Source organism: Mauremys reevesii, linkage group 13, assembly GCF_016161935.1.
Source record: "Mauremys reevesii isolate NIE-2019 linkage group 13, ASM1616193v1, whole genome shotgun sequence".
NCBI classification, from domain to species: domain Eukaryota; kingdom Metazoa; phylum Chordata; order Testudines; family Geoemydidae; genus Mauremys; species Mauremys reevesii.
Genome location: NC_052635.1, coordinates 13,320,770 through 13,463,576, shown reverse-complemented (window position 1 = coordinate 13,463,576; position 142,807 = coordinate 13,320,770). Strand labels below are relative to the sequence as shown.

Below are 142,807 nucleotides of genomic sequence, written 5' to 3'. Positions count from 1 at the left end.
TTGCAGCTCTGGTGAGTAGAGTTTTCCACTGAACACACCAAGCACTTTGCACATCTCCTGTGAATGTCCTCAGCCACCCAGGGCAACAGAACCTACTATGAATAAGTTCCAGGTGTCTCTCCATTCCCAAATGTCCAAAGTCATCTTCCATGGTTGTGTTCACTTCCAGTAGCACGAGTTGCATTTGCTGATTTTTGTAAAGGTCAGATGTGATTTGGTGCAGCACTCCCTGAATCAGTTTTAATTTGCTCCATTCTCTCAATAGTAGTTTGTCCTCAGGGGTAGATGGAATAATTGCAGCTGGATTTCGCCCCTCCTTTTTAGAAAACAGGGTGTCACCAATATCTGGACATGAGAAGAAGAGCTCTGTGTAGCTTAAATGCTTGTCTCTCTCACCAACAGAAGTTGGTCCAATAAAATATATCACCTCACCACCACCCCTCTCTAGTATCCTGGGATCGCCAGGGTTACAACTACAGTGCATACAGTAGAGCTAGTTACCAGGCAGAGTAGATGTGTCTATGCTCCTGAGGTCTTATCCTGTGCTTCGTCAATAGATGGCAGGGGAGAGCTCATTCAGATCACTGGCTTACATATCCATCTAGCTATCCCCATATGCATCCCTCTCTCTCTCTCTCTCTCAGAGGTTCTGAAACTGTGGGTTGGGACCCCAAAGTGGGTTGGGACCCCATTTTAATGAGGTTGCCAGGGCCAGCATTAGACTCGTTGGGACCCAGGGCTGAAGCTGAAGCCTGAGCTCCACCTTGACTGAGGCGGCAGGACTTGGGCTGTGGCCCCCACTCCTACCACTGAAGGCAGTGGGGCCCGGGCTCTGACACACACACCCCAGGGGTCATGCATTAACTTTGTTGTCAGAAGGGGGTCACGGTGCAATGAAGTTTGAGGACCCCTGATCTATCCCCATACCCATCCATCCATCTATCTATCCATCCATAACCACACACACCCATCTACCTGTCTATTTATTTCTGCAGGGAACTGACCCAGGGACCTTACTCATCTCCTGATTCTCTTAGTAAAAATTGCTTCAAAAAGGCAGAAACTGGGATCTCCCCCATTTAATATTTTATGCCACTCCCAGCAGGTTCCAAGCCCTGGCAGAGAATTTAACTACAGTTCGCCTAGAGGAGCTGAGACAGACAAGGTGGGGGAAGTGTGAGGTGATATTGGACCAACTTCTGGCGGTGAGAGAGACAAGCTTTCGAGCCACACAGAGCTCTTCTTCAAACTCAGAGCTTGTCTCCAGGGGTGGCTCTACATATTTGGCCGCCCCAAGCAGTCAGGCGCGGGAGATGCCCCGGGAGCAGCGGACCTCCCGCGGGTATGACTGTGGAGGGTCCGCTGGTCGCGCGGCTCGGCTGGACCTCCCGCAGCTGCGGACGGTTGGCTGGTCCGGCGGCTCCCAGTGGAGCTTCTGCAGTCATGCCTGCGGGAGGTCCAGCCGAGCCGCGGGACCAGCGAACCGTCCGCAGTCATGCCTGCGGCAGGTCCGGTCGTCCCGGGGCTCCGGTGGACCTCCCGCAGGCATGACTGCGGCAGGTCCACCGGCCCAGCCCGCCGCCCCTGCCGGCAAATGCCGCCCCACGCGCGTGCTTGCCACGCTGGGGTCTGGAGCCGGCCCTGCTTATCTCTTTAATATCCTGGGGTGAATATGGCTACAACTGCACTGCAAAGAGATGATGCATTTCTGTCAACAGGTGGCACTCAGGACCCATCTGCTGAGCAAGTGGTAGGTCACTTGCTGACTGCATGGCATTCCAGCTGTGGGGCTTGTCTATGGGTATGAATCTTGCTGTGGGTGTGTGAGGGCCCATGTTCAACTCTCAGACAAGCATATTGTGATGTTGCAGTCTACATGGTTTTATAAAAATATGCTAATGAGTGAATATAATGTAACTGGAATATGCTTCATGCAAAAGGTCTCTTGTAAGGTAGCATTACAAAGCTTATAATCTACTGAGTGTCATCACCCTTTTGTTTAAATGTACCACTCTTGTATCTGAAACTAGAAATATGAAATATAACTCTGAGGGCCTATTGTAATTTTGCAAAGTGTGGGACATTAATGGTGGTTTGGAATCTTGATGGCTCCCATTAACCAAGACAATTGTCTGCAGATGGGTGTGTTTTACCTGTAAGTCTCCCTGTATACCTGTGTGCTGGCAAGTGGGCAATGAAATCTTGCAGTGACATGTGATCATGTCACCTGAACTGGAATCCATCTTTAACCTGGTGTCTTTCCATTGAGAAGGAGGGAGTGGGAACCCAGAGAGGGACAAAGGATTCCCGCCTTGTGCAAAAGATATATAAAGGGGTGGAAGAGAACAAAGAGAGGAGAGGAGCCATCATGAAGAATCCCCTAGCTACCACCTAAGCTGAAACAAGAGCTGTACCAGGGGAAAGAATTGTGCCCAGGCCTGGAAGGTGTCCAGTCTGAGGAAAAAACTTGCTGATGCATCTCTGAGGGTGAGATTATCTGTATTCAGTTTGATTAGACAGAGATTTGCGCATTTTATTTTATTTTGCTTGGTGACTTACTTTGTTCTGTCTGTCACTACTTGGAACCACTTAAATCCTACTTTCTGTATTTAATAAAATCACTTTTTACTTATTGATTAACTCAGAGTCTGTATTAATACCTGGGGAGCAAACAGCTGTGCATCTCTCTCTATCAGTGTTATAGAGGGCGAACAATTAATGAGTTTACCCTGCATAAGCTTTATACAGGGTAAAACGGATTCATTTGGGTTTAGACCCCATTGGGAGTTGGGCATCCGAGTGTTAAAGGCTGGAACACTTCTGTAAGCTGCTTTCAGTTAAGTCTGCAGCTTTGGGGCAAGTAATTTAGACCCTGGGTCTGTGTTGGAGCAGATGGGCGTGTCTGGCTCAGCAAGACAGGGTGCTGGGGTCCCGAGCTGGCTGGGAAAGCAGGGGCAGAAGTAGTCTTGGCACATCGGGTGGCAGCTCCCAAGAGGGTTTCTGTGATCCAACCCATCACAGTCATTTCTTGGCAAATTGTACTGTCAAGAAGACACAAGGTGAGCTAAATCCAATTTTTAAAAATCTAGCTAGTTATCCCCATATACCCCCTCTATCTATCTATCTATCTATCTATCTATCTATCTATCTATCTATCTATCTATCCCAATACACACCCACCACACAAATAGAAATCTAAGACCATTTTACTGTCTCTCTCCATCTATTGAAGTAGTGTGTATAGCTCACATATATTGTGGTTGGGTCATGGCCAATGGAGAAGAGCATAAGAGAATAGAAGTTGCCACACTGGAATAGCCAGATATTACATGTAGCCTGAGAACACATCATGGCTGTGTGCCCAGACAAGCCACTTCAGAGGAAAATGTAGGGACTCCCCCAATGAGCTATTCTGGAATCACTCGCCCATGGGGAAATTCATCCCTAATTCCTGTAACTTAGTAGTGAAGCAGGGAAGAATTGGATCTCATCTGCATTGTGTATGTATTTTATGTCACTCGGGATGTTCTCATTAACAGTGAAATTGTCAAAGCCTTTTCCAGAACTGGGCTAAGGGCTGGTTAATGCTGGGAACGTACATCGGCATTGGAAAAATCCGCATCCCTGAGGGATGTAGTCTTGCCAGCCTAGCACCTGGTGTAGCGAGTGCGCAGGCAGTTGACCTCACTGGATTATCTCAGTGATGGGAGAACCCTCCCACCGACATAGCACTGACCATGCCAGCACTTAGATCAGTGTAAGTTACATTGCTCAGCGGTGGGGGGTGGCTTTTCCACACCCCCGAGCACCTTAAGTTATACCGAAGTAAGCGCTAGTCGATGTGCACAAGCCTACACACACGAAGCAGTCAGCAAGGAGCAGGGTGGTGATAATGAGCAGGGATGAGTGACTGCGGAGTGATTCACTGGGGAGGAGTGAGACCACAGAGAAGCCCTGTCTCTCAAATTCATTTGTCTCTAGGAGTACGAATCTAACTTCTAGAGTGTGAGGTACTGGGTTTAAATCCCCGGTGAATGCAATTTTTAAGAAATGCGGAAGAGTAGAGAAATTTGCATGTAGAAAGAGGCTGGAGACAGAGCAAGGATCAGAGGGTGGCGGGCAAAGGCGCCCAGGGTCAGAGGGATTTGGAAAGTCCTGGGAGGGATACTAGTTTGGGATGTCAATGGGGCGGGGGGCAGAGCTGGAGTGAGCTAGAGAAGCTTAGAGAGGGTTCAGGATTGGGTTCCAAAAGACAACAGGAGTTGGAACCCACACCCCCAAAGAAGCTGAAACCTACCACATCCGTCTTAATCTGCTCAACCTCCCCGCTGGCTGGAGCCCCCACCGCTTTTCACCCTGTTGGTCTAACGGGGGATTCTCACCATGGGTGTGTGCAGGCAACGGTTCAAATACTGACCAGCAGAGAGTGAGGGATGGAGTCATTGTCACTGTATCTCTGAGGCAAGCAGTGGGTGGGACACAGGTGGGCCCCCCTGCCCCTCCTCCTCCTGTTATCCCCTCCCAGCCCACTCCCTCTCCCATTAGCCCCTCTCTCCCCACTGCCCCCAACCACTCCCATTAGCCCCTCCCACCCAAACGGTCTTAAATCAGTAGAGTTTATTATTTGTTTCACAGGACATATAAATGCACCAAACAAGATCAGGCCCCCATTGTGCCAGGTGTTGCACCCCAAATGAGATCAGGGTCCTATTTTGATGGGGGGGGGGGTCCAGACATCCTGACAGCCAGGGTCCTCCCTTCTCTAACCTGCAAGAGCTCACTCCTCTCCCACAGATGGGATAGAACCAAGGAGTCCGGGCCCCAGTTTCCCCCTGCTCTAACCCTAGACTCCACTTCCCTCCCAGAGCCAGGATAGAACCCAAGAGTTCTGGTACCAGCCCACCCCCTTGTCTAACCCATTAGCTCATGCTAACTCCTAGCAGATTAGCATAGGGACAGAGGTAGATAACAGGACTCCCACATCATTTCCCCAACACTGCTGAAGAGGTTGTTGAAAGCACAGAGACCCTCCCTGGAAAAAAACAACACATTTCATGCACACACTGGTGATTGCTTTGCAGGTATCAGTTTACTGAGTTTAGGAAGCAAAGAAAATTGCAGACTGAGGGGAAATGTTCCAAAATAACATGGAGGATAATGACACATAACAGTAAATTGTGATGAATATGAGGATTAGCCATGACCAGAATGAGCACACACTAACAGAAGGATGACAGTGATGGCTATTTCTTAAAGGACGTGTTTTTAGATGGTTGTGGCAGAAGGGAGTGGAAGATGGGGAAAGGAACAGCTATGTTGTATAATGGGCACTAGGGGCAGCAGAGGGTGGGGGTGAGGAAGGGGTGGCTATACTGTATAATGAGCACTAGGGATGGAGACACCTAATGAATCTGGCCAGCGTCCAGAGGTGCATGAGGATGCGAGTGCTGTGGCCCATGTGGGAGAGACAGAGGGGTTAAAGGAAGCTGTAGGGTCCCCTGCCTGCCCTCTACGCCCAGCTCTTGGGCCTAACGCTCCTTACAAAGCGCACAGGGAGCTGTCTCTTACAGTTGACGACAATTCGGCGGACTAAGGGTGTCCCAGTGGCAGTGCCTGTCGTTGGGTTAAATCTGCAGACGGTGATTTTGAAGGTGCGTGGGCTTGCCACGGGCCCGTCAGGCTTCCTAGTGCAGATGCTGTTGATGGCTCTGATGCTGTCATGGATGAAGGTATTGTTCCTCCTGGATATCCCCCGGCAACGTGTCAGCAGGCGGCAGTAAGCAGTGTTGTTGGTGGCTTTGGTCTTCGGGTTGTCCCAGTGCCGCTTCAGGAATTGGTCATTCGTCGAAGTCGGCGACTGCCCACTGGCCAGAGCCAGCCAAGCCCCCAGCAGGACAAGCGACAGCAGGAGCGCGGGGTAGGATATTTTCAGAGCCATGGCCGTGTCTGTATCGACCTGCAGTAGAGTGAGAGGGGGGAGATGGATGGAGACAGTACAAGGTGGGGATCTGACTCCTCCATGGAACCTCCTGGGCAGAAACCCCTCCCCATATCCCATTAATTCCTCCCACCCCATTCTACCCACAGATCCCCCCACCTCCATTCCCCCTCACACACTACCCAGGCCCACATGCCTCAAAATAACAGTCATTATAGAAGACAGAGAGTTCTGCTATCGTAAAGGTAGAGACCGGCTTTCTGAATCACGCTTGACTGTCCTAAGCGGTGTGAAATCTGTGTTGTTACTTGGATTGTTTTGAAATTTGGTGTGGGCAGGGTCAGGGGTCCAAATTTGGAGCCGCTTTGCCAAGGCTTTCCCGAAACACAGCCTCGAGGGGGAAAAATCAGCTTTCCTTAAAGTCACCACATTCTGGTAATGTATTTTTGCTCAGAAATGGAGCTCAAACCAGGGCTCAACCCATTGGAGCAGGGCTACCTCATGAGAGTGATTGGCGCCCACCAGCCCTTCGGGGGAAGTGAAATTAAAACATTGTTTGAAAAAGACTTTGCTTCTTCTGTGAGGCATCTCTTTGTGCCTCTCAGGGATTACACAGCACCTATGCAGAAAGTGAGGTTAGCAATCGGGAAAACTGTCTCTCCCTTAGCATATGTGGGGTGGCTCAGAGTGTATGTTACACTCTTCAGTTCTGGGGCCTGCCATGAGTCTCAGTTCTGCCTGGAGCCAAAAACTAAAATAAAAATGCCAGGCTGTGTGGCTCCACTCTCCCGGTGTCTGAGGCGTTTCTTACTTGTAGGAAACGTAATCTCAGCACAGCAGCATATTTGGAGGGTAATGAAACTATTTTTTAGATGAAAATAAATGGCACATGCAAATGCTCTTTGGGAGGGGAGTGTTACAAGAGTGGGCACTAACATGGGAAGAGGGGTTTGGGTCTGCAGCGAGGGTATTTGGGAGGGTAAATGGCAGCTCAGATGAGGGGGAAGGGAGAAGATGGGAGGGAAGGGAGAATGTGAGGGATAGCAGAGGAATTTGAAGGTTTAAGATGGGGGTTGTCAGCCCTTAATTGTCCCTTTCTGTGGAAAGTTCATGAAGGATAGGTTCATGAATAGCTATAAGCCAGGAAAGTCAGGGAAGCAACCCCATGCTCTGAATGTCCCTAGTCTCTGTTTGCCAGAAGCTGGGAGTGTACGACAGAGTTTGGATCACTCAATAATTGTCCTGTTCTGTTCATTCCCTCTGAAGCCCCTGGCATTGGCCAATGTCGTCAGACAGGATACTGGGCTAGATGAACCAATTTCTGGGAACTGGGGGACTCTGAGCCCCAGACACACCAGTCTTCTCTTACACACTTGATGTTACTGTATCCACCACCTAATACAACCGTCAAGGGTCTGGGACGTAAACAGGTTTGGAAGTAATCGATTTTTATCGGTAAATGCCAATTTCTCCACCCACACGCAAACCTTAACAGCAATCAAATTTTCCCATCGAGAATAATCAAAACATACCGATAGGCCAAGTAAGAAAAATGCTGCTTGACAACTTAATTAGAAGGAAAAAAATCCAGTGATTTAAATTTTGAATTAGGGTAGCGATGGACTAAGTAAATGCAAAGTAAAAAATGGCATGCTTTGTGGATTTAAGGATTTTTCATGTGTATATGTTGAGATGGGATGTTGACGGTTTGTGGTTCAACAGTTATAAAGCTTTAACTTCCATGCTGTGTCTTTAGATAACTATCTGAAACTTTCCCCCCCCCCAATAATTTCCCACAGTTTGAAAATTTAAACTTATCAAAAAAAAATTAAAAATTGCTTCAATCCCATAATTTAGCACACAACTGTGAAAACTGAAATAGACATAAACCGTAAAAAATGCTTAAAATAAATCTCGATATTATCGGTCAGAGTTATAGAAACTGAACTGTCCCAAGCCTCGACTTGGACCATGGATGAGATTTCTCGCAATGACCCTGTTGGCAACTACACAATTATGGAAAGATAGAGCGGGCTAAACCAGAGAGGGAGGAACACTCTATGACAAAAAACACAATGCCTGTTTCCGAGTCTATGATAACTCAGAAGGAAATTATCAGTGTCCTAGAAGATAAAACACAAGATGGGGTGGGTATTAGTTGGTGTCTGCTCCGGCCCCAAAATCACATGAGAAAAGGATGTTCACCTCCTTAGCCATGTAGGGCAGCGATCCTCAGACCTTTGTTGTTCAGAGGCTAAATTAGGAATCAACATTCCCCAAACAGACCCAGCAGTGTGAATTTGTTGTTTCATTTACATATATATAATTATAATTAAAATAATAATGATTATTAAATTAATTATTCCCTAGCAAATATGTTAACTCAGTTTAAGTTGATTACTTAATTGGTTAATAACATAGAAAAAGCCCATTTATTGGTTAATAACTAAATCACACAGTGTTTTACTTTCTTCTGCTGCAAAAAGTCGCAGGAAACACGTTAAAGATCCATTTGTGGCTCGAAAGCTGCAGTCTGAGTATCACTGATGTAGAGGGGAAACACTGTGTGATCACGGGGGACATCAATTTGAGTGACATATGTTGGAGGCCTAGTGCTCTCAGAATGAAAACATCCTTGGAATTTCTAAGCTTTAGAGCTGATGATTTCCTAACTCAAAAAGTGTTGCAGCCCCCATGGGGGATGCTGTGTTAGACCTCATTCAAACAGATAAAGAGGAACTCAAAACAGAAAAACTTAATGGTAGCTTAGGTACAAGTGATCATGACTTGATCAGATTTATAATGCTCAAGCAGAATAAAGTCCATGCCGCCAATAAGGGAAACACTCAGGCAAGAGTGGGTGATGCCCTGCCATGCCCATAACACACACACTCCCACGCTGCCTCATCACTGCAGCTGCCCTGCGCTCAGACACTGAGTCCGGCCAAACTCCACACCTGTGAAATTTAACAACCACTTTGTCCCCTTTTACAGCCCCTTCACACATGCACCCAGGAGACCCCCTAAACCTTTACTTCCCCTTACCCCTATTAGCCTCCCACACACGCAAAAAGATTATAGGCAGCACTGGCACTTCCCACTATAGTTAAGATTGCCTGACACTTCCCACTATAAGCTCCTGCTTTCAGTTGCTTATAACGTAGCCAGATTTTAACCATTCAGGCTGAAATTTTCCATGCTGGGTTTCTGCCTTGGGCTGAATTTTTCTGGAAAGTTACAGCACAAATGATTCAGCTACTTCTGAGATCAAGGAGTGGCACTATATGTTAAAGAAAGTGTAGATTCAAATGAAGTAAAAATCTTAAGCGAATCCACAGGTTCCATAGAGTCTCTATGGATAGAAATTTCATGCTCTAGTAAAAATATAACAGTAGGGATCTATTATCGACCACCTGACCAGGACAGTAATAGTGATGATGAAATGCTAAGGGAAATTAGAGAGGCTATCAAAATTAAGAACCCAATAATAATGGGGGATTTCAATTATCCCCATATTGACTGGGAACATTTCACTTCAGGACGAAATGCAGAGATAAAATTTCTCGATACTTTAAATGACTGCTTCATGGAGCAGCTGGTACGGGAACCCACAACGGGAGAGGCGACTCTAGATTTAATCCTGAGTGGAGCGCAGGAGCTGGTCCAAGAGGTAACTATAGCAGGACCGCTTGGAAATAGTGACCATAAAACAATAGCATTCAACATCCCTGTGGTGGGAAGAATATCTCAACTGCCCAACACTGTGGCCTTTAATTTCAAAAGGGGGAACTATACAAAAATGAGGGGGTTAGTTAGACAAAAGTTAAAAGGTACAGTGACTAAAGTGAAATCCCTGCAAGTTGCGTGGGCCCTTTTTAAAGACACCATAATAGAGGCCCAACTTCAATGTATACCCCAAATTAAGAAAAACAGTAAAAGAACTAAAAAAGAGCCACCGTGGCTTAACAACCATGTAAAAGAAGCAGTGAGAGATAAAAAGACTTCCTTTAAAAAGTGGAAGTCAAATCCCAGTGAGGCAAAAAGAAAGGAGCACAAACACTGCCAACTTAAGTGCAAGAGTGTAATAAGAAAAGCCAAAGAGGAGTTTGAAGAACGGCTAGCCAAAAACTCCAAAGGTAATAACAAAATCTTTTTTAAGTACATCAGAAGCAGGAAGCCTGCTAAACAACCAGTGGGGCCTCTTGACGATGAAAATACAAAAGGAGCGCTTAAAGATGATAAAGTCATTGCGGAGAAACTAAATGGATTCTTTGCTTCAGTCTCCACGGCTGAGGATGTTAGGGAGATTCCCAAACCTGAGCTGGCTTTTGTAGGTGACAAATCTGAGGAACTGTCACAGATTGAAGTGTCACTAGAGGAGGTTTTGGAATTAATTGATAAACTCAACATTAACAAGTCACCAGGACCAGATGGCATTCACCCAAGAGTTCTGAAAGAACTCAAATGTGAAGTTGCGGAACTATTAACCAAGGTTTGTAACCTGTCCTTTAAATCGGCTTCGGTACCCAATGACTGGAAGTTAGCTAATGTAACGCCAATATTTAAAAAGGGCTCTAGGGGTGATCCTGGCAATTACAGACCGGTAAGTCTAACGTCGGTACCGGGCAAATTAGTTGAAACAATAGTAAAGAATAAAATTGTCAGACACATAGAAAAACATAAACTCTTGAGCAATAGTCAACATGGTTTCTGTAAAGGGAAATCGTGTCTTACTAATCTATCAGAGTTCTTTGAAGGGGTCAACAAACATGTGGACAAGGGGGATCCGGTGGACATAGTGTACTTAGATTTCCGGAAAGCCTTTGACAAAGTCCCTCACCAAAGGCTCTTACGTAAATTAAGCTGTCATGGGATAAAAGGGAAGGTCCTTTCATGGATTGAGAACTGGTTAAAGGACAGGGAACAAAGGGTAGGAATTAATGGTAAATTCTCAGAATGGAGAGGGGTAACTAGTGGTGTTCCCCAAGGGTCAGTCCTAGGACCAATCCTATTCAATTTATTCATAAATGATCTGGAGAAAGGGGTAAACAGTGAGGTGGCAAAGTTTGCAGATGACACTAAACTACTCAAGATAGTTAAGACCAAAGCAGATTGTGAAGAACTTCAAAAAGATCTCACAAAACTAAGAGATTGGGCAACAAAATGGCAAATGAAATTTAATGTGGATAAATGTAAAGTAATGCACATTGGAAAAAATAACCCCAATTATACATACAACATGATGGGGGCTAATTTAGCTACAACGAGTCAGGAAAAAGATCTTGGAGTTATTATGGATAGTTCTCTAAAGATGTCCACGCATTGTGCAGAGGCGGTCAAAAAAGCAAACAGGATGTTAGGAATAATTAAAAAGGGGATAGAGAATAAGACTGAGAATATATTATTGCCCTTATATAAATCCATGGTATGCCCACATCTCGAATACTGTGTACAGATGTGGTCTCCTCACCTCAAAAAAGATATTCTAGCACTAGAAAAGGTTCAGAAAAGAGCAACTAAAATGATTAGGGGTTTAGAGAGGGTCCCATATGAGGAAAGATTAAAGAGTCTAGGACTCTTCAGTTTGGAAAAGAGGAGACTAAGGGGGGACATGATAGAGGTATATAAAATCATGAGTGATGTTGAGAAAGTGGATAAGGAAAAGTTATTTACTTATTCCCATAATACAAGAACTAGGGGTCACCAAATGAAATTAATAGGCGGCAGGTTTAAAACAAATAAAAGGAAGTTCTTCTTCACGCAGCGCACAGTCAACTTATGGAACTCCTTACCTGAGGAGGTTGTGAAGGCTAGGACTATAACAATGTTTAAAAGGGGACTGGATAAATTCATGGTGGCTAGGTCCATAAATGGCTATTAGCCTTGATGGGTAAGAATGGTGTCCCTAGCCTCTGTTCGTCAGAGGATGGAGATGAATGGCAGGAGAGAGATCACTTGATCATTGCCTGTTAGGTTCACTCCCTCAGGGGCACCTGGCATTGGCCACTGTCGGTAGACAGATACTGGGCTAGATGGACCTTTGGTCTGACCCGGTACGGCCTTTCTTATGTTCTTATGTTCTCCCCGCCTGCCCCATATCCCACCTCATGACTGACCATCCCCAGTGCAGGGCACTGCACAGAGCCTGACTAAGATCAGCACTCCATGGTCGCCCGCATTGCAAAGCCCTCAATTGAGATATGGGCCCCCACTGTGCCAGGTGCTGAAGACATCCTGACTGACATGAGGGCAGCACCGTCCTCTATCCCACTGTTCTCCATTCTTTTCCCAGAGAGGAGATAGAACTGAGGAGTCCTGACTCCTAACCCACCCTCTGCTCTAACCACTAGATCTTGCTGCCTGCCAGAAACAAAGCCTGCAGTTGCAGCCACATGTTACACTGTTCTCTGCTCTCTCCTGACTTGTTGAATCTCCTGAAACTTACCCACGCCCTTGTAGTTTCACTGTCAGAGCGATGGATCCCAGTGTCTGTTGAGTTGAATCTCACCCTGATCCTCCTGCCCATCTGGGAGAGTGTTATATAGAGCCCAGCCAGACATGGAGAGGGAGGAGTGGGTGTGAAAATCCAGTAAACAGTTGGGCAAGGACAATATCCTGATTCTGGCAATTAAAAGCAGTGGTCCAGCTGGCAAGGAATGGGTGGGTAGAAAACTACACCCCAAGTCCTCCTAGACACTTAGATTGCACAGAAACTTCTAAGGGTGTGCCTACCTGGCAACGGAAGGTGTGATTGTAGCAAGGGAGGGAAAAGCCGTGCCAGCTTTATTCTAGCTAGGGTGGATAATGATCACCTGTCCTCCTGGCATTGGCCACTGTTGGAAGACAGGATACTGGGCTAGATGAACCAGTATGGCCATCTGTTCTTACGTAACTGTCTCAGGTGGGATGAATGCATGGTTTGGAGCTGGCTGGAATCGACCCATATCAGTGGGTGTCTGGAAAGACCAGGGGAGCTCCAGTGACTGAACAATTGACACTGATCTATGGGAAACTCCGGCAGGCGGAACATGTGAGCCTAGCAGGGTGCTGCAGGAGGACGACATTAGACTGAGATTTGACAAGAGGCTGAAATAAGAGCTGATGTGACTCACCAATGATTGAGACAAAGGACAGAGGAAACCAAGATGGTTTCTAGAGCCACGTGGCTTGGCGATCCCTGGCTTGGCCTGCACGGAGTATATCTCAACCTTTGCTTGTCTCAGCTAACCTAAGGACTCCCAAATGTTGTGTGCAGGTGACTAATAAACCTTCCTCTGGTTTGTAAAAGCTGTCGGGAATCACTGAAAATCCATGCAGGGGTGCACTGATCCCTGAAGAGGGCAAAAAGTCTCTGAGCAGGAGTCTGCTTCAGCTGGACTCTCTGGGTAGAGCTCAGAATACGAAGCAGGAGGACTGGAGCCCAGACAGTCAGCCACGTGGCCTGCGCTGAAGGATAAGAGTGACCTTCTCAGAAGGGTTCATGCAAGGGACTGGTCCAAAGCTGGGGCGTAGCACCAACCCTGGGGATCCGTGGCAGTTCATGGTGAGCAGGTGGGCACGGAATGCACCAGCAATATAAGTGACTTGCCAGAGCCAAAACAAAGTTATTTAAAGGAAGCATCAAGAAAACGGCATGAAGCCAGCCACCTAAGGAGAGAAGCACAGAACTGTGCAGGGAGCAAGGGTTAAGCATTGGGAGGTTAAATAAAATGCAGCTGATTGCCTGGCTGGAGAAGGATGATTAGACCAAGAACCAGGTTCCAGACCCAGGCGGGGTCCCAAGAGAGTCCAAGAAAAACAGACAGCAGCAGCAAGGCAAAAAGGAAGGTTCAGCTGGAGAAAAAGAGACGAGAAAACAAGGAAAGGGCATGAGCTATTGAGAGAAACAGTGAATGCATGAAGGAAAGCAGTGAAAGCAGCAGCTGGAACAGCAGGAAAAACAATGATGGCATGCTTTGGACATGGAGAAGCAGAAGAGCAAGAGGTTCCACAGAGGTGTAGGTGGGGAAAGACCATGGGAAGCCAATTCCTCCTTTGAGATAGCTTGCACTTTGAATCAGGATGATCCTGGAAACTGTCTCTGCTATCTCACCTCCATTCTTGGACCCAAAGCAATAGAGGGGAATGAACGGCGTGGATACTTTGGAGTAGGGACAGTTCAAAAAGGCTTTACTGCTTCAGTTTGAATTGACATCTGAGGCATATAGGAAAAGGTTTCCGGGTGCATGAAAGACCAGGGATGTGACGTATATGGATCCCCCCCATCCTGATGGGCTGTGGACCACAAATGTGGTCAAGGTGCGGATGTCTCTACACTGGAGGGTTTGTAGAACTGTAGCGGGGTGGTTACCTGCTCCTGCCCTGAGGGGTTTAAAAGCGGCCTGGCAGGGCTTGAAAGCAGCAGCTTTCAAAGCTGGGCTGACTGGGGAAGCAGCTGCAGCTGAGCCACACCCTAATCAGGCCACAGCTGGCCTGGATAAAAAGGCCAGGAGCCACAAGCAAACAGTCCCCCTCTGCCTGTAGAGGGAGAAGGGCCTGGCTGCTTAGAAGCTAGACACAGGGTACCTGGGGGAAGTAGGGCTGGGGAAAGGCTGAGGAGCTGGGGAGCTCCAGCCTGGAAAGCCCCAGGCTGCGGCCTAGCATTGGGCTAACAGGTACTGGAGGTTGCAAGGGGCAGCCCAGGGTTAGGCAAAGGCAGCAGGTCCAAACCCCTTTGCCTATGATGAGTGGCTGATACTGCAGTCTGCCCCAGTGAATGGGGGCTAGATGGAGACTGGGCAGTAGCCAAAACTGAGGCAAAGTGGGGATAGTGGGTTGGGGGTTCCCCAGGGAGGGGAGACCCAGATTGGTGGTGTTGGTGTCACTAGGCATAGCTACCAGGTAACTCGGGGGGGTGGAAGACCACGAGTGTCAATGAAGCCCCCCTGCTCTGGGTCTACGTGAGCCAAAGCAACTCCATCTTGTGAACTTTAACCAACCTAAATATTAACAGCCTAAAAGCAATATGTGTAACAGTCAGCTTTTCTAGCAAACAGCTAACAGCTGTAGCTTCGCTCAAGCTAGCAAAAGCGGTAGTGATAGGAAGGGGGAGGAAGGGGGGAAGTCTACATGCGCCTGGGCCAACAAGGCCAAAGATAAGCATGCGGACGGGAACTTTTCTAACATGCTAAAATGTAATGCTTAAAGTAACTGCTGTTGGGAAGGGAGGGGTGAGGGGGAAAACAAAGCAAAAGGCTTACACAAACAGCTTAAGATATAAAAAGGGGACTTGCTTGTATTTGGTGTGCTTGATTTGAGACGTGTCTGTCTCCTGGCATTGCTTTGAGATCTCAAATAAACCTGGTTTGCTTCTCCACCCTGGTGTGTTAATTAGTGCACGCACACCGGGCAACGAACCCCACTGTTGCCCCCCTCGGGCCCTCTGGGCCGGCAACAGTTTGGTACTGCCAGGGGGCAGCACCCCAGTAACAAAAGGGCACTGGAGTCCAGGGAGGGACTCAGGGCCAGAGGACAGGTGGATCACTGGCCTGCAGAAGGCGCTCTGGGCTGGAAATTGAGCTAATTCCTGGAAGTCACCAGCAGGAGGCGCCGCAGGGGTGAGTTTGCTCATCTACAAGGACCTACTCAGGTTAGAGCAACAGTGTGAGATCTGTCCCCATGAGCTTCCACATGTGGTTAGTGGACAGGCAGCTAAAGGATCTGTCCAGTACAGGTGAGTTGGCAGATCAGCTTGTGGACAGTAAATGCAATTGTGAGGAAAAAAAAAACAGAGGCTCAAGTCAGACACCCAAAATGGGAGTCAAATGGGGCACCCTAGAAATGAGATTTAAGTAAATTCAAATGAGGAGTGATGGCTGATGGGAGTAAATCCTCTCCAAGGGATCTCAGAGTCCCAAGGTGTAATACCTGTAGGCAGACAAGGAATATGTAGAAATACTGCCCAAGGAGCGAGACCATGGGGTTTGTCCAGATAACAAGCCAGCCTGGAGCCCAACCTTCTCTAGTGTCCACAGAGTCTGACCTTTTGTAGGAAAGCCCAAGGCGTGCCAGTGGCACAGGATATGGAGGTGGATGGCATCCCACCCAGGCACCAGCGCATGTCTCCTGTTGTGCTCTCATTGGCTCAAAGCAGAAGGCGGTGGTTAATGGGTAGAAGTTCATGGGACAGAGTCACACTCTGTGTGGTGGAACCCCATCAGATGGACCACCTGGATTAAGGTGTGAAATGGGTAGCCATTTACACCACCGATCACTCAGACCCCGGTGCAGAGATGGGTGGGATCGGGGTAGCTGGTAGTTTGGGTTCTTCATGATCCCACTTTCGGCATCTTCCTTGGAAGGCCTGTGTCACTTGAAGACAAAACCCGGCACATGAAAGCTAAGGGCTTGGACCAAGCACTGACAGGCAGCCCAAAGGCTCAGACTGGAGGTGTCAGACAAAATGCAAATGGAGTTCCCAGCAGGGAGAAGGAGGGGCTTTCCCCCCATGCCTCTTACACAAGGGAAAGGCTGATAAACTTAAGAACCTTCCCGTCAGTCAGCAGACACCAGAAGCTGAGGGGGCAGAGGAATGGCTCCCACCCATCTCCACACAAAACAGGAGAGGTGAGTCATGCTGCCTCTGGCATAGCCTCCTTGATGCCTGGTGCTGTGACTGAGGGAGCACCCAGCCTCACCACACCCTGGGGCACCAGAGATATGGCTCAGTTAGGACCAGCTTTGCGGGTGGACAAACCTACCTGGCTCCTCCAAGATGCTCAAGGGGTCACCTCCTACCCCAAGCTAGGTGTAAGGGCTGCAGGCTGCAGCCAACATGGCTAACACATACAGGAATGTGAGACCATTGCTCTCTGGCAGACAAAGTGGAGGAGGGAGTGGCAGGACCCCACCTGAGTTTCAAACCCAAAGGTTTTCGGGAGTGCAGGATAGCTGAGGGCCGCATTAAATGCCCCCACATGACATCTAACAGACCAGACCTAAGGGAGGACATGAAACTGCTCTGTACAGAGCTATGAATCAGGCTGTCAGGGTCTTGAAAGCACCTGGCAGACCAGCAACCAAGGCAATGAGAGATTGGTTTGGACATGTGTGGATAACATCTGTGGGTTGGAGTTAACCCTGCTCACTGGTTAAAGTGACCCTGCTTAGTTCAGTCTGGAAGGGGGAAGAGACACGACAAAGTGGGAATTTTTTGTAAGCTTTTGATGAATGCATCCGAAGAAGTGGGTATTCACCCACGAAAGCTCATGCTGCAAAACATCTGTTAGTCTATAGAACCAGACTCCTCTGATACTTGACACATGGCAGTGACGTTCCTGACTAGGCATTGCTAGGCAGAGGCTACAAAAGGGTTAGAAGCTGCTCATGAGGAGAGCAGGACAAATGAGGTGTGTGTTGTGTAACCATCCTGGGTGGGATGAATGGATTGCTAAAGCACTGACCATAACTGACCCATATCTAGAAAGACGAGGGCCCTACTGATTGGACAATTGATACCTATCCACGGGTGCCTCTGTCACGTGGAACATTGTGAACTCAGTGATGGTCTGCAAGAGGAGGTCTTTAAGATCCGGCAATTTCCTGCCAAATCCTTGGCAGACCTGACTGAATTAAGTTTAAGTATCTTCCGGGTCCATTCTATACAACAAATGGTTTGTGTGTTACAAAGGGCCAGGACTGTACAAAGTCGCTCTGGGGGAGATGGGACAGATGTGAGACCTGGGGGTTCTAAGGATTACATTGTCCAATATGTAGTGCTGGGGAGGAGCTGGTGGTCATGGTACATGTAAGTACCAATGAGATAGGGAAGGATAGGTGAGAAGTCTTGGAGGCCAAATTTAGGCTGCTAGGTAAAAGATTGAAGTCCAGGATCTTCATGGTAGCATTCTCTGGAAAGCTTCCAGTCCCACACACAGTGCCAGTCAGAAAGGCAGAACTGCAGGGTCAAAATGCATGGATGAGACGATGGTGCAGGGAGGAGGGGTTTAGATTTATTAGGAACTGGAGAAATTTTGGAGAAAAGGGGAGCCTATGCAGGAAGGATGGAACCAAATTGCTGGCACTTAAAATTAAAAAGGTCGTAGAGCAGTTTTTAAACTAAGGCCTGGGGGAAAGTCAACAGGTGCGGAGGAGCAAGTGGTTCGTACTGAGACATCCCTTAGGGGAGGATCTACTAATGGAGATTCTCCATGTCCTAATAAGGAAGAGAGGATGGAAGATGATAAAATACAGGTAGGATCTGATGAGAAACAGTCAAATGAAAAAACTCCCATTCAATTACATCATAAAGCAGGAGACAACTAAAAAGTGACAAATTTTTAAAATACTTATATACCAATTCTAGAAGTCTAAATAATAAAATGGGTGAACTAGAGTGCCTCATATTAAATGAGGAGATTGATATAATGGCATCTACCAATGTGATATATGCCATCATGTGCCAGCAATGCCCCTCTGCTATGTACATTGGCCAAACTGGACTATCTCGACGCAAAAGAATAAATGGACACACGTCAGATGTCAAGAATCATAACATTCAAAAACCAGTTGGAGAACACTTCAACCTCCCTGGACACTCAATAACAGAATTAAAAGTTGCAATTCTTCAACAAAAAACCTTCAAAAACAGACTCCAATGATAAACTGCAGAACTGGAATTAATTTGCAAACTGGACACCATCAAATTTGGCCCGAATTAAGACTGGGAGTGGATGGGTCACTACAAGAACTAAAAACTAATTTCCCCCTACCATGCTAATTTCACCCCTACTGTTACTCACACCTTCTTGTCAACTGATTGAAATGGGCCATCCTGATTACCACTACAAAAGTGATTTTTCCTCCTGTTGATACTAGCCCACTTTAATTGAATTGTCTCATTAGAATTGGTAAGGCAGCTCCCATCTCTTCATGTACTATTGTTACCGAAATATTGGGTCTGCCTAGCTGAGAGCCAATAACAGCCTGAGAGGGATAAGGAAAAGATGCTTTATTCTGCAGAAGAAAGGAGAGCTCTGTATCAAGATACAAAAACTCTGCTGCACACAAGTTTCACAAGCATTTTATACACTTTCAGACAAAGACCATGCCGTGTTAACACTTCATTGGTGGTTGCCAGGCCCCGTGAAACCGTTATCTGATCAGTGCAAACTGGCTTGGAGCAAGATTTCTCTGCTTTGAGGCAGAAGAGAAAGGCTAGTTCAAAAGTTCAGGTTACCATATATGTGAGGCTTCTGCTTCCCCCTACTGGCCGCTTGTAAGCTATTAAGGGGGGGCTACTAGTAACTTTCACACTATGTATATATATCTTCCTACTGTATGTTCCACTCCATGCATCTGATGAAGTGGGTTGCAGCCCAGAAAAGCTTATGCCCAAATAAATTTGTTAGTCTCTAAGGTGCCACAAGTACTCCTCATTGTTTTTGCTGATACAGACTAACACGGCTACAACTCTGAAACCAAAATGAGGAAATTAGTTAAAAAGAAATTAAAAGGTACAGCACCAAAATTCAGATCCTTGCTAGCTGCATGGAAACTTTCTAAACACACTGGACGATCGAGATGCTAAAGGAGCACACAAGGATGATGAGGCCATTGCGGAGAATCTAAATGAATTCTTTGCATCGGTCTTCACAGTTGAGGGAGCTTCCCAAACCTGAGCCACTCTTATTAGGTGACAAATCTGAGGAACTGTCCAAGATTGAAGTGTCATTAGAGGAGGTTTTGGAAAAAATCGATAAACTAAACAGTAATAAGTCACCAGGACCAGCTGGTATTCACCCAAAAGTTCTGAAGGAACTCAAATGTGAAATTGCAGGACTACTAATTGTAGTCTGTAACTTATTATTTAATTAGCTGTCCTCCAGTCATTTTGTACAGAAGCTGATGTGATGCCAATTTTTAAAAAGGGCTCCATAGGTGTGACCTCGGCATTACACGCCAGTAAGCCTGAATTCAGTACTGGGCAAACAAAATTGTCAGACACACAGATGAACGTAATTTGTTGGGGAATAGTCAACATGATTTTTGTAATTGGTGAGGCAACATTTCCCATCTACTAGAATTCTTTGAGGGAGTCAACAAGCATGTGGACAAGGGGGATCCAGTGGTTCTAGTGTAATTAGATTTTCAGAAAGTCTTTGACAAGGTCCCTCACCAAAGGCTCTTAAGCAAAGTAAGCAGTCATGGGATAAGAGGAGCAAAGAGTCTTGTGACACCTTATAGACTAACAGACGTTTTGGAGCATGAGCTTTTGTGAGTGAATACCCACTTCGTCGGATGGAAGGTTCTCCCATGGATTGTTAACTGGTTACAAGATAAGAAACAAAGGGTAGGAATAAATGGTCATTTTTCAGAATGGAGAGAGATAACTAGTGGTGTCCCCCAGGGGTCTGTACTGGGCCCAGTCCTATTTAACATATTTATAAATGATCTGGAAAAAGGGCTAAACAGTGAGGTGGCAAAATCTGCAGATGATACAAAACTACTCAAGATAGTTAAGTCCAAGGCAGACTGCGAAGAACTACAAAAGGATCTCACAAAACTGGGTGACTGGGCAACAAAATGACAGATGAAATTCAATGTTGATAAGTGCAACATAATGCACATTGGAAAACATAATCCCAGCTATACATATAGAATGATGGGAGTCTAAATTAGCTGTTACAACTCAAGAAAGAGATCTGGGAGTCATTGTGGAAAGTTCTCTGAAAACATCCGCTCGATGTGCAGCGGCAGTCAAAAAAGCGAACAGAATGTTGGGAATCATTAAGAAAGGGATAGATAACACTGGTCTACAATTTTTGAGAAGTCGTCTGCTTCAGAGATAAAATGTGGTATTTATTATGTATTTTGATGTGCTGAATTCAAATATGACAATTAAAATAACTGATTGGCTACTGTTTCTAAGATATTTAAGTTTTTACATTTTATGTCTATGTATATTGTGTAGATAGTAGAGTTTTAATCATAAATTGTAAACCTAGGTCTTTTCATGTGTTTATGGTTGTTTTACATGATAATATTTCACCTGTCCTGTTTATGTAACACTTTAAAAATCAGCAAAAGGGTTATATAAATAAAATTTATTATGAAACAAAAGGCAAAAAACTATTATGTACATAGTTTAGTCCTATTCAGTGTCTACTCGGCGCTTCTTGGCTTGTCTCTTGTATTCATTAAATGGAGCATCTCTTGTCACTGTCCAGCAATAGTCTGCAAGCATTGATGGGCTCCATTTGCCCTGATAGCATTTCTCCATTGTTGCAATGTCCTGGTGAAATCGCTCGCCCGTTCGTCGCTCACTGCTCCGCAGTTCGGTGGAAAAAATCTAGATGAGAGTGCAAAAATGTATCTTTAGTGACATGTTGCAACCAAGGCTTTGTATGCCTTGAGGAGGTTTTCCACCAACAACCTGTAGTTGTCTGCCTTGTTGTTTCCGAGAAAATTTATTGCCACTAACTGGAAGGCTTTCCATGCCGTCTTTTCCTTGCCACGCAGTGCATGGTCAAATGCATAATCTCGAAGAAGTTCACGAATCTGAGGACCAACAAAGACACCTTCCTTTATCTTAGCTTCACTTAACCTTGGAAATTTTCCATGGAGGTACTTGAAAGCTGCTTGTGTTTTGTCAATGGCCTTGACAAAGTTCTTCATCAGACCCAGCTTGATGTGTAAGGGTGGTAACAAAATCTTCCTTGATTCAACAAGTGGTGGATGCTGAACACCTTTCCTCCCAGGCTCCAATGACTGTCGGAGTGGCCAATCTTTCTTGATGTAGTGGGAATCTCTTGCACGACTATCCCATTCGCAGAGAAAACAGCAGTACTTTGTGTATCCAGTCTGCAGACCAAGCAAGAGAGCAACAACCTTCAAATCGCCACAAAGCTGCCACTGATGTTGGTCATAGTTTATGCACCTCAAAAGTTGTTTCATGTTGTCATAGGTTTCCTTCATATGGACTGCATGACCAACTGTAATTGATGGCAAAACATGGCCATTATGCAGTAAAACAGCTTTAAGACTCGTCTTCGATGAATCAATGAACAGTCTCCACTCATCTGGATCGTGAACGATGTTGAGGGCTGCCATCACACCATCGATGTTGTTGCAGGCTACAAGATCACCTTCCATGAGGAAGAATGGGACAAGATCCTTTTGACGGTCACGGAATATGGAAACCCTAACATCACCTGCCAGGAGATTCCACTGCTGTAGTCTGGAGCCCAACAGCTCTGCCTTACTCTTGGGTAGTTCCAAATCCCTGACAAGGTCATTCAGTTCACCTTGTGTTATGAGGTGTGGTTCAGAGGAGAAGGATGGGAGAAAATGTGGGTCCTGTGACATTGATGGTTCAGGACCAGAAGTTTCATCCTCTTCCTCTTCCTCATCTGACTCAAGTGAGAATGATTCTGGTGCATCAGGAACCGGCAGTCCTTCTCCGTGGGGTACTGGGCGTATAGCTGATGGAATGTTTGGATAATGCACAGTCCACTTTTTCTTCTTAGACACACCTTTCCCAACTGGAGGCACCATGCAGAAGTAACAATTGCTGGTATGATCTGTTGGCTCTCTCCAAATCATTGGCACTGCAAAAGGCATAGATTTCCTTTCCCTGTTCAACCGCTGGCGAAGATTTGTTGCACAAGTGTTGCAGCATATGTGTGGGGCCCACCTCTTGTCCTGATCTCCAATTTTGCAGCCAAAATAAAGGTGACAGGCTTTCTTAACCATAATGGTTATACTGCGCTTTTGTGATGCAAAAGTCACTTCACCACAAACATAGCAGAAGTTATCTGCACTGTTCACACAAGTACGAGGCATCTCTGCTCACTTTGGCTAAACAGAAAAACTAGAGCCAATCAACAATTTTAAGCATCATTTTAATTCTCAGTGATACAGAATTAGTAAAGTTTGACGACATTTATTTCAGAAGCATTTTGGCTGTAGAGCAGTGTAATAAGACCCCTAAATATCATATTGCCTCGATATAAATCCATGTTATGCCCACATGTTGAATACTATGTGCAGATATGGTCATTCAATCTCATAAAAGTTATATTGGAATTGGAAAAGGTTCAGAAAAAGGCAACGAATATTATTACTGGGTTTGGAACGGCTGCCATGTGAGGAGAGATTAATAAAACTGGGATTTTTCAATTTAGGAAAGGTACAACTAAGAGGGGATATGATAGTGGTCTATAAAATTATGACTGGTGTGGAGAAAGTAAATAAGGACGTGTTATTTACTCCTTCTCATAACACAAGAACTAGGGGTCACCAAATGAAATTAATAGGCAGAAGGTTTAAAACAAATAAAAGGAAGTATTTTTTCACACAACGCACAGTCAACCTGTGGAACTCCTTGCCAGAGGATATTGTGAAGGCCAAGACTATAACAATGTTAAAAAAAAACCCTAGATAAATTCATGGAGGATAGGTCCATAAATGGCTATTAGTCAAGATGGGCAGCTTTGGTCAGGGCCAGATTAACCTTTTGTGGGCCCAGTGCCAAACATATTTGTGGCCCCCCCATGGGGGCAATGGAGCATGGCGCAGGGGGTTCAGTCCTCAGAGTGAGGGGCCAGCCAGGGGCAATGGGGCATGGCAGGGGCAGCGCCACTCCACCCAGCCCAGTGCAAGGGCACTACTTACAAACTGGCAGTTGCCGAAAGCACAATGGCCTGCCCGGCCCTGCGCTGCCAGCATGCCCCTTGCCATCAGGGGTGGGCCCATGTCATGTCACACAGCCCCCATGCCCAACATCGGAACACCCCCCGCCGCAATTCCCTATGGCCAAAGCCCCTCCAGACCCACTAGGCCCAGCACCTCCCCCAGACCCTGTCACAAATGCACAGTGCCCTGCACAGCACCCTCCACAGAACCCCCACTCCCTAGTGCCCCAAGACACAGAGATCTTCTCCACCCCCTAACAGCCCAGCACCCCTACCCCGGCCCTCTAGAGACCCACTCCCCCATGCCCTGCCTCCTGGGCCCACTCACTGGCCTGCTGGGAGGCGACTGTGTCTGATGGGCTTAGCCGCCAGCGTCCTGGGGTGGGGAATCACTCCGGCCCCTCAGGAGTGGTGCAATCAGCCAGGTCAGGGCCTGGCCCACCTGGTCTCTCTCAGGACCTATTTGCCTGAAAGGGCCCGGCTACGGCCCAGCCACTGATCCTCCCCCAACTGGCCGAGACTGTCCAGGCTACTGCATCAGTCCCAGGCGGTTCGGCTCCAGGGAGACAGGTGGGGCCCCACAGGTGGTGGGAAGCAGAAACTGCCTGGAGCCAGAGGTGCACTGGGGTCCGGCCGGGGGCAGAGATAAGCCGGCGGGTGAAGCCAGGGGGTGGAGGGGAGCCCTGGGCTGGCCAGCGGGCAGGCAAACAGGAGCAAGTGGTGGGCAGTGTCAGCGGGTAGGTAGCGGGCTGGTGGGGTGCAAGCAGAGCAGGCCAGGGCCCCTTATGAGCATGGGCCTGGCTCCATGGCACCACTGGCACCATTGTAAACCTGACACTGGATGCTGTCCCTAGCCTCTGTTTGCCAGAAGCTGGGAATGGGCAACAGGGGATGGATCACTTGATGATTACCTGTCCTGTTCATTGCCTCTGGGGTGCTTGGCATTAGCCACTGTCAGTAGACAGGACACTGGGCTAGATGGACCAGACCCAGTCAGACCCAATATGGCCGTTCTTATGTTCTTATGTTCTTTGGTTCTTAATGTTCCAGACAGAATGGACTTTTGGAACAACAATTGTTACGTGGTTTTCCTGGTGGATTTCTGGGAAGGGTGAACACAACTTCACCATATTTGGTTAGGGAAAAAACGAGCTGTTGGTAGCTACACACTGAGCGGTGGGCTATTATCTGCTGATTGCCTGTTATGTGAGGCCAAGATCAAAGACCTGTGCTGTATAAACGAAAAAGTAAATGATTCTTTGTTCCTAATTGGAGACAGTCTCGAATTTATAACCACATGGAAAACTCAACTGTGGGTTTTGAGGGACTGACGCCTACCAGAGCCCAGGGATGGAGCTAAGGGTAGCCTCTGCTACACTTTTGAGCACACGGGTCCGTTCTTTTATTGTTTTTAATGTTTTCTCTGTAATGCTTTCATCTGAAGAATAAATGAGCTTGCTTACCAAAAGCTGTGTGGTAACGTATAACTGTGGGCCATGACACTGGTCATAGTCTCTGGAGAGAAAGCAAAGTGCACATGCTGCTTTTAGGCAGTCTGGCTTGCTGGGGATATCAGAGTGTAGGGAGGGAACTGTGTAGCCTGAAAAAGCCCCAGTGAGGAGGGAGAGACACAATTCCAACCTAAGAGGGCTGACAAGGGATAGGGTAAAAGCTGGCCCCTGGGGTCACATGGGACAGAGAGAGGAAACCAAGACAGTTCCTCACAGCATGGCTCCAGGGAGCCCTGGCTTGGCCCGCATGTCTTAACTTTTGCTCCTCTATGCTAAGGGAAGGATTTTCACATTGTATGTGCCACTCAACTAATAAACCTTACTCTGGTTTGAAAAAGCTGAAGGGTGTCACTGCAGACCTGAACGGATGCACTGATCCCTAAGAGGGCAAAAATATCAGAACAGTGTATCTGTCTCATCTGGATGCACTGGACAGATCTCATGCTGTGAAACAGGGGAGATGGACCCGGAGGCTTGGTCTCAGAAGCCCTGAGGCCAGGAGATCCGTCTCGCTGACTTAGTGCAGTCCACACCGGTGCTTAGATCGGTGTAAGTTACATAAGTTATACCGAAGTAAGCACTAGTCAGTGTGTACATACATGAAGCAGTCTGCAAGGAGCAGGGTGGTGATAATGATCCAGGGGTACAGGACTGCGGCTTGACTCATCTGGGAGGAGAGAGATCATGGGGAAGTCCTTCTTGTGAAATTCATTAGTCTCTAGGAGTACAGGTCTCACTTCTGGTGAGTGAGGTCTTGGGTTTAAATCCCCAGTGAATGTAATTTTTTTACAAGGCAGAACAATAGTGCAAATTGCATGCAGGAAGAGGCTGGAGACAGAGCAAGGATCAGAGGGTGGCAGACAAAAGCGCCCAGGGTCAGAGTGATTTGGAAAGTCCTGGGAGGAATGCCAGCTTGTGGTGTCCATGGGGTGGCAGAGCTGGAGTGAGCTGGAGAGGCCCAGAGGGGTCAGGATAGGGGTGTCAAAAGCCAACAGAACTTAGGGTCCATTAGGGACTTTTGCTTTTTGGGTGACACCTTCCTCGCAGTCTGTACCTTTATCCTGGACCCTTTCACTCAATGTTTAGTGAATAGCCAAGAGATGAGGTTTACAGCGATGAGATTGGAACCCATGTCCCCAAACAGACTAAAACCTACCGTGTCCATCTTAATCGCTCAGCCTCCCCACCAGCTGGAGTCTCCACCGCTTTTTGCTCTCTTGGTCTAACGGGGGGATTCTCACCATGGGTGTGTGCAGGTAACGGTTCAAATACTGACTAAAGGGCACTGCTGGTCAGCAGAGGGTGAGGGAAGCAGTCACTGCCACTGTATCTCTGAGGCAAGCAGTGGGTGGGACACAGGTGGGCCCCAAACCCTTCCCCTTTTGTTATCTCTTCCCACTTCACGCTGCTGCCAGAGCAACTCCCCCTCCAATTAGCCCCCTCTCCCCACTGCTCCCACCCACTCCCATGATCCCGTCCCACACACAATGGTCTCAAAGCAGCAGAGATTATTATTTGTATCACAAGGCAAGTCAATGCACCAAAGAAGAGCAGGGACCCCTTTGTGCCAGGAGCTGAATAGATTCCAGATGAGATCAGGGTCCTATTTTGTTGAGGGATGCAGAGATCCTGATAGCAAGGGTCCTCCCTTCTCTAAGCCACAAGACCACAGTCCCCTCCCAGAACTGGGACAGAACCCAGAAGTCCTGGTGCCCAGCCCCCCCTTGTCCAACTCACTATATCAGCAGTCCCCAACGCGGTGCCCGTGGGCGCCATGGCGCCCGTGGGGGCATCTAAATGCGCCCGTATCCTGGCCAGCTGTCAAGCATCCGCCGAAATGCCGCCGAATTTCAGCAGTATTTCGGCAGCGACGCCTTTCAATGACGCTGCTTGTCGCTGACAAGCGGCGTCATCGAGAGGCATCGCCGCTGAAATTCGGTGGCATTTCGGCAGATGCTCGACTGCCGCCATGGTCCTTTGTCTGGCACCCGCCAGACGAAAAGGTTGGCGACCACTGCACTATATCATGTTAACTCCTAGCAGATTAGCGCAGGAACAGAAGAAGAAGATATCAAGGCTCCCAGGTTCTATTCCCAAAAGTGAGGTAGAGGTTGTTGAAAGCAAAGAGACCCTCCCTGGAAAAGAACAACACATTTCATGCACACACTGGTGATTGCTTTGCGGGTATCAGTTTATTGAGTTTAGGAAGCAAAGAAAATTGCAGACAGAGGGAAAATGTTCCAAAATAATGTGGAGGATAATGACACATAACAGTAAATTGTGATAATATGAGGATAAGCCATGATCAGAATGAGCACACAGTAGCAGAAGGCTGACAGTGAAGGCTATTTCTAAAGGACATGTTTTTAGATGGTTGTTTGTGGCAGAAGGGAGTGCAAGATGGGGAAGGGGTGGTTATACTGTATAATGGGCACTAGGGGTGGAGACACCTCAGCAATCAGACCAGTGTTCAGATTTGGGTATGGTGGCCAGTGTGGAAGGGACGGGGTGGGATTAGAGGAAGCTGCAGGGCCTCCCTTCCCTGTCTGCTCTCTACACCGAGGGTCGGTACCTAATGATCCGCACAAGGCGTACAGGGAGCCTATTCCTACAGGAGACGACAATTCGGCGGGTTAACCGTTTCTCGGTATAAGTGCTTCCGTCTGCTTTAAGTTTGCAGGTAGTGAGACGGAAGGGACGGATGCTCTGACGTTGGTTGCCGGCAGTGGGTCTCCCGCCCGTAGTGCAGACCCTGTTGATGTCTGCAATGCGCGCGTGAATGAACGTGTTGTTCTTCTTGGCTAATCCCCGGGCACTTGTTTGCAGGTTACAGTAAGAGGTGTCGTTGGTGACTTTGGTCTTCGGGTTGTCCCAGTGCCGTCTCAGGAATCGGTCGTTAGTCAGGCGCCTGTACTGCCCATTGGCCAGAGCCAGCCAAGCCCCCAGCAGGACAAGGGACAGCAGGAGCGAGGGGTAGGATCTTTTCAGAGCCATGGCCGTATCTGGATCGACCTGCAGTGGGGAGAGGGCGGTAGATGGATGGATTCAGTGCAGGGTGAGGATCTGCCTCCTCCCTGGAACCTCCTGGGCCCAAACCCTTCCCCACATCCCATTAACTCCTCCCACCCCCCTCTGCTCTCAGAGGCCACTACCTCCCATTCCCCCTCCCACCCTCCTCAGGCCCACATGCCTCAAAATTGCAGAGTCATTACAGAAGAGTAAGAATTCTGCTATTGTTGAGGTAAAGACCAACCCAGGGCCCAAAACTAAAATAAAAAAGCCAGGATGTGTGGCTCCACTCTCCCCATGTCTGAGGCATTTCTTACTTGTGGGAAGCATAATCTGAGCACAGCAGAGTATTCAGAAGGTGATGAAACTATTTCTGAGAAGAAAATAAATGATGTGCAAATACGCGTTGAGAGGGGATGGGTACAAGAATGGGCTGTAACAGGGGAAGAGGGGTTTGAATCTGCTGTGAGTGTATTTGGGAAGGGTAAATGGGCATGGGTGGTAGGGGAGATTAGAGAGGTTGGCGGCTCAGATAAGGGGGAGGGGAGAAGATGGGAGGGAGAATATGAGGGGTATCAGAGGAATTTGAGTGTTTAGGAGAGGGGGCCTGTCACCCCTGAATTGTCCCCTTCTGTGATAAGTTCATGGAGGATTTTTATTGGTCAATGTTGGTAAATGTCAATTTCACCACCCACACGCTAACTGGCAAACAAATATTCACATTGAGAATAATCAAAATGTACCAAGAGGCAAAGTAAGAGAAATGCTGCTTGACAACTTAATTAGAGGAAGAAATCCGGTGATTTATTTTTGAAATAGGGTTGTAACAAATGGATAACAATTGGATATTAGGAAAAACTTTATCACTAGGAGGGTGGTGAAGCACTGGAAGGAATTAACTAGGGAGGTGGTGGAATCTCCTTCCTTAGAGGTTTTTAAGGTGGAGTTATTAACAGGGCCTGTGTGAGAAGGATCAAGCATGGCAAAAGGGAGGGAGAGAGGCACTCTTTGTCAAAAAAGATATTGCCTTTTTCCAAGTCTCTGATAACTCAGAAGGAAATGACCTTGAAGGTTAATGGATCAATGTCCTGGCAGATAAAGCACAAGATGGGATGGGCATTAGTTGGTGTCAGCTACAGACACAAAAAACACAAGGGAAAGGGAAGTTTGCCTCTTTAGCTGTCTAACTGTGACATGTAGGGCAGTGACTCTTAGACCTCAGTGGTTTAGAAGCCAAATTAGAGATCCCAAAAGAACCACAAAAGTGTGAATTCATTGTTTAATTTATTATAGTACTAATCATATTTAAACAGTATTAGAGGGAAATATTTAGGTTTTTTATACAGCTATATTATTCTCACAGCAAATAAGTGAATAACTTAGTACAAGTTGATAGCTTAATTGGTTAATAACATAGTGACAGCATCCTGCTTGGTTAATAACTGAGACTGGTTAATAATTAAATCACAGAGTATTCTAATAGCATGTGCTGCAAAGAGCCGCTGGAGAAAAATTAAAGATCCGCTTGCAACTCGCGAGCCGCAGTCTGAGTATCACTGCTGTGGGGGGAAAACACTGTGATCTTGGGGGACTTAAATGTTAGTGTCATATGTTGGAGGCCTCGTGCTCTCAGAATGAAAACATCCATGGATTTTCTAAGCATTATAGCTGATGATTTCCTAACTCAGAAAGTGTTGCAGCCCCCATGGGGGAAGGCTGTGTTAGACCTTGTCCCAACAGATACACAGGAACTCACAACAGGACAAAAAGTTGATGGTAGCTTAGATACAAGTGATCATGGCTTGATCACATTTATAATGCACAAACAAAATAAAGTTCATGCTGGTAATAAGGAAAACACCCAGGCAAGACTGGGCAAAGCCCTGCCATGCCCGTAACACACACACTCCCACGCTGCCTCGTCACTGCACCTGCCCTGGGCTCAGACACTCAGCCTGGCCGAACTCCACACCTGTGAAATTTAACCACTTTTTCCCCTCTTACAGCCCCTCCACACATGCACCCAGGAGACCCCTAAACCTTTACTTCCTTCTACCGCTCCTCAAATCCCAAACCTGCCCCACAGCCCACCTCAGGACTGACCATCCCCAGTGCTGAGCGCTGCACAGACCCTGACCAAGATCAGCACTCCATGGTCCCAAGCACTGCAAAGCCCACAACTGAGATCAGGGACCCCACTGTGCCAGGTGCCACAGAGATCCTGACTGACATGAGGGCAGCACCCTCCTCTATCCCACTATTCCCCATTCTCCTTCCATAGAAGAACTAGAACCCAGGAGTTTTTACTCCAGCCCCCACCACCTGCCCCGCTCTAGCCACTAAATCATGCTGCCTCCCGAAAACAAACCCTGCAGGTGCAGCCCCATGTGAAATTTTTCTCTTCTCTGTCCCAGCTTGTGGAATCTCCTGCCACTTACCCAAGTCCTTGTTTTTTAGCTGTGAGAGTGATGGATCTTGGCCTCTACTGAGCTGAACCTCACCCTGATCCACCTGCCCATCTGTGCATGGGTTATATAGAGCCCAGCCAGATATGGTGTGGGAGGTGTGGGAGTGAAAATCCAGTAAACAATTCAGTCAGCAGGACTTCCCAATATCTGGCAATTAAAAGCAGTGGCCCAGCAGGCAGAGCTTGGGTGCGGAGCAAGCAACATGTGTCCTGCTAGACACCTGGAATCCACATAAATATCTCAGGGTGTGTCTACCCAGCAAGCAAAAGTGTGATTTTAGGATGGGTGGTGTCAAGGTTTCCTCCCTCACTCTGAACTTTAGGGTACAGACGTGGGGACCTGCATGGACCCTTCTAAGCTTAATTCCTAGCTTAGATCTGGTAACGCTGCCATCAGCCAGAAATTCAGTGTCTGGCGCACTCCCTGTCCCCCCCAAAACCTTCCCCTCCCTGGGCTGCCTTGAGGGACTTCACCAATTTTCTGGTGACACAGATCCAAACCCCTTGGATCGTAAAACAAGGAGAAATTAACCATTCCCCGTCCTTTCCACCCACCAATTCCTGGTGAGTCCAGATCCAATCCCCTTGGATCTTAGAACAAGGAAAATCAATCAGGTTCTAAAAAAAAAAACTTTTAATTAAAGAAGAAAGGTAAAAATCATCTCTGTAAAATGAGGATGGAAAATACTTTACAGGGTACTTAGATTTATATAGCCCAGAGAAAACCCCTCTAGCCTTAGGTTCAAAGTTACAGCAAACAGAGGTAAAATCCTCTCAGCAAAAAGGAACATTTACAGCTTGAGAAAACAAACATAAGACTAACACGTCTTGCCTGTGCTACTTACAAGTTTGAAACATGAGAGACTGATTCAGAGAGATTTGGAGAGCCTGGATTGATGTCCGGTCCCTCTTAGTCCCAAAAGCAAACAACCCCCAAAACAAAGAGCACAAAACAAAGACTTCTGTCCACCAAGATTTGAAAGTATCTTGTCCCCTTATTGATCCTTTGGGTCAGGTGTCAGCCAGGTTACCTGAGCTTCTTAACCCTTTACAGGTAAAAGAGACATTAACCCTTAACTATCTGTTTATGACAGGTGGGTACAGCCAAGCCATCTTTAATCCAGCTAGTGTGGATAACAATAGCTGGCAGCACAGATTTCACCATGGAGTAGTTGCCCCAGTACCAGCCTGCCAGGGACCCTGGTAAGTTCTCTGTTTCCTACCCTGTGACACCCTGGCACCCCAATATTCATCATTGTCATTTAATTAGGATACGTTTTGCACAAAGTATGCCTTGCGAGGTATCATTCTGAAAGTCTGGATCTGCTAGACAGTAATATCTCATTGCATTGTATGTGCTATCCAGGGCCGGCTCTACAGTTTTCGCCACCCCGAGCAGAGCGCCGAATTGCCACCAGACGGCGGGGGCAGTCCATGTGCCCTTAGGGCGGCAGGCGCGTTTCCGCAGTGGCGGCAATTCGATGGCTACTTCTGTGTTTAGCTGAAGCCTCCGCGGACAGCTAAACATAGAAGCTGCCGCCGAATTGCCACCACCGCGGAAATACGCCTGCTGCCCTAATGGTGAACGGACTGCCCCCGCCACCGCGGCGGCAATTCGGTGCGTTGCTTGGGGCGGTGAAAACACAGGGACTGCCGCCCCTTGCTGAATGCCACCCCAAGCACCAGCTGGCCCTGGTGCTGTCATCATATGTGAAATTATCAAGTTTAGGTCTGCATGTGTTACTGAAACATGTTGTGAGGTTGAAAACACCCACAAGCCGCCTTTCAGGTACAACAGAAAAAAGGCCAAACAATGTTACTGGCTTATTGAGGAAATGCAAACAAGCGCAAGTACTACCCCAGGAACTGTGTACAACAGAATCCTCTCCGAGAGAGCACTGCACAGTGGGAACTGTTTGAGCCAAGTCACAGCAAAAGAGCTTTCCAGCAAGTGAGAAGTAGATATAAAAGGGGGATATGACATCATGATGGTACCTCACTCTCCCTATAATAACACACCTGGAAACACCTGAGGAACAAAGATTGAACCAGGGGAAGTGCCGGTCCTAGGCTAAAGGGATTTCTAGCCTATGTATCAAAACCTGGGAAACCCACGCTGCAAAGCAAAGGCAGCTTGTGCCTTAAGACTCTGCCAGCCAGTTTAACAGTCAGGATGAGAATTTGCTAATTCATATCCTACCCATCTAGCATGTTAAGCTCAGTTTGTGTTTTTGTTTATTTACTAGGTAATCAGCTTTGATCTGTTTGCTATCACTTACAATCACTTAAAATCCATCTTTTTGTAGTTAATAAACTTATCTTATGTTTTAATCCAAACCAATGTGCGCTTGAATAAGGTGTCTGGGGGAAATCTCAGCTTGGTTACCACAAGTGTGCATGGTCCTCTTCACACTGAGGGAGAGGAGGACCAGGTATTAAACCCATATACTGGCCAGATTTGACCAGGACAGGACGGTCCTGCTCTGGGGTCCTAGACAGGGAAGCTGGTGGTTAGAGATCCTGCATGTGACTGCAGCTGGGTTTATTGCTACCTGTGTGAATGCGGGTGCAAGTGCAGGCTTGGAGGGTTTTTCAGCTTGTCACAACAGCACAGTATGAGAGGGAGCTCAGGCTGGTGGGTCAGAGGGCTCAGTGGTACCTCGGTCCCAGGTGGCATCCCAGCGGGAACCCGTCACACACCCCATGCCATGTGGCCTGCCCGGAAGGAAGTGTGGGACCCCTTGAGGGTCAGGGTCCTCCAAGGGACTGTTCCAAAGCTGGGGCGTAGCACCGACACTGTGAATCTGTGAGGGTTTGTAGCGAGCAGGCGGACTCTGAATGCACCAGCAGTACAAGTGACTCACCACGGTCAAAACAAGGCACGTCAAAGGAAGCAGCAAGAAAATGGCATGAAGCCAGCCACTTAAGAAGAGCATCATAGAACTGTCCAGGGAGCAAGGGTTAGTCACTGGGAGGTTAAATAAGGAGCGGCTGATTGCCCAGCTGGAGAAGGATGATCAGTCCAAAAACCAGGCTCCTGACCAAGGTGGGGTTCCAAGAGAGTCCGAGAACAATAGATAGAGGCCACAGCACCAGCAGGGCATCCTCATGGCCCAGATCCCTATCGCCAGAGTTGGAACAGTGAAAATTGGATCTGGAAAAAAGGAAGGTTGAGCTGGAGGAAAAGAGATGAGAAGACAATGAAAGGGCGTGAGCTATTGAGAGAAACAGTGAATGCATGAAGGAGAGCAGTGAAAGCAGCAGGTTGAATAGCAGGAAAAGCAATGACAGCCAGCACTGGGCACAGAGAAGCAGCAGAAGAAGAGGTCCCACAGATGCATAGGTGGGGAGAGACCATAGGAAGCCAATTCTGCAGCAATCCTGGTTACCAAAGTTTTGCTCCAGTTTAAGAGGGGGAATACAGAGGCTTACCTCACTGCCTTTGAGATGGCTTGCAGTTTGAAACAGGATGATCCTGGGAACCGGCTCCACTGTCTCACCCCTTTCTTGGTCCCAAAGCAATAGAGGTGTACAGCCAGATGAACGGTGTGGATACTGGGGAATCTGGACAGTTCAAAAAGGCTTTACTGCTTCAGTTTGAACTGACTTCTGAGGCATACAGAAAAAGGCTTCCGGGTGCATGAAAGACCAGGGATGTGACGTATGTGGATGCTCCCATCCTGATGGGCTGCGGACCACAAATGTGGTCAAGGTGCAGACATCACTACACTGGAAGGTTTATAGGAGCTGCTCAGGTTAAAGCAATTCTGTGATATCCGTCCCCATGAGCTTGACATGTGGTTAGTGGACAGGAAGCTGAAGGATCTGTGAAGTGAAAGCGGGTTGGCAGATAAGTTTGTGGACAGTTCCTGGCAGGGAGAAGGAGGGGCTTTTCCCCTTGCCCTCTTGCACAAGGGAAAGGCTGATAAACTCAGGGCACCTTCTCGTCTATCAGAAGATACCTGAATCTGAGGGGGTAGAGGAACGGCCCTCACGATCTCCATGCAGGGCAGGAGATCAGAGTCATGTTGCCTCATAGCACCAGGTCTCACCAGAGCCTGGGACACAAGAGCCTAGAGATATTTCTGGGTTAGGACCAGCTTTGCGGAGGCACACACCTACCTGGATCGCCCCAGCTGCTCAAGGGGTCACTTCCTACCCCAACTGAGGTGTAAGGGCCACATGCTGCAGCCAAGATGGATGGCACATGCAGGAATGTGAATTCATTGCTCCCTGGCTGACAAAGTGAGAAAGGAGTGGCAGGGTCCCATCCCTGTTTCAAACCCAAAGGTCTATGGGGTGGCAATAGAGCTTGGGGCTGCATGAATAGCCCCCACATACACCCCATGTGACATCTCTCAGACCAGACCTAAGGGAGGATGTGAAACTGCTCTGTACCATGCTAAGAAAACTGAGCTGTCAGGATCTTGAAAGAGCCTGGCAGGCCAGCTATCAAGGGGATGGGAAATCGGTTTGGGCATGTGTGGATAACATCTGTGGGTGACCCTGCTCAGCTCTGTCTGGAAGGGGGAAGAGACGTGACAAATTGGGAATTTTCTGTAATCTTTTGATGAATAATACGCATGGCAGTGACGTACCTGACTAGGCATTACTACACAGAGTATGCCAAAGGGTTAGACGCTACTCATGAGGAGAGCAGGAGAAATGAGGCGTGAGTATCACATAACCAACTAGTGTGGAATGAATGGGTTGCTAAAGGACTGGCCGAAACTGACCCATATCTAGAAAGATAACGGGGGCCCGAGAGACCAGACAATTGATACCTATCTATGGACTCCTCCAGGAGGCAGAACATTGTGAACTCAGTGATGGTCTGCAAAAGGAGGTCTTCAAGATCCAGCAATTTCCTGCCATATCCTTAGCAGACCAGATTGAGTTAAGTTTAAGTATCTTTGGGGTCCATTCTATTCAATGAATGGTTTGTGTGTTACGATAGGATGGGATTGTACGAAACTGCTCGAGGGGAAGATGTGAGACCTGGGGGTTCCAAGGATTACATTGACCAATGTGCCAGACAAGAATGTATTTTTGGAACAAGTCTTAAGTGATTTTTCTGGGGGATTTCTAGGAAAGGTGAATGCAACGTCCCCTCCTCCGTTTAGGAAAAAAAATGAGCCATTCGTAGCTACACCCTGAGCAGTGAGGCCTGTTATGTGAGGCCAAGATCAAAGGCATGTGTTGTATAAAGGAAAAACTAAATTGTTCTTTGTTTAGGCAGGCTGGTTTGCTGGCGATATCACAGTGTAGGCAGGGAACTGTGAAGCCTGAAATGGCCCAGTCAGGTGGGAAAGACAAAAGTCTCTACCTCAGAGAACTGAAATGGGGGTAGGATGAGAGCCGGCCTTTGAGGACACATGGGACAGAGAGAGGCTCCAGGGAGCATGTCTTAACCTTTGCTCTTCTCTGCTAAGCGATGGACTTTCAGACTGTGTGTGCCACTGGACTAATAAACCTCACTCTGTTTTCAAAAAGCTGCAGGGTGTCACCACAAACACTTGCAGGGGCGCACTGATCCCTGAAGAGGGCAAAAAATCTCAGAACAGGGCATCTATCTCATCTGGATACACTAAGCATGCTGTGAAACAGGAGAGCTGGATTCAGAGGATCGGTCTTGGAAGCATTGAGGCCAGGTGGCCTATCCTGAAGGAAGAGTGGGACCCCTGAGACTGAGAGATGAGTGAAGTAAATTATTTCCTCTTGGGACCAAAACAAAGAATGGAGCTTTCAACGTGAATAGATTGGGTTGGGTTGGAGTTTTGGTTTGATCTCCCATTGGCTCTAGGCAAGGGAAGGAAGGTGTTATGTTGGAAGAGACACTTGGAGGAATGCATGCAGACATACAAGACACCGGAAACAACACCAGAGACAGACAAGGCTCCGACTGACATAAGCAAGAGACCTAACTACACAAAACACAAACACACCAACAAAAGATACAGATACATGAAAGGCAGAAGAGGAAACATGCAAGATGCATTCATGCAAAAGGCACATAACCACAAAAAATAACACAAGAATAAATGTGAGACATCGCAACACTCACACAAGCAATGGATTTGAATACACAAAACCAAACACAAGAAAAATGCACAAGACTGACTCACACAGACACACACAACACAAACAAAAGACACAGAAAGATGTGTCATATAAAAGCAAGAGTTTGGTGTTTTCCTGTTAGGGCAGTGAATACCAGTAGAAAGCAGCTTATATTGCCATGACTTATTGCCATCAACAGAGAGGAATTAGCTATACTGGTATAAAGCATTTTTATAGTGGACTATCTCAATCACACGAGGGGTTATATTGGAATAATAACTGTATCAGTACAAAAAGTGTGCTCCATCCATCCTCACAATACTCATCTCTCTCTCTCCCCCTCCATCAGTCCATTCCTATACACACCCATCTCTCTATCTACTTACATTTATGCCCATCCCACTGTAGGAGTCTCTGGAGACTAGCAGTTACCACAGACCGTGGGAGGTTGTTATTGCCATCAGCATTCCCGTCAGATATAATTAAAGGAACCCTCCGGCTGGGGATGAGGCCACCAGGCAAAATTACCTTGTAGATCAGGAGTTTAGGGCTCATATCTCCTTGAATTCTTAATATCTTCTGAACTAGATAATGTCCTAGTTTCACTTAGGAGATCATCTTGGTCCCCATAAGCTTTCATGGGTAAAAAACCTCACTTCTTCAGATGCATGGAGTGAAAATTACAGATGCAGGCATTATATAATGACTTAGAACAAAGCTTCCTCAGCTTTCATCCCCTAGCGCCCCTCCTCTACTTGTGCTACATTGATGGCATCTTCATCATCTGGACCCACGGAAAGGAGGCCCTTGAAGAATTCCACCTGGATTTCAAAAATTTCCACCCCAACATCAACCAGACCAGTCCACACAAGAGATCCACTTCCTGGACACTACAGTGCAAATAAGTGATGGTCACATGAACACCACCCTATACCGGAAACCTGCTGACCACTATATTTACCTACATGTCTCCAGGTTCCATCCAGGGCACATCACACACTCCATTGTCTATGGCCAAGCCCTAAGATAGAACCGAATTTGCTCCAATCCTCCAGACAGAAACAAACACCTACAAGATCTTTATCAAGTTGTTCTTAAAACTACAATACCCACCTGGGGCAATGAAGAAACAGATTGACAGAGCAAGACGGGTGCCCAGAAATCACCTACTACAGGACAGGCCCAACGAGGAAAATAACAGAACACCACTGGCCCCGGCAGGGGGCTGAGGAGCCAGGGCAGGGTAGCCCCAGAGGGAGCGGAGCCCCACACGGCAGTGCCCCACCCTCTAAGGCCCCACTGCTGCTGCTGTTTCTGGCCGCCCTGCCACAGTCCCTGGGCGGCTCCGGCCACTACGCTCAGCCCCGGCTGTGGAACTGGGGGGCGGCCTCCCTGCGGCACCTGCAAGCAGCTCCGTGTGCCTGTGGGGCGGCCCCCAGCCCGAGTGTCCCCTGTTCCAAGCCTGCCCAGTCCAGCCACAAGGTGCGGGCGCTGCTCCCCCGTGGCGCAAACCGCAGTGGCTCCAGGGCGCCCCCCGCGCATGATGCACCGCTGCTGCCAGGGCTAGCTCCACCCGAAGCAAAAAAAACAAAAGGATGGCCGGAATGTCGCCCCTGAAAATGTGCCGCCCCAAGCACGTGCTTGGTTTCCTGGTGCCTAGAGCCAGCCCTGATTCCAGCAGGAGTTGCACCAGTGCCAAATACATAGGTAAAATAACCTCTTTGCTCCTATTTGAGAGTCACCTGTTTATGATCCAAGAATCCCATTTGTCCTATTTGGCTGGGAGATCATGTTTAGCTGATTATTCACCACAACCCACACTCCTTAGCACACCCATTGTTGTACCAGGGCAGAATAATTGAATGTTAATTACTGCCAGTAGTCCTGCTTCTGCAGTGGGTTTGGGAGATAGGTTACCTTTCCTTGCTAGCAAATGGCTGATTCAATACACAATGAATCACTATGATTCAATTCACAGAATCACCCAGAATTCATGTGGTTTACATGGACAGATTCCAGAAATGTCAGCTGGGCCAGTATGGAAGAACTTTTCCCTTGGGGGAAGTTTCTGTGAGTTAAAGATTGTCTTATCCATTCAAACAGGGTAGAGGCTGGGTGTTAGATTAATAAATATATTTTAAGGCTTCAAGGGCCCATAATAATACTGTATTCTTTTCTCCTGCATCACAAAGATCAGAGAACTTCACCCAGTGATTTCCCATCAAGCGCATAGACGTTAAGGTCAGAAGGGACCATTGTGATCATCTAGTCTGACCTCCTGCACATTGCAGGCCACAGAATCTCACCCACTGTCTCCCATAACAGACCGCTAACTGCTGGGTGAGTTACCACTATTTACACTAGTTCAAACCTGCAAGTGACCCATTCCCCATGCTGCAGAGGAAGATGAAAACCCACCAGGTTCTCTGCCAATCTGACCTGGTGGAAAATTCCTTTCCAATCCCAAATATGGGGATCAGTTTTACCCTGAGCATGTGGGCAAGTCTCACCAGCCAGACCCCTGGGATAGAATCTCTGTAGTAACTCAGAGCCCTCCCCATCTAGTGTCTGATTACCAGCCATCTGGCCAAGCCTAAGAATAGCTTTTCAGAAAGAACCTGAGTCTTGCTCTAAAGATGCTGTGATGGAGAAATCACCATGTTCCCTGGCAAATTGTTCCAGGGACTAATTCCCTTTGGTGTTAAACATTTGTGCCTTTCTTTCTACTTGGAATTTATCTAGCTATAGCTCCAAGCCATTGGATCTTGCTCTGCCTTTGCAAGGCTGAAGATCCCTCTGCTCTCAGATATCTCTTCCCCATGTAGGTGCTTAGAGACATTGATCAAATCCCCTCTGAGCCTTTTCTTTGTTAAGCCATGAGACTAAAACAAGCCTCTCCCTAATCATCTAGCTATAATGTGTACAAAAAATATAGGAGGAATTGAAGTTGCGGGGGAACAAATGCTGGAGGTCTCCGGCTGCCCCTAGCAAAATGTCCTTGGCTTTTCTCAAAATTATAGATGAGAATTTTCTAAAAAAAAAAGTACTGCATTTTCTGCAGGATAATTCTATATTAGCCCTGATTGTGAAACTATAAATTAATTGATCACCAAACTAAAAACTAAGAGCAGCAGTTTGACTAAGGGAAGCAATATCTTGGTTATGAAGTGAGCAGCTGGGAAAATGTTTGTTTGTTGGTCCCATGCAAAATTTTGATTATTCAGCCAAAAAAGCAAGGAAGAGCTTGTCACAGCACATGAACAAACAAACCCTTGTGATGAAATGACTATTAAATGGGGACACCGGCCTGTTTTTGAGCACTTAGCATTTTGTCAATTCCCCTCAGTCCTGACCTACAGCCCCCTGCTCTTCCAGACCTGGGTCCTCACCCCCCAGCACTGCAGGTGCCCCTTAGTCCCAACCTGAAACCCCACCATCCACTCCTCCCCATGTAATACTGCATCTCAATGATGGATCATGCCACCGTGGGTTCACTGCACCAAGACTAGCCATGCATGGGTTGTCCAGGACAGCCCATTGTCCATCTATGCTGCTGGGGAGCATGCTGTGCTCTCCACAGGTCTTCTCCTACAGAGCCCCACAGACTCAGAAGTCATTGAATAGTTCAGGACTATGTAGCTGTTTTCTAAATCCAATCTGGCTTGTCTTGCCCACATGCAATCAGTCTATATAGATGTGGACAATGAACTCTGCTTCTTCTCATATGGGTGTTGGGCCGTCATGATTTTGAAAGCACGGCAGAAAGAGAGCGGGAGAGAGAGATGCACAACCAAACATACCGAAAGCTCAGATTTTGCTATGCCCCTAAAGGATTTGAATGCCATATAAATTAGTGGGAAATTGAGTGTCTAAATCCCTTTGGTGGTTTGAAGATGGCAGTCACAGCACAGGTATCCCTTGGGCTGCAGTGGTGTCAGCACAGGAAGGGAGGAGATTAACCAGCTTTCAGTAGATCAGCCCTACTGCTGAACATATGAAAAGTGGCCCCACAAGACTTGAACTCGCAATCCCTGATTGCCAAAACTAGTCCTCTGATGACAGAGCATGGGAATGATGTGCTTGTTCCCACTGGAGCAGCAGCAAGTGCTGATGTGATGATAAACAGCTTAGCCTGGCATCTAAGCAACATATTATTCTTACCCTGCAGGATAAGTGTGATTCTCTGAAGGAAGAAGAACCCCCATTGGATGCCGTTGGGTATCTTCGAAATGGATGCCTTTGGGTGTTTTCCCATTGGATGCCTCTGGATATTTTTGAGAGGCAGAAATGTGTCCTTGGAATTTTAATAATGAAAGAGAGAGAGAAAGAGAGAGAGAGGAGTGGTGCAAATTATTTGCTCTTGGGACCAAAGCCAGATCTGGAGTTTTCATCAGGAACAGGTTGGATTGGGAGCTGGGTTGGAGTTTTGGCTTGCTCACCCATCAGCTCGAGGCAAGGGAAGAAAGGCAGTATGCGGAAAGAGACACTTGGAGGAATGCACTCATGTACACACACAAGACATAAACACACAGAGGAAACAACACCGGAGCCAGACAAGGCTCCAACTGACACAAATAAGAGGCACTGCCACACAAAACACAAATGCACTGACAAAAGATACAAATGCACACCAGAGATGAAAGAGGAGACTATGCAGAATGCACCAGTACAACCCACACAACACAAACAATCACACGCAAATATCACATGAGACATGCAAAGGATTCTACCACACAAAACACACACAAAAGGTCAGCAGGGTTTGGGCCATGCCCTAGCCCCTGGGGAGAGAGGCATTAGCATGCCAGGGCCTCCAAGATTCTGAGCCTGAGCCTTCGGCACTAGTGATCCCGGCCCCTCCGTGGCTCCCTGACACGAATCCAGCCCAGCCGGACTCCTGGGAAAGGCTTTTTCTTTACTCCTTTGGGCACCCGGCTCTCCATGAGCATCTGCAGTGACACCAGGATGCCTTTCCAAACAAAGCAACACCTCGCGCACAGCATTTGAAAATCCTTAGAGATGCAATGGTTTAGAACAGGGGTAGGTAACCTATGGCACGGGTGCCGAAGGCGGCACACAAGCTGATTTTCAGTGGCACTCACACTGCCCGGGTCCTGGCCACCGGTGCGAGGGCTCTGCATTTTAATTTAATTTTAAATGAAGCTTCTTAAACATTTTTAAAACCTTATTTACTTTACATACAACAATAGTTTAGTTAGATATTATAGACTTAGGGAAAGAGGCCTTCTAAAAATGTTAAAATGTATGACTGGCACGCGTAACCTTAAATTAGAGTGAATAAATGAAGACTCGGCACAGCACTTCTAAAAGGTTGCCGACCCCTGGTTTAAAAAGAGTCCAGCCTGGCCAATGTCAGGCCAGGGCTGCCTTGAGCCATCCTGCTGTGTAAGCCACCTTGGCTCTCTCCCTGTCTGTCCCCTTCGTCCTGGGTGAGCATCTTTCCAATGGGCAGCTCTTAACCCAGCCACCTGACACATGTCCCCTTTGTCCTCCAGCTGGGCCCTCTGCTCTGCTTCCCTGCTGAGGAGTGGGGCGGGGGAATCTCCTTCCTCCTGAGTTATTGGTTGCTTGGTGCGAACACCCCAACCATTGGGGGCCTCGTTTTCTCTTTGAATGCTTCATGGATATGGGTTGGTTTCAGCCAGTACTTTACTGACCCTTTCCTCCTGCCCCAGACACACACGCCTCATGTCCCCTGCTGTGCCGCCAAGAGCAGCAGAGAGAGAAACTGAGGCATGCAATGGAATCATAAAAATATTACCAGAACTCCCACTTCATCACCTCTCTTCCCCTTTCGAGACAGAACTGAGCAGGGTTGCTTTAAGCAGTGAGAAGGGAGAGCTCAAACCTACACATGTTATCTACATATGCCCCGACCGATTTCCCATCCCCTTGGTAGCTGGCCTGTGAGGCACTTTCAAGATTCTTACAGCACAGATCTGAATCAACCAGCCATACAGCTGGCATAGCGCAGGACACAGCAGTTTCACATCTCCCCTTAGGTCTTGTCTGTCAGATGACACTGGTAGAGTGCACATGGTAGAGTGCTTTTGCTCCCTCTCAAAACTTTAGGTTTGAAACTGGGATGGGGTCCTCCCCCCATTCATCTGCCAGGGTGCGAGAAGGGCAGTGAAGCCACCTTTCTCCAAGGGTCAGCCTGGGGCGTCCTCCCCCCTCGGTTGAGCTAGGGAGGGTCTCTGGTTTCCCAGAGGCTGGTGAGGCAGGTGTACAGCCTACTCCCCAGCACTGGCAGGCCCCTCTGGAGCTGGGTGTCCTCCCCGGTGCAGTTTGGATGCCAGGGACCTATTTGGGGCCAACCCGTTTTCCTCACCTCCAGGAGGGAGTCTGGGTGTTTACACCTGAGCCGGTGTGACTCACCCGGCCTGCGTGGGGACGGGCGGAGGCCCTTCCTTCGCCCCCTCAGAACCAGTGTCGGCTCACAGCAGGTGCACGGATGTCCTGAGATGAGCAGCTTTTCCCTTGGGTGGCAAAGAGGGGGAAACACCCCCCCGACCCTCCCCACCACTTACCCCATTTGCACAGAGGCTAACACCTCCAGTCTCAGCCCCCTGGCTCCCTGTCAGTGCTTGGTCCAACCGCTTAGCTTTGACCAGGAGAAGGACTGGGTTTTATGGGAAAGTGACACAGCCGTTCCCAAAGAGGATGTGGTACAGAAGGTCCGAAGAGCATGCCACTACCTGCATGGGGATCTGAGCCATAGGTTGAGGAAATGGCTTCACATTTTGCCCCTTAACCCAGGTCAGTATTTGAGGGGCCTGCACCACACAGGGTTAGAGAAGGGTTCTTTCCACTCCAGGAGTTTCTCCTCACTGACCACCACCATCTGCTCCCACTCGGGGGCAGAAAAGTCTGAGCCCACGAGAGTACAAGTGGACACGTGCATCTGTGCCTGGCGTGGGAGCCTGGCCACTGGCGCACCCTATGCCCCAGAGGAGACTTCCTCTGAAAATTCAGTCCCACTCTTCACTCGAGCCACAAGCTGCCTTGGCTGGACAGAGGGTGCGTGAGCCCCCTGCTCCTCAAACCTTGGACAGTACAACCACTTACGACAGGTCATCCTATAGATGTTGCACCACAAGTCTTTGGAGCTCCTCAGTGGGAGTCCACTGGGGTTGGCTGCCCTCCCCACACACTTCAGCTTTACAGAGACCCCACTGCTAAGCCAGTCCCTGTTGGGTCCCTTTTCGTAGCTGGACCTACTGTACACAAATTGATCCACCAATCGGCCCACCTTACGTGAACCCTTAGGCGCTTGATCCACTATCTGTGCTAAGCTCAGGGGCCCATATGTCACAGACTTGCTCTAAACCCTTCAGGTCACATGACGATTCTAGGGTAGTGACCCCTGCCCCTTGACCCCAGCCACGGGGTTACTCATTTAAATGTGCGCCAACCTCTACACATGCCATCCCCTTGTTCTTGTGCACAACCCAAAACCTTATCCTGGAAGCCTCAGGTGTCAATGCAAACTTAAGCAATGAGATTCTTTTGGAGGGTTCATAGTTCCCCCTCTCAGTCTCATCCAGTTGGCTATAAACCTGAGTGATTCAGGGACTCAGAAAGGCAGTCAGATGACACAGCCAGTCTGCAGGAGGAATCTGGTAGGACCTACAGCCCTTCTCAAGGTCACTGGGGTTGGCATCTAGACCTCCCCCTCCTTGGGGGGAGGGATAGCTCAGTTGTTTGAGCATTAGTCTGCTAAACCTAGCATTATAAACTCAATCCTTGAGGGGACCATTTAGGGAACTGGGGTAAAAATCTGGGGATTGGTCCTACTTTGAGCAGGGGGTTGGATTAGATGATCTCCTGAGGTCCCTTCCAACCCTGATATTCTATGAAGGAGGCCAACAATTTAGCACCTATGTCCCCTGCAATGTGGGCATCTGGGAGTCCCACTCTGCCTCTTGCTTTTGATGCTTTCTGTGATCCTCTTGTTCCTTTTCGCTAGTCACCAGGCCTCTATCTCCCTGCTCTGTTCCTCCACAGAGAGCCTGTTTGCACTTAGCTCTAGCCTCTGCTGCTCCAGCTCTGGAGATGTGGAACTGGGCCGTGTGGACACCTGCTGCTGTAGCGGCTGCTGTGGCTACTGATTGAGTTGTCCTCAGATTCTTGCCTGGTCTGGACCTCAGATCCTGGCCTGATCCTCCTGCTCCAGCCATGCAATCAACTGCGCCTTGTTTAACTTTCCAGCACTTAACCCTCTCCCTCTACACAGTTCTCCGATGTTCTTAGAAAGGTGGTTCTTTTCTTGCTGTTTCCTTTGACTAATCTAGTTTTTGCTGCTGTGAGTCACTTATTACAACACATTCCTCTCGCGTTCAGGATCCAGCTATCTGCCACCAGCTGTCCTGGACCTCCAGAGTCTGCTATCAGCCACCAGCTGTCCTGGATCTCCAGGGTCTGGTCTATACCTCAGCCTGTGATCAGTCACTTGGGAGCGACCCCTATTGTGGACCAAGCCCCCCAACCCCCATGACTCCAAAACTGGGCTTAGAGCTCCAACGACCCATGTCTCTCTCCTTAGCTCCCAGCCAGCAGCAAAATCAGCTGATCCAGATTCCTGAAGGAGTCTTGTTCTTTAGCCCTGCAGAGCGCAATGTTCTTGGTGAGCATTTGCATTGGCACCAGGCAGCCTTTCCAGACAAGATAGCAATCTGTTACACACCTGGCTACTGCATCTGAAAGTCTGTAGCTTTGCACAGAGAGGCAGAGGATTAGACAGAACTGATCCTGGCCAATGCCAGACCAGGGCCCCCTTAAAGCCATGCTGCTGTCAAAGCCACCTCGACTCTTTCCCCATGCCTACAACGTTCATCCCCAGTAAGTGTCTCTTAACCCAGCCACCTGACACCTGTTCCCTTTGTCCCCCAGCTGGGGCCTTTGCTCTGCTTCCCTTTTGAGCTGTGGGGGTGGGGGAATCTTCTTCCTCCTGCTTGGTTTGAACACCCCAAGCATTGGGGTTCCCATTTTCTTTCCCAATCCACCACTGACATGGATCGGTTTCAGCCAGTCCTGCAGTGACCCATTCATCCCTCCCCAAACAATTTCCTGACATACATGCCACATGTCCCCTGCTCTGCCCCCAGAGCAGCTGATTAACTCTTTACAGTAGGAATGAAAATCACAGAGGGATACCTAGGCATACATCATAAAAGTGTTACCAAAACTCCCACTTTGTCACACAAGGCAAAACACAAAACAGACAAGACGGACTCCCACAAACACACACAACCCAACCGTGAGACATGGAAAGGAAGAGTTTGGTGTTTTCCTTCTTGGGCAGGGAATACCAGTAGGAACATGCTTATGCTGGTAGAGTTTATTACCATCAATAGAGGGGACTAAGCCATACTGGTATAAAGCCTGGTTCTACTGGTATACTTGCATCCACACTAAGGGTTCTACTGGTATACTAGCTAAATTGGTACATAAACTGCTACCTATCCATCCATGCACCCCAGACATACTCATCTTTCTCTCTCTCTCTCTCTCTCTCTCCCTCTCTCCATCCATCTATCCCCAGACACACCCATCTCTCTCTGTGTCTACTTACATTTGTGCCCATCCCATTGCAGGCGTCTCTGAAGACTGGCAGATGCTACTGGGCGTGGGTGGTGGTTATTGCCATGAGCATTCCTGTCAGATCAGATGGCTGGAGCTGCCAAACTGGGGTGGAGCCCAGGTATAATTACTATGCTAATTAAGAGTCTAAGGCCCTTGTTTCCTTAAAAGCTTCTGAACTAGCTAACGTAGTGATTTCGCTCAGGAAATCACTTTGGTCCCTATTTCACACCTTCACTTCCTTTGTTCCACCAGCTTTTAATTTATCAGTTCATCTCCTTGCTTCAAGTGGGGATTTGGGACCTGTGCAATGGGGCTGGGAATCAGGACTCCTAGGTTCTACCCCCAGCTATGGGAGGGAAGTGAGATCACATAGGTTAGAGTAGGGGATTGTGGGGAATAGGATCTGTGGGTTCCTGACTTTCAGAGGGGAGTGAGTATGATGCCTGGACCAAGGGGAAGTGAGATCCAGGACTCCTGGGTTCTTGCTACAGCTGTCCAGGCAATGCAGTCTCCACTTGAAAGTTCCCTCCAGAATATTGACATCAGGCACTTAGCCATGGTCCTGATCCAGCTGACTCCAGACTGAATCAGGGATGGAGTGTTGTATAAAGGTTTTGGGGCACACTACTGAGCTGGTAACTAAGATGTTATGAGTTCAAATCTCCCTTTGGGCCTTCAGTAGTTATTTGTTTCACGCTGTCTTCAACCCAGTGGCTTGTAGTTGGACAGACGCTGTCTTCGCAGTAGCAGGTACATTTTATTGGTCAGCTTCAGCTTCCAGGCTTCCTGGACGTACTCCGCTTGAAGTGAGCTTCCTTCCTTGATGTCCATGGGAGGTAGAAGAAAGGAGGGATTGCAGCAAAGCTCCTCAGATTCTGCCAACCTCATGGGAGTTGTTGGTGCTCAACAAACCTGACCAAGTGCTGACCGCAGTCCAGTTGCACACATGCATCCAACGAAGTGGGTATTCACCCACGAAAGCTCATGCTCCAAGACGTCTGTTAGTCTATAAGGTGCCACGGGACTCTTTGCTGCTTTTACAGATCCAGACTAACTCGGCTACCCCTCTTATACAATTGCACAGAGCAACCCTTAATGCTGCAATGGGGCCTGCACAAACCGCGATGGGAGAGCACCCTCCTTCCAAACCCTCGGCCCTGAAACCTGCAGCACAGAACTCCCTAACAAAGCCCTGGGGTCAGCATCCCTTACTGAGCCCCTCCTTGCAGCACAGCATCTCTGTTAGCTCCACTGGGGTCAGCGCTCTGCACAACAGAGAATCCCAAGTAGATCCTGGAGGGGGTTGATTTATTTACAGGTGATTAGTGGTTGTGGAAGAAGGCAATAAATAAAGGAAAGAAGGGAAGGAAGATCACTCACTCATAGATTAATGGAGTTGAAAGTCAGAAAGGGCCATTAGATTATCTGACATGTCACAGGTTATTAATTTACCCCCAGCTCCCTCTGTCTTGATGTTGTTAATTTGTGTTTGGCTAAAGCATCTCTTTCAGAAAGGCATCTTGACTGGATTGGAAGACACCCAAAGATGGAGAATCCACAATATGCCTTGGGAAATTGTTGCAACGGTTAATTATGCTCACTATTAAAAATGTGTGAGCTATTTCTAACTTGAATTTGTCTGGCTTCAGCTTCCAGCCATTCATTTTTGTTCTGCCTTACACTGCTACATTAAAGAGCACTTTGGGATCAGGAAATCTATGCTCATAAAGGTTCTCATACGCTGTATTCAGGTCCTCTCTTGATCTTCTGTTTGATAAAATCTACAGGTCAAGCCTTTTAAGTATCTCAGGACTTGTCTACATTACCCGCTGGATCGACGGGCAGCAATAGATCCAGTGGGGGTCGATTTATCATATCTGGTCTAGACGTGATAAATCAACCACTGAGCGCTCTCCCATTGACTCTGGTACTCCATCAGGGCAAGAGGTGCAGGCAAAGTTGACGGGAGAGCATCAGCCATTGACTTACTGCAGTTAAGACACCACGGTAAGTAGATCTAAGTAAATTGACTTCAGTTACATTATTCACGTAGCTCAAGTTGCATAACTTAGATTGATCCCCCTCCCGCAGTGTAGACCAGGCCTAACTCTCTGGCATTTTCTCCAGCTCTGGAAATATTTTTGTGGCTCTTTGATGTACCGTCTCCAATTTTTCAACATCCTTTCAAAAACGGGGACACCAGACCCACCACAGTAGTCCAATGTCAGTCTCACTAAGGCTGTATCATCACCAAAGGCTTGTTCTAAAACAGCAGTTCCAAAAGTGGAACTTGGAGGGGGAAAGGATAGCTCAGTGGTTTGCACATTGGCCTGCTAAACCCAGGGTTGTGAGTTCAATCCTTGAGGGGCCCATTTAGGGATTGGGGCAAAAATCTGTCAGGGGGTTAGACTAGCTGAGGTCCCTTCCAACTCTGATATTCTTTAACTTTTCTGTGCTGGGCCATTACAACAGACAAGCTATTTTGTCATCCTAATTCCAAAAATTTCTGGATGACCTCTTCTCATCTAGGCGTAAAGAAATGGGAGAGTGTATAAACTGCTGAAACTTTTGGTGACACCAGACAGGGAACCAATGCTGCAATGCATGATTAGAGCAATAGGAGTAAAGAGAGAAATATGTTAACACTCGACCTGTATCAAATGGCAGCCTAGGTTTGTCACTCATGTTCGCCTATTGCCTCACACTTGGACTGCAAACTCTTTGGCACAGGACCAGCTTGCTGTGCTGTGTTTCCACAGCGCCTGGCACAACAGGGCCCTGGTGCAGGACTGGGGCTCTGAGGTGTTACCATAATATAAAGAATTAATAATTAACTGTCACAGTGTATCAGGCAGACAGGCCCATCACTATCCTCTGTCTGACATTGCCCAACACCAGATGCATCAGAGGAAGGTTGACAAATCCCCCCATTGGGCTTTATAACCCTGGATGGGCTCACCCTGCTGGATACTCACTAGGCTGGTGCACCAGACCCAAATCTTAGGTTTGACGTGCTCTTGCCTTGCAGGGATGGGCAGAGCTGAGAAAGGGTCTCTCTAGTTCTGAGTCTCCCGGTACCTGCTCCAGGTGCACACTCTGTCTTGGCAGTGGGGCCCCAGAGTCCAGTTGTCCAAGCCCTGAAACCAGTGCTGGTTCTCCTGAGACTCCCCACAACCCCAGAGTCCCACCCAAGCTGCAGGACCCTCTGATTTGTTGTCTCATTCTTCATGGACAGTGTAAGCAAGTAACACGCAGACTCTGCAAGGGAATTTCCAACACATGCACACTTTATTCATAGGAGAAACACAAGAGAGATACAGATCAACAGAGAAACAACAAAACCTGCGGGCAAACCCCTCCCTCCAGTGTCCTCACCCCTCCGAGACACCTTTGTTTGGACAGTCCTTACAGGGGTCCCTGATCCTTACTGCACCCCTCTCCTCCTAATCAGCTTTCAGCTTCTGCTCAGGGTCTCTCTCTTTCTCTCTCCTGAGCTTTTCAGGGCTGGTGGTCCAGATGTTCTGCTGCTCAAAGAGCAAACCCCTTCTTAACAGCAGCTCCCAACACTTCTGTCTTTGTTCCTTCTTTTGTGCTGGAGATTTTCCCTTGTTCAAACCACCCCCATCCTGCAAACAACCTGAGAGAACCAGCTTGCTTTAGCTTATAGCTTCATAGATTCCAAGGCCAGAGTGATCATCTAATCTGACCTCCTGTATTGCACAGGCCACAACATCTGCAAAATAATTCCTAGAGCAGATCCTTTCGAAAAAACATCCAAGCTTGATTTAAGAATTGCCAGTAATAAATTGTTCTAGTGGTTCATTACTCTCACTGTCATACATTTATACCTTATTTAAAGAGCCCTGTACAAGCAATAATTTCCTCCCCATGTAAATATTTACAGAACATGCTTAACTCATCTTTTAACCTTTTCTTTCTCTTGCCAAGAGACCAGAACATGCCACTCCTTAATCATCTAGCTATAACGTGTACAACAAAATCTAGGAGGAATTGCAGTCTGGGAAACAAATGCCAGAGGTTTTAGGCTGCCACTAGAAAAATGTCCTTGGAATTTCTCAAAATTTTAGATGATAAATTTCTAAAAGAAAATGTATCACAGTCTATGCAGGATAATTCTGTATTAAACCTCATTCTGACAAACATAAATAAATTGGCCATCAAACTAGAGAAGCTATATCTAGGCTACAAAGAGAGTTGCTTGGAAAATGTTTGTTTGTTTCAATGCAAAATTTAGACTTTTCAACAAAAAGAAAAAAGAGCATTTCATGTCACTCTGGAAAATTACTTGTCATGAAATGACCATGAAATGGTGGCACTGATCTGTTTTTGTGCACTTGGAGCTCTGTCAATTCCCTCCAGTTTACACACACACACACCCAATATCCCAGCCCTTGCCTCCCCGCTCACAGCTCTGCCAGTGCCCCTCAGTTGTGACTTGTTGTCCACCCCCGCCCCCAAAGGTAAGTCTGCAGCTTAGCGATCGACCAGGCCACCTTGGGAGACAGCTGAACAGGTTCAAGTGTGGAGTGGTTCACAGTGCCAAGTCCAGCCATGTCTGAGGCATCCAAGACAGCTTGTTGTCCATCTATGATGCTGCAGAGGATGCCGTGCACATACTGGAGAGTTGCTGTTTTCGTGGCAGGTTCCTTTCAGGTCTTCTCTGGCTGAACACTGAGCTCAGAGGCCTGGCTCAAGACTATGTAGCTGTTTTCTAAATCTAGCCTTGCTTGTCTTACCCACACACAATTGCTACATGTAGATTTGGACAATGAAAATGGCTTTTTCTCATGTGACTATCAGGAATTCATGTTTTTAAAAGCAGAGCAAAAGGAAAGGGGGAGAGAGAGATGCACAACCAAACACACTGAGGGCTCAGATTTTGCTAGGCCCCTACAGAATTTGGATGCCTTATAAACTGGTGGGAAACTCGGTGTCTAAATCCCTTTGGTGATTTGAAGGTGGCAGTCACAGCACAGGTATATGGGCTGCAGGGCTGTCAGCAGAGGAAGAAAGGAGACTAGTTGGCTTCTGGTAGATCAACCCCAACCCAGAACAAATTAAAGTGGCCCCAGCAAGACTTGAACTCACAACAGCTGCTTGCAAAGACTCATGCGTTAACTGCAGAGTCGTTAATGGAGCCCCACATAGGTGTTACCACTGGAACAGCATGACAAGGGGTGACATGCTGACAAACATTTCCCTTTCTGGCATCTAAGTGATACCGTATTCTTTCCCTACAGGATAACAGTGATTGTTTGAAGTAAGATGAACTCCCATTGGGTGTCTGCCCTATTTTCAAGGGACAAGGTAGGTGAGGTAATGCCTTTTATTGGACCAACGTCTTTCTCACCAACAGCAATTGGTCCAATAAAATATATCACCTCATCCACCTTGTCTCTCTCATATCCTGGGGCTGAGATGGCTACAACAACACTGCAGACAACTATTTTTGAGGGGCAGAAATGTACCCTTGGAATTTTAATAATGAAAAAAGGAGAGAGAGATGGGGAAAGATCCAAAGCAGGTGAGAGAGATATTGAGGGATGAGGTATAAAGTATTTCCTGTTGGGATCTAAGCCAGGTCCAAAGGTTTTTGAAGGGTTCAGCCTGGGATGGGTTGAAGTTTTGGCTTGTTCCCTCCTCAACTTTAGGCAAGGGAAGGAAGGTGGTATGTGGAAATAGACACTCAGAGGAATGCAGTCATGGACACACTCAAGACAAAAACACACACAGGAAACAACACTGGAGACAGACAAATGTCTGACACAAGCCATAGGAAAAACCACACAAAACACAAATGCACTGACAAAAGATATAAACACAGACAGAAGGTGGAAGAGGACACACACACACACACACACACACACATGCAGCACTCAGACAAGCAAGAGGTTCAAATAAACAGAATATAGACACAAGGCAGTGCATGAAACACACAAGAATGACTCTCGCAAGCACACCCCCAGAAAGACACAGAAAGATGTGACTTAAAAAAACAAGGAGTTGCACTGGAGTAATAGTTGAAGCAGTACAAAAAACTTCTCTCAGTCCACCCACCCTCAGATGCATTCATCTCTGTCTCTCTCTCCCTTACTATCCCTCCATCTGTCCCAAGACACACCCTTATCTCTTTCTATTTACATTGGTGCTCATCCCATTGTGGGAGTTGCTGCAGGGCTGTGGGAGGTTGTTATTGCCATCAGCATTCCCGTCAGGTATAATTGATGGAGCCCCCAAGCTAGGGATGAGGATACCTGATGTAATTACATGCAAATTGGGAATCTAGGGCCCTTGCTTCCTTAAAGTCTTCTGAACTAGCTAATCTCCTAGTTTCACTTAGGAGGCCATTCTCATCCCTCTTACAGTCTTTGACTTCTTCAGTTCCATCAGCTTTAAAGTGGGCAGTTTTTGGAGAATGCTGGGGACAACTTCTTGGTGCAAATGCTGGAGGAACCAACTAGGGGCCATGCTCCTCTTAACTTGCTGCTCACAAACATGGAAGAATTGGTAGGAGAAGTAGAAGTTAGTGTTAACCTGAGCAGCAGTGACCATAAGATGGTTGAGTTCATGTTACGGACAAAAAGAAGAAAGGAGAGCAGCAGAATACGGATGCTGGACTTCAGAAAAGCAGACTTTGACTCCCACAGGGAACTGATGAGCAGGATTCCCTGGGAGGCTAATATGAAGGGGAAAGGAGTCCAGGAAAGCGGGCTGTATTTTAAAGATGCCTTACTGACGATTCAGGAACAAACCATCCCGATGTGCAGAAAGAATAGTAAATATGGTAGGCGACCAGCTTGACTTATCAGAGAAATCTTCTGTGAGATTAAACACAAAAGGAAGCTTTCTTCGAAGTGGAAACTTGGACCGATGACTAGGGACGAGTATAAAAATAGTTCTCAAGCATGCAGGGGTGTAATCAGGAAGGCCAAAGCACAACTGGAGTTTCAGCTAGCAAGGGATGTGAAGGATAACAAGAAGGGTTTCTACAGGTATGTTAACAACAAGAAGAAGGTCAGCAAAAGTGTAGGACCCTTACTGAATGGGGGAGGCCACCTAGAGAAAGATGATGTGGAAAACACTGAAGTACTCAATTTTTTTTGCCTCCGTATTCACAGACAAGGTCAGCTCCCAGACTGATGAACTGGGCAGCACAGTATGGGGATGAGGTGAGCAGCCCTCAGCGCTGAAAGAACAGGTTAAGGACTATTTAGAAAAGCTGGACATGCACAAGGCCATAGGGCCAGATGCACTGCATCCGAGGGTGCTGAGGGAGTTGGCTGATGTGATTGCAGAGTCATTGGCCATTATCTTTGAAAACCCATGGCGATCGGCGGAGGTCCTGGATGATTGAAAAAAGGCAAATATAGTGCACATCTTTAAAAAAGGGAAGAAGGAGAATCTGGGGAACTACAGACTGGTCAGCCTCACCTCTGTCTCCAGAAAAATCATGGAGCAGGTCCTCAAGGAATCCATTTTGAAGCACTTAGAGGAGAAGAAGGTTATCAGGAACAGTCAGCATGGATTCACCAAGGGCATGCCATGCCTGACCAAACTGATTGCCTTCTATGATGAGATAACTGGCTCTGTGGATATGGGGAAAGTGGTGGATGTGATATACCTTGACTTAAGCAAAGCTTTTTATAGTCTCCCACAGTATACTTTTCAGCAAGTTAAAGAAGTATGGATTAGATTAATGGACTATAAAGTGGATAGAAATCTGGCTAGATCGTTGGCCCAATGGGTAGCGATCAATATCTTGATGACTAGTTGGAAGCCGGTATCAAGCGGAGTGCCCGAGGGGTTGGTCCTGGCGCCGGTTTTGTTCAACATCTTCATTAATGATCTGGATGATGGGATGAATTGCACCCTCAGCAAGTTCACGCTGACACTAAGCTGCGGGGAGAGGTATATATGCTGGAGGGTAGGGATAGGGTCCGGAATTACCTAGACAAATTGGAGGATTGGGCCAGAGGAAATCTGATGAGGTTCAACAAGGACAAGTGCAGAGTCCTGCACTTAGGACAAGAAGAATCACATACTCCGCTACAGCCTGGGGACCAACTGGCTAAGTGGCAGTTCTGCAGAAAAGGACCTGGGGATTACAGTGAATGAGAAACTGGATATAAATCAACAGTGTGCCCTTGTTGCCAAGAAGGCTAACAGCATATTGGTCTGAAGTAGGAGCATTGCCAGCAGATCGAGGGGAGTGATTATTCCTCTCTATTCGGCACTGTTGAGGCCACACCTGGAGTATTGTGGCCACTACAGAAAGGATGTGAATAAATTGGAGAGAGTCCAGCAGAGGGCAACAGAAGTGATTAGGGAGCTGGAGCATATGACTTATGAGGAGAGGCTGAGGGAACTGGGCTTATTGAGTCTGAAGAAGAGAAGAGCGAGGCGGGATTTGATAGCAGCCTTCAACTACTTGAAGGGGGGGTTCCAAAGAGGATGGAGATCAGCTGTTCTCAATGGTTGCAGATGACAGAACAAGGCGCAATGGTCTCAAGCTGCAGTGGGGGAGGTCTAGGTTGGATCTTAGTAAAAACTATTTCACTAGGAGGGTGGTGAAGCACTGGAATAGATTACCTAGGGAAGAGGTGGAATCTCCATCCTTAGAGGTTTTTAAGGCCCGGCTTGACAAAGCCCTGACTGGGATGATTTAGTTGGGGTTCGTCCTGCTTTGAGCAAGAGGTAGAAGTAGATGACCTCCTGAGGTCTCTTCCAACCCTAATCTTCTATGATTCTATGGGTGGAGAGTGGGGTCTAGTGCCTTAGTCTTGGGGGAGGCTATAGCTCCTGAGGCCTGGGTTCTAGTCCTGACTTTCACAGGGGGAGTGGGTGCAATCCTTTGAGCAAGGGAAACGGGGATTTAGGACTTCTGGGTTCTTTCTCCACTGCTACAGCTGCCTGCGCAATGAAGTCCCTACTTGAAGGTTCCCACCAGAATGCTGGTCTCAAGCACTAAGCACATGTGTTAGATCCAAATGACTTGAAAGTGAAGGGGTTAGAATTATTGTACAGTGGTCTTATAACCAAAGTGTGGTGAGTTCAAATCTTCCGTGCGCCAGTTTGACAATTTCTTTCATAGTTTCTAACCCAATGGCTTTCAGCAGGACTGGAAACATCTGTAGTTGGATTGGAAGCACTAAGGCAAAGATCCTTTAATGATGTCAACTGATGGAGAATATATGACATCCCTTGGCAAGTTGTTCTCTGTTCTTCTCTGTTAAAAATTTGCATCTCCTTTGAAATTATCTAGTATTTGATAGACCTTGAATTTATCTAGCATTGCATAGACTTTGCTCTGTTAATTTAAAGAGTCCTTTATTATCAGAAGACTCTTCCCCATATTTGTACTTTTAGATTGTGATTAAGTCATCGTTTAACCATCTCTTTATTACTACAAACATTTGCTGTCATAGCCATGTTGGCTAGACTTATGACAAAAATCCTACCCCCTAGCTGACAGAGCTCTGCCAGCAATCCCCAGTTTGGACGCAACTGTGCTACCAGAAGAATGCTTTAGTTGGCATAGCCAATGTCATTCGGGGAGTTGGGGTCACTATGCCAGCAGAAATCCTCTAGCCAGAATAGGCTGTTTCTCCACTAAGAGGCTGTACCAGCATAGTTATAGCAGGCAGACTAACACAAGCAGCTCCTTAATCATCAATCTGTAACATGTAGAAAGAGATCTATGAAGCATTTCATTCCAGGGAACTAATGCAAGAGGTGTCAGGTTGCCACCAATAAAATTTCCTAGGAATTCCTCCAAAATATAGATGCCATTTTTTAAAAGAAAAACTATTATACTTTTTGCAGGATACTCATATATTAGACCTCACTGTGATGGATATGGATGAATTAGCCAGCTCCTTTAAAACTCTGCAGTGCACATTATCTAGCCCTCCTGATTTAAAAATGTCTAAGTATAGTAGCTCCATTTAACAAAGGGTTTCTCAAACAGGGGTCGCCACTTGTGTAGGGAAAGCCCCTGGTGGGCCAGGCCGGTGTGTTTACCTGCCCCGTCTGCAGGTCCGGCCAATCGCAGCTCCCACTGGCCATGGATCACTGCTGTGGGCCAATGGGAGCTGCTGGAAGCAGCAACCAGTAAGTCTCTCAGCCCACGCCGCTTCCAGCAGCTCCCATTGGCCCAGAGCAGAGATCCATGGCCAGTGGGAACTGCGATCGGCTGGACCAGTGGACGGGGCAGGTAAACGCACTGCCCTGGCCTGCCAGGGTCTTTCCCTACACAAGCGGTGACCCCTGTTTGAGAAACCCTGATTTAACATCTTCCTGAGATACTAGTGGAATGAAAAGAATGGTATCACCATATAATGAGATGGCATCATCTGTTTTTTCTCCCAAATACAGAACAGAAATATTTATGCCTTTTCTGCATCATTATTGAAAATTCCACCATTACCATCTTGCAAGGGACCAATACAATTGTCAGGAATATTTTGGTTCCTAAAATAGTTTTTAAAACTCCTTTTTATTATCCTTATCTCTGTTTGGCCAGAGATTTTTCATGTTGTCCCTTTGTTTCCATTATCAGTTTTCTACAATTCCTATCTTCTCATTTATATTCATTACTATCAAATTCCCCTTTCTTCCATTTGCTATATAATATTTAAAAAATTCTTTACAGTTGCTTTCACTTCCTGTCTAAAAAGGTAGGTTTTTTAACCAGCACAGCCTTCCTCTTTGATTGTGGGATTGTGGCTTTTTGGGCACCTAGCAAGGTGTTCTCAAATAATTCCCAATTACCATTCACATTTTTATGATTAAATTCTTCTACACAACTGACATAATTCACACTTGTTTTCAGCTTTGTAAAATAGGGCCTATTACAGCCCCGAGTATGTACATCATTAGTCTGAACTTTGTTCTACTTGCACATTATAAGTGAGGGAAGAGAAAGGGGTATCTATACTGTATAATGGGCACTAGGGAGCAGCAGAGGGTGGAGGTGGGGAAGAGGCAGCTATACTGTATAATGGGCACTAGGGGGCAGCAGAGGATGGAGAAGGGAAAGGTCATCTGTAGGCACTAGGGGGCAGCAGAGGGTGGGAGCTGGGAAGGGGCGGCTGTTCTGTATAATGGGCACTAGGGGGCAGCAGAGGGGGTGGGGAAGGGGCAGCTATACTGTATAATGGTCAAAATTAGAACAGCACCAAATCCAAACACCTGGGGATCTGTTTGACGATTTAGCAGGAGGGCAATTGTTCACAAATGTAGACCTTAGCCGGGCCTACCAGTGAAGATTCCAAGCAGGATGTCACTGTAAATACTTAAAAACATCTGTTTAAATATAATCAGTTACTTTTTGGTGTGTCCTCAGCCTCTGCTATTTTCCAAAGCAGCTTGGAGGCATTCATGCAGGGAATTCCACATGTGGCAGCATTTCTGAATGATACTGGTGACAGGTACCACAGAACATTTAAAACAGGGGTGGCACGCGAGCAGATTTTTGATGGCACGCGGGGCGGGCTGAGCCACTCAGCCCACTGCCGCTTTGGGGTTCTGGCTGCTGGCCCCTTGCCATCCAGGGTCCCTGCAGCCCCACTCACCTTGCTTCCAGTTGGAGGTCCAGTGCAGGCCCCCTGCCAGACAGAGTCCAGGCTTCCAGCCCTGCTCAGCCCTTCCAGCCACCAGCTCCACTCACCTCAGCTGCCGATCTGGGGTTCCAGTCACTGACCTCCTGCCAGACGGTTATCAACTTATAACTCAGAAGCCTGTGTGCAGCTTAACGTATCTAAATACATGCCACCAGACATTGGAAAACTCAGCAAGGAAAAGCAAGGGCAAGGATCACACTACACTAATAAGATCTGCATTTTAATTTAATTTTAAATAAAGCTTCTGAAACATTTTGAAAACCTTGTTTACTTTACATATAACAGTAGTTTGGTTATAGATTATAGACTTACAGAGAGAGACCTTCTAACAAACATTAAAATGTATTACCGGCACTCGAAGCCTTAAATTAGAGTGTATACATGAAGACTCGGCACAGCACTGCTGAAAGGTTGCCGACCCCTGCACTATACCCAGATGTACAGACACTCTTTTTCTTAACCTGTGTACTATATAATTTTTTAACATTAGCTTTAATATTTAAAAGGGGGAAAGTGTTGTACAATAAACCAGCCATTACAGGGAGTGGGCACACAGTGAAAGAAGGAAGCGTGTGGCTGTTTAGTTTGGGTTTGTCTGTTGCTGACAGCTGCAGGAAGCAGTTATAAGGGAGGGAGGCAGGCCTGCAGAACCATTCAATATATGTGTGTGTTTGCGATACAATCACAACAATCCCTTCTGGCTTTAAAACAATAATCCATGAAATTTCTTAGAAATTTCACAGGGCTTGGGCCAAAAACTAAACTAAATCACCTCTTTTTTTTTCTTGCACCAAGGAACTGAGTGCAAGCCTTAAGAAAATATTACACAGAACATGATTGCTGTCTCGTGTCTTCACCAGGAGATGCCTGTGTGGTGGACGCCCAGGACGGGTGAGATGCCAAGCAGGAAGTGACTGAGAGCATCCAAAGCAGCTGACAGGTCAGAGGATGAGGATGGAGATGAGACTGTAGCAGGGTGGACCCTGCTCCTGCCCGGAGGGGCTTGAAATGCTGCCTGACAGGGCTTGAGAGGGGTGGCTCTGGAAGCTGGGCTGATTAAAGAAGTGGCTGCAGCTGGGGCCACGCCCCAAACTGAAGCCCTGGGGCTTATAAGAGGCAGGGAAGCCAGAGCACAGACAGTCTCTCTCTGGCTGTGGAGAGAGATGGGCCTGGCTGCTTAGGGCTTGAGACTAGATACCTGAGTGAAGCAGGGCTGGGGGACAGGCTGAGGAGCTAGGGAAGTTCCAGCCTGGAAAGGTCCAGGCTGCGGCCTAGTAAAGGGCAAGAGGTACTGGGGGTTGCAAGGGACAACCCAGGAGTAGGTAAAGCAGCAGGTCCAAACCCCTATTGCTTGTGATGAGTGGGCTGATACTGCAGTCTGCCCCAGGGTGTGGGGCTAGACCATGACTGTCAGTGGCCACTACTGAGGCAAAGTGGGGATAGTAGGGTGGGGGTTCCCCTGGGAGGGGGAGACCCAATTATAGTAAAAGGGGCACCGGGTCCTGGGAGGGCCACGGGGCCGATAGTAAAAAGGGGGATCACCGGCCTGCAGAGGGCGCTCCGGGCTGAAAAAGAGCCAATTCCCCAGGAAAACCACCAGGAGGCGCCGCGGCGGTGAGTAGCCCATTTACAGACCTTGAGATCTGACAGGGAATAAGTCTCTACAGACACTGAAGGAGGAGCAGTGTTAGTGGAGCGAGGGGGCTGGACACCAGAAACATAGGAACTGCCAAACTAGAACAAACCCCAGGTCCATCTAGATCAATGTCCCATCTCTGACAGTGGCCAGCACCAGATGCTTCAGTGAAAAGGTGGAAAAATCCTGATGCAGCAGATGTGGGACAGTCTGCTGCCACATATAGGTCTCTGATAGTTAGAGATTGGCTTAGGTATGAGGTTGTCTATTCTGTAAGCAATAACTATTGGTATTGATGCCTACCCAGACCGAAGAGGGTCCATGTTGGAGCTGGAGGAGAAGACAGACATACTGCTTGCCTGAGTTTGACTGGAAACATATCCGGGATGGAAATGGATTGGAGATGAGGGTCAGACCCAAGCACAGACCCATGCCTTCCTCTGGCTGGAGGGGGGATGCTTCAGAGGGGCCCCAGGTAGAGTGTCACAGCAACACTCCACCATTGTCTCATGAAGATTTCTAGGGATGACCTTATTTCTTCCTCCACTGTAAGATACTTTCCCATGCCATTCCGTGATGAATTTGGCAAACAGCATGGCAGTCAACAGGCTAGAGTCATATGGGCATGGGTAGCCTTCGTGAGCGAGAGATCAGCCAAAAAATCACCACTGCCTGTTGAAAATAGAGCCAGTGCTTTATGTCATTGCCATATATTCATAATTGAAACAGATGTCAAAATTGTATTGCTTCACACAACCAACTTTTCCATTGTGGCTGTAGATCCAATTACACATCTAACCATTTTATCTGTAGCTGCTGCCATTAGAGGCTTGAGGGGTCTCCCCTCCACACCTGTGGAATGCATGACACTGAGGAGGAGGACAAAGAAGAGGACTCGGGAGGACGTGTTCACCAAGATTCTGCATCGGACCACGAACAAAGGGCCTGGTGGGCCAACATGGCAGACAGCATGGACAGGGACAGAGAGGACAGGAGAAAGACAGAATAATCCCAGCAGGAAAAAAAGAGGGAGAAGCACCAGAACCTAAAGAGGCTTCTCAGGCGTCAAACCCAATTTCTGGGGACACTGGTTATCTACAGGTCCACCAATTACAGACTCACCACCATTTGCAGTTCTTGGAGAACTCTGTGGTAGTAGCCACCTACAATCTTCAACATACCATGAGGCATCACGGCCCTCAGCCTTCCCCCAGCCACTCCACATCATGGCACAGAAAGGAAAACCACAGCTTCAGATACACTGACCTGTGAGAGGAATAGTTGGTATATGTGTAGCCAAAATGGACTGCATTTGTGCACTGAAATGGACAGAAGTTTGTGCTGCCTTTCTAATTTTCAAAGTTCGGGTCTGTTAATTTGGTCAGGTGCCCACTCCCTTCCTTTTACCTGGATGTTTTTAACCCTTTACAGGTAAAGCAAGTAGAACAGATACCAAGAGGGACTTTATAGCTAACTGGATGGCTGGGTCCATAAAAGGGAGCTACCCCCCACTTCATCACAATTATCACAATTCCAAATAAACCTATCCAGGCACATGTGTACATATGCAGCAAGCAGTGCATAACTGAGAGGTTCAGTGAAACACACAGTGGGGTACTTATGTGTGCACCAAGCACTACACAAATTCCTAACAGCCCCCAAATCTTCAGGGCCAGAGCACAATCTCGCATAGCACACTACTGTGGCTGGCCATTAAAGTGCTCTTTCAGATCCTATCACAACCACATAGCAACACAGTGAGGTGTTGTGATGGCCCTTGTGTCTTTCTGTTCACACTCAGGAGACAACCACTCCACCTCCACCCTTTTGGCAACAGCTATCATGTAGGACATCACAGACATTTATGGGAATATTTTCCTCACTGAGATCCTATCTTGTAAGTAAACAACAGCAGTGTACCTTCCATTGAACAGCAGCACACCCAACAGGCATTCTGCACCTGCTGAGCCAGGAGTTGAATCTTTCCTTGGTGCTGTCAAGGTGGCCAGAGCATGGCTCATAAGCCAGGAGAACAAGAGGTAGCCTGGGTCCCCCAGGGCCAGTAGACACATTCCAACACCCAGGAAAGAATGTCCCTGCTTAGAATAATAGATTATTAGGGTTGGAAGGGACCTTAGGAGAGCATCTAGTCCAACCGCCTGCTCCAAGCAGGACCAATCCCCAAATGGTCCTCTCAAGGATTGAGCTCACAACACTGGGTTTAGCAGGCCCATGCTCAAACCACTGAGCTATCCCTCCTTCCAGCTTTCTAAACACTCCTGTGTGTTTAAAGATGTGAGAGTCATGCACCTTCCCTGACCAACCAACACTGATATAAATGAAGCACCCTCCAGTGATTCACCAACACTTGCACAACCATTAAAAAAGGAGCCCTTTCTACTGATATACTCTATGGCAATGTGGGCTGGTGACAGAAGAGGGTTGCATCTATTACCCTACTGCAGTGCGGGACCATAGCCGCAAATCCATCCACATTGCTGTGAGCCAAGGACAATGGATGTCCCTACCATGTATATGACAATGCACCTACCCCCACCACAATGGACTTTCTAACTGAAAAATGATTCCGACTGCCCGCTAGCAATCCAGCATTGCCAGCTCCCAGAGTGTGATAAAATGAATCTAGCACTGAACAGATGTCTCCAGTCCAACTGCATATGGCTACACAAGGCCCCAGCAGGATCTGACTTCACAACACCTCATCTGCAAAGCCAGTGGGGTACCCACTCAACTAATCCACTACGCCTTCACCTTAAAGTGTGCTGGACCTAGCTCACAGGTTTAGTGCTTGATGCCAGTATTATGGAGGGAAGCTTCCAGCTGAGACTGCAGTGCGCAGAGCTCTAACACAAGAGAAAGAACCCAGGAGTCCTGACGCCCAGTTCCCCTTCTTTCAAGCATTACATCCCTTCCCCTCTGACAGTAAGAAATAGAACCTGTGACTCCCAAATTATAGCCTCCCCCAAATCAAGCCCACTAGACTGAACACCCCTCCCAGAGCCAGGTGTAGAACTGACTCTTAGCCCTCTGTGATCTAACCCACTAGACCTAAGTCCCCTCAGAGACCCATGGGTGTAACCCAGAAGTCCTGGCTCCAGCCCCCGCTGCCCTTTTCCCAAATCCCTACAAGACACAAGGAGCTGAGTTGACCAATTTAAAGCTGATGAAACAGAGGATGTGAAGGACTGTAACAGGCACCAACATGACAGCCGAAATGAAGGCAGGACATAAGCGAGTTCAGAAGCTCTTAACGATACAAGGAAACAAGTGAAGAGTGTCAATTTGCATGGTAATAACACCTGATGGACGCCTTCCCGGCTTGGAGGCTCCATCCGTCACACCTGCTGAGAATGCTCATAACATTAATAACCCCCCTCCTACGTTCCTGGAGCATCTGCCAGTCCTCAGACACCCCCACAATGGGCTGAGCAGAAATATAGGCAGAGAGAGTCATTTCTGTACTAATTTAGCTGTTATAACCATGCTTTATACCAGTATAGCTTATTCCCCTCTGTTGACAGCAAGCTGCTATACCAGTATAAGCACCTTTCTACAGGTATTCACTGCACAAAAAGGAAAAGCCAAAATTCTTGCTTTTATGAGTCACATCTTTCCATGTATCATGTTTGGGCACTGGTGTGTGTTGGTGTGAGTCAGTCTTTCATGTTTTGCCTTTTTGTGTGTGTTCCATGTGTGAGTCTTGTGTGTCTCATGAATATGTCTTCTGTGTGTGTTTGTATTTTGTAGGTATGTACTTCTGGCTTGCATGCATCTTCCATTTTTTCCCCTTCCATTTTCCCAGTGGTGGCAGCTTTTGTCCGTGCATTTGTGTTTCGTGTAGTTAGTCCTCTTGCCTGTGAACGTAAGAGCCTGGCCTGTCTCTGGTGTTCTTTCCTGGGTGTCTTTGTGTCTACCTACATGCATTCCCCCGAATGTCTCTTTTCACTTACCACAGGGAACTGTTGTGGGAGGAAGCCAAAATTCTAATCCAAGTCCCAAATCAAACCAATCCAACCTGTTCCCTTCGAAAATTCCACACCAGGCTTTGGTTCCCAAAGGAAATAATTTACAACAGTCATCTGTCAGTCACTCTCTCTCTCTCTCTCTAATTGTGTCCTTCCCATCTCTCTCTCTTTCTCTTGCTCTCTTTCCTTTTTTCATTATTAAAATTCCAAGGTCACATTTCTGCCCATCACAAATAGAGCAGACACCCAATAGGATTTCTGCCTTCAGAGAATCACCCTGACCCTGCAGGGAAAGAATCACATATCACTTAGATGCTGGGTTGTGCAATGTTTGTCAGCACATCACCCCCTTGTCCAGCTATCCCACTGGTAACACAAGAACGTGGCTTCCTTGCTCCATGGTCAGCGGACTAGTCTTAGTGATCAGGTGTCATATGCTCCAGCCTTGCTGGGGCCATTGTTAATTTGTGCTGGGGCAGTTTGAGCCACTAGACGCTGCCTAATCTCCTATTTGTGAGACCATGAGCAGTCAGGACCAAGTGTTAAACCAGGGGCAAACCTCAGGCTTGGGATAGCGGAGGAATTTGTAGTCAGTTCCAGGACAGAGTCGATACCAAATATAAGAGTCTGAGTCAGGAGGCAAAGTTCTAATGAAGCCGAAGTCAAAGCCAGGGGCAGGAAGGGTCATGGCAGCTGTGGAAAAGCCACACTGCTTTCTGGATACTTCCTGGAATCCCCCTTGGGTTTATATAGGGCAGGGAACCAGTCAGCAGCCATGAGGCTGCTGCCTGTCAGACCCCTTGAGGTGGGACTTCCCATGGTCTCGTCCACAGCTGGTGATGGGCAGTGGAACAGAAACTGGTTACAGCTGCTGCTGGGTAGCAGCCTACAGATGCTAGCAGTTTTGCTGCTCCCCAGGCCAGCATTCAAGACCTGTTGGGTCTTACATTCTCCCTTTGCACTGGTAGCACCAGGTGTATGTGTGCTGTTACTGCCATCCTCAAATGGCCAAAGGGATTTAGATGCCCCATTTCTCACTAATTTTCACGGCATCCAAACTCTTTAGGCCCCATGCAAAATCTCAGCCTCGGTTTCATCTGAATGCATGTCTCTCTCTCTCTCTTCCTCTCTCTTCCTTCTGCAATTTCAGTAATAGGATGGGCTGAGAGATGAGAAGAAGCCTTTTCCCTCATGAGGCTGTATGTGTATTGATTGAGGCAGGACAAAACAATCAATACTAGATTAGGAAAATAGCTACATAGTCTGAAGCCAGTCAACTGCCTCTGAGTCTGCTTGAGAAAACCCCCAGAGAGGACAGTGTAAAAAAGAGCAGCCACCCAGCACGTATGCAGCATCCTCCACAGCACCACAGATGCAGAACAGGCTGTCCTGGGTGCCCCAGGTATGGCCGGTGTTAGCACAGTGAACCACACCACACCGGGATCTGTCAAGCTGGCTCCAAAGGTGGTGTGGTCCGACAGTCTGGTGCAGAGCTGCTTGTGGCATGGAGGCTGGTATGGCTGCAGGTCAGGACTGAGGGGCCCAGGACAGCTGAGGGTGGGGGAAACCCAGAGCTCCTATAGCAGGAGCTGCAGGTCAGGATTGAGGGACACCAGCGGAGCTGGGGAGGGGGAACCCAGGTCTTGGATAGCAGGGGGCGATGGGTCTGAATTGTGGTGAATTGACAGGGTTCTGAGTATGAAAATGCTGGCTGGTCTCACTCTTTTGGGTTTGTTTCATAACCAGTGATTTTTTTGTGTGCGTGGAGATTTTTTTTCTGAAAGTCAACATTTGGCATGGAACAAAGATTTTTCGAGCAGCTCCCTGCATAACCAGATGTAGCTTCTCTACATCGAATTGGAGAGCTTGCTTTTAAGTTTGCTGACAACATCATATTCATCAGAATGAGGTCTAAGATTGAATTCTTCTGCACAGTGCATAATATTTTCCTTTTTTAGAAAATTGTCATCTATAATTTTGGCACTCTGCAAAGGTCAGTTTGCTAGTGACATCTTGAGACCTTCTGCAGTCCCCCCAACTGCAATTCCTTGTGAATTTCTAGGTACATTTTCTAGCTAGATGCTTAAGGATCAACTTGTTCTGTCCTCTTGATGTAACAGAGAGAAAGTTGAAAGGGAACTTAGCCATGGTCTGTAAATATCTGCATGCTGTACGAGAGCTGAATCTGACTCCATGTGGGCAATGAAATGTACCTACCCCGTGCAGATGCATCCAGTCCTACTGCAGTTCACTGGGTTGAAGACAGTGTGAAAGGAAGTGTCACTCAGAGCCCTAGGGCAATTTGAACTCACAACACCTCAATTACCAAACCTGTATTGAACCCACTGAACTGCTCCACAACAATTCCACCCCTTCTCTCTGATCTCAGCTAGATCCAGCCCATGTGCTTAGTACTGGACACCAGTACTCTGGAGGGAACCTTCAAGCTAAGACCTCAGTGCCCAGACAGCAGTAGCGCTAGAGAAAAAACCCAGAAGAAACCAGGAGTCCTGACTCCCAGCCCCCCTTGATCAGGTCTCAAATCCCAACCAGAAGTGAGACACTGAGTTGATTAATTTAAAATTGATTAAACTGAAAAATTAGAATAGGGACCAATGTACCCCCGACACAAAACTAGAATGTTCACTACTTCAGAAGCTTTTAAGACTCCCAGTTAGCATGGTAATAACAGCTGGTGGCCTCATCCTAGCTTGGAGCTTCCAAGACCTTGGAATGCTCATGGCAATAACCACCTACCCTGTTCCTTTAGCATCTGCCAGTTTTCAGAGACTCTCACAAGTGGATGGGCATCAGGATACATGGAGGTAGGTGAGTGTGTCTGGGGATAGATGGAGAGGACAGTTTTTGTGCCAATTTCCAGTGCAACCCCTAGTCTGGATTCACCTGTACCAGTAGAATCAGAGTTCACACCAGTGTGGCTTAATCCTCACTATGGACAGCAACAATCTATGCTAGTATTATCACCTTTGTAGTGGTATTCATTGCCAAAAATAGGAAAACCCAAAACACTTGCTTTCATGAGTCGCATCTTTTCCAACCTCATGTTTGGATTTGTGTGCGGGTCTGTCTTGTGTATGTTAGACTCCTTTGCTTACCTGAGTCTTGCAAGTCTCATGTTATCTTTCTTACATGTATACTTGTGTTTTCTGGGCATGAACCTCTTGCATGTCTCCACTTCACAGACATTTGAATCTTTTGTGGGGTGTGGTTGTGTCTCCCATTTCTGTCAGTCTCAGCCTTATCTCTCTGTGATTTTGTTTCCGGTGTTGTTTGTGTTGTGTGAATAACTTAGTACATTTCTCCAAGTGTTTTTCCCCCATACCACCTTCCTTCTCATACCTAGAGCCAAGGGGGGTGGAAGCCAAAACTCCAATCCAAAATGTTCCCTCAAAAACTCCAGCCCTGGCTTCGGTCCCAAATAATTTAAACCACTCATCTGTCAATCCCCTTCTCGCTCTCTCTCTCTCTCTCATCTTGTTCTTCTCCATCCCTCTCCTTCTTTCATTATTAAAATTCTAAAGACACATTTCTTCTTCTCAGAAATAAGACAGACAGACAACAGCACCCAGAGGGAGTTCTTCTTTCTTCAGAGAATCACTCTTATCCTGCAGGGAAAAAATAATGGATCACTTAGATACCAGGCTAAGTTCCCTGTGTCAAGATCATGCCTGGTAAACAGCAGAAGTGCGGGACTGGAAATAAATGTACCAAAATTGGTGTGTGGGGAATTAGCCCTAACTGGTGACCAAAGCACTGAGGGGAGGGGCCATTGCACCCACCCCTCCCTTTTGGGGATCTTAAAAAAGGCCAGTTGATAGAAAAATTGATCAAGGAGAAGAAAGACCTGTAACAATTACTGACCGAATGGAGGGAAAGGAGTGAGCTTTACCATCATGGCTACCACCCCAGCCATCTCCTGGGAGCACAGGATCCAGCATGACACAACGGGGCCACCTCTATCCTAATCCCAAGACACGTCCGGACAAGACTGGGTGGAAAGAGGAACCCAGATCACATGGCCACCTCCACAGGCTTCTGCTAAATCCCAACCACCACCTGGCATGGGAAACTTTGCCTCCACAACATACCATGTGCCTTTTTCCCTCACAACTTTTTTTCCTCTTTCCTACCCCTCTCCTTTTTCCTTCTGTCTAAGAAGAGTTTGGCAGAGCTGGATATTTCACAGCACTGCTGTGGCCCTGTGATCAAAGAGGCAGTTAAAAGCAATGCCCTGAACACCCCAGGCTAGTACAAGTTGCTAGGTCCCAGAATGGCTGGTAAGATTGTGTGCCAGGCCTGTATTTCTCCATCTTAAAAGCTGCTAGGGAGACAAAAGCTGCATGTTCTCTCTTTGCTGTTCTCTTCCCCTCTTGTGTGTATCTATCATGTTTTGTCTTCTAGAAGAGGTTTGGACTGTAACAACCACAACGACAACAGCTCCAGCCCATTGCAACTAGCTTCTTCTCTTTTCTCCCAAAGAACATTTCATTCCATCTTTAATACCATCTAAGAGACAGTCACGCAGGGGGGCTTCTGTCAAAGAACTCTCTCCAACTAAAGGGAACAAGGGATACAGTTCAAATAAAAGCCTTCATAGTTTACATTACCAATGTTTGAGCGGTTTTCCCTTCTTTTCTTTTCTTTTCTTTTCTTTTCTTTTCGAATGAAAATTAAAAGGATTGTTAATGGTGTTTTTTCCATGGGACTGAGCAGGCTGAGGGCTTTGGATAACAAAGCCCGAACCTTGTTTAACACTAGTTAATCCTGGACAGTGAGAGGATCATGTTAACACCACCAACTCTCTAGGCCCACGAATGCCTTCTAAATTTCTACAACAGAGCCCAGGGCTGGATAGCAGGGGCTGTGTGTCAGGATTGGCTGGCACTGGCAGAGCTGTGAGTTTCTAGGCTAGGACTGGATTAGGAAGGTGCCAGTGGATCTGGACTCAAGGTGCATCTGCACAGCAAACGAAGGTGTGATTGCAGCACTGGTGGGCATTAATGCAACATAATAGCATAAATCTAGCTAGCATGGGAAACAACAGCAGTGGAAATATGGTGGCCTGGACTGCAGCACAGGCTGGTAACCAGAGTAGGTACCCAGGGTCCCTGGCGGGCTGGCACTGGGATAGCTACCCCCCAGTGATGTCTGTGCCACCTTCTCTTGTTACTCATACTAACTAGATTAAACTGGAATGGGTACATCTACCCACACTACAATCACATCTTCACTTGCTGGGGAGACACACCCTGAGATGTTTGTGTGGAGCCCGTGTCTCTAATATGACATGTTTGATGCATTCCCGCACCCAGGCCCTGCCTGCTAAGTCATTGGTTTTAATTGTCAGATTTTGGGAAATTGTTCTTACCCAATAGTTTTCTGGATTTCCCCTCCCACTCTTCCTCTTTCGTGTCCAGCTGGGCCCTATATAACCTGCTCCAAGACAGGAAAAAGGATCAGGGTGAGGTTCAGCTCCACAGAGGCTGGGATCCATCGCTCCAACGACAGCAAAGAAAGGACTTTGGTGAGTTGTAGGGAGATTCCACCAGCCGGGGGAGAGGAGAGAACAGTGTCACAAGGGTTTGCATCTGTAGGGTTTGTTTCTGGGAGGCAGCATGCTCTAGTTGTGAGAGTGGGGAATAATAGGCTGGAGGATGCAGACGGAGGGTCTGATCTCTGAGGTGATCTGTGAAGGGCCTGGCACAGTGGAGCTCTCAGTGTGTCCAGGTCTGTGAAGCACCCATCACAATGAGGCAAGGAAAATGGAAGGGACTCTGAGCAGAGTGGAGTGGATAGGCATATCAGGAAAGGTGCGGCTTTGGGGGAAGAGTGGGGTGCAATGGGATCATGGGAGGGGTGGTGGAGGCAGAGTGGGGTGGGAAAGGTAAGGGGTTGGGCGCAGGAGGTTCCATGGAGGAGGCAGATCCCCACCCTGTGCTGTCTCCATCCATATTCCCCCTTTCCCCACTGCAGGTCGATCCAAGGACAGACATAGCCATGGCTCCAAGGGGACCCTGCCCTGCACTTTTGCTGCCACTCGTCCTGCTGGCCTCCTGCCTGGTGCTGGCCAGTGGGCAGCCATGCGTTGAGCTGAACAAAATATTCCAAAGGCATCACGTTGAGTCTCCACGGACCACAGTCCCCAATCCCTCCTCCTATTGCAACACAATGATGAAGAGACGGGGATTATACTATACGGCAGTGAACACCTTCATCCACGCGCCCCCTCTATCCATCAACAGCATCTGCTTATTTGGAACACCCCGCCCAGACGGCCTACGTGAGAGCAGAGCTTTCATCCCTGTCACCACCTGCAGATATAACCCGCGGATCCGTTCCTATCGTGGAACATATGTTTCCAGGAAAATTGTCATAGGCTGCTGTAACAGGCTCCCTGTGTACTATAAGGAGTAGAAGTAGCAACCAACCTGGGCATGGCGGGAAGGGAGGGGACCCTGCTGATTCATCTACTCCCTCTCTGCCTCTCCCACACTGGGTATGGCACCTGGCTCCTCACCCACCTCTGAACACTAGTCAGATGGTTCAGGTGTGTTTTCACCCCTCACCCTCCTCTGCCCCTAGTGCCCATTATACAGTATAGCGGCCCCTTCCCAGCCCCCACCCTCTGCTGCCCATAGTGCCCATTATACAGTACAGCCACCCCTCCCCCACCCCCACCCTCTGCTGCCCCCAGTGCCCATTATACAGTACAGAGGCCCCGTCCCCGCCCCCACCCTCTGCTGCCCCCTAGTGCCCATTATACAGTACAGCCACCCCTCCCCCACCCCCACCCTCTGCTGCCCCCAGTGCCCATTATACAGTATAGCGGCCCCTCCCCCTCTGCTGCCTCTAGTGCCCATTACACAGTATGGCTGCCCCTTCCACACCTTGTACTCCATGCTGCCTACTGACCATCTAAAAACCTGCCCTTTAATGAAGAAATATCCATCAATATCACCTTTCTGCTTTTGTGCCTTCAGCCTGATAATGGATAAGCGAATATTACTCACAATTACCTGTTATTTCTCCTTGTTCTCTTCAGTTTTGAAGATTTGCCCCTTGTAAGCCATTCTCTGTGCTCCATAAAGTCTATAAAGCCTGATGCTTGCAAAGCAATCACTGTCTTTCTGTGTGAGTTTCCCAACAGGAAGACTATGAGCTACCCAACAAGCATGCTGGAAATGTGGTGCTGTTTTCCAATGAGGTTCTCCATGTTTTTCATACTGGCCCCAACCTTTTTGCTAGTGTTGGGAATAGAAACCAGGAGTCCTAACTGCTGTCTCTAGCCTTGCTCTAACCCACTAGACCCTAATCCTCTCCAAGAACAGGGAAAAGAACCAGGGAGTCCTGAAGATTCGGCCACCTTCTTCTAAGCCACTGGACCCCTTTCTCCTCCCATGGTCAGAGTTAGAACCCAGGAGTCCTGATTCCCCTCCTCCATTGCTTTAACCTGTAGATCCTGTTCTCCCAACACTGGAACCAACCCAAGAGATATAAACCTTTATGCTTCAGGGCAGGAGCCAGTTACTAATTGAGGAAGAAACTTTGCCTCTGAACAAGGTTTTCTCCTTGGACTGGCTAGTGTCAGAAACTCATCTGGAGGGACCCTGGTTGGTGCCACCCCTAATCATTGCTGGAGGAAGAGAATTAAACTGAGTCATCATCAAAATTAGCCTCCCCTGGGGTTTGAACCACTGACTGTATAAACCAGTCGAGAAACCCACTCTTAGACCAAGAGATAAAGAAAGAGATGGAAAGGGGGCTGGTGGCGGGTCCTAGCAGACTACTTGAGCAGTTTAAGGTGGATGCTGGTGGCTCTAGTTTCTTTGGAGTTGTGGCTTCCAATCCCATCAACACCCAGCCCTATTAGCCGCTCACAGACCAGTCTTTAAAGAAGACAACAGATAAACATAGAGTTTGAGAGAAAGGTGCCATTCAAAAAGCAGGACTTTCTAATGCACCCCTATAACTGTTGCCCCTTGACACCCCATTCCTGAACTCCCTCTAGTCATCTCAAATTCACTGTCATTCTGCCATACTATTGAAACACCCAACCTAGCAGCCCACCGAAGACTCTCTAAATCACTCGTACCCTGGGCACCTTTGCTCACAGTCCTCTGCTCCCCTTTCTCTAGCCTCTTCTTAAATGTAATTTGCACTATTTGCACTATACTTTAAAAAAATGCATCCCTCTGGGATATAAACCCAGGGTCTCACACACTGGCAACAAGTTTCATACTCCAAGATGAATGAACCAAGTAGTTGGTGCTACCCCTGTGTTCTCTCTCCTCCCTGATGGTCACTATGCAGTCAGGCATCCTTGCCTCAATGCCACCTGCTTCCTCCCTGTAGCTTGCATCACAGTGTATCTGGCCTCATGACTAGCCAGTGAAACTCCATGCCCCGGGGTGTTCCTGAAGCTGAGAGAACTTAGCCCAGTTTAGGGAAGTGTTTTCACATTTACATGGTATTACTGTGGGCAGCCTGTCCTAGGAGTTAGTGTCAGGAACAAGCTGATAGTCCAGGAGCTAACAACCATGAATCAGACTGGATTGGAACATCAGGAAATCTGAATCAAGAGAGTCAGGACAAGTCAGGATATCTGAAGGTCAGGATCACAAGGCTGGACCAGGTACCACCAGATGAGCTGTCCACAGCAGGATGCATCCCGGTTGTCCAGACAACTTCATATTTTCTCCTCTGGCTTAAATAGGGGTCTCTGGCGCAATCAGGATCTTTGGAGTTCTCCCAATCAGAGTGTAGGGGTGGGGCCTGTACCCCAGTTGGGCTTCACCGACCCTGGTCCCAGCTATTGTCCGTGAAAATCTGGGTGAAGGATTTGAGTGTGATGACTCGCAGGTCTCCTTCGGACCCGTTTCTGAGATTCACGGGATCTGACATCACCCCGCTCCCCAAAGAGAATCCTTTGGGTACTGTGGGTTCAGGTTTCTTGGTGTGGCTGTCATGGAATGCTTGTATTAGAGCAGGTGCCCCCCACATACAATCCTCAGAGCCATAGCCTTCCCCAACAATCAGATATAAGAGTTTACCCTGCCAGCATTTAGCATTCAAAATCTCATAAGAACGGCCATACTGGGTCAGACCAAAGGTCTCATCTAGCCCAGTATCCTGCCTTCCAACAGTGGTCAATGCCAGGTGCCCCAGAGGGAATGAACAGAACAGGTCATCATCAAGTGATCCACCCCCTAGCACCTATTCTCAGCTTCTGGAAAACAGAGGCTAGGGACACCATCTCTTCCCATCCTGGCTAATAGCCATTGATGGACCTATCCTCCATGAATTTATCTAATTCTTTTTTGAACTTAGTTATAGTCTTGGGCTTCACAACATCCTCTGGTAAGGAGTTCCACAGGTTGACTCTGTGGTGTGTGAAAAAATACTTCCTTTTGTTTGTTTTAAACTTGCTGCCTATTAATTTCATTTGGTGACCCATAGTTCTTGTATTATGAGAAGGAGTAAATAAAACATCCTTATTTACTTTCTCCTCACCAGTCATGATTTTGTAGACCTCCATCATATCCCCCCTTAGTCATCTCTTGTCCAAGCTGAAAAGTCTCAATCTTATTAATTGTTCCTCATATGGAAGCCGTTCCATACCCCTAATAATTTTGGTTGCCCTTTTCTGAAACTTTTCCAATTCCAATATGCCTTTTTTTAGATGGATGCACTATTCAAGATGTGGGTGTCCTATGTATTTATAGAGAGGCAATATGATATTTTATGTCTTATTATCTATCCCTTTCTTAATGATTCCCAACATTCTGTTTGATTTTTTGACTGCTTCTGCACATTGAGTGGATGTTTTCAGAGAACTATCCACAATCACTCCAAGATCACTTTGTTGAGTGGTAACAGCTTATTTAAACCCCATCATTTTATATGTATAGTTGGGATTATGTTTTCCAATGTGCATTACTTTGCATTTATCAACATTGAATTTCATCTGCCATTTTGTTGTCCAGTCAACTTATTTTGAAAGATCCTTTTTAGCTCTTCACAGGCTACACTAACACATGCATGCCCATTACAATGGACCAGGTCAGCGAATGCCAGGACTGTCTGTTCCCCCATAGGCCAGCCAAAGACACTCCCTCTGAGACCCCTCTTTAAACATGAATATGATCAAATTACATATTTCCCCTCTGACTTGGTTAGTTACCACCCTTTACCTTGTACATGTTGGTTCTATCAAAACATCTCTATCTGTCACGCTGAAATCTGGACCTTATTGTTAAGAGGGGGTCAATGTGTCCCTATATCATCTTTGGGGAATGTGTTTGTGTGAGTATCCTGTGCCTAGCATTTTTCAGCAATGTGTTTATGTGACATTCCCCTGGTCTTATCCGGATGGGTAATCTCCTAGGTCACGCCAATCCTCGACTCTGGGAGCAGCCTTACCCTGCTCTGCTGTGAGAACCCCCACTCCTGAGCTGTTCACACACAGCCTATGGCATGTAAGCTGCTGCTTGGATTGTGCAACCGAATGACGCAAGCCAATATCTCCGGTCCCAGACAACCCTAGGAACCTCCGTCTTGCAGTGTCCAGTTATGCCCACTGGACGCTGCAAACTTATATGAATTTATCAATTTAACAAAGAAATTGACATGTACCAGGCTTGGGGAATCTCTGACACACTCCAAACCAAACGCACTGCTTCAGGTAGAATAAACAAACAAATTTATTAACTACAATGATAGATTTTAAGTGATTATAAATCAGAGCACAAGAAGTTGGATTTGGTCAAATGAAATAAAAGCAAAACACACTCTAAGCTGATCTTAACACTTTCAGTGTCCTTAAAAACTAGATGCTTCTCACCGCAGGCTGGCTGGCTGCCCTTCAGCCATGCTCTCCCTTTTGATCAGTACTTCAGTTGCTTGGTGGTGATGTCTGTAGAGCGAGGTGGAGGATAGAGAGGAAGAACATGGCAAACGTCTCTCCCTTTTATCAAGTCCTTTCTTCCCTCTTGGCTTTGCCCCCTTCCCCCCGCTTCAGAGTCAGGTGAGCATTACCTCATTGCAGTCCCAAACAGACCAAAGGAAGGAGGGTGACTCACTCAAGAGTCCAACAGATCCTTTGTTGCTGCCTAGGCCAGTGTCCTTTGTTCCTGTGAGGCTGGGCAGGATTTGTCCCATACATGCTCTGATGAGGTGTGAACTGCCTCTCTGCTCTTGGAGAGTTTTGCCTGGGCCTGTTTTAAGCCATGAGGATACATTTTCTGCTTCATAACTATATACATGAAATTATAACCTATAACATCACTATAACATTACTGTAACAATAATGCTCATTGCATCATGAGCCTCCCGAAGACACCCAACATGACAAACTTTTCATTAGAGTGTATTTTTGTTTTATGACAGGGCCTGGCTTCTGCTCACAGTGTGACTCTTGCTAACTTTGCTTTATATTATCAAGGCTTGACCACTACTTCAGTTTAGGCCTCATGCCTCACACCGGGCCTCTCATACAAGGCTTCATGTTGCAGGTGCTCTCTTTCTACTACACAAAGAAGGCACAATTTTTTAACTGGAAAGGGACATTGCCAGCAGATCAAGGGAAGTGATCATTCCCCTCTATTCAGCATTGGTGAGGCCACACCTGGAGTATTGTGTCCAGTTTTGGACCCTCCACTACAAAAGGGATGTGGACACATTGGAGAGAGTCCAGCAGAGGGCAACAGAAATTATTAGAGGGCTGGGGCACATGATTTATGAGGAGAGGCTGAGGGAACTGGGGTTATTTAGTCTGCAGAAGAGAAAAGTGAGCGGGGATTTGATAGCAGCCTTCAACTACCTGAAGGGGGGTGGTCCAAAGAGGATGGAGCTAGGCTGTTCTCAGTGGTGGCAGATGACAGAACAAGAAGCAATGGTCTCAAGTTGCAGTGGGGGAGGTATAGGCTGGATATTAGGAAACACTATTTCATTAGGAGGGTGGTGAAGCACTGGAATGGGTTACCTAGGGAGGTGGTGGAATCTCCATCCTTTGAGGTTTTTAAGACCTGGCTTGATAAAGCCCTGGCTGGGATGATTTAGTTTGTGTTGGTCTTGCTTTGAGCAGGGGATTGGATTAGATGACTTCCTGAGGTCTCTTCCAACCCTAATATTTTCTGATTCTATGAAAGGAATTAGCCATTGTAACAACTTCCCCAGGGACCTGGTGGATTCGCAGTCACCTGAAGTCTTTAGATAAAGACTCAAAATCTTTCTACAAGCTATGTTCAGGCTCAGCCAGAAGCTATCTGCATAATGCAGAATCACTGGGTGATGTCCTCTGGTCTAGTTCGCTGTGAACCATCTATGTAGTGGACTCCCACAGGGGTCAGTTGTAAGTCTGGTACTATTAAATATTTTCGCTAGTGACCTGGATTATGGAGAGGACCGTACACTTAGAAAATGTGTGGGTGACACCACACTGGGGAGGGTTGCAAGCTCTTTGGAGGGCAGGATTAGAATTCAAAACAGCCTTGACAAATTAGAGAACTAGTCTGAAATCAACAAAATTAAATTCAATAAAGACAAGTGCACCTAGGAAGGAAAAATCAAATGCACAAGTATGAAACTGGGAAGAACTGGCACTGCTGGAATGGATCACAAATTGAATATGAGTAGACTTGGCAGAATTTGATTTTTATTTCTTTTATAAAGAAGTTTATTTTTAGCATTTATTTTTATTAATAAGTTTTTTCAGTACAATTCTGAGTTCTACATGTGTTTTCCACTTTTATCCACAGTTGTGGGAATTTAAATTTTAAATTTTCACAGTTGTGGGAAATTTTGGGGGGTTTCAGACAATAATTAATGATAATAGACATAGAGATTCTAAAAGTTAAATCTTTAAAACCATTAAAATGCAGATTGTCAATATAACATGTCAAATGTACAAAGTGACAAAGAATCCTGTGGCACCTTATAGACTAACAGACGTTTTGCAGCATGAGCTTTCGTGGGTGAATACCCACTCCTTCGGATGCAAGAAGTGGGTATTCACCCACTCGTGCATCCGAAGAAGTGGGTATTCACCCACGAAAGCTCATGCTGCAAAACGTCTGTTAGTCTATAAGATGCCACAGGATTCTTTGTTGCTTTTACAGATCCAGACTAACACGGCTACCCCTCTGATACAATGTACAAAGTGAGCATCCTTCTCAAATCACACTCTAATATGTTCAAAGGTGGCATTTTCTGATTTTACCTTTCTCTTGTGACACAAAGGTCAACAGGTGGTTCTCTATGCTGTGTCAGCAACTCTTGTCAAGAATTACACACTCAATGCACCCTGCACACTGTTGTCATGATATTTACCCCAAAAGTAGCATGTATGATATTACTGGAAAACTAACAGTTCACCAGTTATTAATATTCCTGCATGATTTATGTATGGTAAACCCACAAAGGACTTTACATATGTGATGCAAATATGTTCTTAAAATCTATTTCTCAAAAGCCACACCTGTTCTGGTCATTGGAATGTGGTTCGGCCTGCTTAAATGTGTCTCTAATGTAAATTAAGCAAGGTTTGACCAAAGAAAAATAAAATCACATTGACATGCAAAATATACAAAGCCACCGGAATAGCAACTGGGGAAAAAGACAATTTGACAGTGTCCAAGGGGGATGGAGTGTGCACCCGCAGGAAACTTTCCTGACTCTGGGAGCAGGGTGAATGAACTTTTGGAAGGATGCTTTTCAAAGTGTGACTAAACTATGCAGTAAGAGGAAGAGAACACCTAAGTTATCCTTCACTGATTGAAACAAGCACTTTGTGCTTCTGCCGAGGACCCTGGCCAGACAGTCTGGTCAACCACAGCTGGAAAAAAGACTTGGAGAGAAACACTTCTTGGAACAAGAGGCTTTTAGTTTATTAAGTTATGTCTTCACCCTTAGAAAGTGTATAGGTACTTTTCTTTGTTTCTAACCCTTTCTACCTTTAATCCTTTTACTTGGTGTACTTAACCTATGTCCTTTGGTTAATAAACATGTTTTATTTTTCCTATAAACCAACTCAGTGCAGTGTTTGAAAGGAAGGGTGTATTTATCCTAGTTAAATTCATAAACTGTAACGTACTGACTGTGGAAAAGAACAGTGAACCTAATGTCTTCTCCAAATGTAGAGTGGTCGGAGCTGTGCATTGCAGTGAAATATCTCTGAGGAGCTATTTATTACCAATTATTACCTGCTGGCCAAGCTTCAGGGTTGGAGAGCCTTGAGGGGTTTGCCTATTAGGAAGACAGCTTGGTGGGGCAGGGAGCTGACATGCACTCTGGTCTCCAGCACACCTGACTCTTGATGAGATAAAGGGGTAACAGCGACTCTCAGCTCTGGGTACCCAAGCAACATGGTCTGTCTGTACATTTTATTATTATCAATTGAATAAAAATTATTGATTTGTATGTGTATGGTAAAATTGACATTTACCAATAAAAATATAAACTTTCCTATTCTAACTATGAGTCAACAACATGGTGCAGCTGTGATAAAGGGTAATATCGTCAGGGATGTATTAACAGGAGCATTGTATGTAAAACACAGGAAGGAATTGTCCTGCTCTACTTAGCACTGGTGAAGCCTCAGCTGGAGTCCTATGTCCAATTTCAGGTGCCACACCTTAGGAAAGATGTGGACAAATGAGGAAGTGTCCACAGGGAAGCAACACAAATGATAAAAGGTGTAGAAAGTCTGACCTATAAGGAACGATTTAAAAAACTGGGCCTGTTTAGTCTGGAGAAATAAAAGACAGTGACGAGGGGGACCTGATAACAGCCTTCAGCTGTTATAAGGAGGACAGTGCTCAGTACTTATCCACATGCAATGAAAGCAGTACAAGAAGTAATGGGCTAAATCTGAAGCAAGGGAGATTTAGGTTAGATCAGGGGTCAGCAGCCTTTCAGAAGTGGTGTGCCGAGTCTTCATTTATTCACTCGAATTTAAGGTTTCATGTGCCAGTAATACATTTTAATGTTTTTAAAAGGTCTCTTTCTATAAGTCTATATTATAAAACTAAACTATTGTTGTATGTAAAGTAAATAAGGTTTTTAAAATGCTTAAGAAGCTTCATTTAAAATTAAACTAAAATGCAGGGGCCCCTGGACTGGTGGCCAGGATCCAGGCAGTGAGAGTGCTACTGAAAATCAGCTTGTGTGCCGCCTTCGGCACCCATGCCATAGGTTGCCTACCCCTCGGTTAGTTGTTAGAGTAGTTCAGCTCTGGAATATCCTCATCAGAGGTTTCTAATTTATTGATGACCTCTCGAGTGCCCTTCCAGTCCCTCATTTCTATGATCTAATGGTGCTTTCTGGCTTTAAACTCTAGGAACATATGAATGAAGGATCTTCCTTCCTTTATTTCCTTCCTTCTTTCATGGCCATTAAGCACCAGTGAATAAATCAGAAACCTCCAGGACACACTCAGGATTCTCCATTGTGGGTACTGCTGACACCAGGGTCCCAGTCCCACACACAGGGGTACTGTGCTGCAGGGAAGGGCTCAGAGGTGGTCTAACCTCGTAATCACTGCTGGCCCCAGTGTGGCTACAGGGAGCTGTGATAAATGAAGGGAGGGAGTTAGCTCCCTTTTGTGGACACCCAGCCAGCCAGTTAGCTACAAAATCCCTGTTAATAGCTGTTCTCTACTTGTTTTACCTGTAAAGGGTTAAAAAAGCCCAACAGAGCCAATGGAAGGGTTAGAACTTTTTAAAATTGGGGGGGAAAAAACCCTTTCCCTTTGTCTGTCTGTAGTTGTTCTCCAGAGAGAGGAGACACAAAGCAGCAATGCTATAAGAAGCTTTAAACCAGGTATGAAAAATTATTAGATTATACCTAGAACCTACTTAATTAGACACCCCAAATATGTAAGTAGATCAGGAAATGTCTAGAAAGATGCAATTAGGTTTATTTTTGATTATTTCATATTGGCTTGTGTATTTCTCTGTGCTAACCCCAAATGCTTCTGTTTTGCTTGTAACCATTAAGCTGGACCTCAAGAAAACCATTCTTGATGCTTAATTATTATATTGGCTCTTTTTAAATCTAGCAATAGCCTAAGTTCCAAATGTATTTTCTTTCTTTTTGTTTTTAATAAAATTTACCTTTTTTAAGAACAGGATTTGTTTTTTTTTGTCCTAAGAGGTTTGTGCACATGTTGTTTAATTAGCTGGTAGCAACAGCTGATTTCCTTTGTTTTCTTTCTCAGCTCTTCCCTGTTGGGGGTAGAGGCGTGAAAGGGCTTGAGAATACCCCACAGGGAGGAATTCCCAAGTCTGTCTTCCTGGGTCCCAAGGGGTTTTTTGCACTTGGCTGGTGGCAGCATCTACCCATCCAAGGTCCGAGAAAAGCTGTAACCTTGAGAATTTAATCCCAGCCTGGAGTGGCCAGTATTAATTTTTAGAATCCTTGTGGGCCCCACCTTCTGCACTCCAAGTGCCAGAGTGGGGAATCAGCCTTGATAGGAGCATTCTGCAACTGGACTGCAGTTGGTAGCTGGTCGGGTTTCTTGAGGATCTACAAGCCCCCTGAGACTGACAGATTTCAAGGAACTTTGCTCCAATATCACCTTTCTTCCACCTCCAAACCGCCCATGGACTTCAAGTAAGGGAGCTCGGCTCAAGAGGACTATGTCAATGGTGCCTGAGAACTGAATCTGACCCCATTTGGGCAATAAAACATACCTAGCCATGGGCAGATGTCTCCAATTCGACTGCAGTTCATTGAGTTGAAGACAGTGTGAAAGGAAGCAATACTCAAAGTCCTAGCGTGATTTGAACTCACAACACCTCAATTACCAAACCTGTATTGAACCCACTGAACTGCTCCACAACAATTTCACCCCTTCACTCTGATCTCAGCTGGATCCAGCCCATGTGCTTAGTGCTGGACACCAGTACTCTGGAGGGAACCTTCAAGCTTAGACCTCAGTGCCAAGGCAGCTGTAGCAATAGAGAAAGAACCCAGAAGTGCTGACTCCCAGTTCTCCTTTCTCAAAACATGACACCCCCTCCCCTATGAGAGTCAGGAATATAAGCCAGGAGTCCTGACTCCCAGCATCACTGCGCAGGTTTCCAATTTCCAACCAGAAGCTGAGTTGACAACTTTAAAATGATGAAACTGAAGAATTAGAAGAGAGATCAACATGCCCTGTGACACAAAACTAGGACATTAGCTAGTTCAGAAGCTTGTAAACTCCCAATTTACATGGTAATAACAGCTGATGGCCTCATTCCCAGCTTGGCAGCTCCATCCATCATACCTGTCGAGAATGCTCATGACAATAACAACCTTCCAAGTTCCTGTAGCATTTACCAGTTTTCAGAGACTCCCACAATGGGATGGGCACAAATGGAAGTACACAGAAAAGGACGGGTGTGTCTGGGGTTAGGTGTATGGAGAAAGACAAAGAGAGAAACTGGTGTGTATGAATATGGATGGACAGAGAAAGCAGTTTTTGTTCCAATTTCCAGTACAACCCCTAGTGTGGATTCAGGTATACCAGCAGAATCATGGTCCACACCGGTGCGGCTTAACACTCACTCTTGACAGCAACAAGCCATACCAGTAAAAGCACCTTCCTAGTAGCATTCATTGCCAAAAAGGGAAAAACCCCAACTCTTGCATTTGTGAGTCTTGTGTGTCTCCTATTATGTTTGAGTTTTGTGGGTATGAGCCTCTTCCTTGGTACCTCTTGCATGTCTCCTCTTCGTCCTTGTGTGTGTGTCTTTTGTCAGGTGTGGCTGTGTTTTGTGTGGTTCTGGCTCTTGCTTCTGTCAGTCTGAGCCTTATCTGTCTCCAGAATGGATTCCTGTGTATGTCTCTGTCATGTGAATACCTTGGGACATTCTTCCAAGTGTTTCTTTTCTTTCCCCTACCACTTTTCTTCCCTTGTCTAGAGCCAGTGGGTGAGGAAGCCAAAACTCACAACCGAAACTGTTCCCTCAAAAACTCCAGATATAGTTTCATGTCACTCTTTCATTCTCTCTCACTTTGTCCATTCCCATCTCTCTCTTCTTCTTTCAATATTAAAATTCAAAGGACACATTTCTGTTCCTCAGAGATAGGGCAGACAACCAAAGGCATCCAATGAGAGTTCTTCTTCCTCCAGAGAATCACTATTATCCTGCAGGAAAAAAAATAATGGATCACTTAGCCTCCAGGATGTGCACTGTAGGTCAGCACCTCTCCTGCTTGTTAAACTAGTGCATCAGCAGCATATGGCTCCACCACTCAGTGGTTCCAGCACTAGTTCTGGTGATCAGATGGTGGGAGTTCCAGTCTCATTGGGGGAGTGCAACCTACTGGAAACTGGCTATTATCCCCTCTTTTCATATTGAAAATACAGTGTCCCAAGGGGGAGGTGCGCTCTGACTGTCACCTTCAAATCACCAGAGCAATTTAGATGCTGTAGGAGTGCGTGACCATCAGTCTTGGAGGGAGGCCAAATCCCCTCTGTCTTGGGCCCCTATTAAGGCAAAGGGTATTGGGGGATTAGCCTTCTCTGAGGCCCTGGCCCTCTAGGCAGGGTTAAGCAGACAGTATCAGGCAGGACAGAGCAACAAGTCCAACGAGCTTGGGCCCTCAAGTAGGGTGGAGCAGCAAACAGTCTATGGGCTCAGGCCCTCAAGCAAGGCACACCAACCAAGCAGTGTAGGGGCTCAGGCTCTCATGCAGCACAGAGTCCCAAACAGTCTTGGGAGCTCAGGCCCTCATCTGGGGAGGAGCCCCAAAGAGTCTGACGTCCTGGCTCTGGCAGGCGGCAGACAAACACAGGCCTGTTGGCCTAAAGTGGGGAGGCTGCAACCCCAGGGATGGGATTGGCAGCAGGGGTTTAAACGTGTTTAATCTTGGACATTGACAGGGCCCTGTTAACACCCTCGACCCTTTGGGCCCATATAGGCCATCTAAGTTACTGCAACAGAGCCCAGGGCTGTGGGTCAGGACAGAGGGGCACCAGCACAGCTGTGAATTTCTAGCCTAAGGCTGGATTGGGAAGGTGCCAGTGGTTCGGGACTCAGGGTGCGTCTACACAGCAACCAACAGCGAGATTCCAGCCTGGGTGGACATTCCTGCACTAGCTTTAATCTAACTAGCGCAGGTAACAGTAGGAGTGGGGCATGTGGCATGGATGTTAGCACAGGCTGAATACTAGAGGCATAGCTTTTGTCTCTCACAGGCTGGCACTGAGGCAGCCTGTGCCTCTTGCTATTCTACCCACACTAGCTCATAGACTCATAGACTTTAAGGTCAGAAGGGACCATTATGATCATCTAGTCTGACCTCCTGCACAATGCAGGCCACAGAATCTCACCCACCCACTCCTGTAACAACCCCCTAACCTATGTCTGAGTTATTGAAGTCCTCAAATTGTGGTTTGAAGTCCTCAAGGTGCAGAGAATCCTCCAGCAAGTGACCCCTGCCCCATGCTGCAGAGGAAGGCGAAAAACCTCCAGGGCCTCTGCCAATCTGCCCTGGAGGAAAATTCCTTCCCGAACCCAAATATAGCGATCAGTTAAACCCTGAGCATGTGGGCAAGACTCACCAGCCAGCACCCAGGAAAGAATTCTCTGCAGTAACTCAGATCCCACCCCATCTAACTAGATGAAAGTTGCCACAACTCTGCCCACCCGCGCTATGATTGCACCTTCACTTGCTGTGGAGACACACCCTGAGATATTTCCGTGAAGCCCATGTATCCAATATGAAACATTTGTTTAGTTCCCCACCCAGGCCCTGCCTGATAAACACTGTTTTCAGTTGCCAGTTTTTGAGAAATCTTCCTTACTCAACAACGTCTTGGATTTCTCCTCCCACTCTTCCACCTCCATGTCTGGCTGAGCTCTATATAACACACTCCAAGATGGGAAGGAGGATCAGGGTGAGGTTTAGCTCAGCAAAAGCTGGGATCCATCACTCTCACAACAGTGAAGAAAGAAGGACTTGGGTGAGTTGCAGGAGAGTCCATCAATCAGAAAAGAGGATAGAACAATGTCACATGGGTCTGCAATTGCAGGGTTTGCTTCTGGGAGTCAGCATGAGCTAGTGGTTAGAGCGAGGGGTACAGGAATCAGGTCTCCAGGGTTCTATCATCACCTCTGGGGGAGACAGTGGGTTAGAAGAAGTGAGGGGGGGAAAGAGGATGAATCAGTTGAGGTCTGGGAAGCATCTGGCAAAATGGACACCCTGGTTTGTCAGAGTCTATGAACAGCCCAGCACAAAGGGACAGGGATAATGGGAGGGAATCTGGGCAGAGTGGAGTGGCAGAGGATCATGGGCAGGGGGGGATTTGGTCCCAAGAGGTTCCATGGAGGAGGCATATTCCCCTCACCATGCTGTCTCCATTCATTTCCCCATTCTCCCCACTGCCAGTCGATCCAGTGACAGACACGGCCATGGCTCTGAGAGGACGGCGTCCTGCGTTCCTGCTGCCCCTCGTCCTGCTGGCCGCTGGTCTGGCCCTGGCCAGTGGGTTACCATGGTTCGAGCTGAACAAAATATTCAATAAGCATCACGTGGACTATCCAAGGACCACAAGCCCCAACCCCAGCACCTACTGCAACATGATGATGAGAGCCCGGGGAATATACTGGACGCCGGTCAACACCTTCATCCATGCATCCACCCCGTCCATCAGAAATGTCTGCTTTAGAGGTGGGATACCAATCCAGCACGGCCTACGCAGGAGCATTCAATCCTTCTCCATCACCACCTGCAGATATATTGCATGGATCCGCTCATACATCGGGACACGGAGATCCCAGAACATTATCATTGGCTGCTGGAATTGGCTCCCTGTATACTATAGGGAGTAAACGTAGGGCCCAGCCTGTGCATGGAGGGCAGACAAGGGAAGCTGCTGCTTCCTCTACTCCCGCTCCATCCCTTCCACACTGGCCCCAGCATTCACCTCCTCACTTGCCTCTGAACACTAGTCAGATTTTTTAGGTGTCTCCACCCCCCACTCTGCTGCCCCTAGTGCCCATTATACAGTATAGCCGCCCCTTCCCCACCCCACCCTCTGCTGCCCCCTAGTGCCCATTATGCAGTATAGCCGCCCCTTCCCCACCCCACCCTCTGCTGCCCCTAGTGCCTGTTGTCCAGTATAGCTGCCTCTTCCTCATCTTGTAATTCCTGTTGCTCAATGGCCATTTAAAAACTTGTCCTGTAATAAAGAAATATCCATCAATTTTACCCTTGTGGTGTTTTATTGTGCATTCTGTATAATAACGGATAGTCCTCATATTCATCACAATTCACTGATATTTGTCATTGTTCTCATTATTTTTTAACATTTCTCCTCTTTCTGTAATTCTCTGTGCTCTCTCAACTCCATAAAACATGAAACCTTCATAGCAATCACTGGCCTGTTGTTTTACATTGGGGATGTCAAGACGATAAGCCACTGAACGCTTGAGTGTGCTAGAAATATGCTGTGGTTTTACAGTGAGGTTCCCAGCGCTGTCAAGCCCAGTCTCAACCTTCTCCCTAGTGTTAGTAACAAAACCCAGGAGCTCTTACTGCTACCTCTGAACCTGCCCTAACCCACTATATCCCACGCCCCTCCAAGAACCTCGGAAAAGAAGCTGGCAGTCCTGAATCTTCATCCACCCTCTTCTAAGCCACTGGATTGATAGAGTCTGCCGGGTGCTATTACAGTGCTTCATAGCACCTCCATCTGATAAATGATTGGTATACACGAGAGTGCTTCCACCAAAACATCCTTGTTTTTACTGAATACAAAGCACACATCCAAAATAGAAATAGTCTTGAGCACCTTTGAGATAGCTACCCAAAGTTTGGGGTGGTGTTGAGTGGCAGAAGCCGGTCTCTGGTGGCCAGCCATCCTCCTAGCCACTGGGGACACTGACGTCATTGTGTCCTTGCTCATAAAAAATCCAAACCTCCAAAATATCCTCTCTAATTAAACTCTTTATAGGTTTCTTCAGATAAAGTGCATAACTCATAATGGCCCCAATAGGCTGACAATTTCCCTAGCAACAGCAAATAATAATTAATTATTCTACTTATCAGCAAAGCAACTTCAGCAAGAAATGTACAAACACAGTCAACCAGACCACCTGTCTACACTCTCTTCCATTCTCATGAATCTGTCATTTTACTTTATCTATCCTTGTTAGTCATACAGCAGCAAGAGTCAGTTACCAAGAACCAGAACAAGTCAGGATACCTGGAGCTCAGGATCAGAAGGTAGGACCAGGTAACACCGGAAGAGCTGTACACAGCAGGTGGAATCCTGGTTGTACAGACAACTTCATGTTTCCTCCTCTGCCTTAAACAGGGGTTTGTTGGGCACAATTGGATTTCATGGACTTTGGTCCCAGCTACAGTCTGTGAGCTGCTGGGTGGCGTATTGGAGTGTGATGATTCCAAGCTCCTCATAAGACCTGTCTCAGATCCATGGGTACTGACATCACCCTGCTCCCCAAGGAGAACACTTCGGGTGCTGTGGGTTCAGGCTTCTTGCAATGGATGTCATGGAAGGCTTGTATTACAGCAAGTGCCTGAATGTTTTTTCTGCTGGTCCCCACGTACGATCCTCAGACCCCTAGCCTTCCCCAAGAATCAGGTATAAAAATTTACCCTGCCAGCATTTAGCAGCCAAGGTCAAACACAACATATTCCTTGTGGCCTCATATCTGCACCGGTGGGGGAGACAGTTGGGTCCCATGTGAAAATGAATTCTCGGTGTAGGATTTCAGAAGGGTTACATGGAATCCCAGATGGATCTTGCAAGATTGGGGTAAGTGTAGTTCAGTGGTGACCCAGGTAACCAGGCAATGGACTTGAGAAGAGCCAAGGAACTGGAAATCCAACTTACACATGGGTCTATTTGTGCAGAGATGCTCCATTAAGAGCCACACTTCTTGTCCACTGAATAGGTGGGTCCTTGTTGACGAAGTTGTTCTGCATGTTGCATTTGCTGTTTCCAGGTGGCCTCTTACTTCTCCCTTGTTTTGATGACCCCTGTGCAGCAAGTCCGAGGTGCTTGGGTTAGGAGAGGTCATAGCTAGCTGTCGATGGAACAGGTGTGGTACCCACAGTTGACTGAGAAGGGGCTTTTTCCCATGGGAGTGTAGTAGTCATTGTATGCGAACTCTGAGTAGGGTAACAGCGAGGACCAATATTCTTGAAGTTAGTTAACATAATATCATAGGTATTTCCCAAAAAACTGACTGATGCTTACTGCCTGGATGTTGGACTGAGGATGGGAGGCAGAGGAGAGGTGCAGCTGGCAGAAGACATAAGACCTCGTGCTAGAATTCAGTGTAAATTGTGACCCTCGATCGGAGCTGATGCGATGCGGAAGGCCATGGAGATGAACCACCTGGTGAACACTTCTTGGAACAAGAGGCTTTTAATTCATTAGGTTAGGTCTTTGCAATTAGAAAGCATATTTTTATTTTGGGCTATTTGTTACTTTTCCTACCTTTATTCCTTTTACTTGGTACCACTTAACTGATGTCCTTTTGTTAATAAACATGATTTATGTTTCCTATAACCCAACTCAGTGATGTGTTTGAAAGGAAGAGGGTTATTAAATTCATAAACTGTAATATACTGACTCCAGAAAATAGTAGCTAACCTAATGTCTTCTGCAAATAAAGAGTGGTAGAAGCTGTGCATTGCAGTGAAATATCTCTGAGGAGCTCAGGGGCTGGAGCTCGTTCATGATCACCTGCTGGCCAAGCTTTGGGCTGGGAGATCCTTGAGGGTTTTGCTGGTTAGGAATTCAGACTGATGGGGCAGGCAGCTGACACACAGTCTAGTCTCCAGCACACCTGACTCTCGATGAGGCAGAGGAGAAACAGCGGCTCTCAGCTCCGGGTACCCCAGCAGCATGTTACTTCTGTTAATTTTTATTATTATTGATTGAATAAAAACTCACTGATTTGTATGTTTATCGTGAAATTGGCATTTACCAACACTTAGCAGTAAAAATCTCTGTCCTATTCTAACTATGAGTCAACCTTGTAGTGCAGCCAAAAAAACAAGATAATATATTCTGGGGTGTATAAACAGGAACGTCATATGTAGGACACAGAAGGGAATTGTCCCACTCTACGTGGCACTAGTGAGGCCTCAGCTGGAGTATTGTATTCAGTTCTGGGTGCAAAACTTTAGGAAAGGTGGATAAATTAGAGACCCTTAAAAGAGGAGCAATAAAAATGATCAAAGGGCTAGAAAACCTGACCTATGAGGAAAGGTTAAAAAATCTGGGCATGGTTTGTCTATAGAAAAGAATATCAAGGGGGTACCTGATAACGGTCTTCAACTATGCTAAGGGTGGTTATAATGAGGATGTGGATCAATAGTTCTCCATGTCCACTGAATGCAGAACAAGAAATAATGGGTTTAATCTTAAATTAGATATTAGGAAAACACTTTCTAAAGTATAAGGTCACATAAGCTGTGGAATAGGCTTCCATACGAGGTTGTGGAATCCCCATGACTGGAAGCTTTTAATATTCTGATGACCTCTTGAGCACCCTTCCAGTGTGAAAGGAAGTGTTACTTGGAGCCTTAGGGTGGTTTTAACTCACAACACCTCAATTACCAAACCTGTATTGAACCCACTGAACTGCTCCACGACAATTCCACCCCTTCACTCTGATCTCAGCTGGATCCAGCCCATGTGCTTAGTGCTGGACACCAGTACTCTGGAGGGAACCTTCAGTCTGAGACCTCAGTGCCCAGAGAGCTGTAGCACTGGAGAATGAACCCAGAAGTGCTGGCTTCCAGTTCCCCGTCCTGAAAGCACTACACTCACTCCCCTCTGAGACTCAGGAATATAAGCCAGAAGTCCTGATTCCCAGTCCCCGTGCTGTGACCCACTAGTTCTGGCAATCTGGTGGTGTGAGGTCAACTCTCACTGGGGGAGGGAGATCTACTGGAGGCTGGCTACTAACCTCGCTTCCTGTATTGAAACTACAGCATCCCAAGGGGTTTGTGTGCTCTGAATGTCACCTTCAAATCACCAAAGCCAGGTAGATGCCCAGTTTCTCCCTAACTTTCATGGCATCCAGTTCCTTTAGGCACCTTGCGGGAGGCTGTGGGTCAGGACTGAGGGACACTGGCAGAACTGTGTGGGGTGGGGAGCTGGTGTAATAATCTAGCCTACACATTTACCTGAATTTTAAGCTCAACTGTGAAAAGGAAAAGTTGACACATAACAATAAACACACATAACAATAAACATTGTTTGAAAAAGGTGCAAGTGTGAGACAGAGACTGAATTATTCCAACAAACAGGTCCCCCTGATATCACTCAAGGCCCGTGTCAGGATCATGTTTGGTAAACAAGAGAAGCATGGGACTGGAAATAAATGAATCAGAACTGGTGTGTGGAGAATAAGGGATAACTGGTGACCAAAACAAAGAGGGGAGGAGCTATTCCACTCATCACTCGCTTTGCATTGCTTTAAAAAGGACGAGTTTGGGAGAAACAAAATGGAGAACAAACAACTGACTGAGCAAAAGGGAAGGAGTCGGCATTACCATCCTGGCTGCCACCTGGCCATCTCCTGAGAGCACGGGATCCAGCATGACACCACGGGGCCTCCTTCATCCCAATCCCAAGAGGTGTCCAGCCCAAAAAGAGGGACCCAAACAACATGGACACTTCCTCCAACCCTGGCTGAAAACCAGCCACCAAAATGGATGGGCGAGTTTTGTCTTCCAACCCCCATGGGCCTTTTTCCATCCCCCATTATTTTTTCTCTTTCCTATTCTTCTCCTGTTTCCTTCTAATAAGAGTCTGTCTTAAACAGCCAGGACTGGATATTTCACAACACTGCTATAAATCAGACACCAAAGAGGCAGTTAAAAGCAATGCCCTGAACACCCCAGGCTGGTACAAGTCTCCAGGTCTCAGAGTGGCTGGTAAGACCATTGGCCAGACCTGGGTTTCTTCAGCTCTGAGGCTGCGAGGAAGAGTCACACCAGAGACAGAATCTGCATGTTCTCTCTTTGCTGTTCTTCTCTTTCCCCTCTCGTGTGTGTGTCTGTCGTGTTTTGTCTTCTAGGAAAGAGAACTGAACTGTAAATACAACAGCTCCAGCTCATCACAACTAACTGCTTCTTCTTACTCCCAAACAACATTTCTTACCATGTTTAATACCACCTAAGAGCCAGTCACACAGGGCATGGTTCCTTCAAAGAAGTCTCTCCAACTAAAGGGAAAAGAGAGAAATTAAAATTAAAGCCTTAATACTTTACCTTTCAAAGTTTTGAGCTGTTTTCCCTTCTTTTCTGTATCTTTAATGAAAGGTGGAAAGGATCGTTAACAGCGTGTTTGTCTTGAGACTGAGGAGGGCTCTGGATACCAAACTCTGAACCTGGTTTAACATTGTTTAATCCTGGACAGTGACAGGGTCATGTTAACACCACTAAGTCTTTGAGCCCATATATGACATCTCAATAACTGCAACAGAGCCCAGGGCTGGGACAGCAGGGCCTGTGGGTCAAGACTGGGGCCACTGGCAGAGCTGTGAGTTTCTAGACTAGGGCTGGGTTAGGAAGGCACCAGTGGGTTAGGACTCGGGGTCCATCTACACAGCAAATGAAGGTGTGATTTTAGCATGGTCCAGTGTCTCTATGCGAGCGTTAATCTAGCTAGCATGGGAAACAACAGCAGTGAGGACATGGTGGCCTAGACTTCAGCCCAGGCTGACAATGAGAGGAGATACTCTCTGTTTATGGTGGGATGGCACTGGAGTAGCAATCCCAGGGTGATGTCTGTGCTGCCTGCTATCACCACCCACACTAGCTAGATTACAGATGGCATATCTACACCTACTCTCACTATAATTGCACCTGCACTTGCTGGGGAGACACACCCTCAGATGTTTCCGTGCAGCCCAATTCTCTATTATGACACATTCGAATACTTCCCCGCCCAGGCCCTGCCTGCTAAGTCACTGTCTTTAATGGCCAGATATCGGAAAATCATGTGGATGAAATTGCATGCTGGATTTTCCCTTCCCACTTCTTCCCCTCCATGTCCTGCTAGGCTCTTGTTCCAAGATGGAAAGGAGGATCAGAGTGAGGTTCAGCTCATCAGAGGCTGGGATCCATAACTCCGATGTTCGCAGAGAAAGAAGGACTTGGGTGAGTTGCAGAAGATTCTACCAGTCGGGGCAGGGGAGAGAACAGTGTTACATGGTGTTGCTGCTGCAGGGATTGTTTCTGAGAGGCAGCAGGAGCTAGTGGTTAGAGCAGAGAGGATGGCAGTCAGGACTCCTGGGTTCACTGTCCATCTCTGGATGGGGAATAATAGGTTGAAGGATGGGGGTGCTGATTTCTGTGGGGGTATTTGTGGATCTCTTGGTGTGTCAAGGGGTGTGAAGCACCCAACAGGATGGGGCAGGAGTAATGGGACGGGTTCTGGGCAGAGTGGAGTAGGCAGGGATATTGAGAGGGGTAGGGCTTTGGGGATAGAGTGGTGTGCAAGTGGATCATAGGAGGAGCAATAGAGGCAGAGTGGTTGGGAGTGGGAGCAGTTTGGGTCCAGGAGGTTCCATGGAAGAGGCAGATCCTCACCCCGCACAGTCTCCATTCATCTCCCCCCACTCTCCACTGCAGGTTGATCCAGTGAGAGACACGGCCATGGCTCTGAGGGGACCCTGCCCCGTGCTCCTCCTGCCACTCATCCTGCTGGCTGCCTGCCTGGCCCTGGCAAATGGGACGCCATGGGTAGAACTGAACAAAATATTCCAGAAGCATCATGTAGACTAGCCACGGACCACAGTTCACAACCCCAGTGCCTACTGTAGCACAGCGATGAGGAGAAGTGGAATATACTGGACATCGGTAAACACTTTCATCCACTCATATCCCGTCTGCTCTATGAGCGGGATAAACACTACAGACCGCCTTGGCAGGAGCACCTCTTTCTTCACCATCGCCACCTGCAAATATAACCCATCGATCCACTCCTACACTGGGACATATATTTCCCAGATAATTACCATCGGCTGCTGGAATTGGCTCCCTGTGTACTACAAGCAGTAGATGGAGGGTTCAGCCTGGACCTGCAGGGGACCCTGCTGCTTCCTCTAACTCTGCTCTGTCCCTTCCACACCAGCCCCAACACTGAACTCCTCACCTGCTTCTGAACACTGGTCTGATTGTTCAGGTGTTTCCACCCTTCACACTCTGATGCCCCTAGTGCCCATTATAAAGTATAGCCGCCCCTTCCCTGCTCTGTAGGCCTGAGACCTGATCAACTCCTGCCATATTAAACCAGCCTTGGTTGAAACTCAGGGAGTTTACCACTAAAATTAATAGAAAGAGAATGTTCTTCTGCTGATAAAGCACCTGCACCTCAAGAATGTCCCTAACGAGAGTTATAACCACCAAGTTGTAAAGACGTTGGAAAATTAGGGAGGGTACAGAAAGAGACTTGACAAATGATAAAATAAGCTCTGACCAGCATTTTATGCTGACCATCTGGACAAAGAGAGAGGGTCCCAACTCAGTTACAATTTGGGCATGAACGATCAAATGTAAAGAACTTGGGCAGGAAGGAGGACACATAGGTGCCAGTATGTAATTGGTTAAAGACTTATGTAGGAGTGTGAGATAATGTGATAGATTTAGTAAATTTGAAAGTGGTAGCTAGTTTTACCTATATAATGTGAATGAAAAATAATGTTCTTTGGAAATCATTTCCAGACTGCAGTGCAACATCATTCTGCTACAACTCTGACCCCTCTGCCCGACCATGACATGCAGAGGTATCACCGGGAACCCCCAGATGAATGGGTCCTGACTGGCCATCGGGTGAAATATGTCTGTATAGTGGGAGTGGTGAGCATAAGAGATTTGCTTGGTATATGTATTCTGTGTGTGTTGCTAATAAATAAGATGTTTAGAGCGCAGCTGTGTAAGGCATCCCACAGACCTGTAGAGCCCTGAGCCACGAGGGAAAGGGCAGGTTCTTAAATTGACCAGGTTTCTTCCTGAGCCCCATGGGCAAGGACAGGTGCCGTACACCCTGAGCCCTCGGTAGGGAAAGGGTTGGGGTTCTTTAAATTGACCAGGTCGCTCCTTGAGCCCTCAGTTGGGTCTGGGCAGGGTGCCCTAAAATGAGCAGGTATCAGACTGTTGGAGAATATGGGCAACTTAGGTCATTTGGACTGAACTGATTGAGGCGTTAACAGCAGTTGGACAGAATTTTTGTGCCTCTTCGGTCAAGAAGGACTGCAGCCTGCTTGACAGAATAAACACTCCAGGGAACAGGGAGAGTGGGAAACTTAATCTGAAAAGCCAGGAGGGGTGGAAATTGGCAGAGGAACGGACCCTCCTTGCAAAATGGGTAGCAGACCGAGGTCCATGCCCATGGGAAGGTGACTCTTTTCAAGGGAAAAATATATTGGAACATGCATGTACAGGGTTTGAAGCATATTGCAATAATATGAAGTCTAAACTGAATAAAAGGTCTGTAAAAACTGTGGCTGCATGGGCACTATAGAAAGTGTCTTGCAATGTCTCAAGGTTAGTAATATCTCAGGAGAACCAGTGAGGAGACTGTGAGTTGAAATTGGGTATGGTAACGGATACCTTGAATCAGTATGAAGCCTCACAATGTGCCTCTGCAGTGTCCTCTCTCCAAAGTGCTGCTGCATTAAAGGAAAAGGGAGGGGAGTGTGAACAATGGAAGAGAAAGGTAGAAGGATTAAGTGAGGAGATAGGGATATTACGCTTAAAATTGAGAGAGGCACAGGCAGCTGTCAGAACGATCCTGCAGGAAAAACAGAATTGGTCCCAAGCAAGCAGTGATCACTCTGCCTGCCTGCAACAGATTGCAGAGTTGAAATAGAAGCTGGGAGTCGAGCGGGGATTGGTGGCTGCTATACAGGGGGAGAGGGTAAGAGAGTCCCAGTACAGTATGGGTGTGTATAGGGAAAAGGGGGAGACTGGCAGTTGGAGCAACCCCGAGCAGCGAGACGCTGAAAGGCCTGAACCCCCCTCCCACCTGGTGCTTTCCCAGTAGGGCCCTATAACCCCTTTTGACAGGGATTGCAAGCACTCAAGCTAGACATGCCGCATCCCGTGGCCCCCACTGTAAGTAAAACGATGTGAAGATGGAGCCAGCCCCTACAGCTGCAGACCCCAGTGCACAAAGACAGGTTCGGGAAGAGGTACACATTACAACAGAGCTGAACCCGGAGCAAATCTGAGCAGCTGCCCAGAGTCTGGGACCCTTAACCTGGGACCCATCCCTGGACTGGATGGCAATGGCTATGCAGAGACCTGGGTGCAGGGTATTAGATTATAGAGCAGTGTCACAGACTTATACCAACTTCTCAGACTGGGCTGTGGTAGCCAATGCCACTGAGCACATATGGGACCAAATGGACATGTGGAACTGGATCAAGGAGGTGATGAAAGTTGTAATATGTGCAAAGCATTTGGAGGAGTTGTTTTATTTAACCAAACGGGGCCCCAGAGAATCTCCTGAGCTGTACTTTACCAAAAAAGAGATATTTGCTCTAGCGCAGGGGCTGCCCAACCCCCAGGAGATGCAGGTGGTGGATTTAATGTACTACTTTAAAAATGGATCAGTCTCCCTACAGGGGCCATAATAAATGCAATCCATCTGTGTGCTGCCCCAATGGAGATAAGGGAGTAAAGAACTTTCCCCAGGCAGGGCCAGTAATAAATTGGAATGTGGGAAAACTGCTGATTAGGGGGCCTGACACCATCCCACCCTGCCTGCAGCATCAGTACAAATATCCCCAGGAGGCAGAGGAAGGGATTAAAGACACTATAGAAAGCCTACTAAGGCAAGGGGTCATTGGGCAAACGCAGGCACTAACAATGCCTCTATTTGACCAGTGTTAAAGCAGGATGGGAAAACTTGGAGATTTTAGAGCATTAAAAGACGTCACCCCTGCAACTGCGCCAGTGGTAGCAAAATATAAGGAGGCAGTTGCTGCTGTAACAGCAGGGGCTCAGTGGTTTTCAGTAATAGATTTGGCTAATGCTTTGCTATTCCACTTCATCCAGAATCCTGGTATAAATTTGCTTTTACTTACCCGGGTCAGCAGTTTTGTTTCACCCTAGTACCCCAAGGTTTTCATACTGCTTCGGCCATCTGCCACTCGCATGTGATTGAAATGTGGGAAAAATTAAGTTCAGAGGATCAGAAGAGGGTGATTTCTGATGTGGGTGACATACTGTTGCATAGTAGTAGCAAAAAGGAGGTTGGGAAAACTACCGAAAAGGTGCTACCGATTATTCAGAACACCGGCTTTAAGGCCAGCCGAGCCAAGGCTCAACCAGTGCAACAGGAGGTAAAATATTTAGGGATAATTTTGGGAAAGGAGGGGCTGACCCCTGATTCGCAAAGGGTAGAGTTATTTGGAAAGCTTCCAGCCCCCCGATGTGGCTTCTTTAAGAGTGATCCTTGGAACTTTAAATTTTTTTCCGGGATTTTATTGAAATGTATGCAGAGAAAAGCCGACCTTTATATTGTCTTCTAAAGAAAGAGTGACATTGGGAATGGAGACCTGAGCAAGCAGCAGCCTTGCAGACTCTGAAACAGGATTTGGCACAGGCTCCAGCTCTGGCTTGCCCCAAAACAGCAGAGCCTTTCTTTTTACAACTAGCCAGTACGGATGTGACTATGGGAGCAGCTTTTCTGCAGAGCAGGATATAGGCCTACTACAACTGATTGCCTATGGCTCGAGAACCTTGAGCGCTGTAGAACAAAATGTCTCACCATGTGAAAAAGAATGCCTGGCCCTCCAGCATTGGGAATATATCACTGGGGGGTCCCAAGTGATTGTGCAGATTATACATTCCTCATTGAAGAATATTATTTCAGGAAAAGCACAGGAGGGGCAAGTATCCAACCCTAGATTGGCACAATGGACTTGAGCTCATGTGAATCAGGGAATCACAGTGGAAAAGGGGAGAGTGTTATCTCCCGTGCCTTATGGCCAAGGACAAGAACACGAGTGCCCCCTTCTGGAACATAAGAAAGTGACATGGCCACTTAAAACAGGCCTGACTTTACAAGAGGCATTGGATAAAGAAATGGAAATTTGGTTTGTGGATGGCTCCCGTTATTACAGTGCTGGACAAGCTAGCAATAAAGTTAAATGTCAGCCAAGAGTTCAAAGGGCCAGTGGGACCCCACTCAGCCCAAGCTGCTGAGGTAATGCCAGCATTGAAGGTATTGCAAAAGGAAAGTAGGGAAAGTAATGTAGCTACGTTTACTGATTTAAACTGGGCATGTAGAGTAGTCGTGGCTTGGATTTCAGTGTGGGCAGCGGGAGGGATGTGCACCGGAGATGAAAAGCTGGTGGTGTATGAGCAATATTGGAAACAGGTAGCGACAATCATTCAGGAAAGGAAAGGAGACACCTATGTAACTCACGTTAGAGCACACCAAAAACCCAGCAATGAGGAAGGATTTTGGAATAACTGGGTTGATGTTCTGGCTAAACAGAGGCCCTGTTAACCAGTGAGTACCAAGAGAAAGGAGAAGTTGTTTTTGCAGTAACCAGATCAAAGAAACAGGTAGTTAACCCTGAGATTTTTGATTTACAAACCTTACAGGAGAAGGATGAAGCAATTGAACAACTGCTGGGAAAAGAGATGGGCAAAGGGAAATGGGAAATTCACCAGGATTCTGAGAGAATGGTTTGGGCCATGGAACATGACATTGAATTGGGGAAGCAACCTAAATATTGGGTGAACTAATACAATATGTGCATGAACAAGGACACTTTGGAACAGAGAAAACTTTTAAGCACCTTAAGGATACAAGCTGGTGGCCAACCATGGGAGAGGAGGTAAAGCAATGGTGTGACAATTGCATACAATATGCAATAGTTAATGCGGACCCACAGATAAAAAAAGGACCTTTGATGCACCATTGAATTGAAGAGCCTTGGTCCTCATCACAAACAGATTATATTGGGCCCCTACCCATTACTCCCCGCCACAACAAATACTGTTTAGTAGTTGTACTACTGTGGGTGGAAGCAATTCCCAGTAAAACAAACACTGCTTCCACCACAGCCCATCAATTGTTTAATGTGTTTTCAGCCAATGGGGATTGCCTAAAGAAATTGATTCAGGCAAGGCCCACAATTTACTGGTGAGTTCATGCAAGAGTTATGTGCCCTGCTGGGAATTAAACAAAGTTTTTGCATTGCAGGGTGTGACGTTGTGCAATCTATATGGTTTTATAAAAATATGGTAATGAGTGAATATAATGTAACTGGAATATGCTTCATGCAAAAGGTCTCTTGTAAGGTATCATTACAAAGCTTATAATCTACTGAGTGTGATCATCCTATTTGTATAAATGTATCTCTCTTGTATCTGGGACTGGAAATATGAAATATAACTCTGAGGGCCTATTGTAATTATGCAAAGTGTGGGCCATTAATGGTGGTTTGTAATCTTAATGGCTCCCATCAACCAGTACAATTGACGGGGCTCTGTTTGTAAGCAAGCCTTCCTGTGAGTCAGGCTGGGAGGAATGAATGCTTGGGGTCTTACAGTGACATGTGATCATGTCACATGAACTGGAATCCATCTTTAACCTCATGCTTTTACAGTGGGGTGTGGGGGGGGAGAAGAAACCCAGAGAGAGACAAAGGATTCTCGCCTTGTGGAACAGATATACCCCCTTCATGGCCATGACAGGAAGAAATATGAGGGACCCATAAGAGTGGTGGCTGGGTACAGAAATCCCAGACAAATGGCAGCCTAGAGTGCTGACCGACCAGTGGATACAGGACTTATCCACACAACTGGTAGAGATCCATAGAGCTATTGCTACACAATTAGGCTTGAATGTACACAAGATGGATAAAAGGTTGGGATGTGTTATACATCCCATTGAATGGGAAACGGGGGATCAATGGTTCACAGAAAAGGATCATTCATTGGTCATGAAATGGGAAGGCCCATCGAGAATTGTGGAGAAAGCAAGCCTGACAGCGTATCAGGTAGCAAGTTGGTCCAGGAAACAAAAGCAATCTTGGTCAAAATGGCTTCATTCTTCACAGCTTTAAGACATGGAAAGGAAATTAAATATCATTTGATCTAATACATATATCCCATGAGGGGATAGAAAATGTTTAATTTGTTTTTTAGAATTTTCAGGAGGTACTGGCACCACTCTATAGAGCAACCTGAGCATCACGGTGGAGAAGCTGCTGTTGGGACTTTGTGTGTGTATCTGTTTCATGTTACATGTTGTTTGTCCTGTAGTCAATCCTGTTCGTTGGTCTGTCAGATATGGAGAAATGATTTCTGAATGATGGTACAATGCTGGATTAACCCCTTAGTAGTTAATCATACCAGCTGCTGCTTGTGTTGGTGTCAGAGTCTACCCTCACTTGAAACTGGGGGGTTTCAAAGTGAGGACCCGCATGTCTTCCCCCACCCCAAAATCCTAGGGTAGGTCTCCCCTTTTGCTGCCACCACCCGGTCAATTTTGTGGGCCGGGACACCCCTGTTTCCCCCCTGTCTCCCTTCAAAGACACTCCCTGGGAACACAGATCAATTCACAGAGGAGGAACCTTCCCCCTCCCCCCTCTTCCCTCTCTCCAGCCTGCTCCGGAGAGAGAGATACCTTGATTCAAACTGCTTGAAGCAAACCCAGGAGGAACTGTCTCTTCCCCCCTCCCCTTCCCCTGAGTTTCCACAAGAGAAGGAATTAACCAAGTCCAAAGAAAAGAAAAGAATTTATTAAGAGAACAAAAAAGAAAATACAGAATCTCTATGAGCCCAAGCTGGACACTCATAGGGTATAACCTTATCAATCTCTGGAGAGAATCCCCCCTCCCCCTTTCTCAGTAAAAAGCAATATCAGCAAACAGGAATAAAGCATTTCCTTTAGCAAACACCCAATTGCAAATATAGAAATCAAATCATAAGACTAATTCACCTTTCTAATTAATACTCACTATTAATTAGTAGAAACTACTCCAGGAGAACTTGGAGACATGACTGTCTCTCTTAGATTCAAAAAGAGTTCCCGAGACAAAACAAAGAAAACACAGACAAAAGCTTCCCTCCACAGAGATTTGAAAAAATCTTATCTCTGATTGGTCCTTCGGTCAGGTGGTCATCAGGTACTGTATGTTAACCCTTTACAGGTAAAAGAGCCCTTAACCCTTAACTATCTGTTTATGACAGTTGGGAACAGAGGTTTGCTCATTACTATAATCTAACGGCCCATGGGCTATCACCAGAAGCCCCTTCTCAATCCAGATTGTCTTTAATTACTGGATATTTTAACATTGTGATGGGAAATTGTACATAACCTGATGTACAATATATGAGATCAATTGTTTAAACTGATAAAAACCACTTCTATGAAATGGAAACAAGGAGCGGTAAATCATAGACTTTAAGGTCAGAAGGGACCATTATGATCATTTAGTTTGACCTCCTGCACAACGCAGGCCACAGAATCTCACCCACCCACTCCTGTATCAAACCTGTGTCTGAGACATTGAAATCCTCAAATCATGGTTTAAAGACTTCAAGATGCAGAGAATCTTCCAGCAAGTGACCCGTGCCCCACACTGCAGAGGAAGGCGAAAAACCTCCAGGGCCTCTGCCAATCTGCCCTAGAGGAAAATTCCTTCCCGACCCCAAATATGGCGATCAGCTAAACCCTGAGCATGTGGACAAGACTCACCAGTCAGACACCGAGGAAAGAGTTCTCTGTAGTAACTTCGATCCCATCCCATCACAAGCCATTGGGCATATTTATTGTTAATAGTCAAAGATCAATTAATTGCCAAAATTAGGCTATCCCATTATACCATCCCCTCCATAAACTTATCAAGCTTAGTCTTGAAGCCAGATATGTCTTTTTCCCCCACTGCTCCGCTTGGAAGGCTGTTCCAGAAGGTCTCTCCTCTGATGGTTAGAAACCTTTGTCTAATTTCAAGTCTAAACTTTCTGATGGCCAGTTTATATCCATTTGTTCTTGTGTCCACATTGATACTGAGCTTAAATAATTCCTCTCCCTCCCTGGTATTTATTCCTCTGATATATTTATAGACAGCAATCATATCTGCCCCTCAGCCTTCTTTTGGTTAGGCTAAACAAGCCAAGCTCTTTGAGTCTCCTTTCATAAGACAGGTTTCAGAGTAGCAGCCGTGTTAGTCTGTATCCGCAAAAAAAAACAGGAGTACTTGTGGCACCTTAAAGACTAACAAATTTATTTTAGCGTGAGCTGCAGCTCACTTCTTCGGATGCATAGAATGGAACACACAGACAGGGGATATTTATACATACAGAGAACATGAAAAGGTGGAAGTATGCATACCAACAGGCAGAGTCTAAGACAGGTTTTCCATTCCTTGGATCATCCTAGTAGCCCTTCTCTGGACCTGTTCCAGTTTGAATTCATCCTTCTTAAACATGGGAGACCAGAACTGCACAAAGTATTCCAGATAAGGTCCCACCAGTCCCTTGTATAACAGTACTAACACCTCCTTATCTTTACTGGAAATACCTTGCCTGATGCATCCCAAGACCACATTAGCTTTTTTCACATCCATATCACATTGGTGGCTTATAGTGATCCTGTGATCAACCAATACTCAGAGGTGCTTCTCCTCCTCTGTTACTTCCAACTGATGTGTCCCCAGTTTATAACAATAATTCTTGTTGTTAATCCCTAAATGCATGACCTTGCACTTTTCACTATTAAATTTCATCCTGTTACTATTACTCCAGTTTACAAGGTCATTCAGATCTTCCTGTATGATATCCCAGTCCTCTCTATTGGCAATACCTCCCAGCTTTGTGTCATCTGCAAACTTGATTAACACATTCCCTCACTTTGTGCCAAGGTCAGTAATAAAAATATTAAATAAAATTGGTCCCAAAACCAAACCCTGAGGAACTCCACTAGTAACCTCCCTCCAGCCTGACAGTCTGCCTTTCAGCACGACCCGTTGTAGTCTCCCCTTTAACCAGTTCCTTATCCACCTTTCAATTTCCATATTGATCCCCATCTTTTCCAATTTAGCTAATAATTCCCCATGTGGAACCATATCAAATTACTGAAATTGAGGTAAATTAGATCCACTGCGTTTCCCTTGTCTAAAAAATCAGTACGGAAAGGGTGGGGATGCTTTAAATTGATGAGGTCATGACATGAGCCCTTGGTACAGTATAGGCAGGGTGCCCTAAATTGAGCAGGTAACAGTATAACTGCCCCTTCCCTGCCCCCATCTTGGCTGCCCCTAGTGCCCATTATACATTATAGCCGCCCCTTCCCCACCACCACCCTCTGCTGCCCCCTAGTGCCCATTATACAGTATAACTGCCTCTTTCGCATCTTGTACTCTCTGCTGCCACATAGCAGCTATATAATTGGGAAATATCCACTAATTTCACCCATCTGGTATTGTGTAGCCAATCTGATAATGGATAATGGATAACAAGCCTTGTGGATGGGGGGAAGCGGTAGACATGGTATATCTTGACTTTAGTAAAGCTTTAGATACTGTCTCGCATGACCTTCTCATAAACAACCTACGGAAATGCAACCTAAAAGGAACTACTACAAGGTGGGTGCAAAACTAATTGGAAAACCATTCCCAGAGAGTAGTTATCAGTGGTTCACAGTGATGCTGGAAGGGCATAATGTGTGGGGTCCCACAGGGATCAGTTCTTGGTCCGGTTCTGTTCAATATCTTCAGCAATGATTTAGATAATGGTGTAGAGAGAACACTTATAAAGTTTGCGGACAATACGAAGCTGAGAGGGGTTGCAAGTGCTTTGGAGGGTAGGATTAAAATTCAAAATGATCTGGATAAACTGGAGAAATGGTCTGAAGTAAATAGGATGAAATTCAATAAGGACAAATGCAAAGCACTCCATTTAGGAAGGAACAATCAGTTGCACACATAGAAAATGGGAAATGACTGCCTGGGAAGGAGCACTGCAGAAAGGGATCTGGGGGTCATAGTGGACCACAAGCAAAATACGAGTTAACAGTATAACACTGTTGCAAAAAAAGCGAACATCCTTCTGGGATGTATTAGCAGGAGTGTTGTAAGCAAGACACAAGAAGTAATTCTTCTGCTCTACTCCGTGCTGATTAGACCTCAACTAGAGTGTTGTGTCCAGTTCTGGGCACCACATGTCAGGAAGGATGTGGACAAATTGGAGAGAGTCCAGAGAAGAGCAACAAAAATGATTAAATGTCTAGAAAATATGACCTATGAGGGAAGATTGAAAAAAATGGGTTTATTTAGTCTGGAAAAGAAATAACAGTTTTCAAGTATGTAAAAGGTTGTTTCAAAGAGGGGGTTGGACTAGATGACCTCCTCAGGTCCCTTCCAACTCCGAGATTCTATGATTCTAGGAGGGCGGAAAATTGTTGTTCTTAACTTCTGAACATAGGACAAGAAGCAATGGGCTTAAATTGCACCAAGGGAGGTTTAGGCTGGACATTAGGAGAAACTTCCTAACAGTCAGGGTGGTTCAGCACTGGAATAAATTTCCTAGGGAGGTTGTAGAATCTCCATCATTGGGGAATTTTAAGAGCAGGTTAGACAAACACCTGTCAGGGATGGTCTAGATAATACTTAGTTCTGCCATGACTGCAAAGGACTGAACTAGGTGACCTCTCAAGGTCCTTTCCAGTCCCACGATTCTATGATAAGCGTCATTCATCACAACTAACTATTATTTGTGTTTATTCTCTTCATCCTTTTTAAACTCCCCCCACCCCCACATTTTTTGCCATTCTATGTGCTCCCTTAACTCCATAAAATGTGACACCTGCAAAGCAATAACTGGCTTGTAGTGTTACATTGCGGATAGCAAGAACATAAGGAACTGAACACTTGGGGAATGTGCTGGAAATGTGTTGTGGTTTTCCAGGGAAGGTCTGCATGCTTTCAAGCCCAGTCTCAACCTTTGCCACAGGTTTTGGAACAGAACGCAGGAGTGCTGATGTCCACCTCTGGCTCTGCTCTAACACAGTAGACTCCCCTTCCCTCAGAGTGCTCTGAAAAGAACCCAGGAGTGTTAACTCTCCATCTACCCTGTTCTAACCTTGTGGACCCCATTCCCCTCTCAGACTCAGGGGCAGAACCTAGGAGTCCTGATTCCCAGCTTTTCTTGCTCTAATCCACTAGACCCCTCTCCCCTCCCAAAATTAAAACTGACAACAGATATAAACCTTCATGCTTCAGGGCAGGAGCCTTTCACTTGCTGAGGAAGGTAAGAAAGAAATTTTTTCTCTGAGCAAATTTTTCCATAATACATTTTGGGGGGGATTCTTTCCCCTTAATCAACGGGGATGAGCTAGTGTCAGAGGCTGATCTGCATGGACGCTGGTCTGTGCCATGTCAAAAATCATTGCTGGCAGCAGGGTCACTGCAGCTGGCACACTCGTGGTCCTCGACAAGAGGAACAAAAGTAAACTGTCATGATTAAAACTAGAATTCTCTGAAGTTTGAGCCATTGACCAGACACGAGGTGAGAAACCTACCCTAAGCCCACTGAGGAAGAAGTAGGGGTGAGAGTTCTCGGCAGGGTAGCTGAGCAGTTTAAGGTGGCTGCTGTAGGCTTTAGTGTTTTTAGGGACATGGATTCCAGTCCCTCCCCTGCCAACTCCCGACCCCACTAGCCACTCACAGACCATTGTATGAAGGGGACGAGGGCTGAATATAGAGTTCGAGAGAAAGGTGTCTCCCATAAAGCAGGACTCTCTAATGAACCCCAACTCCTGTTGTCTTTTGACCCTCCTCACTGTCTAATTTACTCCATCTCTGCCAGCTCACTGACACATCCAAACTAGCATCCCTTCCAGGACTTTCTAAATCACTCAGACTCTGGGATCCTCTTCCCAAAATCTTGCTGGGTTTTTTAAAAACTATCTGGCCAGAACAAGCAATAAACAATGACCTAGCTGTCTTTTATTTCCAATGGCTGTCTCTGGCAGGTTGGGAATAGGCTAACAGTCGTCTCTTGGTACTGCATCTGTACATTTCAGAGTTTGCTCTTTTCATGGTTCATCCTCTGGAGCAAACAGAAGCTGTCAATGGTTTCTGCTGAACTCCACACGCTCAGTCTCAATAGTGAATGATCTGGACAATGAATTCTTTTCTTTTGTAACACCTGGAGTTCTCCATCCAGTTTGACACAAACATGGTCCCTTTTGGGGGTGGATTCTTTCCCAGGGCTAGGACATCCTGAGTTGCTTCCCATTATGGGTGAGGCTGGGCTGTAGCTACTCTTGGTATCAATCCGTAGCTCAGAAAAGCAGGGATGGGTCTTCCTGCTTCAATATTTTCTTGGCTGTCTGTAAGTCCAGCCCTCTCAGCCCCTCCATTTGTTTGTGGGTAATTCAGGATGATAGTGCTGTGTGAACAATCATAGTTATTTAACCCTTCTGCCAGGCCGAATGGATAGCAAGGGCTGGGTTCAGTACATAGGGGACCCCTCCATGCAACGTAATGCAAAACCAATTCAAGCCCCCACCCAGTGACCTTACACACACCCCTGGGTGCCTCGAAGAGGCAATACTTCCCCTCTCACAAGCACAGAGTCCCAGTGTAGCAGAAAATGTTTAACAACATGAGATAAATGACATCAGCATTAAATTGGGAAAACACCTCAACTAGAGTTCATAGACCAAACCATGAGCAAAGACCCACCTCAGGAAATTGGGCCGTGTCCTTTCCCTTGGGTTCTTGAGTCCAGCAACCCAAAAATCACCCAAAAGACCCCAAAGTCCAACACACCAAATGTCTCTGTCCCGGGTCAGCACAGCCCCAGAGTTCAAGAGTCTATCTGCAGGGTTTTACCCTCCCCAGCCTGGGTGGAAATGGGGGGCATGGTATTAAGGGGCACCTTACGTGGTCCAGGGACGACTGCCCTGCCTCTCCGTGGGGTTCTGCTTCCGCCTTCCCCATGAACTGCTCCGCTCTACCAGCCACTCCATTCTGCTCCTCCAGCCATCCCTGCAAACTGCTCAGCTCCACTCTGCCAGCTGCTCTGCTCCACCAGCCATCTGTGAGCCACTCCAGCCACCCCCGCAAACTGCTCAGCTCCACTCGCTGCATGGGCCACTCCAACTGCCCCACAAACTACTCTGCTCTACCAGCTGCTCTGCTCCACCAGCCATTCCATGAGCCACTCCAGCTCTCCCCACAAACTGCTCTGCTCTACAATATAGCTTCAGACTCCCCCCCTAGTTAACACAGCACTCAGTGATTGCAGCCCTTAGTAACTTTATCGATTTTAGCTCATAGTAGGGGAGCCCCAGTGCTAGTGCACAACTAGCCAAAAGCAAGTTTAGCTTAGCATCCTCTTGCTAGACTCCTAGTGGAATCGAAATTAGCTCTGCTATTCAACAGTGGAGAGGATACAACTGGTGTTTCAAGCTGACATGCAGGGCCTACACCACCAAGTACAGGCACCACCTGCCTCCACCCTCTCTCCAGTCACTGGGTTTTGGAATCCATGTCCCTTGTCTAGCAAGTGCTACTTAGTTGATGAGACCCTCTGTCATAAAACAGTTTCATAGTCCTTCATTCACATAATCAGGGTAACACCACTTTATTCCTCCTGCCCCAATAATAGAGAAATTGGGGATCCTACGGCTGTCAAAGTGACCATCTTGGTGTGCCGTGGGCTCATGCTAGGCGGGGTGGGTGTGCCTATGCAAACAAGATCAGCCCCTCAAGTTCTGTTCCACACTCGCCATAATTCACCACCAGATGTCAGGGTAGAACTCATCCTGACTCTGCTTACAGTTACTTTGCAATTACATCCTCTGTCGATAATTTTCCTATGTCTTCTGGGATTCCCGTCTCACCCTTCCTACGCCATCCTCAGTCCAACAGGCAGACAGGTCAACCAGATTTTAGAGCAACACCTAGATGTTATATCGACCACCATCGAGATGATTGCTCCTCACTATTACCCTATACAGAGGTAACTCTGGTGTTGCTTCACTGCACTTTGGGGGGAGAGCTGATCAGTGAAATAGAACACCTGCCTTTCCAGACATAATCCATTGTCCAAAATTCCTCTTCATCCAAATGAATGCCACCTCCTCTTTCTTCTCCAGGTCCATATACATGACCCAGCTCACCACAAAACCCATCAAATGGGGAAAAAGTCTCCAGGCTCTGGCAAAGTACATAAAGGTTTTAGCTGACAGTTGAGGGAACCAAATAATCAACTCAACTTCAAACTACCATAATTTGAGCAAAGATAAAAACATGGTCCTCAAACTTTCCATCTCACTTAACTTCTCTTTGTTGCTAATGTTGACCTAACACATGCCTGTGTGGTTTGAAACAACTCAGAGCTAGACCCCCAGATTTTCCAGAGCTCTGCTTCATGTTCTGGGGAAACAGAGGCTCACAGGTAGGTTCAAGCCACCTTTCTACTGACCCAGGCAATCTCTTAAACTGCCTGGGGCCAAGTTTTAACTTTCTGTGCCAGGTAGCTACTCCCAAGATGCTGCTGGCCATGATTGCAAGAGCACATCATGCTCCAGTCCCACCTCTCATACCTTTGCCATGCCCCCCTCCTGGTCCTTAGCCTGCCCCAGGATGCCTCCTAGTATTTACAAGGGAATCTTCAGCTGCCGCTTTAAAGCAACATTTAGTTCCCTTTTTGCCCTCTGAGCCAATGCAGTGGGTCAAAGGGGACATACAAGGAAGTAAGGATCTGGGCCATCCAATTTCAACATTGTGAATATTTCTTTCACATCAGTCCTGCACACATGCATTTCTAAATATTAAACACTGTTTCTGTGTGAGTTCCCATATTTTTCTTAACAAATTTAAATGATTCCTATTAAAAAGTAATCAATTTTATGAAGAGACTGGTATCTTCCTTACAGGGTAGATTTACACTATGGCCCCAAACCTGAAATCTTTTGAGTAGTAATTCCTTTTAAAGCCTAAATTCTGCCCTCAGTTACAACCATGGTATTCCCATTGCATTCAATGGAAGTTTAACCTGTGTATCTGAGTGCAGAATGAGGCCTTATACTCAGTCTCCAATCTGTGCTTTCTGCTCAGCTGCACTCTGTGCAGGACGTGACAGGAAAGGAGAAAAGTATCTGTATACCACCTTTATATTCTCCCCATCCCCTGGGCTGCCATAAAGTAGAGCAGCCTTAAAGCAGCTCAGCTCACACTGGCTTGTAATAGTCACCAGATAGGAAGGATGGGGGCCAGATATTGCACATCAATAGGAGGAGTAGCCTGACTTGATATGAGAAGATAGGCAGCACTGAAATTCATGCTGTTTACTTTCCTTAGCACTTCAAAATGTCTTTTGGAAATACTCTTTAAGGAAGCACCACCAAAGAAACCAGGCAGCTTTTAGAAGCAAATGTAATCATGGTATTAGCATTGCCATTGTCTACTGTCACAAAATGTAGTGGTGTGATATCCCTTCAGACATTTACAGTCATCTCTACTGCTTGGTCCACTTCCTCATGCCTCAGTTTGTTGGTATAATTCACCATCCTAAATGCAAGGAAAGTGCAGGACATACATGTTAATATGCAGTGTTGTCATAGCCGAGTTGGTCCCAGGAGATTAGAAAGATAAGGTGCGTAAGGAATTTTTTTATTTGGACTAACTTTCAAGTTGCTTCCAACTTCCCACTTACAAGTTGGTCCAATAAAAGCGATGATCTCACCCACCTTGTCTCTTTAATAAATGTTAATAGACAGCTACTCAGAGTTGTGGCTTGTGAGCTCAGAGGGCTGTATTCTCTGGCCCACCAAGTTCATTTTGCACCATGTAACTAGCACTCAGTGAACTTAAACCAGCTGCAGCTTGATGTTAGAGAATTCCTCCTGTCTAAGGGAATCACCGCAGGTATATGGCTGGTGATGGCAGTATAGCTGCCTCCCATGCCAGTGTAGCTCCTGGATCACTGTTGTAATCTACATTGTTTTATATGTAAATTGCAGCTAGTTACACCCATGTTCAAACAAACTGTCCCTCTCTTTGGAGTAATCGCTCACTCTCATTATTGTAGTGCTGTGTTGTAAGTCAGCCGTTCTCAACTGCGGGCCCACGGCCCACTGGACCCCAATCCCTCTGCTCTGCGGGGCAAGTCTTGAGCCCCCCCACATCCTGTGGAGCTCCTGAGCCCCCCAGTCCCAGCCCCATAGGGCAGAATCCTGCCCGTAGCTGAAGCCCAGAGGGCCCCCCCCCCCACATCTGAATCCTGGAGGGCCTTCCCTCACTGGGTCATGGAGTTTCTATAGCATGTTGGGGGCGGGACGCTTCAAAAGAAAAAGATTGAGACCCCTCATTGTAAACAACACCCTAAAACATCCATCTGGGCACCACAAAATAGTTATTAGCCCTTCTGTGATGTGCAGCAGCCAATCTCTATCTGTAACATCAGTCAACATCTTGCCCCAGTGAGGTTAGATTTGGGATTTAGCTTAATAGCTTCTCTGATGAAATATGGCATTTCATGATCACGTCAGTAGACATTGTTCAGTGCATGCCATCCCCAACACAAGACCAGCCCTCAGAGATTTATTACTACTGTGACTCACTCTCCTTTTTCTTCACAAAGCCACATACTGCAGCTCTCTCTCTGGGCTCAGGCTGTGTTCTGACACAACAAAATGCCAACTGCAGCCAGAGCAAGTTTTGAGGATACCAAGGGGTGCACGGAATGCAGGACAGACTCCTCAATCCTCATTCAGGTAAATTCCTCCTGACTTCTATTCTGCTTAACTAAGGGCTGCAGACATTAGCTCATAGCACTGGGTCCCTCTGCCCTTACACTGAACAGTTCTCCTGGAAGTTGTAAACAAGTTCCAGGCAGAACCAGTTTTCCTAAGGGGTTTCCCAAGCCCCAAGCAGGGGCTGTCTTTTCTAAGGGGTTTCCTGGGCAAGCGTATAAAAGGTGCCCTGGACACAGCCTCAGGGCTGTCCATCTGAGTGGCAGCCAGGGATGGTCATGGGTCACAGGTCTTACTTGCAGCCTGATCGGAAAAGAGATGAGAGAAGGAGAAGAACCACCACTTGCCTTTGTCACCATCCATCACGGTTCTCCTGTGCATTCAGACAGCGTGTACTGAGCAGAAAGAACACTCAGTGCAGGAGATGAAGGGACTGAGTTAAACTGCAGATGTCAAGTTCACATACTTCCATTTTCAGTAACTAATCTCTTAAGCCAGTGGGGATGGCCAGGGTACAAAAGTATTCCTGTAGATCAGCATGTGATTATTTGTATTCCAGTACTGCATCATAGTCCCACTCACAGACCAGATTCCCATTGTGCTAGGACCTGTACAAACACAGAACAAGATGGTCCTTAACTGCCATTAATTAACACATATTAACAGCACAACAAACAGACAAGAGAATAATAAAGCAAGCAAAAAAGCCCCCTTTGACCAGGTACCAGCATATAACTAATATAAGGCTACATATTTAAGGAACTTTCTCCCTGATTCAGGGTCTGATGTAACTAAGCCCCGCTGTTCCATACCATTGTGTAAACTGGGGACTTGTATAATTGCACAAGTATACAGCAGCACACAGTTGAGGCCTACTTAATTTTTAGTACATTAACAGGAGGCCACTCTTCAAGAAACTAAGGGCTTGGTCAGCACAGAGAGTTTGCCTGTCTCTGTGCTGGGGTTATGCACCCCTCAGGGTCTACACCTGGCTCCATAAAATTGGGCCTTTCAAAAATGCAGCATTGTGTAGGAGCACAGGTAATTGTAATAATGCTTGTCCATTGCAGCTGTTAACATCAGGGCAAGGCATCCACATATAGGTCCACTACGGATGGACCAGTGATAGGAAGAGTGTTTGTGCATGTGACAAGTAACACCACGAACTATGTAATGCCACAGAACAAATTAAGATCTACAACAGAACAACATTATGTGTGGCAAAGCCATGACAAATACTGTGCAGGCATCAAGCAGCTCATAAATTAGCACATCACCCAAACACTGCCTGAGCTTGATTTAGATCTTGGGCAATAGCAGACCCTCAAAAAGAGGCCACAGCTTTACACCCATGATCACTGTGGTGTTAATTGGCTGCATTTTACAAGAGCTGCATCATAGGTTGACTCTGAGTGTCTTTACAGGGGGCCAGGTTTTCACCACACAGGCACAGACACACAGAGTGTTCTGCAGCAGTGTTAGCTGAGCTACAGCAATGAGCAGTGGGATCCTAGAGCCAACCCTGAACTTTATTATTCCACACAAATGAGAAATGTCTTAAAACCATGGAGCTTTCCTTTTGGGCCCTATAATAGGGATCCACTCACCTTTTGAGAGCCTCTTAGTGGCTGGGTCTGGTACCACAATCCTTTTCTCACCCCTGGGGAACCCTGCCAGCCGACCTCAGTGAGTCTTCTGTGGCTCAGGACTCTGGCTAAGTCCCAAAGTCCAAATGAACCCCTCTGGGATAGTCAAGAACAGTCCCATTGCCCTCACTAGGGTCTCCAGCCCCAACTCTGGGTCCTTGAAATTCTGCCCTTTGTCCAAGCTCTCCATAAGCATTTTCCCCCTTCATGGGGCTTATGCCACTGTAGATGGTAGGGGAACTGGGCCTGCCCATAACTCTGGCTTCCAAACCATGGACCCTGTAAACAGTAGCTAGGCACTGCTTTTTTTCAATGCATTGTTGCTTCTTCCTAACAGCCACTTTCAGCTTCACTCTCACCTCAGGGTTAAAGTTCTTAAGGACTCTCTTCCTGCAAACACAGCTTAAACAAATGCTTCCAGAATCAAACTCTAGCTATCCCCTGACTTTCTGTGACCGGAGAGCAGCACCCTTTCTTGCTCCTCCAGTTCCTGCCAGGAACTGATCTGTTAAGGCCCTGCAGCTCCTTTTAGCTGAGCCTGATGGGCTCTGATTGGCTGCTTTCCTGAGGCCTCTCTAGACAGACCCAGATTTGTGGCTCTTTTCCTGGGGCAGGGTGTAGTAGGACCACAGGGCCTCTTGTAAAAAGCCTCAAAGCCCAGGTACAGCCCATCACAGGCACAGATCGATTGTTTTTCTTAGAACCAGATAAGCCCCTAAGATAGTTGCTTAGCATAAGTGGGAAATATGATGCAGATGTTAGAGGAAGGCTGTGGAAAGGGAGGATGGTCCAGCAGCCTAGGATTTCATGTGTGACCTTGGGCAAGGCACTTAGCCCTTCTGTGCATCAGTTCTCTGCCTGTAAAATAGAAATAGTAGTGCTTCCCTACCTCCCAGGAGTGTTGTGGGGATACATACATTACAGAGTTTTGAAGTACTCAGATACTACAGTAATGAGAATCTAAAATAGATGTGAATGTGTTTGTATGTTGCTTATTTTATAGTATTAGGACACTAGGTTCATTCAGAAGATCTGCTGAGCTAAACCAAAATCAGGAGCTGTTGGTTAGTATCAGCACTAGGACTTGACAGAAGAGATCCAGTAATTCAAACTCTGTATCTCTCTCAGCCAGCACCTGTGGTTGTGTAGCTAGTATAGCCAATAGCAGCAATAAAAATATCTGAGAGAGAATGACTCCAAAAGGTAGAATGAAGTTCCTGGCCAGGTTTCCATATAAAGGAGGATCCATTCTACTATCTAAAATGACAATTACTCTTATGAAGTGAACTGTACAACTCCCAAAAGAAAGGCAGACAACAGTCTAATGATTAAACTGCTCTTCAGAGCCCTGTGTTTCACCTGGGCAAGGAAAGCTGTGCTAGTGACTTGGCGGTTTTCTGTTGGGGAATTCACCCAGGGGAGGAGGCTCTGGATGATCTCAGGTGTTATTAGTCCAGATCTTAGCAGAACACTGGAAGACAAAAGAAACCACTTATGGGGTTGATTGCACACTTCAAAAACTCAGCTGATCTGAGCAGACAGCTCTGATATCTATGGGTGGGAGCTGTGTGTTTCCACCCAGGGCACCCCCCCCCCAAAGCTATAAACTGGAGTTTCCCTCTCAGCCACTCTATTTGCTACTGATTCCCAAGGATAAAATGATGCCAGAGTGTGTCTGCTGGTGAGGTAAACGTGTCTTACCTCACCAGCAGACACACTCCCTCATGGTGAGTCTGAGGGTTTTCAAGCAGACTCCATGTTCTCTGCTCCCTGAGTGCTCTCACCAGTCTCTCATTCCCACCCTTGAAAAGCACAGACTCTAATACTTGGATAGAAAGCCTGGGGAAAGAGAGGCAGAGAACTGCAGCAATCAGTCCAGTTGAGAACTGCTGGTGTAGAAGACCCCTACAAACCTTCCAACAATCCCAGCATGCAGAAAAAACAGCCTTTGCTTACCTGATAGGTTTAACAGCAAAAGAGTCTTCAGGAATTTATATGGGAGCAAGCCCAGGTCTGGCAACAACTCCCCCAAAGTTTGCTGAGTCCTGTGACAGGAAATGGAAACCAGGCACAGGAGATCAGACTCTGTAAAATGGGACCTGCAAACAACCCTGATGTGTTTTTGGTTACTCTTAAAGGAGTTGCAGTGAGACCTCATAGGGACAGAATAATGTGGGCCCTTCGACTGACACCCTATTTAACCAGAAAAGCACATATAGGGCTCTTAGTGATTAGCGGGCAAGAGATTATGACATAATTAAGGCAGCCATGTTGGACCAGGTGGGGCCTCTCCACAGAAAAGTACTGCCAGAAATGTAGAGTTGAAAAATGGATTGAGGGATTAGGCCTCTGTGCATTTGGACAGAAATTAAAAGATTGGGCCACTCATTGGTAAAGCCAGATACTGAAACTGGGGGAGATCATGGACTGCATGATTCTGGAAGTTTCTTCAGAGTCTCCCTGAGCATACCTGAGTATGGGTTACGTGGCGCCAGCCAGTTAATCTGGACCCCGCAGTTAAAGTTACAAAGGAATTGCAGAGGCTGACATTCCCAGAGTGAGTCAGTGGTTTAAGGGACTAGATTTGAGAAGGACCAGAGTGCCTTCAGCTGGGAAGGGCAGCAAGAAGCAGAGGAAGGCGCCTCAAGGAACTGTAGTGGGAGCTTGGCCTACAGTGTGCTTCCGACATGGACGTGAAGGACAGCTAAAAAGAGACTGTCCTAAAATGGGCTGTGGGTTTGCACAGTTTTGTGGCTGGGACAAGACTCCCAGACAGGGAAGAAAAAAGAAAGTAGCTACCATATTGGTCTGGGTAGGGAGGAGCCACCAAAGGGACTAATGGACACAGTTTCATCCTGTTTGCTAATCAGGCAGGAGTTAGTGAAACCCCACTGGATATTTCCCAGAGGTAGGATCAAAACTGAATATGTACATGGGGATAATAGATTCTGCCCAATGGCAGAGGTGACTCTGGAAATCAAGGGTAAGTTTAGGCAGATACATGTAGGGATAGTGGATGGATTGCCCCACTGCCTTCTCCTGGGCATGGACTGGGATCCCTTTCTAACAGGGACACCAAGGCATGTATGGAGGCCCAGGAGGGTGGAAATAAAACCTGCAGGGCCAGGTAAAGAGGAAATATATGTAAAGGGGCTGGAGGAACCTAGACACGAAAGTACAAGCCACAGAGAAGGTGAGGATGGAGAAGTCCCCTGAGAGACAAGAGGGAGGAGAAAGAAAACAAAGGTCAAGAGTAAAGGTGACTTAAGATCATCCATTGGGGTCAAACAGTCATCAGAGCCCTTACCACCAGGATCTCAGGAGCAGGCATCCCTAGAACACTTTGGAGGGACTCAAAGCAGTCTGTGTTCATGGAAGAGGCTGGGGCACAGCATACTACCCCGTCACATATAGGTACCTAAATCTGTCCTGCGCATGGGCCAACAGCACGAGCAGAATATACACTTGTGTCTGCAGCGCCAGAATTCACATAGCTTGGTACCCATCCATGGGAACAAATTTGAGTTTTGTGGACAAAACTTAGGCACCTATGCTTGAAAACCTGACTCACTGTGGCCACTACATAAGATCAGTCTTACTGGGTCAGTCCAATGGTCCATCTAGTCCAGTATACTGTCTTCCAACAGTGGTCAATGCCAGCTTCTTCAGAAGAAATGAACAGAACAGGGCAACCATGAAGTGATCCAATCCCTGTTGTCCAGTCTCAGCTTCTGGCAGTCAGAGGCCTAGGGACACTCAGAGCGTGGGGTTGCATCTCTGATCATCTTGCCTAATAGCCATTGATGGACCTGTCCTCCATGAATTTATCTAATTCTTTTTTTAACCCAGTTATACTTTTGGCCTTCACAACATCCCTTGGCAATGAGTTCCACAGGTTGACCGTGTGTTGTGTGAAGTCGTACTTCCTTATGTTTATTTGATACCTGCTGCCCATCTGTGAACAAAGTTTAGATCCTGGTTTCCTAGGAAAACTCAGAGACATTATAAAACCATGAAGTCTGTAATTTGAGCACCTTGTTGGCACAGAATAAAGAAACACAACAATAATAGAATCTAATAAGGTTGTGAGATTGGTGAGAAATGTACATTAATGGGCTACCAGAGCTGAAGTCAACTGATGACTCAAGAATCACTCAGTGTTAACTGGTGAGGGTCATGGAGTGGGTGCCACGGGGTATGGTATGTACATTCTAGTTCACTGAAAGATTGCCATATGAGTCTCAAAGAAAAGCCCATGTCACCAAGATCATTATGAAATGTACATATGCTGTGTAAAGAGTCATGTCTATGCATTGAAAATTACATTCTTATGATCTATGTCTAGGGACTAGTCACCAGGAAAGATGAAAAAATGGTTTTCTTTCAGCCTGTGTATGACCCATAATAACTTAACAAGAGGCACTTCTACTGTATCAAGACAGTTCACTTGCATGTGAATTTCAAAGAGATGTATTAGACTAGCAATCATCAACTCAAAAATGAACAATAGATGCTAACTGTATTTGTCTGTGGTTATCTATACCCGGTTAGAAGTTTCACAATGTAACTAAATTAGCTTGTAGATGCTAATTCCCTTTCATGGCTTAATTGCCTTAATTATGTGTGCAAGGTGTTCAGTTAACCTTAAAATCAAAGATATAAGACACTTCAGGAAACCAATCATTTCTACATTATCTTCAGCTTAACTATCTGTGTTATAATGGAAGAACGGCTTATTACCTTATGTGAATGAATGTAACTAGTTTACTGTGTATGCACAGGAAATAGAAGATTATCTTCAAAGCAAAGTACAAGAGGCCATCTGCATTGGGGGAAGGGCCTTCTGTGACAATTTCTGTGAGGTAGGCTTGTCAGCCTGGTAGAATAGCTATAAAAGAGAAGGCTCGGGCCTGATCCTATCATTTCTAGTCTGCTTAAACATTGAACAGGGACAGTGTAAGCCATAGGACAGAGATCTTCCAAATAATCATTTGGAAGAACCTGGGAAATGCCTGGAAAAACTAACAGACTTTACATCTAAGCTGCCTTTGGATTCTGATCTGTTGGGATGATTCCAGAGAGACTTTTACAAACCAGCAGTTTATTCCATCACTGTTGTGATCCTGAATTATGAACATTGAAAGTCACTTGTCTGGATATTGATCTTTTAACCATTTGTAACTCTCTTCTTTCTTTTAACAATAAATCTTAGATTTAGTTATTAAGGATTGGCTGACAGTGTGATATTTGGGGAAGACCTGAGATTCACATTGACCTGGGGATAAGCATCTGGTCCTTTATGATCAGTGAACCCCACATATGGTGAATCAGGTTTCCAGTAACCCCTCGCTATATTAGACATAGAATATCAGGGTTGGAAAGGACCTCAGGAGGTCATCTAGTCCAACCCCTGGCTCAAAGCAGGACCAATCCCCAGACAGATTTTTACCCCAGTTCTCTAAATGGCCCCCTCAAGTATTGAACTCACAACCTGGGGTTTAGCAGGCCAATGCTCAAACCACTGAGCTATCCCTCAAGAAACAATCTCCACCACGGTTCAATGGTCTACTCACTTCAAACATTTCCTGGAACCAGTCTGTGGTTGGTTCTTCCTCCAGCAAAGTCTCCATTAGCTTGCCAAGGGCTTCCAAGGACCTCACGTAGAGTGACTGAAACCAGAAGAGAAGGAGTGAGGCTCAGCACAGATCATTTGTGTGTGTGGGCCGGGGAAAGCTAACCATAACCTTGCCAGGGAGGCCATGTGTGACTGCCATCACCCAGTGCCTGCTGGGCAGAAATACAGTGGATGGTGCCAGAGGAGAATTGTTGTCACGTACTTGTATATGCAGAGCATCCTTTGCTGTCTCGCCTTCCTCTTTCATCATCTCCAAGAGAGGAAGGGGAAATAAACTTCTGAAGCACTGATAAAGGAGCTCACGGTTTTCCTCCATGGTCAGAGATGGTTTGAGTTTGCTGGCAGAAGAAAGATAGAGAGAAAAGTCATGCATTAGACTCAGTACCAGCTCCAAGTAAAAGAAACGGGTCCAATGACTTGAGAGTGTCCCAATCTAGAACCCCAAATGTGAACAAGCCTTCACTTTGCACCTCTCTTAAGTTTTGGCTCATCTAGAAGTAAAGCTAAAACTTCAAGTCCCCTTTTTAGAGAAACCCACAAGCTTCCTTCCCCCTGCCAGCTAGCCAGACACCTCCCTCCCCATCTGAGCTCTGCTCCATTGTACTGCATGCCCCACAACCTCCAATCTTGTGTCTTTCAAGCACAAACCCCCAAATGGACACATTCAAATCCTTAAGAATTAAAGTCCTGCTGGTGAGCAGCATGTGAGCCACAGGGCCACCCAGAGGATTCAGGGGGCCTGGGGTCTTCGGCGATGGGGAATTGCCGCTGAAGACCCAGCACTTCGGCAGTGTGTCCTGGGGTGGAAGGGCCCCCCGTCGCCGAATTGCCGCCGAAGACCCGGAGCAGAAGAAGCTCCGGGGGCCTGGGCCCTGTGAGAGTTTTCCAGGGCCCACGGAGTGAAGGACCCCGCTCCAAGGGCCCTGAAAAACTCTCGTAGGGGCCCCTGTGGGGCCCAGGGCCTGGGGCAAATTGCCCCACTTGCCCCCCCCCCCCGGGAAGCCCTGGTGAGCCAAACCCTGCAGGTATTAAGCTGCTCCCAACCTGACACTCATGAATTAACAAAATTAGAAGGTATCACAGTGCCAGGAAATATGGCAGAAAATAGCCCACCTCAGATGTCCAATGGCCAAAATTGCCTTGTAGCGAACTGGAGATACCAGGGAATCCAGTGGTTCCTTTTTAATGAAGTCCTGAAATGCATGAATAGGGACATAAAAAAATGGGAAATGGATTTGAAAGGCAGAGAGGCCTTCCTCTCACACCCTGAAACAGGGCCATATGCCAGACCTGGAATAAACAGACACCGTGCCCAGCAGGCTCTCTGCCTCAGCAATGGACCGTAGGACCATCTGCAGGCTGTACAGAGGACGGAAAGAGAACTCACCAGACACAAGCCATTCCTTCCAATTACAGCCCACAATATGTCAGCATCCCTGCCAAGCTCAGAGTGGACCCAGCATTCTGGGTGCCATGCAGGTAGCTCATGAGACTGCAGTAGTACAGTCACCGCCATTGGATAAAATATCATCTCCCTGGAAAACCAGTCTCAATACATTACAACAAACTCTCATGTACTTCAATCTTCAAAGCTCCTAATCACTCACCAGCATGTAGCCAAGGAGCTCCAGTTTGTACGAGAATTCGAACTCCTGGGAGTCTCTGGTCTCCAAGATGGCACAGCTAATCTCCATGACATTGTGGATGAGGGTTAATTTTAGGTACACGTCCTACATAATCCAGAAGGAGAAACAAGAGGATGTGGATGAGAAACTGAGAGAAGAACCAGAGTCCAGACGATAAAGATCAGGAATTAAATCTAGCCTCAGGGAAGGAGAGAGGTGTCCCCAGACCCCAGAAGGTAGAGGACTCTGGCTCTGCACCCACCTCAGAAGAAGAGAAAGCCCAGGTTCATCAAATAAATCCAGGTCCACTTACACCAGAGCAGCCAGGACTCCTGCTTGATGTAGCAAGGAAACCAAGCTCTGTACAATTTAAACAAGCAACTTGTGCATAGAAAGTGCAAGAGCTGAGGGCAGATTATTTAGAATGTACCTTGTTCGCAACAGTGATGCCCAGCACCTGAAAAACAAAATGCAAAACAGCTATTAGCAATGTAGATAGTCCCACATAACACACAACCTCAAAACGTCCTGGCTGGTGAATATGGAGCAGAGAGAAATCACTATTGTTAAATCTTCCAAAAGGCAGGAAAGGTATCCAGAGGGGGTGTTTTCCAGAGGTCAATATCAAGGGCCATCCTTCGTAATATTTGCATTTGTGAACTACTGGAAGATCTCAGTTTGGTTCAACTGTTTTTGGCAATGCCTAAGTGAGAGTCTCAGTTAGACAAGGCAGAACTGAATGGCAAAGTGATGTGGAGAGGTTGCACTGAGATGGGAGTCAGGACCAGCAGTCAGGCACCTGGGGAACAGAAATAACGGAGCACACAGACAAACAAGACGACAGATAAGAGGTAAGGGAAGTTGTGAGTCCAAGAAACAGTGTGACAGCAAATCAACTAAATACAGGCTAGCACTAGTCTCTCTTGGGTAGTAAAAGATAGAGCTAGATACACATCCATATGAGGGGAGTTAGAGTGTTATTCTGAATAGCCTGAGTGTCACTGCATCTGAATTACTGTGTAGCTGAGGTCTACAGAATTTCAGAAGAATATAGAAAGACCTAGAGAAAATACAAAGAAGAGCAACAAAAATGATACAACATGACACTGCTCACACTCCATCAATTACAGTTTTAAATTTGAGTTATGTGACACTTATCACGCAAAAGCTCTTACCTGACCACTGGCTCTGTAATGGAGAAGGATGTTCCCTGTGATGTCTGCCTCTACTCGGGAGAGAAGCTGATCTTTTGGAGCATGGACAGCCACGTTGCTGTAGGTCAGCATCAGGGTGCTGTGAGTCTGGCCTCTTCTCCCATGGTGGTAGTCCTAGACAATCAGAAAGTTCTTCTGATTCCTTTTGCTTTGGAATTCTGATCTGCTGCTGACCGAGGAATTCATCACAGCAGCAATAGCAGCTTGCATTTGCAAAGCTCTTTTCAGCCAAAGATCTCAAACCACTTGCAAAAAGTATTTAAGCAATATAATAACTGTGAGGCGTGGAGATATTAGTATCTCCATCATTCCCACTAGGTAACTCTGACACACAGAGCCTAAAATGCTGAACCTACAGCAGTGAAGTACACGGGAGCTTAGTCATTGACACTGGTGGGTACAAGATCAGGCGCTAAATGTCTTGCCTAAGGCTGCACAGTGAGTAAATGGCAGAGCCAGCAGTGGAAGCCCAGAGGCCTAGTCTCCTGCTCTAGCCTCTAGATCAGTGGTTTTCAACCAGGGCTACTTCTGTACCCCTGAGGGTCTGCAGAGGTCTTGCAGGGGGTTTATCATCAACTCATCTAGATATTTGCCTAGTTTTACAGCAGACTACAAAGAATGCAAGTACAATATTTATATTCCAGTGGATTTATTTTATAATTATATGGTAAAAATGAGAAAATAAGCAATTTTCAGTAATAATGTGCTTTTTAATAATTTTTAATAATTTTATGCCTGATTTTGTAAGCAAGTAGTTTTTAAGTGAGGTGAAATTTGGGGTACACAAGACAAATCAGACTCCTGAAAGGGGTACACTAATCTGGACAGGTTGAGAACCACTGCTCTAAATCATAGGTTCCATAATTGTCATCCGTAGCCCACTGGTGGTCTACCTAAAGCAGGTTGGTTGGCCACATGTTGCTTGCAACCCCTCTTCATTTCCAGCTAATAACTGGGATTAAAAAAACGCTAAAAATACCTTAAATGCTTTTCCATGCAAGCCACTGAGGTGGTTCCCACACATTGTGCATGGGAGGGGCGCTCAAACCATGTGACATGAGAATCCCTGCTCCAGATTGTGCTCCTCTCTGCTTAACTGCAGGCATCACGTAGAACGCACACACTGGGGGACAATGCGAGCTGAGCAGAGCAGACACTACCCCGGGGCTGCTGCCCCTGCTATAGAGGGAGAGGAAGTTGGAGAGAAGCCCCTGGCTCCTTTACTTTCAGGCGGCTGATGAGCCCAGAAATCTTCACCTTGCTCATTGCAGCCCCAAACTTCTGAAGTGCGTTCAGGGTGAGGTCCAAGTGGCTCTCAGCAGAGAATGCGAGGATGGAAATGACTCCCTGTCACCCAAGAAAAATACTGGTTAGGATCTAACCCACAAGTCCCTTCCTTTCAGCTGAAGCGGTGTAAAGCGCCAGTCAGGCGTCAGACCCGTGGGCAGCGGGGGCTGAGTGAAACAGCAATGAAGAGGATATGAAGCGAAATGGCATCTATCCCAGGCCAGCTCAGAGCTGAGCCCCACAGGCAGCATTCAGGGATTACTTGGTAAAGCGGGGAGAGGGACAGAGTCCTCACCTGTCTCTCAGGGGCTTCCATATAATCTGTTGCTGTCAAAAATTTATGAAGCTGGGATTTAACGTGGCCCAGGTCCTGACAAACTGCTAAGGACGTTCCTAGCGCCTTATAGAGGAAACTCTGAAAGAAAGAGACCGGCATTGAGATACCAGTAACAGAACGTGCCAGTCAGTACAGACCCAGCTCAGCAACACTCAGGAAAGAACAAGATAGCCAAGTCCAAGCATCCATACTGCAGAAACATCCCATCATCTAGCCCAGCCAGAGAACCACCAATGCAGCACAGACAAGCAGCCTGTCCAAGCAAATATTGGAAGGGCAGGGGGGCAAGAGAGCAGGGAACAAGTGAAAACAAATTTTATATGCAGAATAAAATATAAAGTAATGAAGCCTTTAGAGAAGCCTTATGCAGCCCCCCAATCAGAATTTCAAGGGAAATTAACTAGAAACTAAGCCTTAACAGAGAACAAACCTTCTCACGGGAGGGGCTGGTATAGCTGGCCATCTGCTGGTTCAACTCAAGGCTTATCTGGCTGCTCCAGGCACTGTCGTCTATCATCGCCAGAGATGTTCTTAGGAACTGAGTGTAAAAGAAGAGTTATAGCAGATGGTTAATTGCAAGAATTTGGGGGTTGTTGAGGGGGTTGTTTGTTTATTTGTTTGGTGTTTTTTTTCTTCCTTATTCTCTCGTAAACTTTCCAATATTCAGGTGTCATGGGAAGGTAATTCCCTGTTGAGAACTATAAACATCGACAACCCAGACTTCCTCTGCTGTTGTTTTTTAACCTTTGTCTGATGATTCCTCTCAGTCCCCAAACCCAGATGGACAGTGAATTGGAGAATGAGATGGAGCCAAGACATCTGACCATTGAGGAGTGATTTTATAGTGGATGGAGGATGGGCCTAGTAAACTTTGAACAAAGGGCCCTGGACTATGAAGGACCAGGCACCTTCTCTGAAGTGCTATGGACCCTTTATGCCACCTCCTGAGGGTCTCCATGGTTGTGAGGTACCTCACTATCACCTGCCCTTTGCATGGAGGAAGACTTCTCTGTGCTCTGCCAGCCACAGGAAATACAAGCACGCCCTTCTCACCCCATTCAGGTTCCACTATCCTTCTACAGATAAGCAATCGGTATGGTCCAACCGCCGAGCCCTCTCTGCAGCCCCACAATGTCCAGCCCCTGTTCCACTGGACACTCACAGAATTCATAGGTTTGCTACACACCACCTTACCAGTTTCACCTCAGCGTCACTGCTCCATTTCACACACTTAGATACATTTATAGTGAAAACAAGCAGAGTTCAATTGACAAAGATCAGAGAGTTGAGAAGCAGCAAGTAAAATAAATGTAAACAAATGGTTACGTAAAAATAAAATCATAACACACTTCTAGAGCTTAAATTTAGATAACCAAACATTCCCCTGTCTCACAAAGGATAGCTCCCCCAAATCTCTCTCCCAGCATGAAACACCCAGACCAAAGGTCATCCTCCATTCATAAGAGAAGCCAGCTGGCAGTTCGTCCAATAGGTGAAGGATACCTGGTGCCGGATACCTCTGGACCTCCAGATAGGGTTCCAAGCATCCATTGTCTTCACTTGTAAGCAGGGTACCTCCTATTGTTTGTTTGTTTTTCTTGCATCAAATGTCCTCTGGAGACTTCACAATAACTTGATTAGAATTTTCCTCTATTGATTAGCATCCACTGTGAATAATTACTCAATCTACATACAGCCATTCAGGCAGATAAGCATCTCCTGCCTGAAAGAAACTTGTTTATCTCTTTCTGGTGACCAGACCCAACTCAGACCTTAAAAGCATCAATTTCAGTATGGAACCATAACACCTTATCTATTATCCATCCAGTCACTGTGTAATGATTATGATGAGCCGTGTGGAACAGGTATCCAGTAAAGGCTTTACATGACACCCTTTGATTATTTGTATATTTTGTACATGGTGGTGGGTGCATTTGATCAAAAGCAGAGGGGTGGGGTGCTCCTCTGGCCAGAGCCCATTGTGTTTGTGTACTTCGGATGCATACCTGGGTGTTGGTGGATCTGGGACATTGTGAAGTGGGACTGGCTGCCACTGGTTTAAACTGGCCTGTATGTGAGCAGCACTTTATACATACAAAGCACTTTTCACCCCCCAAAGTCATGCAAATCAATGACACTAATTGGTGATTTGTCAAACCGGGTCAGTGCAAAGCTAGGGATAGAGAACCCAGGAGTTCTGATTCCTAGTCCACCATGCACTAGACCCTCCCTCCACTCCCCCAGCTGTGGATCGAACCTAGGAATCCTGCCTCCCAGCACTCCGCACTGACAGCATCGAAAGCGACAGTCCTGCTCTCAGTCCATTCTGTTTGAGCAGACAGAGAACAGGATGCCCCCAAGCCCCCATTATTTTAAACAGGACCTTGGTTAATTTCAGCTCAGAGACCTGGAAATTTATGGCTTCGCTGCGGGATGAGGCCAGCTAAGCCAGAGGGGAAGAGATACGGGCTGGCAAGAATTTTACTGGGTTTTCCTTCTGTGGCCGTACAGCACCAAGCTCTGGGCGGGGGGTGGGGGGGTGTCTTCTCACTACCATGACAGAACAGACACCACAAACAAGAGCACAGAGCCATCGCAGGACCCATAGCTCTGCTTGGGGGTCTTTTCGGACAAGAGCCGCCCTACTGGGGGTGGACAGAACTCCCCCAAAGGGCTCCAAGCAATAGGGAGTTTTACCCTAGTGTCACTGGGGGAAAAACGCTTTCTCCCTCCATTGTTAGCCTCCACCCCAGAGGCAGCTGCACCCCAAGGCAGTTTGTCCAGCACCCAGAATTCACCACCATGGTGCAAGCCAACGGTTGGTAAGCAAGTCTTCAGAGCTGAAAGCAGGTTGGGGTTTAAGGACCTGGGTTCTGTCCCCGGCTGGCCCGTGAGGTACCTTTGGTGAGTCACTTTCGGCTTCATGCCTCAATTCTGGCTCCTGCCCCTGGTCCTGTAACCAGGGCAGGGCCCACGTCTCACTAGGTGTCTGTGAAGCACCTGACACGACAGGGACTCTGCTTCCAGCATGGGGATCTTACACTCCGCTCAGCTGGGATGAGGCCACCTTGGCAGGAGCAGGGCCACCTCTCAGCAAAGACGCTCTGCCTCCAGGTGCAATTTTTACCAGCCACCTGAAGTCGCTTGGCTCCCCACCCCCTTAGAAGTTGCGCTAAACTGGCTTCGCCCCACAGCGCCGAAGCGGGACATGGAGGAAACTCACTGGACAAACCCCAAGCGCGAATTAAGACCCACAAGCCAAATCGCCTCTATGCTACTGTCTGCAATGTCCTGACCAGCACAAAGCAAAGGTGAAACGCTCCCAGCAGGGGAAGGCAGCTGTTCACAGCAGGGCACGTGCCAGGACAGTAAGGAATTAGCCAGCAGCCTAAAATTCACCTTGCTAGGGCCCCGCTGATGGCTCAGCCTCTCTTCCAGCCCCACAATTGTTTCCAGAGGTGCAAGATGGAGAGACTCCCCCCATACCAGTTTTTTCCCTATCCGGCCACTTGGGAACGTTACACATCCCCCAGGGCTCAAAGTTAACCCACTAGCACCACCCAGGAAAACCCGGAGGCACCATTACAGTGGTTGGCACCTGCTGGAGCTGGCCCGTAAGCAGGGCCGGCTCCAAGAAGAACACTCAGTCCTGCCCCCCAGGAACAAAAATAACCCCAGACCCTCACTGGAGGCTGTTTGGCAAGGGGGCTCAGTGATGGGGAAAGAGATCCAGGGGGCGACTGCAGAGTAATCAGCCTGGGGCCTTGCTTCTGGCGTGGGGGTGGGGGACAGATCTGGGTTGGGACGCAGTACCTGGGAGGGGTTCTCCCATTTCTTTAGGAAGTGGGACACCCGGCCTGGTGCACAGAGCTCCGCTTTCAGCCCCACCCCCACCCCCGGCTCAGCAAAGAGGCATGTAGTCACAAAATGGGCAGATAGGGTGCGGAGGCTGGACATGCCTGTAGAGTCTCTCCCCCCTCCCCCCAGCATCAGGGGGCTGGGTTTAAGGGGGGGGGAGTAGATGAGCTGTGCCCAGCTCCTGCTATGAGCTGCGCTTAATTCCCTGCCCCCACCCCATCCAAGCCCAACACTCAATGCCCCACCCAGCTGCCCCACCATGCTGGATCCCAACCCCCCCACCCGAGAACCTGGCAACACTGAGCCAGGACCCTCTGGGACCAGCAAGCCCGGCTCCTTCCAGCCTGGGGGCAGCTGTGCTGCGATGGGGGGAGGGAGGGAAGCCAAGAGCCTTCAGGGGGTCTCCCCCGAGCAGAGAATCCCAGACCCTGCAACCGGCTCCCCCCCAGAGCAGGCTGACCCCGCTGTTCTGGGAGACTGGGATTTGCCTCCCCAGAGCTGGCCGCACACCAGGGAGCTAGCGAGATGCAGCCGACAGCACCACCTAGTGGTTTGAGGTGCTATAGCCTGGGGCCCGTCACAGGTTGGATGATCCACAGGGCATAGCACCAGGCTCGGGAGCTGGATGGGGACCCCCCTCCCCCCGGCAGGGTCAACCAGACTCTGCCCAACCCCCACCAAATTAAGGATCAGACACAAACCAGCTCCTTTTCAAACAAACCCTTTTATTTTAGTCACAAGCTTCCCACCAAATATCCCCTTCCAATGGGGGGGGGGACACGGCGGGGGGCACCTTCACAGTAGACCAGGTTCTCCACCAGCTGCCCCGAGCTCAGTGCTGCTTGGCGAAGTATTCCTTGCTGTCCTTCACCGTGGGCTTGATGGTGTCACTCCCGGGTTGCCAGCCTGCCGGGCACAGTGGAGAAAGCAGGGGAGGGGGGTTAGGAGACCAGAGGAGGGAGCAGGACATCCCTGCTCTGCATCCCCCCCCAACCCCACTTACTTTGCAGATGGGGAAACTGAGGCAGAGCAAGGAAAACCTCAGTTTGATGCCAAGTCCTAGGCTAGTGTTCTAACCGCTAGGCAACACTTCCTCTCCAGCCTGCAGGTCTGCCCAGGGTGGCATGGAGGTGCAAGCACCGTAGGTCCATGCATGGGGCTCTTGCCCACCCCTCCTGCCCAGCGTGGGGTGGGGGGAGGCATCTCTATCCCTTGGAGAGAAACTCCCCAGTATAAACAGAGTCTGCAGCCAGCTCAAAACAGCTGGCGTGGAGAGCCCCTCACTTCCCCCCCTCCCTGGGGACCAAACTCAGACCTGCTGCCCCACCCCCCCAGCTGTGGGGCACTCACCCCATCTAGACACACTGCTGCAGCTGGTCCCTGCATTCCCCTAACCCGGCCTCAGCCTTCACCCCAGGTCCCAGAGAGCTCCCCCCAGAGCCCAGCCTCACCTCTCCCATGCGTGTACGTGTACTGGAACGCCTGCACCAGACGCAGCACCTCCTCCACCGAGCGCCCCACCGGCAGGTCACTGACCGTGATCTGCCGCAGGATGCCCTTGTCATCAATGATAAACAGGCCCCTGTGGGGGAAGAGGGATCACACCTCAATGGAAGCCATGGATGGGGGAGCACAAGCCCCCCTCCCAAGATAACATCTCAGATCTGTCATGGTGGGGATCCAGTGGGATCTGGGAGCTCCCATTGGCTGCAGTTACTGGCCAATGGGTGCTGCAGAGCTGGCGCTTGGGGCGGGGGCAGCATGCAGAACCCCCAGCTGCCCCTACGCATAGGAGCTGGAGGGGAACACGCCACTGCTTCTGGGAGTCACGGAGCACCATAGCATGTGCTGAGCGGGACAAGTCTGGTGGGAGCTCGAGGGCTATATTAAAACATCTGAAGGGCCAGATGTGGCCCCCGGGCTGTAGTTTGCCCACCCCTGCCCTAGAGGCAGTGACCCCGTTCCCCATCGCCATGCAGGCAGACAGATTCTGGCAGAATCCCCTGTAGAGGGCCCCAGTATTCCCAGGGTTCCTCGATGCACAGAATGTCCTGCTAATACAGAACCAGCAGGGGGCGCTGCGGGGAGCAGGGCAGGAGCGCTGGTTGTGGGGGGAGCTCCCAGCAGCTCCACTCCCAGTGCTTCAGGGCAGAGCCTTCAGCACATCTCTCTCACCTTTGTAGTCAGAGAGTTTGATCTCTTTGAAGGCTCCATCCACCACGGCCGTGGCGTGGAAGCCTGGGGCTGGCTTGCCAATGTTAGCCTTACCGGAAGCCAAGTCCCCCCCCCCCCCCGAGCGGCGCCCCCCCCGCCCGCACTCCCCCGAAAGCTGTGGCGTGCTGCCTGGCCCACAGGTGGTGCCTCTAAAGCTCCCATTGGCTGCAGTTCCTGGCCAGTGGGTGCTGCAGAGCTGGCGCTTGGGGCGGGGGCAGCATGCAGAACCCCCGGCTGCCCCTACGCATAGGAGCTGGAGGGGGACATGCCACTGCTTCTGGGAGTCACGGAGCACCATAGCATGTGCTGAGCGGGACAAGTCTGGTGGGAGCTCGAGGGCTAGATTAAAACATCTGAAGGGCCAGATGTGGCCCCCGGGCTGTAGTTTGCCCACCCCTGCCCTAGAGGCGGTGACCCCGTTCCCCATCGCCATGCAGGCAGACAGATTCTGGCAGAATCCCCTGTAGAGGGCCCCAGTATTCCCAGGGTTCCTCGATGCACAGAATGTCCTGCTAATACAGTACCAGCAGGGGGCGCTGCGGGGAGCAGGGCAGGAGCGCTGGCTGTGGGGGGAGCTCCCAGCAGCTCCACTCCCAGTGCCTCAGGGCAGAGCCTTCAGCACATCTCTCTCACCTTTGTAGTCGGAGAGTTTGATCTCTTTGAAGGCTCCATCCACCACGGCCGTGGCGTGGAAGCCTGGGGCTGGCTTGCCAATGTGAGCCTTACCGGAAGCCATGTCCTGCAAGAGAAGCCAGGGCTCAGGACGGGTGGCACCTGCCACCCCAAGCAAAAAAGAAGAGCACCGCCCTGCCCCCCCGAGTGGCCTGGCGCCCCGCCCATGTCCCCTCCCCCTCCGAGCGGCGCGGCGCCCCCCCCAAGTCCCCGCCCCCCCACGAGCGGCGCAGTGCGCCGCCCAAACCAAAAACAACAAAACCAAACCCAGATCGCTGCCCCCTTCCAAGGTGCCTCCCCAAGCACGTGCTTGGTAGGCTGGTGGCTGGAGCCGGCCCTGACCGGGCACCATGTTGTTTTTGTGGATACAGACTAACACGGCTACCCCCTGATAATTGATAGGGAGAAGTATTTCACATTTCACCACCAGAGGGCACCAAAGGAAACCACTACCTTTAGAATGAGACACAGACAAGGGATTCCCTGCTGCTTGGGCAGAACCGAAGTCCAGTTCCAGACAGGTGACCCACACAGCTTCATTCAGTGGGGGCTGGTGGGTTAGAGGTGGGGGAGGGGCTGGGAGTCAGAACTGCTGGGTTTTAGCCCTCGGTCTGTGAGGAGAAGGAGTGAAGTGTAGTGGTCAGAGGGCAGGAGACTAGGAGTCAAAAGATCGCTTCCTAGTTCCGCCACCAACTTCCTATACCCTTGCCCCTCTGGGCCTCAGTTTCCCCATCTGTGCCATGGCGTTAATGACACAGGGTGTGCGGGAGGACTAGCAAAGTGACATGGCTGCTAAAGTGTGTTTAACACTTGGGGCTGGCCTCACCATCTGGCCAGCTGGGCTCTTGCCCCTCCAACAGTTCTGTGCACTCCTGCAATAGTCACTCTTGGATGCTGCTGTTCTAGTTGGGCGGCCAGAAATCTAACGGAACTTCCCTAGACACACCCCTGCAGTGCCCAGGGCTGTAATAGGCCTGCTTCTGCTCACATTACACCTGTGCAGCCTAACTAAGGGCTGCAGATTGCATGGGTATGCAACCACATGGTAGCTTTGGGGGACAAACAGCTGAACACCAGAGATGCGGGGGGGCGGGGTGTCTTACTGGAAGTGAAACGTTCCCTAAGGGAACGCAGGCTCAGTTCCAAGGCAAGACTGGATATGCAGGAGCAGTCAGCTGTTGGCTGCTTCACTCTGAAATCCTTGTTTGTGAGTGTAACATGTCTCAATCCTTCTCCTGTTTAACACATGGCTGGTACCCCATGGCAGCAGGAAATGCCAAGTTAACCCAGTTAATGCAAATGTGCTTTCTAAGCAGGGTCCGAGTGGTGGTAGCACCTGGGGACCTCAAATGGGGAGCAAGACCCCGCTGTGCTAGGGGGTGGGCAAACAAGCCAGACTGTTCATGCCCCAGAGAGCTCGTGGTCCAGCCACTGTGGGCACATTCTGCACAAACCCTCCCGGCCAGGAGTAAAATCCATGCAGGTGCCTGAACAGCTGCTGTTTGCCAAGGTGGGAGGGGGCCATCGTTCACCTGGGCTGAAGGTCCAAGCTCACGTGTGGGCTGCCCTGGGAAGGCCCAAGGCAGCTTACAGCCAAGGCATTGCCCCTGCCCTGGGGACAAGACTTACCTGTTACCAGGGGTGTTGTGGGGAACAATCCAGTGCTCGCTGGCATGGAACAGCATAGAATCCCTAAGGCCCATCAAGCACATGACAGTGGCAGATCCCAGGGGATGCCATGGGGGTCCTATTTAGAGCTGCTTTCAGAGCTGGGTAACCTGGACTAAGGTGGGGACACGCTGACAAGTCTCATCTAGCTGCATGTGGGTGGGGCTTATGGAGGCAGGTCCTGAGATGCAGGCATGTCCTATGGACTATCTGGCAGCCTGACAGGGGCCATGCTGGCTGCTCACCCTGGTGTATGTGTACTAACTCCTCTCCATTTTCATCTCATTGATCAGTGTTGGTGAGACAGGCCGGGATAGAAACCAGCCAGTGCAGGCCATGAGCACCACAGCAGCGTGGACTCCGAAGGGTCTCGCCTGGAGAAATGGTACGGGGTGGGGGCACTAAACTGTTCTGTCTGGGAGGTGGGGAAGGGTGGTGACCAGCTTCCGAAACATCAAGTTATCACAAGAGCCCAGCTGCACTGGGTCAGCCCCGGGTCTTACTGTACTCGTGTCTTGTACTCATCTCCAGGACGTTTGCTGTCTGGTCTCTGAAGGGAAGAAACCCCTTTATTTCTAGTTACTAAGGTACTTGCTCAAGGCGCACTGCTTTCATGAGCAGAACATGTCCTGTAGCTGGGAGCCAACAATCCCATGGAACGAGGGAGCAAAGGAGGGTGGAGGATGCCAGCAAAGCTGCTCCCTGCCCAAAGTGAATGTTACTGAACTAGTGTCACTTCCTCAAAGCTCGGTGTCCTAGAGGACTTTCCTCCATGGCTAGAAACGGGCTGATGTTGCTTTTGAGTCAGAAGCTCTCGGGGGAGGGGGGCTATATAGTGCACACCAAATTGTATAAGTAACATGTGACCCTAAGGCCTGGTCTGTGTACAGATCTTGTACTGGGTCAGTTAGGTCAGTGAGGGGTGTGACTTCTTAGCACTGTAGTCCCCAGTACCACCCCTAGCGTGGATGTAGTTCTACATGTTTATACCAGTAGAGTTTATTCCGCTTCTCCTATAGGAATAGCTATCCCAGGACTAGCACTCCTATACCAGCATAACTGCCTCAACACTAGGGTGCATCATTTTAACTGTACTAGTGGCTCAACCCTTCGATTCAATGCCTTGGCTTCTGACTCTGGAAACATGGTCTTCAGCTTCTGTCACCTTGGCATAACTCAGGGTATGTCCAGACTACCCGCTGGATCTGCAGGTAGCGATCAATTTATCGGGGATCGATATATCGTGTCTCGTCTAGACACGATATATCAATTTCCCCGAACGTGCTCCTGTCGACTCTGGAACTCCACCAGGGCAAGAGGTGGAAGCGGAGTCGACGAGAGAGCTGCAGCTGTTGATTCTGTGCCGTGAGGACGGGAGGGAAGTTGAAATAAGATACGTCGACTTCAGCTACGCTATTCCCTCCCCTCAGTGTAGACCAGGCCTCAATGATGGCATGTGACATTACCGCAGGACCTGCTGTTTATAAATGTAGTACCTTCCCCCGCCTGTATTGTCATCATTCCTGACTTTCTCTCTCTCTCTCTCTCTCTCAATCTCTTTCCAGGCTCTCTGTGAGGCTCTTGCTATGGGAACGAGCAGCCTGGAAGAGAGTTGAAGCTTTTAAATTTGGTCAATATTTTTAAACTTGTAGATTCCCCAATGGCTGTTTTAGACATGTTCTTACTGCAGATTGAGAAATAAAATCTCCCTTTGTGTAAACTGTGGTGTTGTGTTCTCTGCTTCCAGAAGAGACCATGTTGATGGCCTGACAAGTGCCCCAGTGCGCTTCTGAAAAGTGCATTTCCCATCTACTCTTCCTTCCCAGCAGAGATGGCTTGGATGGAATGAACCCTTCATTGCCTTTGAGGAGTGATTTTCATAAGACTGGGACTCTTCAGCTTGGAAAAGAGACAACGCAGGGGGGATATGATAGACCTCTATCAAATCATGACTAGTGAGGAGATAGGGAATAAGGAAGTGTTGTTTACTCATTTTCACAACACAAGAACTAAGGGTCACCAAGTGAAATTACTAGGCAGCAGTTTTAAAACAAACAAAAGGAAGTCTTTCTTCACACAACAGTCAACCTGTGGAACTCCTTGCCAGAGGATGTTGTGAAGACCAAGACTATAATGGGGATCAAAAGAACTAGATAAGTTCATGGAGGATCTATCCTCCAACAACTATTAGCCAGGATGGGCAGGGATGGCATTCCTAGCCTTTCATTGCCAGAAGCTGGGAATGAGTGACAAGGGATTGATTGCTTGATGATTACCGGTTCTGTTCATTCCCTCTGGGACACTTGACATTGGCCACTGACAGATGGACCATTAGTCTGACCCAGTATGGCCGTTCTTAGGCCTCGTAAGATCTAGTGGCTCCTTATAGCCTGACCTAGTTATCACAGGTCAGGAATTTCACCGTTACCCCCATATCAAGCCTAGTAACCTGTTTGACTAAAGCATCTTCCAAAAGGCCTCAGCCTGGATTTGAAGAGCCAGCCCAAGGGAAGGAGAATCCATTCCCTTCCCCTAGGAGTTTATTCCAAGGGTTAACCATCACCACCATGGAAAAATGTGCCCGGTTTCTAATTTGAATGTTTCTGTCCGCTTTCACCTTCAGCTACAGCTTCTTGCTCTAACTTTCTCATCTAAACTGAAGAGCCTTTTAGATCCCACTGTTTCTCCCAAGGGAGGTTCTCCGAGACCTCTCAATCGTGCTGAGAAGCTGAACAGCCTGAGCTCCCTGGCTCTCACTGGAGGGCATTGGAGGCATTCTCCACCCCTTGAACCATTTCTGTAGCCCTTTTCTGCACCCTCCTTAATTTTTCAACACTTCTTTAAATTAGGGCTCTTGGTTTATTGCGGTTAACTCCCGCAATTAACTCAAAACAATTAATTGTAATTAAGTGCACTGTTAAACAATAGAATGCCAATTGAAATGTATTAAATATTTTGGATGTTTTCCTACACTTTCAAATATATCAATTACAACATAATACAAAGCAAACAGCGCTCTATTTTTTATTACAAATATTTGCAACTGTAAAAACGATTGGAAAAAATAGTATTTTTCAATTCACCTCTTAGAGGTACTATACTGCAATCTCTTTATCATGAAAGTGCAACTTACAAATGTAGTGGGGTTTTTTTTTCTTGCATAACTGCACTCAAAAACAAAACAATAAAAAATTTTAAATTCTCCTTGTGTTAAGATCCAAGAGGTTGGATCGGTGTTCACCAGGAACTTGGTGAAGAAGTCTCTCAAGACTATCCAGGGAAGGGAGTTAGTACTTGGGAGTGGTGGCAGCAAAACCAGATCTAAGCTAGTAATTCAGTTTAGAGGTTCATATGCAGGTCCTCATATCTGTACTCTAAAGTCCAGCGTGGGGAAGGAACCTTGACAAGACTGAAGATGCAATGTCGGTATTTAGATGCTGAGATAGACCCAGGCCAGTTGTGTACAGCAGAGTAGTCAAAGGGAGATATACTGGCCCCTGGAGAAGCAGTTTTCTGTTCCCTGAGTGACCAGAGCAGGGGCTGCTCCAGGCTTATGAGAACACCTGGCTCCAATTAACCTGCTAAGAGTCAGATGAGGCTGTTAAGCACTTGACTTTAATTAAGGCCCCTCTGGTGCTGTAAAAGGGCTCACTCCAGTCAGGCCAGGGGAGCCAGAGAAGAGGAAGTATGTGCGAGGAACTGGGAGCAAGAGGTGTACAAGAAGCCGAGAGGGAGCAGGCACACTGCTGGAGGACTGTACAAGTGTTATCAGACATCAGGAGGAAGGTCCTGTGGTGAGGATAAAGAAGGTGTTGGGAGGAGGCCGTGGGAAAGTAGCCCAGGGAGTTGGAGCTGTTGTACAACTGTCCCAGGAGGCACTCTAGACAGCTGCAGTCCACAGGGCCCTGGGCTGGAACCCGGAGTAGAGGGCAGGACCATGTTCCCCCCAGACCTCCCAACTCCTGGTCAAACAGATGAGGAATTGACCTGGGCTGGGCTGTTTCCTGATCCACAGGGTAAACCTGTAAGGCGAGCAAATCCGCCAATAAGCACAAGGTAGAGGAGGAATTTTGTCACAATGCATCTGAGGGAGACATGGGGAAGATGCTCCATGCACAGCCTGCATGGAAGGGGTTGTAATAAGCCAGCAAACAGCAGTCTGGGAACTTTACATTTTCCATAGCAACTTTAAACAAAGCTACAGGAGCAGAGCCTGCAGAAAGCAACTAATTTGCATCAAATGAACCAAACTGCAAGAACTATTGTCTTCAAAGTGCTTTTGACTCTGAAAAGAGACTCTATTGAAGTTCCATCAAGAGGGCCCATGTCCATCATCTCTCTGAGATGCCATAGTAAATGTGCTCACTTTGCAAGCAAGCAGAGGTTTTCTTCTACTCACCCTGCAAACTAATGCCAGGATCAAAGGGCTTTTGTCCTCATGCATTATTGCCTGTAATAACTGTTCTGCGGGTCAATTTAAATGACGTGCACTTAGTTGGCACAGTAGTAACTGATTAAGATTATGAGTAATCAGAACATAAGAATGGCCATACTGGGTCAGAACAATGGTCCATCTAGCCCAGTATCCTGTCTTCTGACAGGGGCCAATACCAGGTGCTTTGGAGGGAATGAACAGAACAGGTAATCGTCAAGTGATCTATCCCATGTCACCCATTTCCAGGGCCGCCGGGTGGGGCAATTTGCCCCGGGCCCTGCGGGAGGCCCCATGAGAATATAGTATTCTACAGTATTGCAACTTTTTTTTATGGAACGGGCCCCTGAAATTGCTTTGCCCCAGGCCCTCTGAATCCTCTGGTGACCCTGGATGGGAGGAAAGTCTATGGATACCGGGACACGGGCGCTGAGGTGACGCTGGCCCTGTCCGAGGTGGTAGCTCCAGATCAGGTGATGCCCAACACCTATGTGACCCTGACAGGGGTGGGTGGGACCCCATTCAAGGTGCCCGTGGCAAAGGTACACTTGAAATGGGGGGACAAGGAGGGCCCCAAAGAAGTGGGGATGCACCACCATTTACCCACTGAGGTGTTAATGGGGGGGGGACATGGAGAACTGGCCAAGCTACCCCAGGGTGCCCCGGTCGTGAGCCATAGCCCGAGCCTGCAAGGGACACTGTGCCCTGACCTTGGGGAGCAGGACCCTACTCTGATGGGGAGGGAATACCCAGAGACACAGCTCAAGGAGGCTGTGACTTCAGAGCCAGATGGTGAGAGAGAGCAGGTCTCCATCCCTGTCCCAGTGGCTGTGTTCCAGGCCGAGTTGCAGAAAAATCCCTCCTTGTGGAAGATAAGGGACCTGGCTGACCTCAGTGTGGTACAGACCATGGGGGGAGGTTGCTGGAAAAGGTTCCTGTGGGAGCAGGGGTTCCTGTACCAAGAATGGGCTTCCCCAGGGGAAATGGAGTCATGGGGAATAGGGAGGCAGCTGGTGGTAACCCGGCAGTATCGCTGACAGCTGTTGTGCCGGGCCCATGACATTCCCCTCTCAGGGCACCAGGGAGTCTGGCGTACCCAGCAGAGGCTGCTACGGAACTTTTACTGGCCTGGGGTCTTTACTACTGTCCGACAGTACTGCCGATCCTGTGACCCCTGCCAGAGGGTGAGGAAGGCCCGAGACAAGGGAAAAATGGCTTTAGGATCCTTGCCCAGCACAGAGGAACCTTTCCAGAGAGTGGCCAAGTCAAAGGGAGGCTCTTAACCAAGAGAACCTGAATCTCAGCCCTCCAGACTGGACCACTGGGAAAAGACCTCATCCCAGTTTGAACCCCAGGAGTATTGTGGGGAGGGGGGGAAAGGACACAGGTTGCATAAGCCTTCCCACCTGCAGACTACGAGTGCCCTCGAACACACCCAACTTAAAGGGGGGCGTGAAACTGGAAGGGCCCGGTGTAATTCTCCCCCAGGAAGGGGTAGGGATGATGGGGCATCCATGGGAATGAAGGTAGGTTTGAACTTCCCCAGGTCACTGGCTGAAGTGACCCTGCTCAATTTGGTCTCGAAGGGGGGAGAGATGTGATGAAATGCGAATGTTCTTGCTGTGTTATGTGAATGCTGAGTGGGGAGTATTGACCTGGGAAGGTTGCAGGGCAGTGGGGCTGGGACATGCCTTGGGGAAGGGAGCATATCTGAGCACGTAACCTGAGAACTAGGAGGGGGTTGTTCCAGGTGACACCTCTGCCCTGGAAAACTAGACAAAGCCTGGGGGAGGCTGTGAGAGGCTGGAGGGAGTTTCAGTTTGAAGCTGGCTGGGAAATGGAGAGGGGCGCCCCGACGGGGCTTGGGCTTCCCAACGGGGCTGTGGCCTCCCTGGGGGCCCCAGATGGACCTAACTAAAGGGGGTCCTGTTGTCTATAGTGGCAAGACCTGTTTTGACCTGTGTTCCTGTCATCTAAATAAACCTCTGTTTTACTGGCTGGCTGAGTCCCGTCTGACTGCAAAGAGAAGTGGGGGTACAGGACCCTGTGGCTTCCCCAGGACCCCGCCTGGGGGGGACTCGCTGTGGGAAGTGCACGGAGGGGCATACGCTGAATGCTCCAAGGAGAGACCCAGGAGGTGAAGCCATGTGAGCTTCTTGCCCTGGAGACAGTCTGCTCCAAGGGAGAGGAGGCTCCCCAAAGTCCTGACTGGTTTTGTGAGGAGCAGTTCCAGAGCATCGCCCGGGGACTCCATAACGGTTTACAATGCAAATGCTTGAAGTAACTACATCACGGGGCTCCGGTGATGTGATAAGTGAGATCAGCATCTGACAAGCATTTCAGCATTTCTAAACACCAAACACATTCGCATCAACTTCGCATCTGTTCTAACAGTGGGAACACACTGGTGAGCCAGCCTGGTTCCTGGCTCTGCATTTGTCAGAGTTCAGTGAGGCCCCAGGGCCTTGGCATGAGCTGGCTCCTGGTCTGCCAGCAGCACAGGGTCTTGCTGCTTCCTCAGCCTCTCACGCCGAATCCCTCCTTGCGGAGGTCAATGGCGCTGAGGCCGTAGGTGCTGACTTCTGCTGGCGCCGGTGGGTGCTGCCTCCCTCTGCGCCCGGCCCTGCCCTGACTCCACCCCTGCCCTACCCCCTCCCACCCATGCCCTGCCCCCATTTGAACCCCTTCGCCAAAGTCCCCACCTTAACTCTGCCCCCATTCCAACCCCTTCCCCAAATCCCTGCCAACCTCCACCGCCTCCCTTGAGCGCGCTGCGTTCCCGCTCCTCCCCTTCTGCTGGCTCTGCTGAGGTTAGTGGGGTGCTCCAGAGAGTTCAGGCTCGGCCGGAGCTGTAGGCTGTCCCCCAGGTCTCCTGGCAGCCTGTCTGTGGGTGCGCACCTTGGGGGCAGGCCTGCTCCTCACCCTGGTGCTGCGGCTGACGTTCCTCTCTATCCTCCACCCCACCCCCCAACAGGACGTCAGCCTTTACTTCATGCTGTGGGGCTGCCTACACGTCTACCAGCGCATGCCCGACAAGGCGGAGGACGTGTGCCTCGTCCTGACGCAGCCCGGCGGGATGGGGGCCAGCTGGCTGTGCTGACCAGGGAGCCCCTCATCTTCACCATCAAGGCCAACCGTGACTGCACCTTCCTCAAGATCTCCAAGTCGGACTGGTGTCCCCCTTCCCCTCCTCATCCTGTGGGCAGGTTCTGCCCACCTCCCACCCCACTTCCATCTAGAGTGGTGGCCCTGCCCTGGCCAGATTGGAGCCGTGTACCATTCCCCACCCCCATAAACCAGACAGTTGGGTAGATGTCTCTGCTGGTGCGTTTTAATTATCCAAATGGCCTGGCCTGCCCCCTGCCCTAACAGCCAAGCAGCCTGGGGGTCCCAGCCCCTCTCCTGTCCCGCCCCCAAGAACCGACACCTCAGCCAGGAGTAGGGGGGAAGGTGCCTTGTTGAGAAAAGCAGGTGGAGCTGGGGCAGCGAGCTGTGGGGGGCAGAGTCTCTGGGAGGAGGGGGCTGCTTCTAGGCCTCCTTGGGGACCAGCTGTTTGAGGGTTTGGACATCATCCAGGAAGCGCTTGGGGGTCAGGATGTGACTGGAACCTGGGGGGGAGAGAGGTGGTTGGTAGTGGTGGGCACAGTGGGGCAGGCATCAGGCTGGCATCACCATCACCCCCATCCTTGCAGCTGGACCCTGCTCTAGTGCAGGGGAGGAGACAGCCCTCCTACCCACCGCGGCCTGGCACCGCACCCCTCGTGCCACTGTACCCTGCATGGCCAGGCAAGAATCCACCTACTGACAGTGTTCCTCACCCTTGGGTCTTAGAGGGGTGTGTGCAGGGGGTGAGCCATATCCCCATGGGTGTTCCTGGGGGTGTCTGACTGGGCCCCCACACATGGTCCCTGGGCAAGGAGAGCCCGAGGCCAGGAGATCAGGTGGCTAGATACAGGCCATGTGGGGCTGCGAGCAGATGGGATAAGCACATCTGTTCCCAGGCCCCCTGGGTGCGGGAGGACAGAGGGTGGCATGGGTGTCCTGTAGGTGCTGGGCAGGCAGTTCCTAGGCCTCCCCCTCCCAGAGGGTCCCGACTGTCCCTGACCTGGGCATTGCAGCCGCCCTCCCTCAGGACTCGCCCCACTCACCGATCACCACCTCCCACTTGCCCTCGCTGGCCTGGGTCACTCAGAGGCGCAGCGCATCTCAGACATGGACACCCCACCCAGCACATAGATGATGAGGCGCTGGCCCATCGGGTACTCAGCCACTGGCCTGTTCTTGTGCCAATGCCTGGAGTGGGGGCTGGGAGGGGAGAGAAGGGCAGTGTGGATACCAGGGGCTTGCTGAGGGGCAGGGCCTGGAGGAGGCTGGGGGGCAGGCCCTGCCCAAGGCCGTGGGACAGGAGTCCCAAAGCAGGCAAGAGGGAGTAGGGGAGGGTGGCACCAGCCCTGGGTTTTTTATAATTGGAGATATACCAATCTCCTAGAACTGAAAGGGACCTTGAAAGGTCATCAAGTCCAGCCCCCTGCCTTCACTAGCAGGACCAATTTTTGCCCCAGATCCCTAAGTGGCCCCCTCAAGGATTGAACTCACAACCCTGGGTTTAGCAGGCCAATGCTCAAACCACTGAGCTATCCCTCCCCCCTGGCTGGGGGTGCTGTCTAAAGCTGGGCCAGTCCCTTTCCTCCATCCTGGGCCCTGGTGTGCTGAGGGGCTGCTGGGGGGCGGGAGACATGCTAAGAGGGGTCCAGGGCTCCAGGCTCTTGGGCACCCCCTCCCCTGTAGAGGGCCGGGTCCTGCCCACACACTCCCAGGCACAGGGGCTCCTACACCCTGGGAGGTGGGGGGTGGGGGGGAGGATGGCAGGGCTCTGCCCCCCACAGCGCAGCCAGGCTCAGCCTTACCTGACAGCAGCCTGGGAGCTGGTGGAAGGGACCGGGTCTGAGACGAAGGGCCACAGCTCCCTGTCCAGTCTGTCCTCAATGATGTCCTGGTCGGGAGGGCGGGGGGAGGACAGGTCAGCAGGGGCCAAGAAACAGGAACTTGGACCTGGTGGCCAAGCCAGGCCCCATTGCGGGGGAGGGGCTGGGACGGCTCCTGACTGAATGATTGACAGTCCCTGGGGGGAGCAGCCTAGGGCCCCCTTTCTGGGGTGGCGCATGGGGAGCCAGCAAAGAGCACACGGACTCCTCCAGTGATGCCCCCCCTCCATCTCCCCACATCCCCCTCAGCCGCTCAGGGCCCTGCTGTGAACTCCCCACCCCTCCACTGTTGTGGGGAGGGCAGAGACCTCCTGCAGCTGGATCCAGGGCCCCTCACTGGGGGTGGGGGTGGGGCTGCCCTCAGTGCCCTTTCCCTGCTGCGGGCAGATCCAGGCCCTGCCTCTTGCCCCATGAGTTGTGTCCCAGCCACGCAGGGGGCCCAGGCTATGATACAGCCAAATGCCACATAATAGGGGCTTTTACATTAATTCACTGCGTTGACTTGTACAGGGAAGCTTAAGGCCTGACGAGCTGTGGCTGGCGCGGGGGGCAGTGCCCCTGATTGGATTAGGAACGGGATTGAGGCTACCGCAACTGCCTTCCCCAAAATCCCACAGGAGGAACCATCAGGGAGCCTCCCATCTGTGATCTGCCAGGGACAGAAGCTCAGGCCAGGGGGTTAATCCTTGGCCTGGAGGATCCCCAAGCCAGTAGGCTGAAGGCAACTAAGTGTGTCCCCTCACCCCCTTGAGGAGTGCCCCACAGGGCAGGGCGATGAGGGGCTCAGGCCCCAGCAAGCGTGGGGGGAAGGAGCGACCATGTCACCTCTCACAAGCTAAGGAGGTTTGGGCCCAGGCAGTGCTTGGATAGGAGACCTCTAAGGAAAAGCCACAGGGTGCTGGGGGGAGCTAGTGAGTCAGCAGAGGGTGCTCTGTGACCCCAGTGCGGCACTAGGGGGCGCTGTACTGCAGGGAGCGGGGAGGCTCTGCAGGGGGCGCTCTCCCCTGGCAGTCAGTGCTGGCCCCAGTGCGGCACTAGGGGGCGCTGTACTGCAGGGAGCGGGGAGGCTCTGCAGGGGGCGCTCTCCCCGGTCAGTCAGTGACCAGTACTGTGCTGCAGGAGTTTGTCCTTCAGATGAACGTCAAACAGCTGTAACGTGAGCAGAAGCAGGCCCATTACAGCCCTGGGCACTGCAGGGGTGTGTCTAGGGAAGTTCTGTTAGATTTCTGGCCACCCAACTAGAACAGCAGCATCCAAGAGTGACTATTGCAGGAGTGCACAGAGCTGTTGGAGGGGCAAGAGCCCAGCTGGCCAGACAGTGTGGCCAGCCCCAAGTGTTAAACACAAACCAGCCTAAGAGTCAGGCCCCAAAACCCCATGAAATCTTAGGAGTTGTTTCTTTTTGCCTGCTGGTTACTGAGCATTTAGGCTTACACAGTCCATGTTTTCAACCTTTCCTCTCAGCCAGCAGGGCTAGACACTTGTTTTAAATCTCTCAGCTTCCCAGCTGCTGGGGCTTTACAAAAAAAAGCCACCAAGGATCATGAGACTTGCAATATAGTTACCAGTGCCATAGCTCTTGACACTAGCACTGCTACCCCTCTGATAGTAGAGCTGGGACATTCACACCAGTGGGGGACCCGGCCTGATCTGTGGCCCTCTTTTCCCAAAGGGGTGCAGAGTGGCTGCTAAAAGATGTTAGAGGAGAGTTAGCTCTTACCTTTGACTTGCGCTTAAGGTGCAATTTGCCTTGGAGCCAAGAACAAAAGGAGAAGTCGCAGCAGACTCATATGCATCTGAGGAGGAAAAGCTTAGTGTGAGTGCACAATGAAAGGCTTCTGGACAGGTTTGAACACACCACGACTCTACACCCACAGATAACATGAACTAGAGGCCATTGGCCCTGCTCTCTCCCCAGCCCACTTACTTGGAACAGATCCTGTTCCAGAGTTCTCCTGAGCTGTGCTTTAGAAGGAAGATGCAACTCCATGCTCTGGGTGTCCTAAGCCTCTAACTGCTAGAAGCTGGGAGTGGACCACTTGGAAGTTGACCTGTTCTGTTCACTCCCTCTGAAGCAGCTGCTGCTGGCCACTGTCAGAAGACCAGATACTGGACTAGATGAACCAATGGTCTGACCCAGTATGGCCATTCTTATGGGTGCCCACTATGCTAGACCTGATCCTGCTGCCCTTCCAAGTTATAAGGGGCATGAGCATGCAGAGGAATCACAATGCCAGGGGTGCTAGCTGGTCTGTTGGAAGGGGTTCTCTCTTGGGATTTGGAAGCGTTGCCAACACCTGTACGGTCCATGCTCAGGCCCTCAGTAACAGCCCAGAGAGGTTTTATTACCTGCACAACAGTTAAGCTTCCTATTGACAGGCGGGGCCTGGCACAGAGGGTTGGAGCAGGATATAGACTTGTTTGCAAGAGACTTTTCCTGACCACAATGCTGACAACTCATGAGATGTTTGCAGTGTTGGTGTAGCAGCGCTCGTCGCAGGATGAGAGAGACAGGGTAAGGGAGGCCATATCTTTTATTGGATCAAAGCCAGTTGGTGAGACAGACAAGCTTTGGAACCACAAAGAGCTCATTTCAGAGCTGGGAAAGGTACTCAGAGCATCACAGCTAAACACAAGGTGGAACAGATTGTTTAGAATATGTGCTAACTACTGATAGCAAGGGACCATTGAAGGTGAAGTGACTTGTTAAAACCCCTCCAGTCATAGGGAAAAGCAGCTAATGTACTCAATGCTTTTTGCCCATCTTCATGAACAAGGTCAGCTCCCAGACTACTGCACTGGGCAGCACAGTAGGGGAAGGAGGTGACCAGTCCTTTGTGGAGAAAAACGTGGTTCAAGACTGTTTAGAAAAGCTGGACGAGCACAAGTTCATGGGGCCAGATGTGCTGCATCCGAGGGTACTAAAGGAGTTGACAGATGTGAATGCAGAGCCATTGGCCATTATCTTTGAAAACTCATGGCAATTGGGGGAGGTCCCGGATGACTGGAAAAAGACTAATGTAGTGCCCATCTTTTTAAAAAAGGGCAGGAGGAGGATCTGGGGAATTACAGACCAGTCAGCATCACCTCAGTCCCTGGAAAAATTCTGAAGCATGGAACAGTCAGCATGGATTCACCAAGGGCAAGTCATGCCTGACTAACCTAATTGCCTTCTATGAAGAGGGAACTGGCTCTGTGAATGAGGGGAAAGTAGTAATCTGTTATTCCTTGATTTTAGCAAAGCTTCTGATACAGTCTCCCACAGTATTCTTGCCATAAGGTGGCTAGAAAGCAGGCTAGATTGTCAGGCTCAATGGCTCCATGTCCAGTTAGCAGCTGGTATCAAGCGGAGTGCCCCAAGGGTCAGTCCTGGTGCTGGTTTTGTTCAATATCTTCATTCATGATCTGGAGGACTGCACCCTCAGCAAGTTTGCAGACGACACTAAACTGGGAGGAGTGGTAGATACACTGGAGGGTAGGGATAGGATACAGAGGGACCTAAACAAATTAGAGGATTGGGTCAGAAGAAATCTGTTGAGGTTCAACAAGGACAAGTGCACAGAGAGGCCTGCACTTAGGATGGAAGAATCCCATGCACTGTTACAGACTGGGACTGAATGGCTAGGCAGCAGTTCTGCAGAAAAGGACCTAGAGCTTAGTGGACAAGAAGCCGGACAGGAGCCAGTGTGCCCTTATTGCCAAGAAGGCTAACGGCATTTTGGGCTGTATAAGTAGAGGCATTGCCAGCAAATCGAGGGATGTGATCATTCACCTCTATTCGGCATTGGTGAGGCCTCATCTGGAGTACTGTGTCCAGTTTTGGGACCCACACTACAAAAAGGATGTGGAAAAATTGGAAAGAATCTAGCAGAGGGCAACAAAAATGATTAGGGGGCTGGAGCACATGACATATGGGGAGAGGCTGAGGGAACTGGGATTGTTTAGTCTGCAGAGGAGAAGAATGAGGGGGGATTTGATAGCTGCTTTCAACTACCTGAAAGGGGGTTCCAAAAAGGATGCATCTAGACTGTTCTCAGTGGTACCAGATGACAGAACAAGGAGTAATGGTCTCAAGTTGCAGTGGGAGAGGTTTAGGTTGGATATTGGGGAAAAAACTTTCACTAGGAGGGTGGTGAAGCACTGGAATGGGTTACCTAGGGAGGTGGTGGAATTTCCTTCCTTAGAGGTTTTTAAGGTAGGGGTTCTCAAAGCCCTGGCTGGGATGATTTAGTTGGGGTTGGTTCTGCTTTGAGCAGGGGGTTGGACTAGATGACCGCCTGAGGTCCCTTCCAACCCTGATATTCTAGGATAAGAAGCAATGGGCTGAAATAGCAGTAAAGGAGATTTAGGTTAGCCATAGGGAGAGAACTTCCTGTCAGGGCAGTTAAGCACTGGAATAAATTGTCTAGTGAGGTTGTGGACTCCCCATCATTGGACATTCTTAAGACCAGGTTAGACAAACACCTGTCAGGGATGGTCTAGATCAGAGGTGGCCAATCTGTGGCTCCAGAGGCACATGCAGCTCTTCAGAAGTTAATATGCAGTTCCTTGTATAGGCACCAACTCTGGGGCTGGAGCTACAGGCACCAACTTTCCAGTGTGCCAGGAGGTGCTCACTGCTGAACCGCTGGCTCTGACACACAGGGCTGGCTCCAGCATTTTTTGCCACCCCTAGTGGTGAAGAAACATGCACCAACACCTGATTGAGCTGCCACCGAATTCGAGGAGAGGGAGTGAAAGGCCCCTGCTGAATTGCCTAAGTCCCCAGACATGCCGCCCCTTTCTATTGGCCACGGCAGGTACCTGCTTCCTTCTCTGGTGCCTGGAGCCAGCCCTACTGCCCCTACTTCACTCCTTCCCAGCCCCTTGCTCCTCCCCCCGAGAGCCTCCTGCATGCCACAAAACAGCTCATGGGGAGGTGTGTGGAAGGAGGGGGAGGCCCTGATCAGCGGGGTTGCTGATTTATTACTGGTTTC

General features: G+C 48.0%; 4 protein-coding genes and 3 long non-coding RNA genes across 9 annotated transcripts; 2 read left to right on the top strand and 5 right to left on the bottom strand.

The window, feature by feature from the left end:
* The first annotated feature begins 64,825 nt into the window (after positions 1–64,825).
* Positions 64,826–70,157, top strand: LOC120381185 (ribonuclease-like). Of its 2 annotated transcripts, none has more exons than XR_005587967.1 (3): positions 64,826–64,929; positions 68,966–69,072; positions 69,522–69,543. XR_005587967.1 is itself a non-coding variant. In XM_039499332.1 (3 exons), exons 1-3 carry the CDS (start codon positions 66,331–66,333, stop codon positions 69,960–69,962), a joined length of 570 nt encoding a protein of 189 aa, XP_039355266.1. In that variant the 5' UTR covers positions 66,305–66,330; the 3' UTR covers positions 69,963–70,157. The 2 variants fall into 2 exon arrangements, 1 of the variants encoding a protein (XP_039355266.1); XM_039499332.1 differs by lacking the exon at positions 64,826–64,929 and adding an exon at positions 66,305–66,352 and having other exon boundaries at positions 69,522–70,157.
* Positions 70,158–83,947: 13,790 nt separating this feature from the next.
* LOC120380052 (ribonuclease-like) lies at positions 83,948–84,367 on the top strand. Its single transcript, XM_039497556.1, has one exon. The coding sequence runs from the start codon at positions 83,948–83,950 to the stop codon at positions 84,365–84,367; it is 420 nt and encodes a 139-aa protein (XP_039353490.1).
* Positions 84,368–108,611: 24,244 nt separating this feature from the next.
* Positions 108,612–112,056, bottom strand: LOC120381198. Of its 2 annotated transcripts, XR_005587971.1 has the most exons (4): positions 111,861–112,056; positions 111,606–111,743; positions 111,264–111,375; positions 108,612–108,866 (listed from the first exon to the last, which is right to left on the bottom strand). It is a non-coding gene; the product is annotated as an uncharacterized LOC120381198 (long non-coding RNA). The 2 variants fall into 2 exon arrangements; XR_005587970.1 differs by lacking the exon at positions 111,606–111,743.
* A 3,462-nt stretch (positions 112,057–115,518) lies between these two features.
* LOC120381202 lies at positions 115,519–117,039 on the bottom strand. The gene is made up of 3 exons (XR_005587974.1): positions 116,653–117,039; positions 115,742–115,877; positions 115,519–115,573 (listed from the first exon to the last, which is right to left on the bottom strand). It is a non-coding gene; the product is annotated as an uncharacterized LOC120381202 (long non-coding RNA).
* Positions 117,040–117,134: 95 nt separating this feature from the next.
* Positions 117,135–118,618, bottom strand: LOC120380051 (maestro heat-like repeat-containing protein family member 2B). Its single transcript, XM_039497554.1, has 3 exons — positions 118,340–118,618; positions 117,595–117,621; positions 117,135–117,269 (listed from the first exon to the last, which is right to left on the bottom strand). The coding sequence occupies exons 1-3, from the start codon at positions 118,448–118,450 to the stop codon at positions 117,135–117,137; spliced, it is 273 nt and encodes a 90-aa protein (XP_039353488.1). The 5' UTR covers positions 118,451–118,618.
* A 6,052-nt stretch (positions 118,619–124,670) lies between these two features.
* LOC120380050 (peroxiredoxin-1-like) lies at positions 124,671–128,271 on the bottom strand. The gene is made up of 4 exons (XM_039497553.1): positions 128,201–128,271; positions 126,708–126,776; positions 125,312–125,442; positions 124,671–124,778 (listed from the first exon to the last, which is right to left on the bottom strand). The coding sequence occupies exons 1-4, from the start codon at positions 128,269–128,271 to the stop codon at positions 124,693–124,695; spliced, it is 357 nt and encodes a 118-aa protein (XP_039353487.1). The 3' UTR covers positions 124,671–124,692.
* Positions 128,272–136,210: 7,939 nt separating this feature from the next.
* On the bottom strand, positions 136,211–139,667 carry LOC120381205. Its single transcript, XR_005587977.1, has 3 exons — positions 139,552–139,667; positions 137,754–137,839; positions 136,211–136,454 (listed from the first exon to the last, which is right to left on the bottom strand). It is a non-coding gene; the product is annotated as an uncharacterized LOC120381205 (long non-coding RNA).
* Between the last annotated feature and the right edge of the window lie 3,140 nt (positions 139,668–142,807).

Coding starts and splice junctions, on each gene's coding strand:
- LOC120381185 (XM_039499332.1), top strand. CDS start 66,331: ATGGGCATCAGGATACATGGAG. Junction 66,353..68,965: donor GGGCATCAGGATACATGGAG/GTAGGTGAGTGT, acceptor TTTCGTGTCCAG/CTGGGCCCTATATAACCTGC. Junction 69,073..69,521: donor ACAGCAAAGAAAGGACTTTG/GTGAGTTGTAGG, acceptor TCCCCACTGCAG/GTCGATCCAAGGACAGACAT.
- LOC120380052 (XM_039497556.1), top strand. CDS start 83,948: ATGGCTCTGAGAGGACGGCGTCCTGCGTTCCTGCTGCCCCTCGTCCTG.
- LOC120380051 (XM_039497554.1), bottom strand. CDS start 118,450: ATGCTGACCTACAGCAACGTGGCTGTCCATGCTCCAAAAGATCAGCTT. Junction 117,622..118,339: donor ATTACAGAGCCAGTGGTCAG/GTAAGAGCTTTT, acceptor TTTGTTTTTCAG/GTGCTGGGCATCACTGTTGC. Junction 117,270..117,594: donor GCATCACTGTTGCGAACAAG/GTACATTCTAAA, acceptor TGGATTATGTAG/GACGTGTACCTAAAATTAAC.
- LOC120380050 (XM_039497553.1), bottom strand. CDS start 128,271: ATGGCCCCCTCCCACCTTGGCAAACAGCAGCTGTTCAGGCACCTGCAT. Junction 125,443..126,707: donor CAAACTCTCCGACTACAAAG/GTGAGAGAGATG, acceptor CTTCCCCCACAG/GGGCCTGTTTATCATTGATG. Junction 124,779..125,311: donor CACGTACACGCATGGGAGAG/GTGAGGCTGGGC, acceptor TGCTTTCTCCAC/TGTGCCCGGCAGGCTGGCAA.